The sequence below is a fragment of the Scylla paramamosain genome, unplaced genomic scaffold (assembly GCF_035594125.1).
Source record: "Scylla paramamosain isolate STU-SP2022 unplaced genomic scaffold, ASM3559412v1 Contig22, whole genome shotgun sequence".
Lineage (NCBI taxonomy): Eukaryota > Metazoa > Arthropoda > Malacostraca > Decapoda > Portunidae > Scylla > Scylla paramamosain.
The window spans coordinates 207501-322500 of record NW_026973687.1 but is presented as its reverse complement, the minus strand read 5'-3'; the positions used below and the strand labels follow the sequence as shown (position 1 = coordinate 322500).

The window sequence follows — 115000 nt, the reverse complement described above, 5'->3', positions numbered from 1 at the left end:
CTCTTTACCCTTTCCATCACCAGTAGCTAAATGAGGAGGAGGAGGAGGAGGAGGAGGGCAAACGGAGAGGAGGAGGAAGGGGAGTAATCATGCTGGAAATACTGGAACCGCCCCTCGAGTGACTGTTAATTACAGGCTAAAAAGAGGTTGCTTAATAACATTGATGATGCGAGCAAATATAAGAACATAAGAACATAAGAAATAAGGGAAGCTGCAAGAAGCGACCAGGCTTACACGTGGCAGTCCCTGTATGAAACACACCTACCTATTTCCATCTGTTATCCCCATCCATAAACTTGTCTAATCTTCTCTTAAAGCTCTCTAGTGTCCTAGCACTAACTACATGATTACTGAGTCCGTTCCACTCGTCTACTACTCTATTTGAGAACCAATTTTTCCCTATCTCCTTCCTAAACCTAAATTTTTCAAGCTTGAACCCGTTATTTCTTGTTCTACCCTGGTTGCTGATCCTAAGAATTTTTCTTACATCTCCCTTGTTATAACCCTTATACCACTTAAAGACTTCTATCAGGTCCCCTCTTAACCTACGTCTCTCTAGAGAATGTAAATGTAACAGCTTCAACCTCGCCTCGTAAGGAATACTCCTCATCCCCTGTATCCTTTTAGTCATTCTCCTCTGTACTGATTCTAATAGACCTATATCTTTCCTGTAATGTGGGGACCAGAACTGCACCGCGTAGTCTAGATGAGGTCTGACCAGCGCCAAGTATAACTTTAATATTACTCCCGGCCTTCTACTTTTAACACTCCTAAAAATAAATCCTAGTACCCTATTTGCCTTGTTTCTGGCTTCTATGCATTGCTTCCCTAGACGGAGTTCAGAGCTAACTATAACTCCTAAATCTTTCTCGTACCCTGTACCTACCAGAGTTTGGTTGTCTAATGTGTACCTATTGTGTGGGTTTCCTATACCTACGCTAAGCACTTTGCATTTATTGATATTAAATTGCATTTGCCATCTATCCGTCCATTCATTCATTCTATCTAAGTCTGCCTGCAAGGCGATGGCATCCGATTCTGACCTAATTAATCTACCTATCTTTGTGTCATCTGCAAATTTACTAACATCACTACTAATTCCACTATCCAAGTCATTGATATACATTAGAAATAACAATGGCCCTAATACTGATCCCTGTGGCACCCCACTAATTACATGACCCCACTCGGATTTCGAGCCGTTTATTACCACTCTCTGCCGCCTGTCACTAAGCCATGACTCTATCCAGCCTAACACCTTCCCATCTATCCCGTGTGCCCTAACCTTTCTCAGGAGCCTTTGATGGGGTACCTTGTCAAATGCTTATATAGCTTTCCTCCCCGCCCTACGCTTTCTCTTTCCCTCTCTCTGGCCCCCCTGTTCCTCTCTCTCTCTCTCTCTCTCTCTTCCTCCCGCTTCCCGCCTACCTCTTTCCCGATCCCCATCACCCCATTTTCTTTAATGAATTGGTTGGGTGTGAAACTAATTATCGAAAGCTAATTATCAGCAGCTGCAGAGACTTAATGGGGTTTATGGTGAGGTAATTATCGAGTTGTCACACTGAGAGGGATTGGCTTGATTAATGCCCTCGCTCTGTTATGTGTTATGAGCCTGCGGAGGAAGGACGATGATGCTAATGTTAAGTGAGGGACATAAGAAGGTGGCGCTAGGTGTAGGAGGTGCCGGCAGCAGAAGGACAGTGAGAAGAGAATTATTGTGGTTTGCTTTGACTGGATATCCAAAGCTGTATCTGGATTTTGGCGTGTTGTTTTCTATTTATTGTTTTTTTTTTTTTTTTTTTTTTTTTTTTATCTGATAGCGCATACCGTCTGTATCTTCCGTATAAGTTTAAAGTTCGACACATACACACACACACACACATATATACATACGCGATCCAAGAAGCCAGGAAGAGATGAGAAAAGAAATGAAGGGAGGAATGGGAAATAAAAGAATGGCGAAAATTATAGGAAGAGAAAAATTATAAACAAATTAACCGCAGCCACGGCACACACACACACACACACACACACACACACACACACACACACACACACACACACACACACACACACACACACACACACACACACACACACACACACAAACAGGGAAATGTGAATGGTGGGGAATAAGAAAGAAGCAAAAGATAAAAAAGGAAATTGCACCGATACCTACATTGAAGCTACACCAAAAAGGCCGCTTGTACATCGCAAATACTCTTGTCGAAGTTTGTTTCCACAGAAAAAAAAAGTCAGTTGAGGAACATGGAGGGCAACAAGTGTGCTTCCTTCACTAATGATCAAGGAGGGAAACTGAGCAAGAACGCTATGGCTGCTGTAACAAGGAGAGCTGCGGAAAGTTTACATTGAAATTAAGTAGGAATAATTCAGTCAGATTTTTAACTAACACTGCGTTTTTTTTTTGTTTTTTTTTTGTTGGTGTTGCATGAAATGACCTTGAGCGTTTAACCTGAAAGGGAATATACAAACAACAAAAATACAAACATGCAAAATATGGTCTCTCTCTTGTGCAGAAACCATCTGGAGGAATTTACATCGTCAATTTTAAGACTGACACCAGAGGGAAGTTTCATTGGTCATCACTTTATTCATCTGCCTTTATTTCCATAGTACTCTGATTCCTATTGCACATCTTTTTCTGTCGTATAGCGGTTGTGTTTGGTGATGGCCAGGTTACTTAGTGCGTTTTCGTATATTCTTATAGTTACACGTACTGATGTTACGATAATTCCTCTATTTTACTTTATATACCCTGCTGTATTTTCGTCCTTGCGTGCTGTCTTGCCTTTGCTTTCCTGCGGGTGTTTTCTCAGTGCGCTGTCGTATCGTTGCATAGTCAATGGTACATGCAAAGTTTTCTCTCTTTTGTATGTATATTAATGCCCTAAAGGGGGTGTCGCAGCGCCTGTCCCACATCCTGTATTCATGTTGTCTTTTGGTGTCTTGCATTATACCACATTATCTTTTTCTCCAGTGGTCTAGTTGTCTTTCGCTTCTGTCTGTCTTCGTGGCGCGGGGACGGGATGAACGAAAGACCGAGCTCAAGAAAATGCAAAGAGTGGCTGTTTGCTGCCTTTCAGGTTGTTTAGCAAGTTTTCCAATAATCTTAATTTAGGTTAGTCTGAGAGAGAGAGAGAGAGAGAGAGAGAGAGAGAGAGAGAGAGAGAGAGAGAGAGAGAGAGAGAGAGAGAGAGAGAGAGAGAGAAAAGGGGGGGGATTGGGAGAGGACAGATCACTTCCAAGAAAATACCAGTGTGTTTCCAGTGTACACACACACACACACACAGTTAGTCTTGGAGGCCCAGAGGCTACCACCATCTTACTACCCATAATAAGTTTGTGTTTGGACTTCTCCTCTCATCATCATCATTTATTTGTTTCTCTCACACGATTTATCGCCGTACATTTACTTTATTTGTGTAGGACCTGTTGTGTTACTTCTTATAGTGTGTGGAGTGGGGGGGAATATACCTTCAGGAAAAATTATTTATTTGATGTTCAGTGACTGTGTTTCTTTTGAGGAGAACAAAGTCTTCCAAAGAAATAAAAAAGATAGGGAAGTTAAAATATAAATAGTAGGTGACTCGAATGTAGGCGAAAAAAAAAAAATCTTGTTTATTTCTCTTGAGGTGATGCCAAAGGGACGTAACAGTAGTGATGAAGGATAGATGAGACTGTGTTGTGGTTAAGAATCCCTGTGGCTGTGGTAATGTAGAGAGACAGAGAGAGAGAGAGAGAGAGAGAGAGAGAGAGAGAGAGAGAGAGAGAGAGAGAGAGAGAGAGAGAGAGAGAGACACATGATATTTCCTAAGCTGATCTTCCCTTGCAACTATTTATGTGACATTCTTTGCCATTCAGCTCCAACAGTGGACACGAACAGTTGTAAACATTTTGTCCGCTGTTCTGAGTTTCTTTGTGTGTATTTATCTATGCACGAAACAAAATGATACTGACTTTTTTTTTCTTTGCACGAGATCTGTATTTTTATCAATCAATGAAATGATTGGTACCAGCTTTCCATCGGCCTGGAGAATGTGAATGATAAAAAAACAATAACAACTGGGAGACAATAATGATTGGAATCCATCACGAAAATCACTGAAATCAAACAAAAAGTTGTCCGAATCTTTAGAAGGAAGAGTCTGACGAGCTGGAAGGAGGTAAATAAAAAGAGGAGAATCAGAGAAAAAACACTTATAAAACCTGACAACTGACAGATTTTCATCATATTAGAAGACTTAGGATTTAACAAAGCGTTCAGCACCATGGAATTAAATGTTGCAGTCATGTTGGTCATGCATGTGCCTCTAAATAAAATAATGAAATGAAAAAGACCTTTTCTTCAAGTTTTCCTGCGTAGGTTGTCATTCGTTTACCTGGCATTAAACATGTGAACTTTCTTGCCTCGTTATTCTAATATCCATGACTGAGTACCGGATCAGAGATTGAGGATCAGTAAATCAAAATTCTAGTCTGGAAATCAATCGTCTTAATTTCATGAGAGTTGATGACTGGAGTGCCTGATACATTGGTCGTCTCACTGTCTCTCATCTGGCCTGACCTCCATTCCCTCTTGCTTCTTCCTCCTTATCTCCTGTCCCATTCGACGTGTCCCCTCTCATCTGAAATTCCGTCTCCTGTCCCAGCCGTTCCATTTTCCGACCAGCACCGCAATGCCACTGTACCCTTTGATCTGACCTCCACCCTCCACACACCAGCACTGTTCTATCACAGCCAGCCATCTCTTCCTGTCTCATTGTAACCTCCTTTATCCTTTGTATTTCCTGTCATCAACAAGGCTACTTTTACGTTCTTGCACCGGGTATTTCATCTACTAATAACCCCTTTCTCTGTCACCAAACTATAAACTCCCACTTCATACCTCGCTGCGGTCACTCAGCGTCATCCTGTCCCGCCCCACCCCGCCCCGCCCCACCCCGCCAGGCACCTTTAAGCACATAACCTGGCGGCTCTCCTCAGGTGGCCGCGCCCCCACAGGCCTCCACACCACCATTGATCACCTCTTGCCAATATTAGTCACTCCCCAAACCCGCAATGCACACGTTAATACAATGCATGCAGCCTGCCTCTCTTACACGCACACACACACACACACACACACACACACACACACACACCCTGTCATTATATCAGTATTGAAAAATTACAATAACTGAAACTATATCTGGTGTTAACGTATTTTCAATTCCCAATATTTTAGCTTATATTGGAAAGAAAAATACTGGAGTATACCAGCTCTAGGAAATTGGAAGATTTAGAGGTGCCTTAGTCTTAAGACAGCGTAATGGAATACCTGTTTTTGGGAACGTAGATAAAATGTTAATGTCAAAGCATCGTTCGGTCAATGTGACTTCAATTGTAGGTCAGTTTCTCGGGGCTTTCAATGTAGGGAAAATAAGGGATCGTTTAGATAAACAATGCTTAACTGAAGAATCAAAGTATGGCCTTACTGTGGGAGGGGACACGCAGGAGATTTTAGAAGACTCCTGAAGCAGTAGATAATGGAGGCACTTATGATGTCATTTGCTTGAACTTCAGGTAAAAGAGAATTGGTTCTTAAATACGCGAAGGGGTTGGTTTTCAAATGCAGTACCAGTAAAGTGACAAGTGAATGGAATAAACTCAATGGTCAGGTCGTTAGAGCAGAATCAATGGGAAACTTTAAAAGAATATTAGATAAATCTATGGATAGAGAATATAGACTGATAAGGATAAATACATTTTTATAAAGGGGCTGCCATGTGCTGCTGTACTGGCTTCTTGCATCTTGCCTTATGTTCTTTTAAGATTTTGTGGCATAGTTCCCGTGGCCGCACCGACCTGCCTGCCTGGGATGGTGCAGCTGCCGGGGAAGGCTGCGGCTGCTGCAAAGTTCCCATAAAAGATGTATCAGTTTAGGTTTTTGTGTTTTCTGCTCTAAAACTGTTGTGTTCGTTGTCTCTGTTTTTTTTTTTTTTATTGTTCTCCCATTTATGTTCCCGGTGTTCTGCCTTTGTCTTTCTCTCTCTTTGGTCTTTCAAAATGTGGAAGATTTTTTTTTTTTCATAAAGTGTGTTGACAGGTGTGTGTGTTTTTGTTTTATATGTTCACTGTATACGCTTCATAACGCTTGATACTCATAGCGGAAACCAAGATTTTGTATACTGATAAGAAATTGGGAGTTTCTGCAAGTATCAATGAAGCTTTCTGTCCAGTCACCGCCACAAGCCTTACCTGCAGTGCTAAGTAAAGTCAAATCTTTCCCTATGTTTTTTTTTTTTTTATTATTATTATTATTATTACCATCGCTCCTTTTTCGTTACATAATTTTCTTTTTTTTTTTTCTTCCCTTACCGTTACCTCCTTCTTAACACATTTCCCTCATTTTTCCAGTTTTCTTTGCAAGCTTTCACTTTCCTTCAATCCTTCCTACGTTCTCTAACCTTCCCCTTCTCATTTTCTTTACTATTACACGCTTTTATCGCCTCTTCCCTTCATTTATCCCTTTCTCTAGACGCTTTTCATCAACTCATTCCCGTATCGACAGTCTTCCCTTCATATTCTCCTCCTTTCTCCCATTACATCACATCTTCTCATACATCTCCTCCCTTCCTATACACACATATCATCCACTCTCCCTTCGTGACACCATCTCTCCCCCTCACGCGTCCCTCCAGCCCCTACAGTCCCGCAGCCTCCGAGGGACGCGCCTTAGTCGGCCGTAAGTTATCCTCGCGGCCGGTAAACTTAGGCCGCGAGGACCATAAAGCAGCGGCAGCGTTATATTACCCGCGAGCAGAGAGAGAGAGAGAGAGGTTACTTTGCCATTCGAATATACTCGTACAGTATAAGAACGATACGCTTTTCTCACGATCAGCTAATCTTTCAATAAGGTGAAGAGAGACGTAAACCACCTTGCATTCCACAAATTGAAGGAATAATAAAAGAGGGGCCGAAATAACGGAACCCGAAGTGACAGCCTCTCCCTTCACAGTCCCTCGGTCGGCTCGATTAGTGGCCGCAGTTTTTACAAGGATAAATCAACCGAGTCCAGAAATATTAACACATAGCTTAGACCTCTTGCTATTTTTGCACCCTGTCAGAGCCGCACGGAGCCTGACACGGGGTGATGCGCTCAAATATGATGCTTCCTTTCGTTCCAGGTGGTGTCGAGGGAGCAGTGTGTACCAGGTCTCTGAGAATTGAGTTGCACAGGGCTCAGAAATCCATGGGTCAGATCAGCATTCATGTTCCCATCAACGTTTAATGGTTTGCGGCATGTTAGCAGTCCTTGCTTCTGTCTGCTTCCTGGAAAATCGACGGAGAGAGAGAGAGAGAGAGAGAGAGAGAGAGAGAGAGAGAGAGAGAGAGAGAGAGAGAGAGAGAGAGAGAGAGAGAGAGAGAATTTGTAGAGGAGGAAAGAATAGGAAAATAAACAAACAGAAGTAAAAAAGGAGGGCACTAAAAACAGAAGGAAAAAGAGAAAAAGGAGGAGGAGGAGGGGAAGGAGGACGAGGAATACGAGTTAAGGGACTAATGGGAAACAAAAACATGGGAGTCCCTATGGTGACAAAGTGATAAGAGGCATCGGGCATAGGGGGAAGTAAAATAAACTGAAGAGAAGAGGAATAAAGGATAGTGGGGAAGAAGAGGCGTGAAAGAAAGCAGGAATGAGTGAAAGAGGAAGAGAAAGAAGCAATGAAAAAAGAGATCAGATGAGACTAATGAAGGAAGAGAAAAGAAGGAATGAAAAAGGGAATGGTGGAAACAGTATGAGAATGGAGGAAGGAGTAAATGGAAAAAGGGTAAGAGTGATTAAAGGGAGAGAACCAGGAACGAATGTAGGAAGAAAGGAGGAGTGAAAAAGGAAGGAAGAGGAACAGTAAATATGAGAAGGGGAAAAGGAGTAAATAAAGGAAAGATAGGAGTGATGAAAGGGAGAGGATGAGGAACGAATTAAGGAAAAAAAAAAAGAAGAAATGGGAAACACTAAATATGGGGAGGAGGAAAGGAGTAAATGAAGGAGGAACAGGAATGATCAAGGAAGAGGATGAGGAAGGGCCGGGCAGGGTGCAGGAAGACACCAAATTCACACTGCCAGCACTAAGCCAGATGGACAGTGCAAGGTTACCATTTAGCGATTAAGCCTCCCGCCCTGGTCACCGCGCGTGGACTCATGAATGTTGCATCCTCAGGGGACGCAGCAAGAGGAGGAGAAGGAGAAGCAGCAGGAGGGGGAGGAAGGAGCAAGTGAGGGAGGAAATGGAAAAGAGACACAAGTTTCCGAGTGGGGTTTACAAATTATTCTATTTATACTGCTGGTAGTGGTGCTGGTGGTGGTGGTAGTGGGAGAGATAGAGGTGGTGGTGATGATTATGGTGCTCCTCCTCCTCCTCCTCCTCCTCTTAATGGACAGATACGTAACTCATGTGCTCTCCTTCATTAAAACGAGTTCCTCTTATTCTTTTGCAGTCTCTCCTCCTCCTCCTCCTCCTCCCCACCCAGACATGTAAATAGTAGTGTGGCCTTGCTCCTTAAGGTGGGTTTGTCTGGTTTTGTTGCAAACGCCATCCTAATTTTACTTTCCTGCACCATTTACTGTCATCACCACCACCACCATCAACACCGCCCTTGCAGACCATCACCGCTCGTGTGTGTGTTTGTGTGTGTGTGTGTGTGTGTTTAGTCCTTCGGGGAAAAAATTTACTTATCTGATGTTTGGGAAAAATAAAAGTGAAATAAGTAATATTACAAGAATAATTAGGGTAGAAAATAAACAGAAAAACAGCAAAGTTATCACTCAAAGATTCCACGGCACGACACGGAAAGCAAGGCGTAGTGAAGACCAGGAAGCACTAAGGGAATTTTGGAGAAATCCTGTATATATATAACACGAGTAGGGGAAGACCATCTATCATTCAGATCGAGATGGTAAAAATCCTTTGGCGGCCATTCATAGTGCATTGCTAGGAGTGGAGAGAGGGGGGACGCAGCAGTGAAGGGTGAAAGGCTAAAGGTATAGATGAGTAGAGTGCAAGGGAGAGGGGATGCTTTGACGAGTTGAGTTTTGACGGGGTTGAGTAGGCTATGGCCCTTAATCCGAAACACTTTGCTCTCTCACCACGACTGTTTTCAAAGGTCACACAGATGATTAGTCGGGTTCCTCAATACTGTTTCTTCTGTTAATTACAATGTACGAATCCTGTTAATCTGTCACTAGAACCAAGAAAACTAGAACCAAAGAAAAACTCGTCTGCCTTCAACTTTTAAAAAGCCTTTGGAATGTAGTGTAGATGCGACGCAAGTTTCCATTATTTAGTCCTATCGTTTTATCATTCTAGTGTATTTGTATGCATAGTTTTTTTTTCCCTATACATATATTATTATTATTATTATTATTATTATTATTATTATTATTATTATTATTACTATTATTAGTATTTTTATTTATTTATTTATTTATTTTTATTTATTTTTTTTTTGCTTACATAATATTATATCGAATTAAGGGGGAAGATACATGAACTTTAAGTCCTAAAAATTCGCGCTGTCTGCTTGAGTTTTGGATGTGTAAGATTATCCTTGCATGCAGATCTTGAATTACTACTACTGGTGGTGGTGGTGGTGGTGGTGGTGGTACTACTACTACTACTACTACTGTACTAACAACAACAACAACAACAACAACAACAATGCTAATGACACGTTATAGCTACAATGCATAAAACCAGACAGGCCCTCATAAATACAATACACTAGTGATGAACTATTGATATATGAGCAATTATATACAATGAGTACCTACATATACGAGTAATTGTTTATAAGATACCTGTACACTGACGACTTATGCGAAGTATACAGGTTTGATTGGTTAGCGTATTATTAGGATTGGTTCGTGCGAGAAATATATTTTTGTCATATTACGTTAAGTCTTTTGGATAATGGTCATGGCTTGCATACAGAAACGACAACAAACTCCGCTCTCTCACCACAAGTATTTTCAACAGCCACAGAGATGATCAGCAGGGCTCTCAAGTTTTTCTCCTTTTAACAATGTAGAAATCTCTTCTCGTGTATTTTCTCTACGTATTATTATTTTTTTTCCCTCTCGCAATACAGGTTTGTCTTGTTATTCTTTAAGTCACTTGGTAATGTTATACAGAGTGTGTTGTTTGCACTGAAACGATATGCAGTATTCTCTCTCTCTCTCTCTCTCTCTCTCTCTCTCTCTCTCTCTCTCTCTACTCCACTATTTTTGACTCAGGTGTCCCAGGTAATGCTCTGCGCAGGTGCTATCAGCCAGGCGATGACGAAAGATGCAGGAACCACATGCAGAACACTCAGGTATTCAAGAACACACACACGCACTCTCTCTCTCTCTCTCTCTCTCTCTCTCTCTCCTCTTTTTTGTATTTTCGCTTCATAGTTTTTATTCTGTAATTAGTATACCTAATTTTTCTTTCACTCCAGCTTTTGTTTCTCTCTCTCTCTCTCTCTCTCTCTCTCTCTCTCTCTCTCTCTCTCTCTCTCTCTCTCTCTCTCTCTCTCTCTACTCCACTATCTTTGACTCAGGTGTCCCAGGTAATGCTCTGTGCAGGTGTTCTCAGCCAGGGGTTGACGAAAGATGCAGGAACCACATGCGGAACACTCAGGTACTCAAGAATAAAATGAACACACACACACACACACACACACACACATACTCTCTCTCTCTCTCTCTCTCTCTCTCTCTCTCTCTCTCTCTCTCTCTCTCTCTCTCTCTCTCTCTCTCTCTCTCTCTTTTTTTTTTTTGTATTTTCGCTTCATACTTTTTATTTCGTAATTAGTATGTCTAATTTCCTTTCACTCCAGCTTTTGTTTTCCTTTTTTTTTATTGTTTTATTTTCTAATGTAGCGGGGCATCAACACATAAATTGAGAAAATTCTTTTATTACGAGAATCTATTTTTTTTTTTACCTGTCTTTCTTTACTGCATCATTATAATGCTGACATAAACTACGGCAAAGAAACGAGTAAATGAAATAATATATGAAAGAAAGGAAAAGACTGAATGAACGAACGAACAAAAGGATCTACTGATTTTAATGTGCCACAGTGAATGAATGAAAGAATAAATGCATGAACGAACGAACGAAAGAATGAAATAGTGAACGAACGTAAGAAATAATGAAAAGAAAGCCAACGAATGAATCAGTGAATGAACAAACGAAATAATAAATAAATGAATGAATGAACGAACAAACGAGCAAAAGAAAGAATGAAATAATATATGAACGTACAGAATATTGAAAAAAAAATATATATAAAAAGAACAAATGAATGAAAGAATTAGTGAAAGAAAGAATGAATATAACGATTCTGAAAACACCACAGGAATGAGAAGAAACTGTGCATATATTCAGATGAAGGAAGCTACGTGCAATATTACTGCAATAATGACTCATAACTGAAACTAACGGCGCATTCCAGTACAAAATGACTCGAAGCTTCATGAACCTCTACCTCACTCCGCCTCGTGCGCGTGAATGTGAACCTCGTGAGCTGAGGCATCGAGTACACGAGCCTGGATAGAAATTAAACAAAAAAATAAAGTAAAATAAAATAATATAAGATAAACGCATGTACAAAAATATGTCTGAACCATGGCGTGTATAGGAGGAAGAGGAGGAGGAGGTCCACGTACCCACTGGGGCCTGGAGAGGAGGAGGAGGAGGAGGAGGAGGAGGAGGAGGAGGAGGAGGCGGCATTAATGACACTTACAAAAAATCCCAAGTGGAATTGACAATCTGGTAAATAGATTTAAAGGAACAAGATAAAAGTCTGGCACATCGACAGATTTATGGGGACAAGAGGAGAAGGTGACTTGTATTGCTCACCAGGGTTGGCAATGAGGGCGATGGGGGAGAGGCGCCGCACCTCTGTGTCTGTGTCTATGCTCTCAATGATCATGAGGCGGCAACGCAGCGAGAAGCACTTCCATGCCTGCCACGATGGAACCACAGCACAGGAAGTATCACGGACAATGCCTGTGGGATGAGACAAAAGGAGAGTATGGGGAGTGTTAAGGGATCTCAAACAACAATAAGTCTTTAGTTTCTTAAGTGCCTGGTTTGGGTGCAGTGTGCATGCAAGTGTGTGTTGTAGAGCTGTGTGGATATCTGACACACACACACACACACACACACACATACACACTCACACACACACACACACACACACACACACACACACACACACAGGAAAAGTACAAGGTGACCTACATAGAACTATAAAAAGGGGGAAGATATGATAAAGAAAAGTAATAAGGAAAAGGATTTGTGGGTGATTATCCAGGACACACTGTCACCAGAGAAGCACATGTGGGAATTTTGGCCACGCATAGAGGATTTTTAGTAACATTAGAGTGGCTTTTACCTACATGGACATGAATATGACGAAAAAAATAATTACAACCATGATTATGCCCTGAGTTAGAGTACGCTGCAGCAACTGAGGAAACTGGAAAGAATGCAGAGGACAGCAGCAAAGATGGTGCCAGAATTGAAGGAAAAGACTTATGAGGAGTGACTGTAAGAATGAGATTAATAACACTGGAAGAGAGAAGAGAAAGGGGAGACTTAATAACAGTGTGCAAATCAATAAACAGTATGGAAAAGTTAGACCGACAAGTTTTGGACATACATGTAAATAAGGGAACAAGATGTAGAAGAGGACATACAAAAAGATTAAGAAGAGTAAATGTCTCAGTGACATCAAGAAATATAGTTTCCTATACCAAAGCACTGATCTCTGGAATAGTTTAAGCTGTAATAGTTTTACAGTTGCTAGTGTAAGCAAATTTAAAGAGAAACTGGATAACTGCAGCTATGGAGACAGGTCAAATGACACAGGACCATAGGGGCTCAAGCATCACCTCCCCAAATATGGAGTTACATACATCAAAAGAATTAGCAACTCTTCCTCTGTCCAGCTATGACATTTGCAACACTGTTTTTCAGCTTCCATATGGTTGAAGGTCCTGAAGTAGCAAATGGAGTCACAACAACTTATTGATATGGGATTCAAGTGTTGTGTGGGCTGGTTGAACTAAGGGGTGCATTCATTCAAGACCAGCCAGGCTCAAGCCCAGCGAGAGGGAGCCAGCCAGTGGGAGTGTGTGATGCACAGTGCATAACCATCTCTTGCTCAATCAGTGTTTTTCTCCAGAAGAAACACGTCACCCGGAGTCAATCACTGCACTGCTTACTACCCCTCCTCACGCTTCCTCACACAGTCCTGCCCAAACCTCCTTCATACCCAATCTTTACCTGTGACTAACCAGTGCCACCTGTTAATCCTTTGTCTCACTATTATTACTAACTCATGACTTCCTCTAACATAACATTCATTCACCCTTCAATTTGTTGCTTTCTTTTAAGTAACTAATGTACTGCAGTACCAATACTAGTATTTACTATTTTTTCAAAACTCTGAGTCTATTATACTTTTATTATTATTATTATTTATTATTTATTATTTATTATTATTATTATTATTATTATTATTATTATTATTATTATTATTACTGTTATTATTATTATTACTATTGTCATACTATTTTATTTTTTCTTGTGATATCAGGAAGATGTTAATAATTTCATTATTTACTTCAGGTAAAACATTTCATTAAGGTTCAAATTCCAGGTCATGCAAAAATATATACACAAACTTAAAGGGAGGAGTTATATTTTACATGCCAGTGTGCATATGCAACTTATGATTTTTTTAAATTTTAGGTAAAAAAATTTTGAAGACCAGGGTTTTTATCTGAAACTTAGTTGAAATGTATATCTTTCTTAGAAGTGGTGTTATTGTTGATAAACTTTAGATACAGTTTTCTCAATTTAAAAAAAAATGGCACTTGAGTCTCTATGGTCCTGACGCCCTCAAATGAGCTTTAGCTCGTATCCTGTACAATACAACTAGGTAAATACAGCTAGGTAAATATGCACATACACACACACACACACACACACACACACACACACACACTGTACCTTTATTCGGAAACTTGTCAGCTGCCTCAATCTGGGATCCGTCAGGATTCTGTCTGATTGGAAGAGGAATGCGGTAATCTCCAATGCCCCTCCGAGGATCTCCGTCCCACTCCCAGTCAGCCTGAGAGATTACTGTGGCATCCTTTTCACCTGCAGAGAGAGAGAGAGAGAGAGAGAGAGAGAGAGAGAGAGAGAGAGAGAGAGAGAGAGAGAGAGAGAGAGAGAGAGAGAGAGAGAGGTGGATGTATAAGGAAAAATGGATAAAAAAAGAGATGTTATTCCAGTAACAAAGGGATTCTAGATACTTAAGAGGATATAAGAAATAGCTGAGATAGAGATCAGCTTCACTACATAGAAATACAGATACTTGGAATGTACTGGAGATGATAGATACATAGAGTGTCCATTGGCTAAACTAGAATGATATACATAAAGAACAGTGTAGTTCAAATCCAGTATACCAAAACTATATTAACACACACACATGTAAATCCACACTAACCCAGCAGAGATCCATCAACATCCGTCACCACCACCTTCTTTAGTCCATCACAGTCCGTATCCACACACTCTGACGGATCAATGCTGCTCAAGTTGGGCCTAGGAATGTACATGTAGTTCTCCTGTGGTGTGTTGAGGAACAAGAGACACTTGACAAACGTGGGGTGGTTGGCGTCCTCTGACTGAGGGTTCACCATGAGAGCAGTGCCTCGCCCGCAGTCGGTGTCACGGAAGTTGTGGAACGTGAGACCCTCAAAGTGTGTGGAGCCGTAGAGTGCTGGGTAAGTGCCAGCGTTACTGAAGGTCATGAGAGGTGCCACTGTGGGGGAATGCAAGTGTCAAGTGTTTAGGGATCAGATGTAGTCAGCTGTGCTGTGCCTGAGCTCCTGGGGTATATTAGGGTGACCATATAACTATCACTTTGTAATGGCACATTTTATTTGAGTAAGCTTCGGTAATTTTATCAAGCCCAAAGTTTAATCTATTTTCTGAGGTGTCTTCATGCTCCTCTCTAGAAGCCATTCTGGTTCTATGCAAGTGAAAATAACAGGAACAGGAGGAGAGGAAGAGTCCATCACACCTTTTCTTATGTCAGAGCATGGATATCATAGACACTACATATGAATACATAACAAAAGTTCTCACAACAAACACCCAACTCACTAGGGCTGGGCGGGAGATGATTACTGGATCCGAATCTGTAAAATCCTGAGAAGCGATACAAATCCAATTACTGCGTCAGGATTCTAGAATCTGGTGTAGAATCCAGTCCTCATACGAGGTCTCTTAATTCGTGAGTAAAAATAGTTATGGAGAACAACGTAAGAATAAACTGATTTGTTCATTAATACGAGTATAGTCTGTATGATGTTATTAATCATGCTTTTGGAGCATATAAACAATGAGGTCTGAGGGACTAGTTATGAAATTTACTTGTGTACGCTAGCGACATGTCGAAGCTTATAGTGTTGCTAAAGTCACCATCTCTTTCGTTGGAACTGATACGCCAATTTCATGTAACGTCATACCATGGCATACATATAGGACATGACGTGGGCAGAGCTATCAGTCAAGGCTGAGGACTGATGGGGGGGAACCTATGGTAGTTGTTTCCATGGGTATATGCATACCTAATATGATTATGTATAGTTACTTCTAACACTGTTTTACAGCAACTTTTTACCTGCATAATAATAGCCAAAATTTATTTCAGTAACTATCCTGCTTTTATGTAGGTCTCCCCAAAGCCGTGCATCTCAAGTTGAGTAGTCTACTTTTGTTTTAAGGGACTTTCTGTAAATACCCTGAATTTAATAAAAAACAGTGGTTCTGCATGATGGCAGCCAAGCGTGGCAGAAATGTGCCCATTTGGGATTATGTGGAGCTATCAATTCCAAAACAAGCAATATGTTTGGTCACTACAGTACCAAAGCCAGTAACTGCCACAACAAAACCAAAGAAAAAATCACTGGTGTAAATTTGATTTGAAAATGCATAATCTGGCATGTTCATCACCTCAGCCATCCACAGGCCCTTCTATTGAGCTGAGAAGATACTTTGAGGAGCCTCATTTATGCAGGGACAGCAATCCACTGGCGTGGTGGAAGCAACACGAAACCCTCTTCCCCAAGAAATTTTTATTCATTCCTGCCTCATCTGTTCCCTCAGAAAGACTCTTTTCCAAGGCAGGGGAGCTTATCTCCCACAGGCAGAGCAGCCTTAAGGAAGGGAATATAAATATGATTCTCTTCCTTAATAAGAACATGTGAAGAGCCGCTTCCTACCAGTGCCAAGTGATATCCTTCTAGATGCCTTTTTGTTCTATAGTATTGCATGCATTTTGTTTTCATGGAAACTTTTATGTGGTCATACTACTAGTCATACTGTAGTACTAATTAAATTATTTTCTGTGATATAGATTTTTTTTTTTCCTTTTTTTTACGGAACTGATGTGATAATACATTCTGTGATGGACATGATTTTATTGTATATATTTTCTTATTTTCCACTTGTTAACATCAAATACATGAAATGTTAAGTTGAATGTTATCTGTATGCAAAATCATGTATGGATGTAATCATATGCTTATCTAGTATCCATTGTAATTGTAAGGAAATATTAAGGAAATTAATGTAATGAAATCCAATGCAATATTAAGGAAATTATTGACTATGATAAGGAGAGAAGTATTTTAATTAATGGAAATACGCTGTGATGTCTGGAACAATATGATTTTTTTTTTTCTCATTTCCAAACTTTAGTAGAGGAGGACTCTTTTGTTACTACTTTCTTACTGTTATTCTTAAAATAGCAAAAACAATTATGATGCCAAAAATAATGTTAATGTATCAAGAAAACATTTGGAAATAATGTACTTATTTGTCAATAAATGGAAAATCTATCATAAATGTGTATGAATAACTATAACATCCTTGTATCATTTAAAGTAAAAAGTGAAAGTAATAGCAATCTGAATGGTTACTTATAGTGTGCGCCCTTCACCTTGCTGAAGTGTGTCTCACTCAACTATAACTGCACATGTATTTTCATGATTGCATATTTATATCATGGAATTCTTCATATAATATATATATATATATATATATATATATATATATATATATATATATATATATATATATATATATATATATATATATATATATATATATATATATATATATATACACACACACACACACACACACACACACACACACACATATATATATATATATATATATATATATATATATATATATATATATATATATATATATATCCTTGGTAAGCATCATGGGAAACACAGTCTGCATCTCGGCAAATTCTAGCGAAAGGGAGAGAGTCGTGATGTTTGTAACAGGTGGAGGGGAATCCTGGATTCTCTCCGTGGTTGGATTCCCTTGCAAACACCAACGAATCTCGTGCCTGGCAGACAATAGGAAGAATCTCGGGTGCCTGGGGCTTGTTAAGAACTTAAGAGTACATAGGATTCATGGAAGGTTCGAATCTCACGAATCCAACAGGGCAAGTAATCAGATTTGCGATTACCTGTTTTATAGAATCCTGCCCAGCCCTACAACTTACTATTAGATCCAGAGGTGAATGATGCTAAGAGGATGCCAGTGTTTCCTCCGCCGACGCCTCCGCCAAAAAATTTATCTCCATAGAACTTCATTATCCGGGACTTGGATGCCTGATATTCACAAGTGTGTGATGGGGAGACACCCACAAACAGGGAGTGACTGGCATTGGCTGTCTTGGGGTGGAACTTGTGACTCAGTGAATCTGGCTCATAGATGATCTGCATTGCTCCCAGGGGACTGTCCATGGAGACAACCTGGGAGAGAGAAAGCCTTCCTCAGTCACACCTAGTGCAAGCATGTCTTCCTTCAATGCATCTATAAATTTTCTCTTAGGTCTTGGGGTCTTAAGGACAATATATTACAGCATTCTTGGAATTTATAGTGTCTCTCCTCCTCCTCTTCCTCCAGCTTACATTAGTGATGAGGGAGCTGGCATAGTGCTGGACATAGAAGCCTGTGTCTGAGATTCTCCAGGTGTAGAAGTTGTTGAGTCTGCAGCAGTCTGTCAGTGGCCCCGTGCCTCCCTTCTTCCATAGCTGCACAGTATACAAGGGTTAGGACAACACTGCTAATGCTACTGACTCTCTCTCTCTCTCTCTCTCTCTCTCTCTCTCTCTCTCTCTCTCTCTCTCTCTCTCTCTCTCTCACTACATCTGCACACAGCAACAAAAAGGTGGCAGGAACAAGGTACAGTAGCACTAGTAGCACCAAAACTTCTCTATCTCTCACACTGTCTCATTCTCTCTCTCTCTCTCTCTCTCTCTCTCTCTCTCTCTCTCTCTCTCTCTCTCTCTCTCTCTCTCTCTCTCTCTCTCTCTCTCTCTCTATGCCTGCACACAACAATGCAAAGTTTGCAGCAGTGTATGGCAGCACAAAATACTATAAATTATTCTTGCACCTCTCAGTCTCCGTCTCTCACCATGACTCCATAAATTGCATTGTGCACTTCATTCCCCATCCACCAAGTTGTGTCCTTGCACAGCTCTCCAAGGGTCTTGTAGCCAGCCTGTTCTGCACCTGTACAACACCATGAGAGACAAGAGTCAGCACCACAAGGACTAAAAAAGACAAACACACCACAACAAATAACCGATGTCTTGACACACATTCCCCAATATCCTTCACCAACACAAGACACAGAAGTTGTTATGTACCAGCAACAACATTGCCAGTCAGTACAGTGTTGGGTGCATTGTCCAGCTGAAAGGCACCACTCCAATTCAAGTTCTCTGTTTCCTGTCTGTCTTCATAAGTCCCCAGGAAGAACACAGTTGTGATGAGGTTCCACCTGTAGGTGTTGGAGCCTGTCTCGTCTCTTATGCCTGCCAGAGGGATGGAAAATGAGAGGGAAATGAAGAGAGGAAGTGCACTAGTGACTTCATTAATGAATTTCCACTTTATGAATGGTTTCTGTTACACAAATTACTAAACATGTATGATTAATTAAAGGAAAGGTAGTAAAAAGCTTTTCGTCTCATCAACTCCTCTCGTCTAACTGACTGTCTTCAGCCTCTCTCTCATTGCCGCAATGTTGCATCTCTAGCTATCTTCTACCGCTATTTTCATGCTAACTGCTCTTCTGATCTTGCTGACTACATGCCTCCCCTCCTCCCACAGCCTCATTGCAGAAGACTCTTTTTTCTCTCATCCCTATTCTGTCCACCTCTTTAATGCAATAATCAACCAGTATTCTCAATCATTCATCACTTTCTCTGGTAAACACTGGAACTCCCTGCCTGCTTCTGTATTTCCACCTTCCTATGACTTGAACTCTTTGATGAGGAAAGTTTCAAGACACTTATCCTGTAATTTCTGACAACTACTTTTTACTCTGGGGACCAGCAGCTCAGTGGGCCCTTTTTTCTTATAATTTTGTTTTCCTTGGCTAGTGCCCCTCCTACATAAAAATAAATAAATAAAATAATAATAATAATAAAAATAATAATAAAATAAATAAATAAATAAATAAATAAATAGATAAATAATAATAATTAATTAAAAACTATAAACACACACACACACACACACACACACACACACACACACACACACACACACACACACACACACATACCTGAATCTAGCACAAATAAATAGATAAGTAAATAAATAAAAAAAAACATATGAATACACACACAAAAAAAATAAATAAATAAAATAAATAAATAAATAAATAAATAAATAAATAAATAAATAAATAAATAAATAAAACACACACACACACACACACACACACATGGTAGTGGAGGAGAACGTTATCTATCATGTGCTGGATTCAGGTGTGTGTATTTACCTAGTTGTATAGTACAGGGTTTGAGCTTTGGCTCAGACCCTGTACTATACAACTAGGTAAATACACACACCTGAATCCAGCACATGATAGATAACGTTCTCCTCCACTACCATGTTCAAGGTCTTGATGAGCCCAACAGCCACATTATAGTTGACATTGAATGATGACCTCTTGACGTAGCTAGAATGGTCACCAATGGCATCAAGGCCCAGGAAGGCAATGGAGTAGCGTGGGTCAGTGATGTCGGTGAAGCCTTCCTGCCCCATGTTACGGAACTCCACGCCATCCACTTGGGCCGAACCTGAAGGAGGGACAGAAAGGAGTAGTGGTGATGGTATTGGTGGTGGTCATGGTGGATGGAATGTAGTGGTAATAGTAGAGTAGTAATGGTTTTATTAGTGGTGGTGCATGTTAAGGACCACACTCTGAAAAACTTCTGGCTGCACCTCTGCTCTGAAAAGGCTGTACTTGAAGTTACACAGGTTTTTAAGGATATTCTTATGGTTCTAGTGAGAAATTAACAAGATTTCTACATTAACAGCAGGAGAAACACTCTTGAGAACCTGGTCAGTCATCTCGGTGGCCTTTGAAAGCAGTCATGGTGAGAGAGGGAAGCGTTTCCTTAGTGTGGTACAGGGAGTGTGGTGGTAATTGTTTTAGCAGTAGTTGTTATAGTAGTGGTGGTGGTGGTGGCAGTGGTGGTGGTAATGGTAGTAATAGTAGTAGCAGTAGTAAGCATTCAAAGAAAATGGAACAAATCATCATTAAAAACATCACTTTATCTTCCAGACTTACCAAAGCTTCATCACTTTATCTTCCAGATTCACCAAAGCTTTACCAATCAGCTTATCTTTCACTCAACAAAGCTTTACCAATCAGCTTATCTTCCAAACTCACTAAAGCTTCACCAACTAGTTTATTTTCCATTCTCACCAAAGGTTTATCACTTTATCTTCCAAACTCACCAAAGCTTTACCAATCAGCTTATCTTCCAGACTCACCAAAGCTTAACCAACCAGAATATCTTCCAGACTCACCAAAGCTTTATCACTTTATCATCCAGACTCACCAAAGCTTCACCAATCAGCTTATCTTCCAGACTCACCAAAGCTTCACCAACTAGTTTATCTTCCAGACTCATCAAAGCTTTATTGCCTTATCTTCCAAACTCACCAAAGCTTTATTGCTTTATCTTCCAGACTCACCAAAGCTTCACCAGTCAGCTTATCTTCCAGACTCACCAACATAATGCTTGCCATTCTGGAAGACTGTGGAGACCAGAATTCTTCCCCCGTTGCTGTTCTCCGTGATTCCTTCCACCGTAATGTTCTGGCTCAGGAGACCGACCTCCCCAGCCAGTGTGATGGAAGTGCCGTCTGACAGCGTGTGTATCTCCCCTGGGTGGAGAGACACAGATTTAATTGATGCCAAACTTGCATGTGTGTCTTTGTACCTGATGCTTGTGTCTATGGATTGCTGGGAAGGAAGAGTCTCTATTTATTCCTTGCATGTTCTACTCCTCTCATTCTGTCTCTTCTTGATAAATAGAAAGCTTTCATTGATTACACACTTGCTTCTGTCTATTCATATCTGATGCTTGTGTTTATGGATTGTCATGAAAGTGTCTATTTATTTCTTGCATGTTCTAATTTTCTCATTCTGTCTTCTCTTGATAAATAGACAGAGATTTCACTGATGACAAACTTACTTTCTACTTATACCAGATGCTTGTGTTTATGGAATGCTGTGATAGAAGGATCTCTATTTCTATCCTCATATGTTTTGGTTCTTTCATTCTCCTCTCATCTACTTCTCTCAAGCCTCCACCACTGTGCTTCATTTATTTCTATCCTAACAAGCTCTTTTATATCCATTCTCTCCCATACTGAACACTCTGACCTCCCATTCAACTGCAGGTAATTGTCTTGCACCCACTGCATCTACCACACTCAAATATTCCTGTCCTTACATGCTCTACTTCACTCATTCTCTCCAATACTCCAGCCACTCTGATTTCCCATTTCACTGCAGGTCACCGTCTTGCACCCACTGCATGTCACACTCACATACACTCACTTATTCATCTTACTCTCTGCCATTCTTCCTACAAGATCAGACTACCAAAGAATGCTGTGTTTGACACCCTCAGGCACTACACATTGCATTCCTTCTCCTTAACCTGATAATATACCACAAATGTTATGCATTCTCCTTACTTCCACCAAGTGCTAGATGGAATTCTGGAGAAAAGGTGGGAGTGTAGACTAAACTAATGTTTCAGTGAGTGAAGGACAAGGAGCAAAACACTCACCAAGGTGCTGGAATTTGAGTGCTGAGTCTAGGGTGAGTGTGGCACCATTGATTGCTACCACTCGCCTCACTTCGCTCTCTGTTGCCTCTTTTCCTGTTGTTGTCACACCCACCTGAATGGCAGTGTGGTGAGAGGTGAAGGGAGAGAATGGGAGGCAGAGCAAGGCATGGGAGAGGAACACAATATGAAAAGGGACATGATCTAAGGAGAGATAAATGGAAGGGGAAGAGAGGAAAGCAGAGGGGGAGAGAAGCATGAAAAAGGGACAATCTGAGAAGAGGTAAATGGAAGGAAAAGAAGAGAAGTTGGACTAAGACATGGGAAAGAGAGAGAGACTTAAAGAGAGTAAAGCAGAATAAAATAATGAGAAATAGAGAATAAGAAGAAGGGGATATAATAGATGATCCAATTATACTCTTCTTTTTCCTTCCCCTTCCTTCCCTGTGCTTCTCCTTCCTTCTCTCCCCTTCCCAAACTACCTCTAAAATATTAGTAAAATACAATAAACAATACCAATGCAAAATTTCTGTCCAACAACTACAGCTTTTCCTCTTCTTCCTTCCGATCTTCTTGCCTTCTGACTGAACCTATTCTTACCTCACCTAACCCAATCTAACCTGGCATCCCCTCACTCAGTTTTCTCCTTCTCTCTGTCTCTTAATCTATCCTAACTTAATTTCACCTTACTTTACCATGTATCTCACCTAACTTAATCTTACCTTAAGTTTCTTATTTAACTTAACCTAACCTAATAACCTCACCTAACCTAACCTACTCATTCAGCTTTCCCATTCTCTCTGCCTCTCAATCTTACCTAACTTAAGCTTATCTTACCTGAACGTAATTAATCTAACTTTGTATCTTTATTATGCCTTCTCCTTCTCTCTGCCTCTTAATCTAACCTAACCTAATCTAACTTATAACTTAACCTTACCAATCCTAACTTAATCTAACTTAACCTTACATATCCTAACCTGACCTGACCTTACCTAACCTGATCTCACCTCATCTGACACCCCTCCACTCACCTCCTTATTGAGCCAGGAAGCATCAGGATCCTCGGCCAGAGTTATGTGGCCGGTCCCAACCTCCACTGTGGCCCCAAGCTTGTGCCATGATCTCCCGCACACCTGCCCATGCAGCCTGAGATAGCCAAACACACCTGCAACATACCAGACCTTCATTTCACACCTGTAGCTATCTTTATAACAAAGGTACAAGGGTGATATAAGCAAAATTTTCATGGTCAGTAATCAAGATAGAACAAGAAATAATGAGTTCAAGCTGGAAAATATTTCAATGAGAGAGAGGAAGGAACTGGTTCTCAAATAAGGTGGTAGATGAATGGAATGAACCCAGTAATCAGGTTGTTAGAGCCGAGTCATTAGGGAGCTTTAAAAGATGATTAGACAAATTTGTGGATTGGGTGATAGGTGGAAATAGATAGGCATGTTCTGTACAAGGACTGCCACGTGTAGACCAGGCAGCTTCTTGCAGCTTCTCTTGTGTTCTTATGTTCTTATTTTCTTCAGCCTCTCACTGTTATTTGCCACATCTCTCCTCCATCACCAGCTACTTTGAGACAAAACACTCACAGGCAACAACAAGGAAGTCACAGGTACCCACAACAAGACACTCACGGGTAAGAACAAGCTGCCTCCAAGCATTATAGGGACTACAAATTGCAAAACCCATTCTTTTATCTCCTTTTTCCTTGTACGTGTTTATAAAGATTTTGTACATCATTCTTGGCGCTGTGCATTGTTGTTTATCTCAGTGAGAGAGTTAATGCATTGTTAATTACCTTATCAGCAGTCTTCCTTCGTTGTGTCAACTGTTATTCTGTCACTAGTGTTTTTCTAGCCTTTATCATAACCTTTGAGAATCAATAACAACTTTTAATAATATAACAACTTTTAATAATCTTCTATAACCTGCCAGCCTCTTTTTTGCAGCCTCTCAGTATCATCAATGACCTTCAAATACTTCTTTACAACCATCTGAGCTTCTCTTGCAACCTCTGTTCATCACTAACAGGCTTTTAACACTCCCCTTACAACCTACCGCCCTTTCCTTGCAATCTCCTAGCACCATTAATAGATAAACACCTTTCCAAACTCCTTTACAACCTTCCAGAATCATCAACAATCTTTCAACTCTCCTATACAACCTTCCAGCACCCTTCCACAGTGTTCCAGCACATACCTATAGTTTTCCAGCCCAGGTTCATGCTATAGGCATCAACATCTTCAGGGTCCATCAGGCGAATGATGAGACTGTGGGTGAAGGGAGTGTCTGAGGAGTAGCCAGCCACTAAAGAGCCTCCCTGGTGGTGATGGAGCAGCAGAGTTGGTTAGGTGTCTTAATCTTAGTGCAGGGTGTGGTGTGTGGAGAGATGAGGAGGTGATACAGGCAAGGAGTGTTAACTGAAGATTAGATTAACACACACATACACTAGAAAAGTGGTGACACAAGCAAGGGGTGTTAACTAAGATTAGATTAACACATGCACGCACACACACACACATGCATGCATGTGCGCGCACACACACACACACACACACACACACACACACACACACACACACACAGGAGGAGGCAGTAGGCACCTGCCAAAATGATAATTACTCCCAGTGAGGTCTAAAGCACTGGATCAGGGGATGCTGTGAACTTATCATTAAAACCAGCTGTGACCTCACTGAACATTTCCCTTTGTGTCTCATAACACAAGGGGGCAGGACAACTCTATTCCTCCACACAAAACTATAAGCACCTAATAACACACACACACACACACACACACACACACACACACACACACACACACACACACACACACACACACACACACAATCACCTTTCACTCAAAAAATTGAAATTATCATGGCAACTCTTACACCAGACTCAGAGTCCCCATCTGTGGAAGGGACCACAAATGTCCCCAGGTCGGACTGCTCTTCTGATAATGACCCTCAGTGTCTTGACACCCCCCTCAACTTTTTCATTAACTTCTGCAACATTCGCAGTCTAAGATCTCATTTTCAATATGCGGAACATCACCTTTCCTCTTCTAAATCTCATCTTCTTTTCCTCACTGAAACCAAGGTGTCAGAGGAAACTAACAGTAGTCCCTTTTTTGTTCCCTCCTACTTTCTCTATCCTCATTTTCAATCCAAAGCTGGATGCTGCATTTATGTGCGCAATGACTTAACCTGCTCTCGTGCCCACGCTCTTGAATCTTCCAAGTTTGCACATTATCTGGCTACGACTACAGAGTCACTCTCAAACTAAATTTATCTGTGCTGTATACCTCTCACCTAACTCCTCTGACTGTAAGAAATTCTTTGACTACTTAACTTCCAAAGTGGAGCACATTTTGACTCTCTTCCCTTTTGCAGAGATCTCTACTCTTGGAGACTTCAATGTTCACCACCAGCTTTGGCTTTCCTCTCCCTTCACTGACCATCATGTTGAACTAGCCTTCAACTGTGACATCCTCCACAACCTAGAGCAATTGGTGCAACACCCTACTTCTATTCCTGACCGTCTTGGAGATACGCCCAACATTCTTGACCTTTTCCTGACCTCTAATCCTTCTGCTTACGATGTCACCCTCTCATCTCCGTTGGGCTCCTCCGATCACAATCTTATATCTGTATCTTGTCCTATTGTTCCAATCCCTCCTCAGGATCCCCCTTAGCAAAGGTGCCTCTGGTGTTTTGCCTATGCTAGTTGGGGGACCTGAAGAGGTATTTTGCTGATTTTCCTTGGAATGACTACTGCTTCCATGTCAGAGACCCATCTTTGTGTGCCAAGCACATAACAGAAGTGGTGGTGTCTGGCATGGAGGCGTACATTCCTCACTCTTTTTCTTGACCTAAACCTTCCAAACTTTGGTTAAACACAGCTTGTTCTCGTGCTATACATGATAGAGAGGTGGCCCACAAAAGGTACTTAAGCCTCCCATCACCAGAATCTCATGCACTTTATATTTCTGACCGGAACCATGCCAAGTCTGTTCTCCAACTAGCCAAAAACTCCTTCATTAATGTAAAGTGTCAACATTTTTCAAGATCTAACTCCCCTTGTTACTTCTGGCATCTAGCCCCCCAAAATTGCCAATAACTTTGTTTCTTCTTCTTTCCCTCCTTTATTTCAACCTGATGGCACCACTACTATCATATCTATCTCTAAAGCTGAACTCTTCCCTCAAACCTTTGCTAAAAACTCTACCTTGGACAATTCAGGGCTTGTTCCTCCCTCTCCTCCACCCTCTGACTACTTCATGCTACCTATTAAAATTGTTCGCAATGATGTTTTTGCATGCCCTCACTGGCCTAAAACCTTGGAAGGCTTATGGATCTGATGGAGTCCCTCCTATTGTTTTCTGAAACTGTGCCTCTGTGCTTGGACCTTGCCTAGTCAAACTCTTTCAACTCTGTCTGTCAACATCTACCTTTCCTTCTTGCTGGAAGTTTGCCTACATACAGCCTGTTCCTAAAAAGGGTGACCATTCTAGTCCCTTAAACTACCATCCTATTGCTTTAATTTCCTGCTTATCTAAAGTTTTTTAATCTATCCTCAACAGAAGATTCTTAAACATCTATCACTTCACAACCTTTTATCTGATCGCCAGTATGGGTTCTGTCAAGGCCACTGTTCTGGTGATCTTCTGGCTTTCCTTACTGAGTCTTGGTCATCCTTTTTTAGAGATTTCGGTGAAACTTTTGCTGTTGCCTTGGATATATCAAAAGCTTTTGATAGAGTCTGGCACAAAGCTTTGATTTTCAAAGTACCTTCCTACAGCTTCTATCCTTCTCTCTGTAACTTCATCTCAAGTTTCCTTTCTGACCATTCTATTGCTGCTGTGGTAGACAGTCACTGTTCTTCTCCTAAATCTATTAACAGTGGTGTTCCTCAGGATTCTGTCCTATCACCCACTCTCTTCCTATTATTCATCAATGATCTTCTAAACCAAACTTCTTGTCCTATCCACAACTACACTGATGATACCACCCTGCACTTTTCCACGTCTTTTCATAAATGTTCAACACTTCAGGAAGTAAACATTTCACGCAGGGAAGCCGCAGAATGCCTAACTTCTGATTTTTCTAAAATTTCTGATTGGGGCAGAGCAAACTTGGTATTGCTCAATGCCTCAAAAACTCAATTCCTCCATCTATCAACTTGACACAACCTTCCAGATAACTATCCTCTCTTCTTCAATGACACTCAACTGCCCCCTCTTCTGCACTGAACATCCTTAGTCTGTCCTTTACTTATAATCTAAAATGGAAACTTCAAAGCTCATCTCTAGCTAAAACAGCTTCTATGAAGTTAGGCATTTTGAGACATCTCCACCAGTTTTTCTCAACCCCTAGCTGCTAACTCTATACAAGGGCCTTATCCACCCATATATGGAATATGCTTCACATGTCTGGCAGGGGTTCCACTCATACCACTCTTCTAGACATTTCTCTTCTAGACTTCTCTCATTGCCACAATGTTACATCTCTAGCTGTCTTCTACCCTTATTTCCATGCTAACTGCTCTTCTGATCTTGCTAACTGCATGCCTCCCCTCCTCCCACAGCCTTGCTGCACAAGATTTTCTTCTTTCTCTCACCCTTATTCTGTCCACCTCTCTACTGCAGGAGTTAACCAGTATTCTCAATCATTCATCCCTTTCTCTGGTAAACTTTGGAACTCCCTGCCAGCTTCTGTATTTCCACCTTCCTATGACTTGAATTCCTTCAAGAGGGAGGTTTCAAGACACTTATCCTTCAATTTTTGACTACCACTTTGGACCCTTTTATGGGAATAGCATCTCAGTTGGGATTTTTTTTATTGGATTTTTGTTGCCCTTGGCCAGTGTCCCTCCTACATAAAAAAAAAAAAACATGCATCAACACTAAAATGAAGAGGTGACAGAGGCAAGAAGTGTTAACTGAAGTGAAGAGTAAGCAGAGATACAGAGACAAGACTAGAGAAGTGTAGCTTAGGCTCTGTATGTATATAACTAACACACTCACATACAGAGGCAAGGGGTGACAGAAGCGAGGAGTGTTAACTAAAGAGAAGACTGGACAAACAGAGATACAAAGACAACCAGAGGAGTGTAGCTGATGCCCTGTACACCACAACCAGCTAACAACACAGGTACCTACAAGGTAGTCACAGGTGCTTACCTCCATCACTGCTACTCACCTGGATGTAAATAATGGTGGCCTCAAATCTGTGGTCCATCGTGTCATCAAACTCAATGGTGCCATACACAAAGACACGGCCAAGCTTGAGTGTGGCCGTGTCCACAACGAGCCACATGCCTGTAGGGTATACCAGGGTATGATCAAGTGTAGTTGAGTAAAATGTCATAAGGTGTAACTGAGTGTAGTTTGGTGTGACAGGGTGTAGTGTAGTGTTTACTGGGTATTACTGAACATGGTTTAGTGTGGCAAGGTGAAGGAGTGTAGATAATTTATGCTTACACCCAAGAAAAAATTAGTTTCAGTACCAAGGAGACAAAAGAGAGAGAGAGAGAGAGAGAGAGAGAGAGAGAGAGAGAGAGAGAGAGAGAGAGAGAGAGAGAGAGAGAGAGAGAGAGAGAGAGAGAGAGAGAGAGAGAGAGAGAGAGAGAGAGAGAATCGTGTGTTTTTATTCTAGAGTGGTGGATATAATGCAAGAAAGAGATGGATGGGCTGATTGTGTTTATTTAGACCTGAAGGCAGCCTTTGATAAAGTGCCACACAGGAAATTGTTGTGGAAGTTGAAGCATAATGGTGGGCTAAGGGGGGGGCTGGCCGAGATGGATGGAAAATTTCTTGACAAACAGAGAAATGAGAACCTTGGTAAAAGATAAAAAATCATCATGGAGGGAAGTCATAAGTGGAGTACCCCAAGGCTCAATACTTGCACCAATCATGTTTGCAGTCTATATAAATGATATGATGGAAAGTGTGAACAGCTACATGAGCCTTTTTGCGAATGATGCAATGTTGCTGAAGAAAGATGAGAGTGCAGAGGACTGTGGAACGTTACAAGAAGACCTGAACAAGATATCAGAGTGGAGTTATAGATGGGAAATGGAATTTAATTTAAAGAAGTGTAAGGTAATAGAATTTGGAAAAAGTACAAGAAGAGTAAAAGGAAATTATATGTTGAATGGTGTAAGGTTGAGTGGAGCAGAAGAAGAAAAGGATCTCGGTGTTACAGTGACTGGGAACCTGACCCCGGAGAGACACATTAGCAAAATTACAGGAGTAACCTATAACTTGTTGAGAAGAATAAGGCAGGCCTTTGCATATATGGATGAAGAGATGGTCAGGAAGATGATCGTGTTGCTGATAAGACCCAGACTAGAATATGCAGCAGTAGTGTGGTTGCCATACAAGAAAAAGGATAAAAGTAAGTTGGAGAGAGTTCAGAGAGCAGCTACAAAGATGGTACCAAGTATCAGAGACTTGTCATATGAAGAGAGACTGGAAAGGATACATCTACAAACGTTGGAAAAGAGGAGAGAAAGGGGAGACATGATTGCGATATATAAAGCATATAAGGGAGTAGAGGAGGTGGACTAGAGCAACTTAATGGTCTGGGATACACGGAACACTAGAGGACATGGAAAGAGGCTGAAGAAGAGTGCTTGTAGAAGAGATGTCAAAAAGTATAGTTTCCCATATAAATACAACAGTAAATACACACACTTACTCTCAGGAATCACAATCTCATCTCCCTCCACGGGCAGGCTGTATTCTGCCTCTGTTGGGTGGCCACCAGTACTGACTGGCATATGCTTCCACGTCTCCACATCAGACCAGCGGAAAGGTGCGTCTGGATGTGTTGTGGGGACTGGTCTAGGGTCAGGCGCAGAACATCCTTTGTGCTGACACCTAGAGAGAGTAGAGAGTAGAAAGAGAGAGAGAGAGAGAGAGAGAGAGAGAGAGAGAGAGAGAGAGAGAGAGAGAGAGAGAGAGAGAGAGAGAGAGAGAGAGATATTATTTGTAATTAGACTATATTGTGAAGATGATTCGGTGTTTCATCTTGACAGCTTGTATTGAGATTTTCAAGGGTGTTTTCATGATTCTACTGATAGTTAAAGAAGGGTATTGAGAGTCGAACAGATGCTCATAGTTTTCAAGGGTGTTTTTGTGATTCTAGTGATAATTTTGACAAGCTCTGGTGGAAGTTTTGGGGTTTTCAAGGATGGTTTTGTGATTCTAGTGATAATTTTGGGATGTTACAGATAGTCTGACAGGCTCTGGTGAAAGTTTTGGGGTTTTCAAGGTGTTTTTGTTAGTCTAGTGATAAGTTGGGGAGGGTAATGATAAACTGACAGATTACAGTGGAGGTTAAGAGGATTTTCAAGGGTGTTTTTGGGATTCAGTTGGTAGTTTAAAGGGTACTGATAGTCTGGTGAATTATGGTGAAAGTTATAGGAGTTTTCAAGGGTGTTTTTGTGACTAGTGATAGTCCAAAAACTTTACATCACCAATAGCAAACAAACACACACACACACACACACACACACACACACACACACACATACACACACACATCATCGTCGAGTAAACAACCAGCAATCCAAGCTCCTGCAAAGAAAGATTTTGTTTGACCGTGGCCACCACTAGGAGCTTAGAATGTGTTCCCGGGTAGGAGCTATGCTCAAGTAGAGTTCTCCTGTCTCCAGAAATAAATAAATAAAAGAAAATTTAAGTAGAGCTGTGCTCAAGTAGAGTTCTTCTGTCTCCAGAAATAAATAAATAAAAGAAAATTTAAGTAATAACAGAGGTAATAAAATGAGTAAAAGCTCCAGCAAGGCGGACGCCATAGGTGGGAGTGGAGTGTTGCCAACGGGGTCACCATTCCAGGATTTGAGGAAGATAATGAACTACATGATAAAATGCAAGGAAGGAAAGTGGCTTTGATGGAAGGGATGATCAGTGACCTCACTGAAAGAGTGAAAAAAAATAGAAAAAAACAACATGACCTGGAAGAGGAAAACAAAGAATTGAGGACTATGTGCTGATCTAAAAACAAAAATTGAAGGAAAACAATGATATTATTAAAAAAAACAGGAAAATGAAGTGATAGGGATGAAAAGTGAACATCAAATCTGGAGGAAGGAAAAAAAGGAAGAAAAAGTTAACTTTACAGAAATCATAGAAGCGCAAAAGAAGGAAAAGACAGATTTAAGTAAGGAAATTGTGAAAGTGATCAAACAGGAGGAATCGATGGTAAGGGACACAATGGACAAAGAAAAATGTATTGTTATATATGGATTAAAAGAGGAAACTGACCCAGTAAGATACAAGAGGGAAAAAGAACAAAAAAAAAGTAGCAGAGGACATTGTAAAAAATATACAGAGAGAAGGGGAGGACTGGATAAGTGAAATTGAGGAAATACATAGACTGGGGAAGTATATAGGAGGAGAACAACCAATGAAAGTAAAATTTAGGGCACAAACAACAGCCATGGAAGTGATATTGAATGTGTGGAAACTGGACAAGACAGAGCAATACAGGAAAGTTTGGATAAAGAGGGACATGAATGAGGAGGAGAGACTCAAGGTAAGCGATCTAATAAAAGAAGCAAAGGCAAAAAATGAGAAAAGAACAGAGGAAGAGAAAAAAAAGTTCTATTGGAAGGTAAAAGACAAGAGGCTCAGGAAGTGGTATCTGACAAAAAAAAAAGAATAGAAAATGTAAATAATGTATGGAAAAATAAAAAGTGGACAGTGGCAAATACAAATATAAATGGTTTAATATCTATGTTGCGAGAATTGAATAATTATATTAAGATAAAGCAGCCCGACATCATGGGTATTACTGAAGTTAAACTAAATGAGACAACAGAAAATATAAGAATTGATAATAGTAATTATAATGTGTGGATAAAACATAGAAATAATAAGAAAGGGGGAGGAGTCATGTTACTTATAAAGAAGAGTATAACAGTGGAAGAGGTTGAAATAGGAGAAGGAATGGCGGAAGTAATTAGAATTCAAACAAAAAGGAAACGAAAAGGAAGAAGAGATTTTGCAGTGGCTTATGTACCCACAGAGACAAATGCATGGACACAAGAGGATTATAAATTATTGTTAAGAGATACTAGTAACCGTTTGGAGAGAATACTGGCAGAGAGTAACAATATAACACTTATGGGTGACTTTAATTGCAAGGAGGTATGCTGGGAAGAGTGGACCATGGATGGGGGAGAAGAGTCATGGGGATATATGCTTCTAAATTTAATAATGACAAATACTATGACCCAGTGGATTGGATACAAGATTTGGGGGTAATGAAGCGACATCAAGGTTAGACTTTGTTTACAAAGGAAATGGACATCATTGAAGCAATAAATTATCAGTGCCCACTAGGTAAAAGTGACCATCTGTTAATTGAATTCAGCATAGGCAGTGGTGCAACAGAAAACAGGAATGAAATTTACAAGAATGGGAGATATAATTACAAGAAAGCAGATTTTATCAGGTTGAGGGAATATTTTGCAGAGGCTAAATGGAAACAACTGTTCACGGCAAGCAGTACGCAGGAAAAGTCGGACATATTAATGGAAATTTTTAATGAAGGGGTCAGTAGATATGTACCAAAGATCAAAACAAAGGAAGTGAAAAAGAAAAAAACTGGTTTAATACGAGATGTATAACAGCAAGAAAAAGAAAAAGAAGCAACATGGAATAGATGGAGAAAAAAGAGGAAGTGAGAAATGGGAAGATTTCAAGAAGGCAAGAAACGAATATATCAGAATCCTGAGAGGTGAAAAAAGGAATTATGAGAAAGATATAGTTAACAAATGGAAAGGTGCGCCGAAGTTATTCTTCAGATATGTGAATGGGAAGATGAAAAACAAGTAAACAATAGATAAATTAACAAAAGATGACATTACATACGAAGATACACAGTTACAAGCGGAATTAATGAACAAGTGCTTCCAGTCAGTATTTACCAAAGAAAGCAAATTTGAAGGAGAAAGAGCATGGCACAGAGGCAATGTGGTGAGAGAGATACAGGAGGACATAAGTGAAATTAAAAAGATTATGAAAGATTTGGATATAAATAAGGCTCAAGGACCAGATGGAATGTCCATCTGGATACTTAAGGAATGTTGTGAACAACTGGCAGAAGGTATACACAATACCATAGTATGTTCTTTTAAGGAAGGAAAAATTCCTCTAGACTGGAAGAGAGCCAATATTGTGCCCATTTTTAAAGGAAGTAATAAAGAAGATCCATTGAATTACAGACCAGTGTCCCTAACAAGTGTGGTGGCAAAAATAGCAGAAAGAATAGTTAAAAACAGATGAATGGAATATTTAGAAGAAACACATACATTGACTGACAGACAATTTGGTTTCAGAAGTGGAAGGTCTTGTGTCACGAATTTAGTGGGCTTTTATAGCAGAGCAACTGATATAATTCAAGAGAAAGAGGGTTGGGCAGACTATTTTTATTTAGACCTAAAAAAAAGCATTTGATAAGGTACCACACCAGAGACTGCTATGGAAAATTCAAAATATAGGGGGTTTGCAAGGAAACACACTAAATTGGATTACAGACTTCTTGAGGGATAGAGAAATGAGAACAGTAATAAAGGGAGAAAAATCAGAATGGTGTAGAGTTACAAGTGGAGTACCACAGGGGGACAGTCTTAGCATCATAACGTTTCTGGTGTATGTCAATGATATGATGGATGAAGTTGACAGTTATATAAGTCTGTTTTGCAGATGATGCAAAATTATTGAAAAGAGTGGAAAACAATATGGATTGTGAAATATTACAGAAAGATCTAGAAAAGATATATAAATGGAGTAAGAAATGGGAAATGGAATTCAATGCAAAGAAATGCAAGGTGATGGAATTAGGAAAAGACAAAAGAAGATTGACAAGTTCCTACACCACAGGAGAAATGGAAATTAAGAAAACCAAAGAATAAAAGACTTGGGAATTACAATAAGTGATAATTTATCACCAGTAAAACATGTAAACAAAATATTTGGGGAAACTTATGAGTTACTAAGAAAGATGAAAGGGACATTTGCTTTTATGGATGAAGAGATGATGAAAAAGTTGATGGAATATGTGATTCAACCAAAATTGGAATATGCCACAATTGTTTGGTCACTCCATAATAAAAAAAGAATAAGGAAAATAGAAAGGATTCAAAGAGCTGCAACCAAACTGGTACCAAGTTTGAGAGATTTAACCTATGAAGAAAGATTAAGGAGATTAAAGCTTCCATCATTACAAGAGAGAAGAGAAAGAGGGGACCTGATAGCCATATACAGAGTTTTAAAGGGTAAGGATCAAGTTGACAAAGAAGACTTATTTGTGTGGGACTCAAGAGCTACAAGAGGACATGGAGTGAAACTGAAGAAAACAGCAAGTAGAAGAGATGTCAAGAAATATATTTCCAAAATAGAAGCACAGAAATATGGAACAACTTAGATGAAACAGTGGTACAATAAAAAAATATTCATGAATTTAAAGTTAAGCTGGATGCTTATAGATATGGAGACAGGACAGCACGAGCATACCTCTTTTTCCTGTAAAACACTAGGTAAATACAACTAGGTAAATACACACACACACACACACACACACACACACACACACACACACACACACACACACACACACACACACACACACACACACACACACACACACACACACACAAATGGAACATGAAAACTTAACTCAATGCAATAAAAATAGAAATACACAGATAAATACATACTTATACACACTGAAACTGATCTGCCTTGATTGACCAGGAACCCGGTCATCAAAGACCATGTTGCCATGCCTTTTTGTAGTCTTTTTACTGTGCGACACTAAAACACAGGGAGAGAAAAGGAGAGTTAATGGCACTGGCAACAACCATAACAGAAGAGCAGTATTATAGGACAGGACAGGGAGAGAAGAGGAAATTCAATACTGCTGGCAACAACCATAACAGAAGAAGAATATTGTAGGACACTGAAATAGCAAGAGGAGAAGTTATATTGCAGTCAAGACCATCACAAGGAGAAGAGTACAGTTGGGCATTGAAACACAAAGGAGAGATTTTAATTTACACAACAACACAACCCCAGCACAGTCACCTCACCCAGCCACCACTCCCAACACATCACCATCTCACTCTTCCACAGCAGATTTCAGGCAATGAGAGAATTTTCAGCAACGGTACCACTCACAACACACAACACAACACCAGCAGCAGCTCAGTCACCCAACCCACCACTCTCAACACACTCTGACCTTGCTCTTACCCATGTACGTGAGTTCCTTTGAGTCTGTGTCCCAGTAGAAGTCCCCATGAATGTTTGTGGTGGGGTCAGGCAGGGACTCCAGGCTCTCCCTCTCACCCTTGGTCGTCCTGTCAAGTTAGGCAATGCCACATTAGGTCAGGTTAGATCACACACATGGACATGCATAGAAATAGAGGTTTGGGATTAATGAAATGAGGAGATGGGGTTAATAAAAGAAAATGTACAAGATGGAAGCACACGTGTGTGCAGGCAAACGCACACACTTAAGCTATGAAGAAAGACTTGAAGAGATGGAATTACCAACACTACGAGAGAGAAGAGAAAGGGGAGACCTTATAACAATGTACAAGTTAGTAAACAATATAGAAAGAATAGGCAGAAATTACTTGTTACCACAGATGAAGGAGGGAGAGAGACAGATGAGGGGGCATATGAAGAGAATAAAGAAGAGTGGATGTTCAAGCGACATCAAGAAATACAGCTTCCCATACAGAACTATTGAAATCTGGAATGATCTGAAGGAAGAAGTGGTTGTAGCAAACAGTGTACACATGTTTAAACAGAAACTGGATAAATATAGTTATGGAGACAAGACAAAATGAACTTTGGCTTGTGCTCTGTACAATACAACTAGGTAAACACAACTAGGTAAATACACACACACTACAAGAACATGTGATATACATCAAGCCAAGGAAAATCTAAGGAGATATAAACACACAGAAAGGAACGAGTGTCTGATTGTAGCACAGAACATAAGAAAACATGGAAAACTGCAAGAAGCCATTAGGTCTATAAGTGGCAGTCCACAGACTCTGTATACAGAGGGTGTCCAAGTTACGAGGTAATGAGTTACGAATGTTCATTGATATGAGCAGTCTACTTGCAAAAAGAAAATGTACTCTTGATAATGTTCCCTTTGCTAACCAAACATTCAAATTTGGCACACAGTACGCTGCTTTGCCACTAACTACGCAGTGCAGCAGCATAGCAGAGGACCGCCTACTGGCCCAGGACACAGGCCCTGTAGCAGTTTATTATGAGACGCTAGTTTAAAATTTAAATTTAATTTAAAAACATATTGTACTGCACCGCAGTGAGTCTGCCTTGAGACTCCACAGTGCACAGACCTCTGCCAGTCTGCCTCTGAGAGGCAAAGAGACAGGAGAGTTGTGCTGCATGGTGTAGAAACCCTGCTCCATTACATTAAGTCCACAAATAGACAAACAAACCTGTCTTATGCTTTCAGCCAGCCATCTTAATAAATTACATGAAAAAAGGTATGCATAACCTGAGAGGGAGAGCGGAAGAAAGGAAAAATGTACATGAGAGAGAGAGAGAGAGAGAGAGAGAGAGAGAGAGAGAGAGAGAGAGAGAGAGAGAGTTGTATGCCTGGCATATCTGAGTCTTGCATTTGGCAGAAACCTCAAGACTGTCACTTCTTGGTGGTATCACATCACCCATAAGGCAAGGTGCTCTCTCTCTCTCTCCCTCTCTCTCTCTTTCTCTCTCTCTCTCATGGTACCAAGTATCAAGTAAGTAAGCATTACATTGTTTGCAGAACGTATGATTCTTTTTTGGTTCTGAAAAATTATGATGACAAGTTGCGAGGAAAATGACTTACAAGCAGCCTTCCGGAACATATCTTGCTTGTAACTCGAACACCCTCTGTACTACAACTACACACACACACACACACACACACACACACACACACACACACACACACACAAACTCACAGGGACACTTACTCAATTCTGTCAGGTGTCTGGGTGAGTGTGTGTTTCACAAAATAGTGGTCATTTCTTGTCATGAATTTTGTGTTAGTCTTGTATGACATGTTGACGAACTGATGGGGAGAAAAATGGAACCAAAACACAATTAAATCATATGCATAAACCTGTGATAATAATAATTACAGTAAAAATAATAATAACAATAAAAATAATAATAATAATAATATTAATATTAATAATAATAATAATAATAATAATAATAACAATAATAATAATAATAAAAATAAAATAATAATAATCTAATTTTCATCTGAATGCATAAACAACTTAGCATAAAGATAATATTTATTCCATTCTCTGTGTGTGTGTGTGTGTAATAATAATAATAATAATAATAAACGGTTTATTATTTAGGCAGTAGACAAACTGAAAATGTACATAGGGGATGGGGAAAAACTTAACATTAATCTTAAAGGTAAGTCTAATCTAGGAGGGAAATACTATTGATTGATGGCTCGCACCATGGTGGGAATTGCACTGAGTCTGTACCGGTCCGTGCGCGGCGCCTTCAGGGGCGTTATTTTGTTGTGGTGTCTGGTGGCACGGACCGGGCGAGGCGCGTCGTGCGGCAGCATGTTTCTGAGACGTGGATGATGCAGTAGTCCCCTCCCAAACTTCTCCAGAGCCTCTCTGTGCCTGGTGGTTATTCTGGACAGACTCAGGGTGTTCAGGGCTTCTTCATAGGTGGTGTATGCAGGGCCAAGGATGACCCTGCATGCCCTTTTCTGCACAGTCTCTAGCTGTAGCTGTTGAGTGTGAGTGAGGGAGGAGGACCACGCTGGGGAGGCGTACATGAGTTTGGGGAGGATGAAGGTAAGGTACACCCTCCTTAACTCATCTGTCGGCGTCCCCAGAGACCTGAGTCTGCGCAGCATGTACAGCCTGTAGGTAGCTGATCTCACGGTGCTGGCGACATGCTGCTTCCAGGTCAGCTGGTTGTCCACCGTGACTCCAAGAAGCTTGGCACATTGGACCACCTGGAGGGGGTGAGGGCCCACTGTGAGCCGGGGAGGGGGCACTGGTACAGAGGAGGTACAGAAATGCATCACCACAGTTATGCTGTGGTTGATGGTCATCCTGCTCTCCTCTGTCCACGTCTGCAGTCGCTCCAGAATTGCTTGCAGTGGCGAGTAGTCCGGGTTCTTGGTGGAAACTGGGACGCCCACGGTGCAGTCGTCCACATACTTCCAGCGATGGGGGGTATCAGTGAGGGCGTCGTTGATGAGGAGGAGGAAGCATAGAGGACCCATCTTGGTCCCCTGGGGGATCCCACATGTCAGAGCCCTGATAGCGAACGGCCTGACGTCTCCCTGTGAGGAAGTCGGCTAGCCACGCTATCAGATTAGGAGGGAGACCCAGACTTACTGCCTTGCTGATGACAACAGTGTGATCAACAAGATCAAAGGCTTTTTTGAAGTCCACAAAAGCAACTGCTAGAGAGGTGTTTCGCTTGTCCAGGTGGCTGTGGATGAATTCAAGGAAGCTGGTCAGGTAATGTGAGGTGGAGGTGGCTTTAATATTTACAAATTGTCTGATATCCACGGTGTTACAAATTTTGGTGTAGGCCCAGTCATATACAAATTCTTCACAAATAAGGCTAGGGATGGAAGTGATAGAGACTGGCCTGAGGTCATTGAGTGACTGTGGACTGGAAGTTTTGGGGATGGGGATGAAGTAAGATGTCTTCCAGTCCGCGGGGCAAGAGTGTTGGGAGAGTGAGGCGTTTATTATGGAGCATAGCGGTGTTGCTAGCTCTACAGCAAATTCCTTGTAAATTTTTATAGGAAGGTCAGTGGGTGTGGTGGATCTTGGTTTAAATTTAAGTATTCTCTTAAAAACATCCACCGCCTGGACAGTGTGTGGAGGGGAGGGAGCGGGAAGATAGGCAGGAAGCGGAGTGGTGTGGAGGGGAGGAAAGGTTTGACAGATAGCAGCAAAGTGATCGTTCATCTCCTGAGCCGCGAGATTAGCAGGAAGGTGTGAGGTGCAAGGAAGAGATGAAGTGTGCTTTTGTAAGCCACAGAAAGCTTTGATCTTAGCGTACCACTGTCTGTTGTTGGTCAGCTTGAGGTGGTGTATCTTGTCTGGGTAATAGCTTGCCTTTGCATTCTTAATCTCCCTGATTACTCTGTTTCTTAGTTTCCTGTATAGGACCGGGCAGGAGTGGAACGCCCAGGTCCGCTGACGCATGAGTCTTTTAATGCGGGGCGTCATCCAGGGAGCATCAGACGGGTGCGTTGTGACGCTCTTGGCTGGGAAGTAGTGGTGGAAGGCTTCTGTGGTGGTGGCGACGTAATTTTGCCATTTTAAGTGGACGTCCTCCTCATCCAGCACCTCGGTCCACGGGTGTTGTATCACCCACTGTCCAAACTCCCTCATGGCTGAGTCAGGCATGGGGCGGTGGGTCCTGGTGACAGCTGACCGGGGGGTCGAGGTGGTGGGTGTGGGTGTCCACAGTATGGAGAGGTGGGTGCTCCGTCCCATGGGAGGCAGCGGCTTGGGTGGCGAATACTGCTGGCCCAGGTCTGTGAGTATAAGGTCGAGGATGGCTTGCTGGTGGGTGGGGAAGTCCACGACCTGGGTGAGGTGGAGCTGGTGTAGGATATCGTTGATATCTAATCTGTTAAAGTCCCCACAGATGACCAGCTTGGCAGCAGGATACCTTACCCTCAGGGCATCAGCAGTGTTGATGATGTGAGCGGTGAGTAACTGTGCTGTGGCGGCTCGTGGGGGGTGGTACACGACGCAAACTATGATGGAGGCTGTGTTGCTGGGATGGGAGGGGGGCGTGACTCTCACCCACAGGGCCTCCACACCGGCAGGAATATCGACAGGGAGGTGTGAGGGGCTGAGGGCAGAGCGGCAGAAAACGGCCACTCCCCTCCCCCCCTGCGTCCTGACCTGAGGTGATGGTAGAGCTGGTAGTCCTGCATTGTGCACACCTCAGGAACAATCTGCCACGCCTCAGTAACCGCCACAATGTCCGCACAAGTAGATCTCACCGTCACAATCAATTCGTCCATCTTGTTGGCCAGAGACGTTGCATTAAATAAGAGGAGTGAGGGAAGACTATACCACGTTCTCGGCACCTCAAAGTGTTTGTATTCCCTCTTCTCCACCCTGCGGTCTTCTCTGGCACTGGAGGTCACTGGAGTGTGTGTGTGTGTGTGTGTGTGTGTGTGTTTGTCAGAGAGAGAAAGTTTATATCCCAGGGACTGCCAGTTGTAGACCTGATGGCTACTTGCAGCTATCCTTGTGTTCTTGTGCTCACATGTCCCCCTTAGCCTCCACCACTCCCCTGTGTTGCTGTGCTCCTCTCCCTTTAGCCTTCACCACACCCAGAACTCACCTGATTAGCATTTTCAAAGTTGAAGTCAAAGGTGGCACCAGTGTAGACAAGCCCCATCCAGCCAGCACCACCAATATGGAGCATGAGGTAAGGGATGTGGGTGGCGCCGAAGTCGTTGCTTACCACCAGGTCCTTGCCAAGCAGTGAGGAAGGGCTCGGATTGGTGACGGCCACTCGCAGGAATTTCATGGCCCCTCGGCAAACTGATCCTGGCACCTATAGTGATGACAGACAAAGGAATGGTTATTATTGTTTTTTTTGTATGTAAGAAGGGTGCTGGCCAAGGGCAGCAAAAAGAGCAAATAAAAAGGTCCAATGAGGTGCCAGTCTCTAAAGGAAAGGATCAAAAAGATCATTCAAAGTTGGAGGTCAAGTGTCTCAAAACCTCCCTTTTGAAAGAGTTCATGTCATAGAAAGAAGGAAACACAGAAGCAGGCAGGGAATTCCAAAGTTTACCATGAGTTGGTTATTCTGTTGTTGGGGTTAGTACTGGTGATGTTTACTGTGATTAGATACACACATATGCATACACAGATGTATACCTGATGTAAAAGACAGGTAGGAAAGGAGTGATGGAAGTGATAAGACTGCTTATACTATGGGGTGAAATTTGTATTAACAAAAAATAAGAAAATAAGGGAAGCTGCAAAAGGCTACCAGACCTACACGTGGCAGTCTCTAAGAAACATACCCATCTATTTCCACCTATCATCATCATGTATAAACTTGTCTAATCTTTTAAAGTTCCCTAATGTAGTGATGTGTACTGTGATTAGATACACACACATGCATATGCAGATGCCTCTTTGATATATAGTACAAGGAGGAAAAGAGATCTATCTGTCTGTCTATACACCAGGCTGATAATCCCATACTAGGTGACCCAAAGCACCTCACACTCAAACACACATCATTCACACTCTTAGGCCCATTGACCCCTGGAGAAAAGGCACAGAAAAAAGATAAAAAGAAAGAAATGGCATCCTAGAAATGACTCAGTATATAAGATAAAGGTACAAGGAAGGGAAGGGAAAACATACAAGTTAATCAGCATTTATCCAGGTACAATAAATAATAAAGAAATACAAGACCAGAAGCATATCAATGAGAGAGAAAAAAATCTCAAAGAAGGAAGGGGAAAGTATCTATAAACCCACAAATATATTCTGCCTTATACCTACATTCTTGGTGACAGAGAATGCTGCTTCTTGAGTGCAGGAATCAGTTGGTAAGATGCCCATTGTGGGAACAACATTCGCCTCCGGTTCGCCCGTCAGAGAGCCATCAGCGTCTATCCAGATTGTCTCGTGTTCCCACTGAAACCTGATCTGATGTGGGAGACAGAATGGTGTCTGTGTCAAGGAGCAACTTTGTGTGTATTCTTGAATACTTTGCTCTGCCATCAGGTTTATTTTCAAGGTGATTAGTCACGTTTTCATGGGTCTTCTTTACTATACTGCTGTAGAACCATTGCTTTTCTAGTGATAGTTTAACAGGGAATTCACCATCATCACTGGGAAAAAAACATCCATGAGAATCTATATATGCAGCCCTTGAAAACAGTCATTACAAGAGTTACTGGTGTTTGTAAATGTTTTCAAGATTCTCATCAGTTTAATGATGATTCTGCATTAAAAAAGTTCTTATGAGTTATTTGTGAGTTTTTAAGTGTTTCCATGCATATAAGACTAGTTTAACAATGGTTCACCATCAGTAATGGAAGAAACACTCATAAGAACTTCAGTAATCATGGTTGTGGCTTCAGAAAATTGTCCTGATGGGAGAACAAAGCATTGCAAAATAAGTGCATATAAGGCAAAAACTGAGGAGATACAGAGAGTCATCCTCAAGAAGAGATGTTTTTCCTTACCTTGTTGGGTGAATTCTCAAAGGCCAGACCTTTAACCTGGGCCCTGTAGCCTCCCTGGTAGTTCCTGCACTGAGAACAGCCAGACAGCGCAGCACTTCCACCCTCATCAAAGTTAACAAATGTGACATTGGAGATACTAAAGATCTGGGTCTTGGGCGCCACAATACCACTGGTTCCTGAGGTGCAGGCACTGGAGTTGAGGGCCAAGTGACACACCACCAGGGAATTGAAGATGCCTGCACAAAACAGCGTGAATAAAAGATTGTCTCATGATCCTACAAAAATTTAATCTGGAGACAAAATGGTGTTTGTGTCACCACCAGGGAATTGAAGATGCCTGCACAAAACAGCATGAATAAAAGATTGTCTCATGATCCTACAAAAACTTAATCTGGAGACAAAATGGTGTTTGTGTCAGAGTAGCTTGGTGTGCATTCTAAAAGGTCTGCTCTCTCATCAGGTCTGTTTTCAAGGCAATTATTCAGGTTTTCATGTTTTTTCTTTATTTTCTCTTTTTTTCACAACTGATGCTATAGAAACCTTCCACAGCATCATTATTTCAGTGATAGTTTAACAGAAATTCATCATCATCACTGGGAAAAAACATCCCTGAGAGTTCAAACTCAACACATATAGCCTTTGAAAATAGCCCTTATGAGAGCTATTAGTGTTTCAAAGTGTGTTTTCATGATTCCAGTGATAGTTTAGCAGGAATTCAGCATCATCAATGGAAAAATGAGGCCCATGAAAGTTCAATTAATCACACATGTGACCTTTGAAAATCCTTAAGAGAGTTGCTGGTGTGTGAAATGGTTACTGTACTTAAAGATGCTGTTATAGAAGGTACCTGTAGAAAACCTAACTGAACATAACCTAACCTACCCAAGTTTATGTCATTATATAATTCAGTGTACTTATATTAACTGCTGCTGTTGTTTTTGCTATAACAGTTATTTAAAGATCTGTGTGGTATGTTATTTATGTTCCCTCCAAAAGCTGTGCAAGATATAGGGAAGGAAGAAATGGAATCAAGCATCTTAACTAACATTGCAATTTAACTCATCACTTGCATATCCTGCTTTTCTTAACCACAATTTCCTCATCAGGCAGGGAGCTCAACCAGGCCTCACTACCTCTCACTAATTCACTCACATATCCTGCTTCTCTTAACCACAACTTTCTCATCAGTCAGGGAACTCAACAAGGCCTCACTACCTCTCACTAATTCACTTGCATACTCTGCTTCTCTTAACCATAATTTTTTCATCAGTCAGGGAGCTCAACAAGGCCTCAAGGGGTCCTTGAGTTATGATGGAGTTCCATTCCTATAAACCGATTTTCAGCATAGGTTTGAACTGGTACCTACATTATGTCACTCACCTATGCTAATGTTATAGTAAAGTCATATTCTAGTTTATAAAAACATAACTACTGTACCTGTAAAAGAAACACATCAGGACATACAGTAAAAAAAATAAATAAATCAGTAAAAAGGACAAAGGGGAATGTACAGGGACAAGCACTGCCAGTTTAACTACCAAGAGGCAGAAGTCGAGATCATTGTAAACTGAGGACTCCCTATACCTCTCACTCCTTCCAGTCACCATCCCCCTTCACCCCATCACCACCCAGTGACTCACCAGGGCTGTCATCCTGTCCGAACCCTCCCTTCACAGACACCATCTCCATGCCAGCCTGTTGGTTATCAAGCATCACAAAGTTGTGGAACTGCAGCTTAGTGCCAGATACTGCCTCGGCACCCCGCTCACAGTGCCACGCGGTGAAGCTTTCCCACTTGGCCACCTGCAGGAATTTTTTTTTTCTTTTTCTTTTCTTTTATTTTTTTTTTTTTGTGTGTGTGTGTGTAAGTGGACACTGGCCAAGGGCAACAGGTGAAAAAAGGCCACTGAGGTGCAGGCTCAAAAGAATGGTCAAAAGGCTCATCCAAAAGTGGAAGATTTTTATTTATTTATTTATTTTATTTTTTTTATTGTCCTTACTACTGGGATTTTTATTTCTTGGTAACAGTTCACTAAGCCACAAGACTGTTCCTTTCCAGTGAGGGGTTGATGGGGCTACGTGTGTGAGTGTGTGTGTGTGCGCATGTGTGTGTGTGTGTGTGTGTGTGTGTGTGTGTGTGTGTGTGTGTGTGTGTGTGTGTGTGTGTGTGTGTGTGTGTGTGTGTGTGTGTGTGTGTGTTTGTGTGTGTGTGTGTGTGTGTGTGTGTTGCTTTGCCTGGACCATCCTGTGTGGGATCCTAATATTTTGTAATAGTAAGCTCTGTTTCATCAAGTGTATCAGTAATTAGGCAGGTGAGGCTACAGGAGCATAGTTCATAATAGTAAGCTCTGTTTCATCAAGTGTATCAGTAATTAGGCAAGGTAATTAGGGTACAGGAGCATGGTAGCACTGCCACTGACTCATGTACTAAATCACTGACTGGTCAATGAATTTCTATCTGACTTTGAAATGTTAGCAAACTTCTGTATTTCTACCAGAACCATAATTTGAATTGTATGGGTTTTGACGGAAATACATCAATCTGCTGCACATTTCAAGACAAGATGGGAATTTGCTGACTGATCAGTGAGTGAGAGCTTTGGTCAGTTACAGTGTTATCATGTTCCTGTGTCCTGAATTACTAAGACACACCTAATGACAGAGTGTAGCAGTATTGCCCATCATTATACACACACACAGATCATATACACATGAATGGATACGTATTTAGTGATGCGTGACACAGACTTACCACGTCCCTGCCTCCACAGATGTCAGACTTTGGGTGATATCCTGGATTGGAGAACACCCACAGACCATACCTGGAACAGAGGCCAGTGTTGTCATCAAATGTCCCAATGTCCCAGATGGATAGCCAGAAAACAGATTAACTTTTATCCTTCTGTACTATGATCCTCTCTCTCTCTCTCTCTCTCTCTCTCTCTCTCTCTCTCTCTCTCTCTCTCTCTCTCTCTCTCTCTCGCTCTCTCTCTCTCTCTCTCTATTCCACCCATCATGTAAACTTCAAGCCAGCACAGAACACACAGCATAACAATAACACTCATGCACACATACATACATCCTCTCTCTCTCTCTCTCTCTCTCTCTCTCTCTCTCTCTCTCTCTCTCTCTCTCTCTCTCTCTCTCTCACCCAACACACACACACACACACCCTCTCTCTCTCTCTCTCTCTCTCTCTCTCTCTCTCTCTCTCTCTCTCTCTCTCTCTCTCTCTCTCTCTCTCTCTCTCTCTCTCTCTCTCTCTCCTACCCAGCCAACACACAATCACAAACACACACACACACACACCTTCCCATGGAATGTGCAGTGTTATTGAAGAAGAGTCCCATCTGTTCAGTGTTCTGGCAGTAGATGTTGGTGGTGGATGGGCCCGAGGGGTGGTGGTCCAGCCTGTACCAGTAACCAAAGTGTGTTCCACTGGCAGCTGCATTGTGACGGAAAATGTTGTTTGGGTTCACCACCTGATGGATGAGCGAAACAGTGGATCAGTGAGTAAGCGGTTTGTGGAAAATTGCAGGAGTTATGAGTGTGTGACTGGAGTGGGAGGTGGTTCTCAGAGTGGCTTGTGGAGACTTTGAGAGTTTTGAGTGTGTGGAAGATTCTCTCTCTCTCTCTCTCTCTCTCTCTCTCTCTCTCTCTCTCTCTCTCTCTCTCTCTCTCTCTCTCTCTCTCTCTCTCTCTCTCTCACACATTCTTCCATCTAATTGATTTTTACTGAAAGAGGAGCACTGGTCAAGGGCAACAAAAGGAAGAAATATACCCACTGAGGTGTCAGTCCCTAAAGGAAAGAGGCCAATGGATCATCCAAAACTTGAAGCCTCCCTCTTGAAGGAGTTCAAGTTATTGGACTGAAGAAATACAGAAGCAGGCAGTGAGTTCCAGGGTTTACGAGATAAAGGGATGAATGATTGAGAATACTGGTTAATTCTTGCATTAGAGAGGTGGATAGAATAGGGGTGAGAGAAAGTAGAAGACATCCCTTACTTGTTCTCCCTCCTCCCACCTTTTCCCTCCCTGCTTCCTTCCCCTATACACGCACACATGTACACACACACACACACACACACACACACACACACACACACACACACACACACACAAAAGATGTGGTTGAAGCAGAGCATTGTACACATAATTAAAGAGAAATCGTGCAAACATAGATATGGAAACAGGACAAAAGAGCTTGCTTGGACCCTGTGCAGTACAACTTGTTAAATACAACTAAATAATCACATACACACACCCACCCAGAATGAGGAGCGTGTCACATCCACATTAAGAAGGGAAGAGGAGGTCCTGGTGTAGACTGCAAGGTTGTACTGCACCACACTGTTCTGCTCCACCCCATCCTCTGTGAAGATAGCGTGACCCATGTTGTTGTACGCCACATTATGTTCCACCAGCAGGTTGTTTGTTGCGTGCATTGTCACTGCGCGGTTGTAGGTGTGGTGGATGGAGCACCCGCGGATGTACGAACCACCCATGTCCCCAGCCAGGTGGAAGTGGAGTGGGTACCGCCCAAGTTGGAATGCCTGGGTGGAAATTTGGCAAGTGTGTATGTGTGTGGATTACAATGGATGTGGTGTGTTATTGTGCTTGCCTGAAGTGGAGGTGATGTTACTGTGCCTGTTTGAAGTGGAGGTGGAGGGATATTTTGATGTGTGAATGAATTAGGGTGGATGTGGAGGTGATACTAATGTGTCTCTCTCAAGTGGAAGTACAACACATATTGCTCAAATTACTACATGTGACATTACTACTACTACTACTACTACTACTACTACTACTACTACTACTACCATTACCAATGCCACAACACACATGACCTGACCCAGATTGGCCCAGCAGGACCCAGCCTCTCACAGCCTCACCTGACCAGCCTTGGTCACCTCCACGTACTCAATGCGTCCCATCACCAAGTCCAGGTCAGGGAACTTTCCAGACAGTATCACGGTGGCGCCAAATTGGTCACCGCCAATCTCGTCTCCATGTCGACCATTGAAACATGACTGGGTGGTCTGGGATGGTAAAGAGAAGAGAGACATGTTGGTGTGTGGCAGTGAACAGAGAGAGAAGAATGCATTGAGAGAAAGAAAAAGAGAGATGTATTCTCATGTTTCTGCATCTTATCTCAGCCACTTCTATCAGGTCCTGGTGAAAGTTACTGGGATTTTCCAGGATGTTTTCATTATAGTAGTGAAAGGTTAGCAAGGATTCTATGCCTTTATTAGATCTGGGGAAAACTATTGTTGTTTTAAAGGATATTTTCACAATCTAACATGGATTCTATGCCATTAACTGAGTGTGGTGGAAACTGTTGTGGTTTTCAAGGATGTTTTCCTGATTGTAATGAGGTTAACAAGGATTATATACTGTTAATAGATTTTGGTGGAAAGTATTGTGGCTTTCAAGAGTTCTTTCATAACTGTAATCATAAATGAACAAGATTCTACACCATTAACAGATTCTGAGGGAAAGTATTGTGACTTAAGCGTGGTGAATCCTTTAAAATTCAGATCTGCACCATCACACACCACTGCTACTATTCACAACCACTACTATACACCTTGAGAACCTGCACCAGAATGGCAGTAAGTCACCAAACTCACCAGAACTGAATGAACTCACACCTACACACTACTACTACTACTACTACTCCTTACGGCCCACACACAACACACCTTCAGAATCTGCAACAGAACAGCAATAAGTCACTCACCAGAAGTCAATGAACTCAGACCTACACACTATTCTTCCTCCTCACAGCCTTTCATAGCCTATATACAGCACAGAACAACACCACAACACCAAACTCACCAGGCCTAAAAGCAGTGTCACAGCCCTCAATAGCCACACTGAAGTCAGTGCCAACATTTCCCTGGATCTTGACATTGTGGGTGAGGAGTCCCACCTCTGCACGTGTCTCCACTGTGTGTCCCCCAAGAGTCTGGGTGATGGAGAGGTGGGTGTGCTCCAGTGCCTCTGTCAGTGTGACCTCCAGGCCATCCTCAGAGACTGATGCGATGGTCCTCACCTCGTTCTCCTTCATGTAGAACCTGTGGAGGGATGAAGGGGGTGAGAGGGAGAGGGAGAGAGGGGTGGTTTGGGAGATGAATGGGTAGTGAGAGAGAGAGAGAGAGAGAGAGAGAGAGAGAGAGAGAGAGAGAGAGAGAGAGAGAGAGAGAGAGAGAGAGAGAGAGAGAGAGAGAGAGAGAGAGAGAGAGAGATTTGCACATGAATGTTCCTTTACCTGTTCTCTGTGGTGGCAATAACAACCTGGTCACCCTGCCTCAAGGTGACGGGCAGGGACAGGGTGAGGTTGGTGTCCCCAAGGGAGGCCGTGTGTGCCAGGTGGGTCCAGGTGATGGGGACGTGACGGCCATGAAGGTCCAGCGTCCCATCACGCACCGCCAATACCTGTGGGATGGGTCAGGGTAGGTGGTAAAGGGGTTTGGTTAGGTTATGTGGAAGAAATCCAGTCTTTTATGTTGTTATTTTTATTGTTGTTCTCTCTCTCTCTCTCTCTCTCTCTCTCTCTCTCTCTCTCTCTCTCTCTCTCTCTCTCTCTCTCTCTCTCTCTCTCTCTCTCTGCACAGTGGGATGGAGTCTAGTCTTTCATTTTGATGGTTTGTATCGTTGTGGTCTGTCTGTCTGTCTGTCTGTCAAGGAATCTAGTCTTATACTCTGCTGGTTTGTATTGTTGTGGTCTGTCTGTGTCTGTCTGTCTGTCAAAGAATCTAGTCTTATATTCTGCTGGTTTATATTGTTGTGATCTATCTGTCAGACAAAACATACAGACAGATCACAACAATACAAACCAACAGAATGAAAGCCTAGATTCCTTGAAAAACAAGCAGACACACAGACAGACAGATAGACAGACTCATCCTCCTCACCACTACAATCATGGATGCATCTTGATAACCAGACCAGCCTCCACCAGAATCCATGAAAGGCATAGAATCCTGGTTAAATCCTTCTCTCTCCCTTTGCCTCTCACCTTGGCATCCTCTCTCTCTCCCTCTCCCCTTGGCACCCCCACACTCTCCCTCAGCCTCTCACCTTGGCACCATACAAGGGCAGCTCGGTGGAGTGTGTGTTGCTGTGCAGTTCAATGACGGCCTCACCAGGGAAAGGCTGATCCTCCGACCCAATACTGAGAGAGCCACCACCAACGATCAAAATATACTCTGCCCACAACACCAGCTCCTCCACAGTCTCCACATCAAACACCACGTGGCCGTCCTGGATCAGCAGCATCTTCAGCACTGGTGTTGACTGGTCCAGCAGCAGTGTCTTGCCCTGAGTCACCACCACCAGCTGCCCCTGTGATGGTGGCGGTTCGCTGCCCCAAGTGAATGGTGAACTCCAGAGGTCGATGTAGGAAAAGATTCCACTATTGTTCTGCTGTGGAGATGAGGGGTGAGAGGTGAGGGGCGAGGGGGTGAGGTGGGTGAAGGAGGAGAATGAGATGAGGGTGCTGAGTGGTGAATTTTAGAGGTGAGGGATCAATGATGAGGGGTGAGGGAGGAAAGGTGAGGGGTGAAGGGGTCAGAGGGGATAGAGGGATAGAAAAAGGAAGGTAAGTTAAGAAAGGAAAGGAGAAAATGAGGCTAAAAGGATGAAACAGGAGATGAAGAAATTATAAACACAAAAATTAATAAAAGACATCAAATTAAGCAAGAAAACAGAAGGAAAAAGAGCAAAACACTTTCACCAAACAAAAGAACACAAACACTCACAGCTGCTGCCAAGCCTTTCCCAGGGGCAGTGACCTTGACCTGGAATTGACCCGACCCTTGGTGAGCCTCAGTGATGCAGGTGATGCTGGTCGGACCCTCTTGGGTCACCTTGCACTCTGACCCACCAATGGTCACCTTATTGCCGCTCAACCTAGGGAGGATAAGGTCTAAGTTAGGCAAGGTCAAGTCAGATCATTATGTTGCCGTTTGACCTGAGGAGGTAGTGGCTGGGTTAGACAAGGTTAAGTCAGGTCACTATGTTGTCACTTGTCTTAAGGTTAGGCAAGGTTAGGTCAGGTCACTGCAATACTGCTTGACCTGAGGGGGCAGTGATCAGGTTAAGCAAGGTTATATGGCAGAAAATACAGCATGCATACAGACAGACAGACAGGCAGGCAGAGAAGCACAGACACCCAGAAGTCACACAGACACCAGGCACTGTGGTACTTACCCAAAGCCAGTGCCAGTGAGGGTGAGGGAGGTGCCGCCAGCAGTGCCGCCTCGCTGGGGCTCCAGGCCAGTGAGGGAGAGTGTGAGAGCCAGTTGGTAAGTGAAGCCACCCAGCAGACTGGCAGACAAACCATTCGGGCTGCTCACCACCACATCACATGTCACATCCGCCTCACCTGGTACATGTAGATGGATAGATGGATGGATGGTTGGATTGAGGGATGGATAAATTGATGGATGGATGGATAGATAAATTAATTGATTAATTGACAGATAGATAGATAGAGATAGATAAATAAATTGATAGATTTATAGTTTATTGACAGATGGATGAACAGATTGATAGTTAACTGACAGATAGAAAAGCAGATTGATAGTTTATTGATCATCACACACACACACACACACACACACACACACACACACACACACACACACACACACACACACACATAGACAAATAAAAGGAAGGTTTAGTTAACAGATTCAGTTATACAGACAGACTGATTGATAGATATATAGGTAGGTAGGTAGACAAACAGGTAGACATACTGTAGATAGATAGATAGATAGATAGATAGATAGATAGATAGATAGATAGATAGATAGATAGATAGATAGGTAGGTAAATAGATTAATAGATAGGTAAATAGGTACAGATAGATAATTTATTGATAGAGATAATTTACTGACCATCACACATACACACACACACACACACACACACACACACACACACACACAGAGACAAATAAAGGAAGGATTAGTTATATTGTCATTATTATCATTATCAATGAATTAATTATCATAATACTACTAATGATAATAATACTGCTATTATCATGAATAACAGTAATAATGACACTACTACCACTACCACCACCACCACTACTCACTGTGGGGCAGGGCTGGTGCCACACAGGTTATGGCTGTGGTGCTGTCGCTGCTCACAAGGTCACAGGGCAGGTCACACAAGGTCACCAAGGAGCCGCCATCCGGGTCAAAGCCCTGACCTGCCAGCATGATCCTAGCACCCCCAAAGCTCCCTGTGTAAGGTCAGTCAGAGTCAAGGGGATGAGACAGACACACAGACACACAAACACAGAGACATACAAACAGGTTGCGACAGATGGACAGACAGAGACAGGCAGAAGGATACAGTATAATCAGGAACAGACAGAAAGATAGACAAGACGGCAGAGACATATAAGTAGAGACAGACAGACAGGCAGAGACAGACATGCAGAGAGAGAGAGAGAGAGAGAGAGAGAGAGAGAGAGAGAGAGAGAGAGAGAGAGAGAGAGAGAGAGAGAGAGAGAGAGAAGCAGATAGATAGATACAGACAGACAGGCAGGCAAAGAGAGGTACAAAACACACACACACACACACACACACACACACACACACACACACACACCTGAGGAGGGAGTGAGTGAGATGAGAGAGAAGATGAGGGAGATGGACAAGTTGTTGGAGTCTCCATACACTGCATCCCTCACAACCACCTCATGTTTCCCTCCTCCAAGTGCTGGGACCTGTCTCCACCACCACCACCACCACCAGGGAAAGAAAGAAAAAAGAGCATTAAACATTCTTCCTAATTCAAAAAACTTTTCCTAACCCAAATCTATCATTGCTTAATTCATTGTCTCATTCAGTAATGTTACTTTTCCTGTCACTCACTCATTTGCAGAACTACATCTATTTCCTCTACTATTATTATTACTCAGTTCCCTCTCACTTTCCCCCCCAAGCTGCCTCACACTCCCTCATGGCACTCATCAGTCTCTTCCCTGCAGCACTTCCCCTCAATCCCCCTGACTCACGATGCACTGGAGGGAGGTGGGGGAAGCAGGGGAGACCAGGCCACACCTTTTGCCCCCCACGGTGACCTCAGGGGTGCCCCCGGACAGAGTGAAGCCAGTGCCATCCAGTGTGAGGGTGGTGCTGCTCACCACATCAGTAGAGGGCCTGGCAGGAGAGTAAGGGGGTAGTGTGAGGTTGGGAGGGAAGAGGGGTGGGGTGGGGACAGGAGACCAGGGGTGCATTATACGGGAAGTTTCTCTCTAACCCTGCACCCCCGTTCGTTTGGGGCAGTCCATCAGCAGGAAGCAGCAAAAATGGCCACCCACAGCACTCTTCTTAGCATAAGAGCTCACTGATGACCCTGTACTTGACATTGTGGACATTATTTATAGAAGAAATGAAGTTTTAAGGAGGCAAGAGGAGGAGAGAGAAGAGAGCCCACAGAGTCCTATGAGAGTCAGGGATTATGCTTGTTTATCAAAAGTAGTTTGTGTTACATATGTGGTCAAGGTGTCGCGATTCTACCACTCCAAAGTTGCTTTTTTTTTTTTTTTTTCGTTAGACTCCCTCCAAACTAAGCCTTGAGGCCAGCATGCATGCTCTGGCTGGCCTGTCCAGTGGCCTGAACAGGCTGGCCCCACAAAAAAGTTACTCATACAGGAATCAGGCCACCTGAAGGGCCACACTCAGTTCTGCTTAGTGCCCAGACACTGTTGTGGAAGGTTGGCAGGCTGGCTGCTCTGCTCCACGCTGATGAACTGGAATGGCTGGCTCTGGCTCTGCCTCTGGCCTTGGCTACATTAATTATGACATTATCAACCTGTTGGCTTCATTAAGGGATAATCCCATCCTATGCCCCTATAATTTCATTTGGGCCAACAGCAAGCTCTGATGTGTGAAAGCAAGCCAAGTGAGTGCAGGCTGTGTATTGAGAACAACAAACACACTTCTTGCCACTACATCACAGACTGTGTTAAATTAAAGCACGACAATTCTGAAGAACTGGTGTGAGTGACATGCCCTCCATGGTGGAACACTTGGTTGACCTGTGAGTCTTGAGGTAAGTGAAGACTGCTGACCCAAAATTCCTACAAGCTAGATAATGAACAAAGTGAGCACTAACATTATGTTGTCATTGTTATTATTATTGTCACTATAATTATTAGGTAGTATTATTACTATCAATATTAGTAGTATTAGTATCACTGTCATTATTATTACTATCATCATTCATCTTATTTGTTGTTGTCTCAAAGACCCATTCTATTTCATCGCAACATTCATTTACAATACTTCCAAACTGGGGGCCACCTCACGTGCAGTGTCTTAACAACAGTCCTTTGTTGAACTTTTTTCATGTAAGAGGGACACGGGCCAATGGCAACAAAAACCCAATTTAAAAAAAAAACCCACCGAGATGCAAGTCCCCAAACAGGGTCCAAAGCGGTGATCAAAAATTGAAGGATAAGTGTGTTGAAACTTCCCTCTTGAAGGAGTTCAAGTCACAGGAAGGTGGAAATACAGAAGCAGGTAGGGAGTTCCAGAGTTTACCAGAGACAGGGATGAATGATAAGATTACTGGTTAACTCTTGCATTAGAGAGGTGGACAGAGTAGGAGTGAGAAAAAGGTCTTGTGCAGCAAGGCTGCAGTAGGAGGGGAGGCATGCAGCTAGCAAGATGAGAAGAACAGTTAGCATGAAAATGGTGATAGAAGATAGCAAGAGATGCAACATTGCAGCAGTGAGTAAGAGGCTGAAGACAGTCAGTTATTGAAGAGTTGATGAGACAAAAAGCTTTTGATTCAACCCTGTCTAGAAGAGCATAATCCATAGAAAGGCATAATCCATACATGGATGGATAGGGCCTCTGTACAGAGCAGCTGGAAGGGTGAGAAAAACTGGCGATGTCTCAGAACGCCTAACTTCATAGAGGCTGTTTTAGCTAGGGATGAGATGTGAAGATTCCAGTCTAGATTATAAGAAAAGGACAGACCGAGGATGTTCAATGTAGGAGAGGGGAACAGTTATGTGCCATTGACGAAGATGGGATATTTGTCTGGAAGGTTGTGTTGAGTTGGTAGATGGAAGAATTGAGTTTTTGAGGCATTGAACAATACTAAGTTTGCTCTGTCACAATCAGAAATTTCAGAGAAATCAGACGACAGGTGTTCTGGTTTCCTTTTGTGACCTGTTTACTTCCTGAAGGGTTGGACATCTATGAAAAGACGTGTAAAAGTGCAGGGTGGTATCATCATCATACGAGTGGATAGGACGAGAAGTTTGGTTTAGAAGATCATTGATGAATAATAGGAAGAGAATATGTGATAGGACAGAACCCTGAGGAACACCACTGTTAATAGATTTAGAAGAACAGTGACCATCTACCACAGCAGCAACAGAACGGTCAGGAAGGAAACTTAAGATGAAGTTGCTGAGAAAAGGATAGAAGCCGTAAGAGGGCAGTTTGGAAATCAAAGCTTTGTGTCAGACTCTATCAAAAGCTTTTGATATGTCTAAGGCAACAGCAAAAGTTTCTCTAAAATCTCTAAAAGAGATGACCAAGACTCAGTAAGAAAAGCCAGAAGAAGTAGAGCAGCCTTGACAGAACCCATACTGGCGATCAGATAGAAAGTTGTGAAGTGAAAGATGTTTAAGAATCTTCCTGTTGAGGAAAGATTAAAAAATTTTAGATAGGCAGGAAATTAAAGCAATAGGATGGTAGTTTGAGGGATTAGAACGGTCACCCTTTTTAGGAACATGCTGAATGTAGGCAAACTTCCAGCAAGAAGGAGAGGTAGATGTTGACAGATGGAGTTGAAAGAGTTTGACTAGTCAAGGTGCAAGCACGGAGGCATGGTTTCAGAGAACAATAGGAGGGACCCCATCAGGTCCATAAGCCTTCTGAGGGTTTAGGCCAGTGAAGGCATGGAAAACATCGTTGTGAAGAATTTTAATAGGTAACACAAAGTAGTCAGAAGGTGGAGGAGAGGGAGGAACAGGCACTGAATCATTCAAGGTAGAGTTTTTAGCAAAGGTTTGAGGAAATAGTTCAGCTTTAGAAATAGATGAGATCAGAGTGGTGCCATCTGGTTGAAATAAAAGAGAGAAAGATGAAGAAGCAAAGTTATAGGAGATGTGTTTGGTTAGGTGCCAGAAGTCATGAGGGGAGTTAGATCTTGAAAAATTTTGACACTTTCTATTTACGAAGGAGTTTTTGGCTTGTTGGAGAAAAGACTTTGCATGGTTCCAGGCAGAAATATAAAGTGCATGAGATTCTGGTGATGGAAGGCTCAAGTACCTTTTGTTACCCATCTCTCTATCATGTATAGCACAAGAACAGGCTGTGTTAAACCAAGGTTTGGAAGGTTTAGGTCGAGAAAAAGAGAGAGGAATGTACACTTTCATGCCAGATACTATCACCTCTGTTATGTACTCAGCACACAGAGACAGTCTGTGACATGGAAGCAGTAGTCATTCCAAGGAAAATCATCAAAACACCTCCTCAGGCCCCCTAACTAGCAGAAGCAAAATGTCAGAGGCACCTCTGCTTAGGGGGATCCTGAGGAGGGATTGGAGCAATAGGATGAGATACAGAAGTGAGATTGTGATCAGAGGAGCCCAACAGAAAAGATAGGGTAACAGCATAAGCAGATGGATTAGAAGTCAGGAAAAGGTCAAGAATGTTGGGCATATCTCCAAGACAGTCAGGAATACAAGTAGGATGTTGCTCTAGGTCGTGGAGAATGGTAAAGTTGAAGGCTAGTTCACCAGGATGGTCAGTGAAAGGAGAGGAAAGCCAAAGCTGGTGGTGAACATTGAAGTCTCCAAGAATGGAGATCTCTGCAAAAGGGAAGAGAGTCAGAATGTGCTCCACTTTGGAAGTTAGTCAAAGAATTTCTTATAGTCAGAAAAGTTAGATGAGAGGTATACAGCACAGATAAATTTAGTTTGAATGACTCTGTGGTTGAAGCCAGATGGTGGAAAATTCAGAAGATTCAAGAGTGTGGCAATTCACCTAGTGAAGACTGAATTGTCTTTGCCAACACAAAGACCCAGTTCAGGAGTGATCCTGCACCACCTGCAACATCAAGATCTGAGGTCACTGGGTAAATGAGGTGGTGGGGGTGCTGGCCAACACAATCACTTTGAACATGATGATAAATATTTGTTCTCATTGAAATTAGTGAACATATTTAATAATGATAATATTAATAATGCATTACTGTTATTATTATTATTATTATCATCATCATCATTATCATCATCATCATTATCATCATTATTATTATTATTATATTATATTATTATTAATATTATTATTATTATTATTATTATTATTATTATCAGTTGTAGTAGTAGTAGCATCATTATTATTACTATTATCATTATTATTATTATTATTATTATTATTATTATTATTATAAACAAAACACCAGTGATACAGAAGATGTGTGTGTTTGTGTGTGTGTGTGTGTGTGTGTGGTGAAGTGGGGTGCATGGCATCAAGACTCACGTGACAGAGAGAAGCATGGGGGTGACGGCTGCAGCGTAGGTGAATGCTTTGGCAGCCATCACATTCTCACTGCAGGCCACACTGACCACCACCGCTGCCTCCCCCTCAATGCCAGGTGGCAGGCGGCAGGAGATGGTGTTGGCACTCTCCTGCAGCATGGGGCACTCAGCACCACCAACCACCACCATCATGTACCCGGGAATGAACCCCGAGCTGTTCCCCACCAGCACTGCACCTCCGTTGATGCTGCTGGACTGAGGTGTTAGGGCAGAGGCCACGGGCAGGGTAGTGGAGGTCACCTTGTTGCCCACAACTGCCCTAGCCCCAGCCATGGTCACCATGGGTCTGTAGGAGCCTGCGGACAGGCCGGCTGCTGTGCAGGACACTTTGGTGGGGGTGAGAGAGGTGATGGTGCAGGAGTAGGAGGTGGGATGGTCCTCTGTTGAGTGACTCTGTTGTGGGTGTCTCTCCTGGGGGTTGTGGTCCAGTATGTGGGGAAGAGGGCCAATGCCAGCCATGCGCCAGGCACCCAGCTGCACCGTCTCCTCAAAGGTGGCTGAAGCTACCCCAGAAGCCCCGAGGGGCCTCCAGCACATCCACCAGGGACAGCCTCGCCTTCTGCCCCAGGCCATGCAGGTACTTACCACTGAGCACGTTATCCTCATCCTCGGCCACTGTCTCCACCAGGCGGTCCATCTCATCACCCGCCTCCACACCCAGGAAGTCCTCAACCTCATCCTTCAGCACCACCACCACCACTCTTCCCTTTCTTCCACCATCAAGTCTTCCTTCTCCTCCTCCTGAGGCACCTCTCGGCAGCCATGGGGGACCGACTGTTGCACCAGAGTGATGGTGACCTTGGTGTTGTCACTGCCAAAGTTGTGGCCAGACAATGTCACTTCCTCGCCCTGCACTGCCATGCTGGTGACCACAGGGGTGAGTGCCTCACTGTAGGTGAAGGTAAGGGTGTCCATCTTGGCCGGCACCTGCAGGAGATTTTCTTTTAAGCTTTTTAAGATTTAGTCACTCAAAAGACACCAAATTACCATATTATGGTTTGAGACGAGAAAAGGAATTTATATAGTCTTTTGCCAAGACACTGTTGATGTTGGATACACATCTAGTCTTAGATATGGTGACAGACTTAAATAATTCACTCATCTTGATCATTCTGCACTGAAAGGAAGATGTGCCATGTGGTAATACAGTAATGCACACATGAGTACCACTGCCAACAGTGCCTCACCACACATCCAGGCAGCAGCTCTGACTCAGTACTCTGCTGTGTTCCTCTTGCCTCAAGTTTAGAGTGAAGACAAGTGTTCTTTTAACTTCATGTATGCACACACACTCACACACACACAGCCTTAGACACACCTCCACACACCTATCAGTGCACCAAGGCCTTCTCTCAGCACCTCAGGAATAGAAATAAAACACTATGACATAGTACTGACACCAGTGCCGTCACCACCCCATGCAAGACTAATGACGGCGAAAGTGGCTCACAAGACAACACTCACTCATCTGTCACTGCCCCCCACAAGAGTAATGGTGATGCAAGCAGTTCAGCCTCACAAGACAACCCTCATTCAGCTGTTCAGAATGACAACACATGTGCAGCCAAAACCATCCCCTTGTGCTTTGGCCCAACACATCACTCACTTTGCTGTTAAGGAGTAATGACTGGGATCATAATTCACTGGTTAATAAATAATTATAGAACTTTTAGAGCTGTGTTTATGGCGTGCCCCACTCAAACCCTTGGGCCAACCACTAGGTAATTTGACTTGAGGAATGAGAGTGAAGTAGCAGTACTTGGTGAGCAGAAAGACTTCACAGCTCTAACGTAACTCATAAATAGTGAGAAGCTGGTTTACAACAACTCTACATACACACACACACACACACACACACACACACACACACACACAGGTCACAAGCAGCAGCTGAAGAAATATTAGGCAAAGTTTAGAAATTGGCCAGAGTTGAAGAGTACAACCAAGTGTGGATGAAAAAGATAGGACCAGAGAAGAGAGAGCTACTATAAATGAACTAAGAAGAGAATTAAATGAAAAAAAAAAAAAAAAAAAACGAAAAAAGACCAGAAGTGGAGAAGAGGTTCTATTGAAGGGTCACAGACATGAGGCTGAGAAAGTGGTAGAGGAAAGAGGACAATGCAGAAGGGGAGGTTTAAAAGTGGAGTATACTAACTTAAATGGTCTGATACCAGTAGTGTTGAAAGTTAGAGACTGTTTAAGAGAGAAGAGAAGCCAGATATCATGGCAATTGTTGAAACAAAACTGGAGAGTGATGTGGACGTTTTAGATATTGGTGATGGAAATTACAACCTCTGGATGAGAAATAAAAGATTTAAGCAGGGTTTAGGTGTGATGCTCCTAATTAGACAAGGATTGACAGTGAAATCTACTACATGTGGGGAGGGGAAGGCAGAGGTACTGAAAATAGCCTTAAAAAGAAATGTGGGAAGATGCCAAAATACTGCAGTGACCTATGTTTCCCTTATTCCAACTCAAGGGGTGAGGAAGAATACAAGAGAATGCTGAAAGACATAAAGGCATGTTTATCCAAGTTGCTGGATGAAAATGAGGTGAACTAGTGACAGGAGACTTTAACTGTAAAGAGATATCTTGGGAAAATTGGACCACATAACGTAGCAAGTAATCACAGGGGGACCAAATTACTGGAGTTGGCTGTTGAGAATATTCTGATGTAGTGGGTTAAAGAAGACACAAAATTCAGAGAAAATGAAATACTGTCAAAGCTGGATCTAATTTTTACGAAGGAACAAGCCATAATAGAGGATTTAAAACACAAAAAACCAATAGATAAAAGTGACTATGCATTGATTCAGTTCTTAGTAATGAATAAAAACATAGATATGAGAAAAGACCACAGGAGAGAATGGTTGAACTGCAGTGAGACAAATTTTGGACAGCTTAGGAAGTATTTCATTGAAATGGATTGGAACAAAGTATTTCAAATGGGTGATATAGAAGGAGAGTGGACCACCTTCCTGAACATTTATAATAAAGGAGAGGGGAAATGGACACCTATGAAATCAACAGAAAACCTTTTTAAGAAGGATTGGAGTAACAAGAGATGTGCTACAGCTAGACTGGAGACAGAAAAAAGCATGGAATGTGGAAGAAATATAAGAGACATGACTTGTGGACCAATTATATAAGAAAGAGGAATGAATATGTTAAAATACACAGAGATGAGTAGAATTATGAAAAGAATGTTGTGCATAAATGCAAAGACCAACCAAAACTGTTTTAAAAATTTATGAATGGAAAATTGAGGAGTAAAGAAGACATCAGCTGAGTAATAGTTGGAGAAGAAATGGTCGAAGACCCAAAAGAGATGGCTGAAGTGTTCAACAGACACTTCCACTCACTGCTTACTAAAGAAAATTATTTTAGGGAAGAAAGGATAGTGATGGAAAATGGGACTGGTCTGAAAGAGGTAGTAACATCAACAGAAGAAGTAAAGAATATATTGGAAGAGCTGGGAGTATGGAAAGCAATGGGACCTGATAGTCTGTCAAGCTGGATTCTATAGAAGTGTAGCCCAAAACTAGCTAAGGTGATACACAATATAATTAGCACCACCCTGTTGGAAGGAAAAGTACCCAAAGATTGGAAATAGGTGAATATTACCCAATTCACAAGGCTGGAAGTAAAGGAGACTCATTTAACAATAGACCAGTATTGCTGACAAGTGTGGTACCAAAGATCTGCAAAAAGATCATCAAGAACAGATGGGTGAAATGCCTGGAAGACAACAATGTGATAACAGACAGACAATTTGGATTCAGAGAAGGAAGATCTTGTGTAACAAATTTGATAAGCTTCTACACAAGAGTAATGGACATAGTGCAAGAGAGAGATGGATGGACTGACTGCATGTACTTAGACCTGCAAAACGCATTATACAAAGTACCATACAGAAGGCTAATATGGATAACTGAAAAATATAGGAAGATTGGGAGGATCGTTATTAAAATGCATGACCAACTTCTTGACGGAGAGATAAATGAGGACAGTAATCAGAGGCAATAAGTCAAAGTGGAAACCAGTAATAAGTGAAGTTCTGCAATATATGTAAATGACATGATGGAAGGAATGACAAGCCACATGAGTCTCTTTGCTGATGATGCTAAGATTATGAGAAAAGTAACAAATGAAAAAGACTGCAAAGCTCTGAATCAAGACCTAATTAAGATAAATAAATGATTGTTGAGATGGAACATGGAGTTTAATGCCAAGAAATGTAGTGTGGTGAAGTTTGGAAAAAGTGCAAGAAAAACAGAAGGCATCTACTATTTGGGAAATGAGAAAATTACTATAAGATCAGAGAAAAAGATCTGGGAGCAATCATTTCTAATAAAGTGTCATTTGTGAAGCATGTAAACAAGATCACTGGATAAACATGCAATCTGCTGAGAAACATGAAGATGGCATTCACCGACAATGAAGATGATATGATAAAAAAAAAATTGTAAACAACAATGACACATCCAGGACTGGAGTATGCAGCATTAGTGTGCTCACCAAGTTTGACGAAGGATATCAGGAAGCTAGAAAGAATTCAGAGAGCTGCAACTAAAATCCCTACAAGCCTAAGAGGGCATAGTTATGAAGAGAAGTTTATGAGATTGGGCCCAACTACACTACAAAAAAGGAGGGAAAGAGGTGATTTGATAGCACTATACAGAATATTGGAAGGGATGAAAAAATTGGGCAGGGATAATCTTATGATACCTGATAAGAGAGATACCAGAGGACATGGAAGGAAACTGATAAGGAGTGTTTGCAGAAGAGACATCAAGAAACATAGCTTTCCCCACAGGAGCATAGCAGTGTGGAATTCATTTATTGATGAGACTGTGTGCCAAGACAGTCCATAAATTTAAAGAAAATCTGGATAAAAGTCGATATGGAGATGGAACAGCATGAGCTTAGTGTGCCTCTTGTCCTGTATTTCACAACTAGGTAAATACACACACACAGTCTTGGCTGCACCTCCACACATCCATCTGTGCACCAAGGTCTTCTTTCAGCACCTCAGGATAAGAAAGAAAACAGACCCTACACACACACACACACACACACACACACACACACACACACACACACACAATAAAAGAACAGAAGAAAGAGACCTTGGTGTAGTTATTACTGACAAGCTGTCACCAGCTATTAACACTGAAAAACATAAGAACAGCATTTGCACATCTGGATGAGGAAATGATAAAAAAAAAAATATTGTGACCATGATACACCCAGGATTGGAGTATGTAGCTGTGGTATGGTCACCTAATACCAAGAAATCTATAAGAAAATAGGAAGAGTAGCAACAGTCACCTCCAAGTTTGGAGGATCTAATGTATGAAGAAAGAATGTCTAAATCGTGTCTTATAACATTAGAACAGAGAAGAGAGAGAGGTGATCTGATCATACTATACAGAATGATGACTGAAATAAAAAACTTGGATAGGAAGGACTTGGTGATGTGGGATACAAGAGGCTCAAGGGTACATGGCAGAAAACTTAAAAAAGATGCATGTAGAAGAGATGTTAAGAAAATAGCTTCCCACATAGAACTGTGGAGGTCTGGAATGATTTGGACAAAGAAGTCATTGATACAAATACAATACATAAATTTAAGACAAAGTTAGATAAAAATAGATATGGAGACAGGATAGCACAAGCAAAGCTCTTTCCTGCATGTCACACACACACACACACACACACACACACACACACACACACACACACAAAGAGGCTAAAGGGAAAAATTAATCAAGAACAGAAGAAAAGACTAAACTTTTTTTTGAGTTTTGGAGAGTTTTTGGAGACAGCGTGAAAAAATGGTACATAAAGGAAAAGGAATAAATTAAAGTAAAAGAAAAAAATTGCGAAAATGAAGGACTGAATGTGATGTACACCAACACAGACGGACTGTTACACAGGACACTGGAATTATAAGACTATTTAAAAGAAAAAGAATCTGAAGATAGCGTGTTTAACAGAAATAAAGCTACAAGAAGAAAATCAGACTATCATTAACAACAACTACAATATGTGGAGAAGAGACAGGATTGGCAAAGGAGGGGGAGGTGTAATGATAATGACAAGAAATGAGGTGAAGACAAAAATAATGAAATATGGGGAAGGAAAAGCAGAAATAGTGACTGTTAACTTGGAGGATAATCATGGAGAAATACTGATGGTAATAACAACCCACGTACCACCCAAAACAAATTCTTGGAGCAAGGAAGGCTGTGAGAAAATAATAGAAGATACCACTCAGCATTTGAGTAAATTAATCAAAAGTAATAAAACAGAATTATTGGTTGGTGACTTCAATTGCAAAGAAATAAATTAGGAAACATTCAAGGCATGAGGAAACAAGACTGCATGGTGAGAAAGATTTATGAAGCTGACTATAGAAAACACAATGATGCAATGGGTGACCAAAAATACAAGATATATAAGAGATGATGAACCAACAAGACTTGACTTAATATTAACAAAAGGAATTGACCTAACTAAAGAAATGGTACATGTCCCCCATGGAAAAAAGTGACCATATAATGATAGAAATAGAGACTGACAGTGATGTCAGTGCAGAGGATGAATCCTACAAACAAAACAGGAGAAACTATGGAAAAACTAATGTAAATATCTTACGAGATTCTATGAAGCAACGGACAGGAGAAAGCTGAAGAGAGCAAATTATATGCAAGGCAATATAAGACTATATGAGGCAGGAGTGAATAAATATGTCCCACTATACAAACCTAAAGAAAAAGGAAAACTGGTGTAGTTAACGCAAGATGTGCAAGAGCAAAGAGAAAAGAGATGAAGCATGGATAACAACGAAAAGAAGTGGAAACCAAAAAAATAAAGACTTTAAGATAGCAAGAAATGAATATGTGTAAATAAGGAGAGGGGAAGAAAAAGGATATGTAAAAGATGCACTTGAGAAGTGCAAGGACAAACCAAAACTATTCTAGATTCATAAATGGAAAAATTAAACTCAAAGAAAAACTAGAACAGTTGAAGGATGGACATGAAACATATGAAGACCCAAAAGACATGAGTGAATTGCTAAACAAAAAGTTCCACCAAGTTTTCACAAAAGAATCAGAATTTAAAGAACCACAAGATGTGAACACAAAAGAACAAATGTGGGAAATTACAGTAATCAAAGAACTTTATTAAATGGTTGAGGAACTGGAAGAGAGAAAAGCAACAGGACCAGATGGAGTATCAGGTTTCATTTTAACAGGAAACAGTTAATTGAACCAGTATATGACATAATAAAATGCTCAGTATCAATTGGAAGTGCCTAAGGAATGGAAGAGAACAGGTATAGTGCCAATTTATCAATGTGGAAAAAAAGAAGAGCCATTAAACTACAGACCAGTATCAATGACCAGCATAGTATGCAAGATCTGTGAAAAAGTGACGCAGAAGCAGTGGACAAAACTTCTAGAGAACATGATATAATATTAGAAAAGCAGTATGGCTTTAGATAAAAACAATCATGTGTAATAAATCTGATCAGCTTCTATTCAAGAGTGACTGATATAATGCAGGAGAGGGATGGATGAGTAGACTGTGTGCATTTAGATCTAAAAAAAAAAAAAAAAAGCTTTTGACAAAGCTCCCCACAACAGGCTACTATGGAAGCTAGAAAATGTTGGAGAATTAAATGGAAAAATAATAAACTGGATGGAAAGCTACTTAAAGGGAAGAGAAATGAGAATGGCAGTAAAGGATGTAAAAGTCAAAATGGAGAAAAGTAGATAGTGGAGTACCACAAGGATCAGTGCTGGCACCAATACTTTTCCTTATCTACACCAGTGATATGCCAGAAGGAGTAATGAGTTACACAAATTTGTTTGCAGATGATGCAAAATTACAAAAACATATGAAAGACTGAAAATCTACAAGAGGATCTGAGTAAAATCTGGGACTGGAGCAAGAAATGTGAGATGGAGTTTAATATGAAAAAATGTCATGTAATGTAAGTGGGAAAAAGTGAAAAGAGACCAAAATGGATCTAGAAAATGGGAAATGCAGAAATAATAAAAGTACAAGAAGAGAAAGATCTGGGAGTGAATATACAGGACAGTCAATAATCAGAGATGCACATACAGAAGATGTTCAGAGATACATATAGAACGATGAGAAATATTAGAACAGCATTCCACTACATGGATAAAGGTATGAAGAGAAAGATAATTACCACTATGATTTGACCAAAGCTGGAATATGCTAAATCAGTGTAGTCTTCCCACAAGATGAAACATGTCAAAGAAATAGAAAGAATACAAAGGATGGCAATGAAGATGGTTCCAGAACTGGAAGAATTAACGTATGAAGACAAGTTAATGAAGATAAATCTGCCACATTGGAACAAAGAAGAGAACAGGAAGACTTAATAACTATATATAAATTGTGGAATTGAATGGAAGAAATTGATGATGAGAAACTGCTGCTAAGAGAAGTAGAAAATACCAGATACACACGAGGCCACAGCAAAAAAATAAAAAAAGAAAGATGCTTGAATAACATAAAGAAACAGTTTCCAACAAAGAAATCCAGAAGTATGGAACAAGCTCAGTGAGGAGGTAGTACTGGAAACGAGTGTGTACAACTTTAAGGAACAACTGCACAAGTGTAGATATGGAGACAGGACCACACAAGCATACCTCAGGCCCTGGAAATTACAACTAGGTAAAATATGCATACACATGCAGCCTTGGCTGGAACTCCACACACCCATCAGTGCACCAAAGCTTCTGGCACAAAGCTTTGATTTCCAAACCACCCTCCTACAGCTTCTATCCTTCTCTCTGTAACTTCATCTCAAGTTTCCTTTCTGACTGTTCTACTGCTGCCGTGGTAGACAGTCACTGTTCTTCTCCTAAATCTATTAACAGTGGTGTTCCTCAGGGTTCTGTCCTGTCACCCACTCTCTTCTTATTATTCATTAATGATCTCCTAAACCAAACTTCTTGTCCTATCTACTCCACCGATGATACCACCCTGCACTTTTCCACGTCTTTTCATAGACGTCCAACCCTTCAGGAGTTAAACATTTCACGCAGGGAAGCCACAGAACGCTTGACTTCTGATCTTTCTAAAATTTCTGATTGGGGCAGAGCAAACTTGGTATTGTTCAATGCCTTAAAAACTCAATTCCTCCATCTATCAACTCGACACAACCTTCCACACAACTATCCCCCTCTTCTTCAATGACACTCAACTGTCCCCATCTTTTACACTGAACATCCTCGGTCTGTCCTTTACTCATAATCTGAACTGGAAACTTCACATCTCATCTCTAGTTAAAACAGCTTCTATGAAGTTAGGCGTTCTGAGACGTCTCCGCCAGTTTTTCTCACTCCCCAGCTGCTAACTCTGTACAAGGGCCTTATCCGTCCATGTATGGAGTATGCTTCACATGTCTGGAGGGGTTCCACTCATACTGCTCTTCTAGATAGGGTGGAATCAAAAGCTTTTCGTCTCATCAACTCCTCTCCTCTAACTGACTGTCTTCTGCCTCTCTCACCACCGCAATGTTGCATCTCTAGCTGTCTTCTACCGCTATTTTCATGCTAACTGCTCTTCTGATCTTGCAAACTGCATGCCTCCCCTCCTCCCATGGCCTCGCTGCACAAGACTTTCTTCTTTCTCTCACCCATATTCTGTCCACCTTTCTAACACAAGAGTTAACCAGTATTTTCAATCATTCATCCCTTTCTCTGGTGAACTCTGGAACTCCCTGCCTGCTTCTATATTTCTACCTTCCTATGACTTGAATTCCTTCAAGAGGGAGGTTTCAAGGCACTTATTCATCAATTTTTGACTACTGCTTTGACCCTTTTATGGGACTGACATTTCAGTGGGCATTTTTTTTTATTGGATTTGTGTTGCCCTTGGCCAGTGTCCATCCTATATAATAAACACACACACACACACAAACACACACACACACACACACAACACTTACACCAGCCACAGTCAGAGTGAAGGTGGCCACGGTGGCAGAGGTGGAGGGTGGAGTGAGGCAGGTGACTGTGGTGGAGGAGACACTCTGCACCACACAGGTCTGGCCCCCCACCAGCACCACAGGAGAGGCAACCAGACCCTGCAGACCACTTCCACTGATGGTGAGCAGGGTGCTGCCACCCAGGGAGCCTTCCAGGGGACTGAGGGAGGACACCTGCGGCACCACCACCACACGGCCCTCACTGCTGTACCCTGTGATGTCTGTCACTGCTATGCCCCTGCAGGTGAGGCGTGGTGAGGTGTGGTGGTGTGGTGAGGTGCAGTGATGCTCTGGTGGTGTAGTGCAGTAATGTGGTGTATGATAGTGTGGTGAGGTGTGGTGGTGCTGTGGTGTAGTGATGCTGCTGTGGTACAAAGCTGTATTTCTGTCATTGAAGCATGTTCCTTTTTTTTTCTCATATCATCTCAAACATCCAGTTTCTCTCATCTGTGCTGACCTGTCTGTCTATCTGTCTGTCTGTATGTTAGCTGCACTCACCTGTTGATTGCCTTGACAGTGATGGGCAGGTATGCACCCGACCTCAGGTTGTCCAGGTTGTCCAGATCGCAGGTCACAGAGGTGTCTGAAGCAGAGGTCACACTACAGGATGCTTCACCAACACTGACCTCTACCTGGCAGGCCAGGTCACCAAAGCCTGATCCAGTGATGGTGAGAGAGTCGCCGCCCACCACCTGCAGGCCGCTGTGTCAAAGAAAACAGGAAACACTCAGCGTGGGGAACCATTATTACTGCCACTGGTGCTGCTATCATTACTACCATTACCATCACTAATACAAGAGGGACCCTGGCCTGCGCCAGCCTGCCCTCACCTCAGGCCCTTCACAGTGTGGGTGGTGGAGGAGGCCAGGGCAGAGACCACAGGTGTGTGACAGGTGTGGAAATGAAAGTACAGGTATCCATTTTCTGGTGTGGTCAGGTCGGGGAGGTCACACCCGTCCAGAGGCATCTCCAGGATGGGGTCACAGCCACTCATGTTGACGACCTGACTCCCGGCAACCTGGTAGGTGGCTTCCTTGTTACCCAGCAGTACGGCCATCCTGAGGGCCTGATGAGGTGGCTGTACCACGTTGACTTGGCCCCGCATCACCACACCACCAGGCAGTGTGGGGCCAGCATAATAGTGGATGCCTTGCTGGGGGAAGGCCACTGTGAAAGAGCCTGTGGGAAAGCAATAGTAGTAATAGTAGTAGTAGTAGTAGTAGTAGTAGTAGTAGTAGTAGTAGTAGTAGTAGTAGTAGTAGTAGTACTGGTGGGAGTAGTAGTAGAAGTAGCAGCAGCAGCAGCAGTAGCAGTAGTAGTAATAGTAATAGTGGTAGTCATGGTGGTAGTATTAACAGTAGTAGTAGTAGTGGTGGCAGTATTAGTAGTAGTTTTTCTCACCCCCCCCAGCTGCTAATTCTGTACAAGAGCCTTATCCGTCCATGTATGGAGTATGCTTCACATGTCTGGGGGGTTCCACTCATATTGCTCTTCTAGACAGGGTGGAATCAAAAGCTTTTTGTCTCATCAACTCCTCTCCTCTAATTGACTGTCTTCAGCCTCTCACCGCTGCAATGTTGCATCTCTTGTTATCTTCTATCGCTATTTTCATGCTAACTGCTCTTCTGATCTTGCTAACTGCATGCCTCCCCTCCTCCTGCAGCCTCACTGCACAAGACTTTCTTCTTTCTCTCAACCCTATTCTGTCCACCTCTCTAATGCAAGAGTTAACCAGTATTCTCAATCATTCATTCCTTTCTCTGGTAAACTCTGGAACTCCCTGCCTGCTTCTGTATTTCCACCTTCCTATGACTTGAATTCCTTCAAGAGGGAGGTTTCAAGACACTTATTCATCAATTTTTTACTACTGCTTTGACCCTTTTATGAGACTGGCATTTCAGTGGGCATATTTTTTTATTGGATTTTTGTTGCCCTTTGCCAGTGTCCTTCCTACAGAAAAAAAAAACTACTCATATTTCTCCTCCTGCCTATTTCTTTTCATTTTTCTCCGCTCTTCCTCCACTTCCATCCTTCTCTCTCTTCCTTCTTTCTTTTCAATCCATCCTCCTTCCTTTCCTTCCTGTTTACACTCTCCAATCTCTCTCTTTCTCTCCTTGTCACTATCCTTCTATCCCTTCATTTCTCTCACTTCACTTCTGTGCTTTCCTGTCTCAATTTCCCCCTCACCTCATCCCAGTCTCTCTGTCCTTACCTGCAGCAGTCTGTGTCCCTGAGAAGAAGCCAGAACCATCAGCGTCCTCACACTTATCCACAGGGCTGGCCACCTCACACACTCCGTACTGCAGCTGTGAGTTCTCAGACACCTTACTCCACTGCCAGGTTACTGAGTCTCCCTCCACTACCTCCAGCACACGAGGATACCATGGTACAGTCTCTGTGAAAATTGAAGGTAATGGGGTTGCTTGAAGTCCACAAATGGTACTAAGATGACTAGGTTTGGTGAGTGAGAGGTGCTTGATAAAGGCTTCATCTGTGTTCATCAGTGTTTCAGCATCTTATCTTGACTGCTTTTAACAGGTTCTGGTGGAAGTTACTGCAGGTTTTCAGAGGCACTTTCGGAATTTTATGGGCAGTTTAACAAGGATAGAGATAGTTTAACTGACTACACAGGATGTTATTGGAGTTTTCAAGGGTGTTTATGTGACTCTAGTGATACTTTAACAGGAATTCTGCATCATCAAGTGTGTGTGTGTGTGTGTGTGTATGAATCAGCGCCTCACCAGAGCTGGTGCCAACATTCACAATCCTGTGGTTGGTGGTGATGGGCCTGGTGATGCAGGTGAGGGCCTCATCGGAGCACTGCAGCACCTCACACTCATACACCTGGCCCAGCTTCACCTTGAGGCGGGAACAATCCGAGCTGAAGCCTGTGCCGCCCAGCCTGACCAGCGTGCCACCCTTCACTGACCCCTGGGTAGCTGAGGCCGAGGTCACCTGCAGTACGTACTCCACTTCCCTGCCACAACATCGTCACTCTTTTATCAGTGAGAGAGAGAGAGAGAGAGAGAGAGAGAGAGAGAGAGAGAGAGAGAGAGAGAGAGAGAGAGAGAGAGAGAGAGAGAGAGAGAGAGAGAGAGAGAGAGAGAGAAACACCCACCTGGCAGCAGCACCAAAGCCATCAGCGGAGAGTACCAGGGTATGAGTGCCAGCCGACAGTGCCGGGGTAAGACAGCTCACGCTGATGTTACTCCAATGAGTCGTATAACACAGCTCTGATCCGATCTGGCGGCATGAGGTCATAGGTCAGGTCAGGGGTATTGGGAAAGTGATAGGTTAGGTCAGGGTTACTAGGAAGGTCAGAGGGGGAAGTAGTGACTTTATATCAGTACTAGGGAATTTGGTTGTTGACTCTGAGATGAATGGACATTTCCACCTCGGCTCCCTACCCTTGTTCCTGTTCCCCGGCACCTGGCCCCTCCCCTGCCCTGCCTTCTCCTCAGATAAATGTTCAATACATTGCTTTGACACACAATTTAATTTCTAAAATCTTTCTGGCCTCTTTTTTACTTTTTTATTAACTCAATAAGTCTTATCACTTTCTTAGAATAAAAAAAAAGTTCCTAGCAAGGCAGCACACAAATGTCAGAAACAGTTGTTCCAGTCACCATGACCAGCAACAGCAATGTTGCTTTGGCCAACAACAAGAAAACACCACACAAGCACACTCATGGAAGGTAAGAACACACCAGTACAGATGCCACATACTGCTACACCTTGCCTTCAGCATGGTAACAGGAATACTCTTGGCACTTACACTACACACACTAATATGCCATGTGCAGACATGAACAGTTACATCCCCACATCACACATCCAAATCATCCACAAGCACCAACATCACACTTAGCCAAGATGCTTCACACTGCTCCAAAACACACCACAACAATACAAACACACATTCAAGACAGTTTGTGCCAAAGCAGCTGAGTGAGGCAAAGGGGCATCCAATGTGATATCTGCTGTAACCGGTCCAAGCATGCTGTGTGGTGTCATGTCGGCTGCATCGGATCGTTTGCACAGGTACACCACATCCCCTCAAGACTCAGTTCCCGCCATAAGGAGACCTTCGGACGCGATGAGATTTGTTTATTCATTGTTCTTTGTTTTATACGCACGATGACATCCTCGGGCCTGGGAAAAATAATGAAGAATATACATAGAAGGGAAGCTTATTAGGCAACGACACGCGCGATCCTCAATCTTTATCAGTCTTTTGCCCGCAGGTGACGAGGAGCACTTCACGGGGGTTGGGATCGAGACGTGTGTGTTGTGTGTTTTTTTTTTTTTGGGGGGGGAGATGGATGGGGGAGAGGGAGGCTCAGTCCATTGCCATCATACGCCTTATGAGTTGAGGTTTTCCTTCCTTCGTGATCAGTATCGGAGCCATTAACCTGCAGGAGTTGCGGAACCTCACGCCGAGGAGCTCACGTCGCGTCCGCCGCCTCTTATCACGTGAGAAAGTAAAGGGCGAGAGGCTGCGGGCTGAGTTCGTTATAACCCTCGTACATTTTTCTGTTTAGATTGTTAATTGCCGTGAGGTCGGGCGGGGCGGCGCGGCGCGGGATGAACCGGAAGATAAGCATCGCTGCGGCTGAATCTCCTGGCGCTGCGGGCCGCTGGCTGCAATTAAAAGCTGAATAATGCGAAATTATCGAGTGGCGACCTTTTACGGGGGGATGTGTCATTAGTGGACTGGTTCTGCCATCTGGTGGCCCAACACTGCTCCGGGCTGTGTGGGGCGGGGCGCTCCAGGCCTGCAACGGGACCATTAAGGAAGGATATTGCTATCGTAGACAAGTGTCGTTAATCATGAGACAGCTTGCAAGGAGGGAAAACACTGCGCCGCTGCTTCTTTATCGCAATGTGAGGAGCGTCATTATATAGTGGAAAGGCAGAGCGAAAAGGTTGCCGTGGATGTAGCGTTGCCATTTCTCTCATGTTTTTCTGCTGTTCCAGACACCTGATTAATATGTCTGCCTCACACGTTGATGACAGTCCCGCGTTGGCAAGTGGTGGAGGTGTGGAAAAAACAGTGATCTTAACTTTTTACTTACGACGTTCAATTGACGGCTATAAACCATTTGTACGCTGGGCGGGGATTGATTCCCTGCACGTTTCTGTCGTTCTTTCTCTTTTTCTGCACGTAGACTGTCGCGTCATGTGTCAAGGAAAAAGTTATGCGAATCTTTTGGAGAACTAGCGAGAAGGAGTGCCGCGGGGGAAGGAGAGGCATGTTGGGTGCTCGCCTGAAGGCGGCTAAACCCGCCCTTGGCCAAATCAGTACCGGAGAGCTAAATAATTTGAGTACATGTTTTTTCCAGACCCAGACTCTCCCTAATGATGACATTCAAATGTCTGGAGATATTTTCCCTGACAGTTTTAGTAGTCTTCCATTACTGCCCTGCCCCAGGCCAAAGATGTTGGTCTAAATAGAATTACCAACAGATATCCGGAAAACATTTTGAGCAGTGCAAATTTTTCTGACATCTCTCTCAACGGTAATCAGCGAGCGAGGGCCCCGGAGGATGCGGGGCAACCACAGTGACGCAGCCTCGGCGGGTAAAAACTTGGTCAGGTGTAGAGAGGAGGATTGTGCTGCGTCACTCGGGTCATCACTGTGCCGAGACACACGAGGCTGATTAGATGCAGCTTGTCAATGGGCCTCGTTGCTGCGTGATGTCATCGTGAAGTGTTTTTTGGAGGTAAATTTTATTGGTCATGGATCTTAACCTCAGAGATGCTCTACGTTTGTTTGGAGAGGATATTTCATGTTTATCTGCTTATACAAGCGACTTTGCTTATCTGTGCACTCAAGATTTTGTCTATAGGATACTGGACTCGTCAGATAAGGTTGGACTTGTGAAGCTTTACATGACTACCAGGAAAGGAACCAAGCCGTGTAGTGCAAGCCTGTCAGATTTTATTTTGCCTTTCTTATTCTATTTTTTCCTATCGTTGGCGTGATCTTGTAAGGTCGGTAAACCAGCTTTGTGTGGACACGCCCTTCCTCCTATCACCGCGCTCCTCCCATTGACGGCTACATTCCTGGCAGCTCCTCGACGCAACTCCTGCCGAATATAACATTAACCCACCAGACTAATAAAGATTCGCCGGTAATGGACAAAAGCAATGCCTCACAAAATCTTGACTATGTTTGCTTTGAGCTCGCTGTACACCACCAGTTTTCCACCCGGTATTAAGAAACCCAGTGCTTGTACACACCTGGAATCCCAATTACTGGATGTTGTTTTGTCATTACCTGAGCCTAATAACGCAGAATGCAGAGAAGAATTCACTTACAGGCATCAAGTCATAACCGTCTTGGCCGTCAGTTACATCACCGCAGCGAGTCTTTGCTTTGTCATTAGCGGCTGTTTGGTGGTGGCCGTGTCCTAGGAACCAGTTTGCGGTGACGGAGAAGGAGGAGGAAGAGGAGAAAAGAGAAGAGGAAGAAGAAGAAAGACTAAGAGGAGGAGGAGGAGGAGAAAAGAGAAGAGGAAGAAGAGGAACAACTAAGAGGAGGAGGAGGAGGAAGAGAAGAGAGAAGATTAGGACGACTAGAAGAAGAGGAGGAGAGATAGAGGGAGAGAAGTAGGAAAACTGAACAGGGCAGAAAGTTTTCATAGTTTGCCTACCATCAGAATGCTCTTGGAAAGGAAATTCATGAAATCAGAAAAAAAAAAAAGTTCTATGTGAGTAAGGGTTGTATATATATTTTTTTTGACCAAGTAAACATCCACCGTTAAACGTATCTTATGTCTTCGGTTGCTGTCACTATCTCGGAAAGTCTGCCGGTGTCATTAAATACTCCGGGAAGACTAACAGCGATTCCATGTCAACACTCTCATGCTGGAAATATAGGAAGTCTTGTTCCGGAGTGACTACTGGTCACCCGGTCGACCTTGGATGCGGAATGATGCTCTAGGTTCAGCTGGAGGATATTCCTGGAGTTGTTTGTGGTTTGGCTCGGCCTCTGAACTAGGTAAGCTTGTTCCTGATACGCCCTCGCATGTAACCTTGTAGTACATGATAACAAGTTTTAATACTTAATATATGTTTCAGAGAGAGAGAGAGAGAGAGAGAGAGAGAGAGAGAGAGATTATAACATTAGAAGCCTAGTTTATACTCCAAGACCTCATTTTCTTGTTTCATCACATCATTTCCTGAATTGTAGGGTTTGGACATTGACCGTAATTTCCCGTATAGCATCCAGAAGTCATACAGTTCACTCATACGAACACTGTATTCCACTGAGCTCAGGGTGAGATATGTACCTGAGCGAAGGTATGTACAGTGCTGCACCGCTGCCTTCCGCGTCTCGTGCCAGCCAGCAACAAGGCGAACCGCAGCCAGTGTCCCCCCGCCGGCCAGCATCTCCAGGCTCCTGTACCCTCACCCGACGCAAGTACGACCACACGCTGCTCGGGTTGATTTGCATGTAATGTGGCTCCTCTTCCCTCCTGCTTGGCGCGGCACAGGTCAGGGGTGTGTGCGGAACTTATCTGATCCACAAAGTACCCGCGCCGTGAAACCAACCACGTAGGAAAGAATACCTGACTTTTCGGCGATTGTTTTTCGACGCACTGCCTATCAAGGGGATCTACGTATGGGGAGTGTAATGTGCGTTCTCAGGCGGCTGCAGGTGCATTTAGGTACAGTTTGGGCGGGTTGAGTGGCCTTACCTCTCCCACCCTCCGCCGCCCTATCAGATGCGCGGCTGTGTGTTTACTGAAGGAAAGGATCGGTCTGTCTCATCAATAACGAAGCTCCATAATTTCATCTCGCAGCTCTGCACCGATTCCACAATTTTGTAAGTCGTGCCGATTTGTGGGAGAAAATAGAAGAACATAAACTATGATAATATTTCGGAGGGGAGGATTGAAGCGTATACTGATGTGGGAACAGATTATAGTTTCATTATCACCGCCTTGGGTTATGTTGATACTGAAGGAGGGTATACGTGGAAAGAAAGCCTCGTGTGGTACTCCAGTGACGCCAAATAGGAATGCACGCACTCTCCGTATCTGCGGGAGAGACATAACACGCGATGCCAGTACCATAAAAGTGAGCGTGTGATTTGGGCGGACCACAGGTGTTCCCGCATCAAGTGTAAGTCTGGGATGGTAAACTTGCGTCTCGAGTACCTCATCTGAAGTGGTAATTCAGTTGCATTCCGACTTAAAAGAATAGGTTTGTTGGTGTACGGATCTAGCGCAGTGGTTCGTTATCTCCTCTCTTATGATACTCTCTGTGCCTCCATCATCATTTTCATTTCTTGTATGTTTCATTGTTAGTAATGATAACATCTTTCACTCCTATACAGTCTACAACTTTTGTATACACTTTAACTTAGTCTTTTACTTTTGTACCTTAGAAAAGACAAAAGTATATTCGTGCATCTTGTATTTGTTCTGAATGTTAGCAAAGTAAGGCAAGAGCAGTGAAAGAATTGCCTTAATGACGCCAGATGTTACATGAAGAGAACGCTAAAATCTCCTGATATATCGGTATGTAACTTCCAATTTAAATCAGACTCCTTATTTTTAGATTCCTTCACGCCCTCCCTAGTTCTGTAACCAGCGATGTTGCTGATGAATTCCGCTGGTTTCTCTTCCCGCTGTCACTACGCACGTCCGTTCCTGAAAATGTAGGTCTCTCCATCACCGCCGTACTCTTCCCCTACAATCACCGGTGAAGTGCTAAAATTTACAACTCAGATTTGCAAGTCTTACTGCTGCTGGCCTGTCTCGTGGCACAATGGCAGGAATCCTGTCTCAGCTAGAGAACCACTCGGTCCCATCTTTCCTCCTCATCCTGTCTCCCCTTCGCAGCAAGCTCCCTCCTGTACACGAGGCGAAGCTAAACTAACTACAAGTGTGAAGTTTTAGAATTAGTTGCGTGCGTCTTCACGAGTGTAGTGCGCATGTAACCACTGAGTGTGTGTACCCGCCAGTACCCGACGCACCACCGTCATCACCAGAGGTAGGAAGGCAATCACCGCCGCGTTTCTCTCTCTCTCTCTCTCTCTCTCTCTCTCTCTCTCTCTCTCTCTCTCTGGTCCCACACTATCAATACCTGCATTCATGTCTGCGTTCTTGTGCAAGTTACACCTTTATCTCTGCCGGAACAGCGTGCACCTCTTTCTTCTCTCTGAAACATCCCGCCTCTTCCGAGCAGGTGTACGTTTTGCTCGCCACAGGTACGCGCCTTGTCTGAGATGCTATCCTGAGATCAGCACGCCACACCTGTCACCTTCCCTTCTTGCCTCTTACTTTTCTCCTTTCTTGATGTTGCTGCTACTACGTTTGCTACTCATACTCCTTGCTGCTACCGCTCCGCCTCCTCCTCTTCCTCCTCCTCCTCTTGTTTCTGATTCTACTTAAGCTGCTTTTACCCTTTCCTTTCCTCTCAATCTCTCGTTTCATGCAAGATCTCTCCCCGTTTCCCTATTTCCTGCATCTCTTCTTACTTCCTGTTGTTCCTCCTCCTGCTGCTTCCCGTGGCGTATCATCTAACTGTTCTCCTGCTTCTACCTCTGCTGTTCCTGCCCTTTCCTCTCAACCTCTCTTCTCTTGTAATATCTCTCCCCGCTTCCCTGCTCCCTTCTCTCAAGCCCACAAAGTTCTTCTTGAGTCTTCTACTACCTGAATCTCATTCACCTTATATTTTTGCCCGGAATCATACCACGTCTATTCTCCAACTAGCCAAAGACTCCTTTATCAATAGAAAGTATCGAAATCTTTTAAGATATAGTTCCCTTCGTGACTTCTGGCAGCTATCTAAAAACATCTCCAGTAACTTTGCTTCTTCATCTTTCGCTCCTTTATTTCAACTTGATAGCACTACTGGCATCTCATCTATTTCTAAAGCTAAACTTTTCGCTCAAACCTTTGCTTAAATAACAATTCTATCTTCGATTATTCAGGGTTTGTTCTTCCCTCTTCTCCACCCTCTGACTATTTCATGCTACCAATAAAATCCTTCGCAAAGATGTTTTCCATGGCCTCGCTGGCCTAAACCCTCGAAAGACTTATGGTCCTGATAGGGTCTTGCCTATTATTTTTCGCAGTTGTGTGCCAGTGCTTGCATCTTGCCTAGTCAAATTCTTTCAGCTTTGCCTTGCTAGACGTTTGCCTACATTCAGCCTGTTCTTGAAATGGCTAACCGTTGTAATCCTTCAAACTACCGTCCTATTAATTTAATTTTCTGCTTATCTAAAGTTCTTAACCTATCCTAAACGGGAAGATTAAATTTTGACATGTATCACTTCACAACCTTCTACCTGATCGCCAGTATGGGCTCCCTCATCGTCACTCTTCTAGTCATCTGGCTTTCCTTACAGAGTCTTGGTCATCCTCTTTTAGAGATTTTGGTGAAACTTTTGATGTTGCTTTAGACATATGAAAAGATTTTGATAGAGTATGGCACAAAGCTTTGATTTCCAAATTACCTCATCCTTCTCTTTGTAACTTCATCTGCAATTTTTTTTTTCTGACTAGTCTGTTGTTGCTGTGGTAGAAGGTCATTGTTCTTCTATTTAAGTCTATTAACAGTTGTGTTATTTAGGGTTCTGTCCTGATCATTGATGATCTAAAACCAAACTTCTAGTTCTATCCAACTGCACTTTTCCACGTCTTCTCATAGACGTCCAATTCCTCAGGAAGTAAACAGTTCAGGAAGTGGAGCCACAGACCACCAGACTTCTGATCTCTTTAAAATTTATAATTGGGACATTGGAAACTTAGTATTATTCAAGGTCTCAAAATCTCAATTCCTCCATTAAGTCGACGCGTCCTTCCAGACAACTATGGCCTTTTCTACAATGACACTCAACTATCCCCCTCTTCTACACTGAACATCTTCAGCCTGTCCTTTATCTATAAATTAAACTGGAAGCTTCACATCATATCTATCTAAAACAGGTTATATGAAGTTATAAGTTCTGAGTTGTCTCCGCCAGTTTTTCTTACCCCACCCAGCTGTACAGTCTGTACAGGGACCTTATCCGTCCATGTATGGATTATGCTTCACATATATGGGAGGTTCCACTCATACCGCTCTTTCACACAGGGTGGAATCAAAAGCTCTTCGTTTTTATCAACTCCCCTAGTGGGAACCGCCTTGTTGTGGTGGCTTGTATGTCTATATGACTTGGCGAGCGAGGCTAGAGGGGGCTTCGGCCCCTGCTCCAGCCTATTAAGGGGAAGAGGGCTATCCATGCTAACAAGGTCCCAAGTGAGGGACCAGACTAAATGGTTCCCAGAGTTAGACAGCTAGTACGGGTCAACGGTGCCGCTCACCAGAAGGGCCACCTTTTGAGATTGTCCTGTGTTTGATGGTTGGGTGTCTGAAGTGGGGTGCGTTGTGGGGGGAGATATTAGCTCTGTCGTGAGCAAACTTTCGAGTTTGCCTTATGTAATAAGGCGTCACAGAGTAATCCCACCCTTAGTTATAAGTCAATATGCCCTCCCTATTCACTTTTTAAAAAGCGTTCCTAAGCTGTGCATCCAGTCGCTCTTAGATCTCGCCTGCTACTGAACAAAACAAATCACCCACTCCGCTCCTTGCGAAACGCGGGTGAGGTCATGTGGCAGGGAATGGAAGGAAAGGGGAAGAAAAAAGAGGAGCCGGGAAGGCACGACGTGTGCCACCAGCCTCTGCTCTCGCTCTCTATCTAAAAAGAAACATTATGTTTTAAAAATCATTATAGGAGTATTTGGAGATTTGGGTGAAAACTGAGTTGTTTGTTTATTTGTATGACGGAGAGCAACTATATTCTGTATTAATTGCACCTCAGAAATGCGAGGGAAATAGAAGGAATTATATGAGGAAGAGTAAATTTAAATCTATATAAACTTCTACGTTAAATTCGACGCGTCTCGAGGCGTCTATTACGCGTTGTCTCTCTCTATTCCTCTTTCTTCTCATTGCTTCTCTGCTCTCTCGCTCCGCATAAAATATGAAATGCGATGCTGTCATAATGCATCTCTCCTCTGAATAATGTTGAGACATATAAGGTCAGAACTTATTTTTCTGCTTTATGATGGTGTATTACATGATTACTTGATGATATGCCTTCCTCCTAGCCTCTATATAAATGAAATGATAAAAACTGTAGAGGCACGTTTTCTTCACTAATTGTTGGAAAAAAATTGGAGGAAAAAAAAAAAAAGAGAGAAGAAAAACGTCTTAGGAAGAAGAAAATAAGGAAGAAAGGAAAGTAAAGGAAAAAGAAGAATCAGTTTCAGTTGTTTATAAAAAGAAGTCACAAGAAGGCCAAATACACGAATGGCAAGGACACAACAGCAGGAAAAGGGCCATAAACCATAAGGGCTGAAGTAGCCTGAGAACAGGGGTGAAGGAAAACAGATACCCAGGCAGAGAAAGTACACACAGGTCACGCGAGGGGACTGTGTGCTAACGAGGGGAAAGCCGAGGCGATATGTGGGAACTTAACCGTGCCTACAACACCGCCACCTCTCACTATGACCTTATAAATAAATACATAAGAACATAAGAAACATGAAACATACCTTCCCATCCATAGATTTGTTTAATTGTTTTTAAAGCTCTCTAATAACCCAGCACTAAGAACCTGATTATTGAGTCAGTTTCATTTATCAACCACTCTATCTGAGAACAAACTCCATCTTATCTCTTTCTTGAACCTAAATTTTTGAAGCTTGAACCCGTAATTTCTTGTTTTATTCTGATTACTCATGTTGAAAATTTTGTTTATGTTCCCCTCGTTATAACCCCCTATACCACTTTAAGACTTCTATAAGGTTCCCTCTTAACCTACGTCTATCTAAGGCATATAAATTCAATAGCTTCAGTCTCGTTTCATAAGGGAATGCCCCTCAGTATCCTTTTTGTCATTCTCCTTTTTTTCTTATTCTAATAGACCTATATCCTTCCTGTAATACGTGGACCATAGCAGCTCAGCATAGTCTAGATGAGGTCTGACCCTGCCAACTATTACTTTAATATTACTTTAGGACTGTGGGAACTTTTTTCGACCTTCACTCACCCTATGATCTCCCAGCTAACACACAAATACGAGAATCATGACTAAATATAATTATAAATAACTGATAACTTAGCTATGGTTCGGACTAGCTGGGCATTCCAAACCAGTGGCTGGCGGTGTTTTCATATCAAAGACAGATAATTTGTCGTTGTGCAGGTTTCCGGACTTATACGTTCTTAGCAACTTAAATTAATATTCAAATCATATCTCCGCTGTAAAGAGCGGAGATATGACTTGAAAGGCAGCTGGCTGGCGACTGTTGCTTGAGTCAGTTTCGCTCCTTGTGGGCTCCTTGCCACGTCAAAACAATAGCTACCCCACAACCCATACATTTCTAATTCACAATTTAGTTATAATAGTAACTAATAGTTAGTTTGTATTATATTAACCTTAATCATCCCTTAATTTAACTTTACAATTTATACAGAAACACGAAAGTATTTTGATAAATGCATGATACAAGTGGAAATTTCCACATCCTGTGGCCATGCGTTACATAATTCACGTAATATGACCACCTGAGATCAAATTCCTCTACCTGTCCCGGGGTGGCCTGGTCCGCAACTCGGTTGTTTGTACTCTCCTGAACGTGAGGCAACCCTCCGGGTCTGCTGACTTCAACAGGGTTGTTTGGGGTAGGCTCGGGAGCCTTCAGATGTACTGAGGTGTCATTTTAGTAAATAATAGGTCGGTTATCGATTCTGGTCTCAGTTTCCGCTACTACTGTTTTTAGTTCTTTGAAATTTAATTCAAATCGATGCAATGTCTCCTTTTGGCAGTTTTTGACTAGCTTTTTCATTCTTTCTGTGAATCCATTCTGCCATGTAGAACTTGGTGTGATGAACTTTCAACGACATCGCCTATTGCTTAATGCTTGTTGCACCTTTAGATCATTTATAATTTCTTGAATAAAGGGAGCTGTTCCTATAAAGTTAGTAGCATTATCACTTATGATAAGGCAAGGACACGAACGCCTTGCTGCAAAGATTCTAAACAACTGCAGGAAGGTCTCTGAACTAAGGTCTTCGGCTACTTCTTGATGAATAGCTCTTGTCCTGGCACAGGTGAATAAACATATATAGACCTTCTTTGGGATGTCACTCTCACCCGTTATTATCATGGTGCACGTGTAATCTACACCGACTTCGAAGGGTCTACCTAATAATAATAATAATAATAATAATATTTATTGGTCACGTAACATACATGAAATTTGTCTTGTGTGTTTTCATAAAAGATTGAATCATTCATACAAGGTCTAAAACTGACAGGTCTTATTAATCTAAAATATTCATATTCACACGATTAAAAAAAAAAAAAAAAAAAAAAAAATATATATATATATATATATATATATATATATATATATATATATATATATATATATATATATATATATATATATATATATATATATATATATATATGTATAAAACTCGTTTGAAAAGAATAAAATAATAAAAAATGGAGTACATAAAAAGATAACTGATAACTGGTTCCCAAGCCTTAGTATAGTTAGCTATGATATGTTTAGAGGGCCATTATTTAAAATTCTGATACTTGCCGGCACAAAGGACTTACACAATCTGGCTGTTCTACATTTTGATGATCTCAGCCTTTTCCCTGAGGGTAACTTTTGGCAATGGCCGTTCAGTGGATGTGTTACGTCATTGATAATTACTTCGCATCTTTTTAGAGAGAACTTTCTGTATATATCCATCAATGAATTGATATTTTTTACGCCTAATTTTGCACAGTTTTTGATTAATCGGGTTAGTTTATTTTTAGAATCAGAGCTACAATTACCATACCAACATGTGATGGAAAATGAAATGACTGACTGCACTACTGCTGTATAGAATAACTCCATAATTTTAGTGTCAATCTTAATTTTCTTAAGTTTCCTCATGAAATGCATTCTAGAATTAACTTTTTTATATATTGCCTCGACATTACTATTAAAATTGAACCCATTATCTATTACTGTGCCGAGGTATTTGTATTCCTTAACTGTGTCAACGAGTTCTCCGTTTATGTACAGCGGCTGTTGGGCAACTGGCAAAGTGCTGAAATCTATTACCATTTCCTTTGTTTTCTTAACATTAAGTTGAAGGTAGTTTTCCTTACACCACTTATGAAAACGTTCCACTTCCCTCCGATACATATTGTCATCGTTGATACAAAGGCTGACAAGAGCAGTGTCGTCTGCATATTTAAAAAGCTGGCAATCATTGGTCTGACATCGACAATCACTAGTGTACAGAGTAAACAAAATGGGAGACAACACACATCCCTGTGGAGCACCCGTGTTTGTAACAATTTTTCCTGACTTTGTATTGTGAAATTTAACATACTGATGTCTGCCTGTAAGAAAATCATTGATCCATAGGATTAGCTTGGCATTTACATTCATAGTATTTAATTTTTGCATCAATATATGTGGTTGAATGGTGTTGAAGGCACTGGAAAAATCTACAAAGATAATTTTGACAAAGCGCTTATAGTTCGAGGTATTTGGTTTATCAATATGGCGAAGCACAAAATCTATAAAAGACAAAGTGGCATCATCTACACTACGATTATTTGTGTAAGCAAATTGAAAAGGGTCCATGAATTGCTTGACCTGTTCACAAAGTATTGTCTTCACTATTCTCTCCAAGCATTTCATCATAATGGAAGTCAGAGCTACAGGGCGATAATCATTTTTACAAGTTGGTGGAGATTTCTTGGGTACTGGTATAATTTCAGAGGTCTTCCATAGAGTTGGTATGCAGGCATTATCTAGTGACTGCTGAAATATTTTACACAGGGCAGGTGCTAGGGGATCCTTACACAACTTGAGTACATTACCATTGATTTTGTCAGGCCCAGCAGCCTTACCAGTTCTAATAGAATGTAAAGCCTTATGCACATCATGGACCGAAATGACAATGCGTGAGTCATTCATGGCACGGTTAAAGTCCCTTAAATGAGAACGTTCAGCAGAGAAGTCTTGATTATCAAACCTAGCATAAAACTCATTAAGGTCATTACAGAAATCTGTCACATTTTTCACTACACAGTGAACCGATTTATCCATACCGGTCAATTTCTTAATACCATGCCAAGCTGATTTTGTATCACTTTTAAACAACTTTTCCACCTTGTCTTTGTATCTATTTTTACATATATTAATTGTTTGATCGATTTCTTTTTGGACGCTTTTCAGTTCAAATACATTGTAATCAGTACAAATACGTCTTTTCTTATTCAATAAGTTCTTTAATTCTTTCGTCATCCACGGTTTGTTATTTGGGAAGCACTTAACGGTTTTCTTTGGTACAATAATATCAATACAAAAATTCAGGTACGAGTTTAGCACATCAACATTATTATCAATAGAGGCATTTTCATCAAATAAAACATTAAAATCTGTACATTCCATACAACCCACAAGGGTATCAGTCACATCACTGTTCCAGGTTTGTATTAGTTTTTCTGTTGGTTTACTTTGTTTCAGTTTTTGTTTATAAACGGGAGTGAGAAGACACATGTCGTGATCGGAAATACCTAATGGCTTCAGTTTTCTAGCTAAATAACTATTTCTGATATTACAGAAAAATAAGTCTAGCATTCTATTATTTCTTGTAGAGAAAGTAATAAATTGTTGATAATTAGGAACACATTTCTTATATTGACAGTCATTAAAATCGCCTGTAATGATTTTCACAGCATCTGGATTATCATTTTCCATGTTACAAACAGCATTATTTAAACAGTTTTCAGCAGCCTTCACATCAGCACTTGGTGGAATATATACAGTTGTGACAAATATCTTCGTAAATTCGCGAGGTAGGTAAAAGGGTCTGAGCGAAAGAGTCAAGTATTCGACATTTTCATCACAATGCTGATCATAGACCGTGACATCTGTACACCACCTGCTGTTCACATACACACAAACTCCGCCGCCAGCTGTCTTCCCAGAGTCTTTCGTCCTATCACCACGATTCAAGGTAAAACCATCTATAATAAATGCAGAGTCCGGGTCTTTATCTTGTTGTAGCCATGTCTCGGTTAAACATATCAATGGGCTTATTCTTATTCTGGAAGTATATTTGGGGGTCCTGGATATATCAAAGGTTTTGCCTTGCACTTATTCAGGAAGTATTTTTTTACTACTTAACGGCTCTTATGTATTCAGTAATTTTTCATAACTTGAGCTAGAGTATTCCCCACTTCCCCATGTAAGGTTATTCTATGAACCTTCATTATGATTCTTTTGGTGAAGGGACTCCCTTCTGGTTGCAGGATAGGATGCTTTGTCTCATATGGTAGTTTAGCATATTTTATTCTACTGTGACACCTTATGATTTGTTCTTCATCCAAATATAGCCCAAAATTCTTTATTAAGTTTCATCTTACTTCTGGAACCTTCACACATGTCTTATGGATGTCTACACAAAATTCTTGCTGTTGTTGTTTAATCCAAAATTTTGAAGCATCTGGCATTGCTTTACCTGACTTTTTGAATGATGAGTTGAAATACTCTTTTAGTCACACAAATTAATGTACTGAAAGATGAGTATTTCTTAATATCAAATGCCAATTTAGTTGGATGGTTAATCTGAGGTTGAGCTTCTACTAAGTTAACTGCTACCTCTATATGATTTTTTGCACTGGACAGTTTTATTTCTGGGTTAGCCAGTTAAGCCAGTGTAACCACCTACTATCCTTTAATAATATAATGTTATACTCCAGTTATGAGATCTGCCGGATTTTCTTTACTAAAATTATGGTGGTACTTAAATTCCCCTTGTTTCGATAGTATTTTTGCCACCCTATTTTTTTTTTTTTTTCACATTTCACTTTTTTTTCATTTTTTTTAATACAGTGAAGGTAGATTTCACTGTCAGTCCATACTACTACTTGTCTAAAAAGTGGATTATCCCTTTACTTCCAGGTTGATACTCTTTGGTTGTTGCCACTAAATGCTTGGCTAACCGAGTACCCGTTTCTATTGCCGTTAATTCTTGTTGGGACATTATCAACTCACTATGGTTATCTGTGAGTGGGCTGCTACACCATATGCCTTTCAAGATGTATCAAAGAAGGTGTGAAGCTGTGCTGTGCATTGTCATTATGATTTAGATCGATTTATCTGGGGATGCAGACCTCAGTACCTCCGACGCAATCTTCCTTTATTCTATCTCATTCAGATGAATAACATTCCACGAGGACAATATCCTAACTATTTTTCTATTTTTTTCTTCGAAGTCTCTTATAATATTTTTCTCTCTTATTGTTACGGGGCTTCTTATACCAAGAGAATCATATAAAAGTGAGATTTACCTTAGTAAGATCTTTTAGTTAGATTTTGTTCAGGGTATTGAAGCTGGTGTAGACTTATTCAATCACCTTTCACATCCCACTCCATACCCAGTAAGTTTTTTTTTTTTTTTTTCTCACGGATAATTCTAAATCAAATCGTTCTTTTTAAAAGATTTTGCAAGATTATTGAGTTGCTACTCCAATTCTGCAGATCCATGTTAGCGGCTAAACATTCTTTTGTTGCCTTTTCATATAAAGTCACCGCTTCCTCTGTTTTCACTGCTATATGTAAAATATGTATGTATGTATATATGTAAAATATGTATGTATGCTATATGTAAAATATGTATGGTTTTACAAGATTATTGAGTTGCTATTCCAATTCTGCAGATGCATGTTAGCGGCTTAACATTGTTTTGTTGACTTTTCATATAAAGTCACCGATTCTTTCTCTGTCTTCACTCTTATATGTAAATAATCCATATAATATCCACGATCTATTTCAGGACAACCAGCTTTGTTAAAGTGATGATCTAAGGTTGAACATAACAAAAAATGGGATGGAACATTACCCAAAGAGGACGGATCTAACTCTGTACACATCCAAAGGACAATTCTCGTCGCTAGGTTCCAAGAACTCTGTAAAGTCTCTGTTTTCTTTCTTTAAGCCTATTCTTAGGAATGTCTGAGATGTTAGCAACTAAGGCATGGGGTCCCCTCTTTTTTTTTTTTTTTATGTAGGAGGACACTGGCCAAGGGCAACAAAAATCCAATAAAAAAAAGCCCACTTGCTCTCCTACCGCTCCGTCTCTCTTTCAGAAAAAAAAAAAATTCTTAGCCTGTTTTGTATCTTTTCACTTGCTCTCTCTCTCTCTCTCTCTCTCTCTCTCTCTCTCTCTCTCTCTCTCTCTCTCTCTCTCTCTCTCTCTGTGTGTGTGTGTGTGTGTGTGTGTGTGTGTGTGTGTGTGTGTGTGTGTGTGTGTGTCTATCTCGCTGTCTCTCAGTTGTAACACCTTCCCATTAACTTCAGTCTTCTTAGTCATCAGACTCTTATTCCTCTCATATGTTTGTAGTTAACTCCAACCTTTCTTCTACCTGTCAGAAATAGTTCATATCCTGCCTGGCCTTTTTTCACTTGCCTCAGCTCACTTCTCATTTCATACTTCTACACACGAAAGGAGGCATCATGTAAGCAGCCTAGAGGTGTCATGGGACAAAAGTAAAGAAAATTGAATTAAATAAAACTAATTTACAAGATAACATCATTGAGTAGTGATCACATAAGATTATTTAACCATATTATCCTAAAGGAACGATAACGTCTCTTAGTAAATATTAGTTTATGGATTCGTAAATAAAACTTAGTATACATTTTCGAGATCAGTAAGAACTTAGGAGAAGGATATTAAATGAAATTGTTACCTAAAAATTGGCAAATTAAACATACATTCTAATTGAGAACTTTGTTTGGTGCATAAGAATACATAATTACTGCTGACGCACTGTTCCCGGTGTTTGTTATGCTAGTCAGATAAAAAAAAATTCTTTCACAAGATGCAATAGAATAGGTGGAAACCTGTAGGAAGCAATAAATCTATGGCGTTATAGGGAAATTTTGAGATTAATATTTAAGATCTAAATTTGTTAATCAACAGAGTTAGGTTTTGGCAGTATGTGGGAGCATTAGCTAAGATGTTCAAGAACAATCTGATGACAGAGAAGGGTATAAAAAATACCCTTTCCTCTCATCCTTACCGGTATGAGTTTGCCAGAGAGAGAGAGAGAGAGAGAGAGAGAGAGAGAGAGAGAGAGAGAGAGAGAGAGAGAGAGAATAGTATGCATTTTCTTAGATAACACACACACATACACACACACACACAGTCTTGACCTCACATGGGCAGGACATGTGACCTTTGGCGCTCTCGGGCAGCCTCGGCCAGCTTGTTGGCCTTCCCCGCCCCCTAGTGATAGCGACCTCAGTTTTTTTTCTGTTTTCAGCTTTTAGCTTTTAGTTTTAGGCTCGCCCTGGTGGGATTGTTGTACTTGTGAACACATTTAGCGAGTGCGTGTTGACACATAAAGAATAATGTGTGCTCCAGTGCAAACGTACGAACGCAACTACCTCCTGCGTCGTAGGCGAGGATCCGGTTACCCGCGGCCGAACGTGATAAAGTGCCTTAAGACCTTGAAACTATTTCGGAACCGCGGATCGAGGTGAGGGAAACATGTGCGTCCCATCAAGGTAGTGACCTCCAGTGCCAGAGAAGACCGCAGGGTGGGGAAGAAGGAATACAGGCACATTGAAGTGCCACGTGTGTGGTATAGACTTCCCTCCCTCCTCTTATTCAATGCGACGTCTCTGGCCAACAAGATGGACGAGTTGATTGTGACGTTGAGTTCTACTTGTGCAGACATTGTGGCGGTTACTGAGGCGTGGCAGATTGTTCCTGAGGTGTGCACAATGCAGGACTACCAGCTCTACCATCACCTGAGGTCAGGACGCAGGGGGGGGGGGAGTGGCCGTTTTCTGCCGCTCTACCCTCAGCCCCTCACACCTCCCTGTCGATATTCCTGCCGGTGTGGAGGCCCTGTGGGTGAGAGACACGCCCCCTGCCATCCCAGCAACACGGCCTCCATCATCGTGTGCGTCGTGTACCACCCCCATGAGCCACCACAGCAAAGTTACTCACCACTCACATCATCGACACTGCTGATGCACTGAGGGTGAGGTATCCTGCTGCCAAACTGGTCATCTGTGGGGACTTTAACAGATTAGATATCAACGATATCCTACACCAGCTACACCTCACCCAGGTCGTGGACTTCCTCACCCACCAGCAAGCCATCCTCGACCTTATACTGACAGACCTGGGCCAGCAGTACTCGCCTCCCAAGCTGCTGCCTCCCATGGGATGGAGCACCCACCTCTCCATACTGTGGACACCCACACCCACCACCTCGATCCCCCGGTCAGCTGTCATCAGGACCCACCGCCCCATGCCTGACTCAGCCATGAGGGAGTTTGGGCAGTGGGTGACACAACACCCGTGGACCGAGGTGCTGGATGTGGAGGACGTCCACTCAAAATGGCAAAATTACGTCGCCACCACCACAGAAGCCTCCCACCGCTACTTCCCAGCCAAGAGCGCCACAACGCACCCATCTGATACCCCCTGAATGACACCCCGCATTAAGAGACTCATGCGTCAGCGGACCTGGGCGTTCCACTCCTGCCCGGTCCTATACAGGAAACTAAGAAACAGAGTGATCAGGGAGATTAGGACTGGGCAAGCTATTACCCAGACAAAATACACCACCTCAAGCTGACCAACAACAGATAGTGGTACGCTAAGATCAAAGCTTTGTGTGGCCTACAAAAGCACACTTCATCTCTTCCTTGCACCTCACACCTTCCTGCTAATCTCGCGGCTCAGTAGATGAACGATCACTTTGCTGCTATCTGTCAAACCTTTCCTCCCCTCCACACCATTCCGCTTCCTGCCTATCTTCCCGCTCCCTCTCATCCCCCCAGTGTCCAGGCGGTGGATGTTTTTAAGAAAATACTAAAATTCAAAACCAAGATCCACCATACCCACTGACCTTCCTATAAAAATTTACAAGGAATTTGCTGTAGAACTAGCAACACCGCTATGCTCCATAATATACGCTTCACTCTCCAACACTCTTGCCCCGCGGACTGGAAGACATCTTACATCACCCCCATCCCCAAAACTTCCAGTCCACAGTCACTCAATGATCTCAGGCCAGTCTCTATCACCCCCATCCCTAGCCTTATTTGTGAAGATTTTGTATATGACTGGGCCTACACCAAAATTTGTAATACCGTGGATATCAGACAGTTTGGAAATAATAAAGCCACCTCCACCTCCCATTACCTGACCAGCTTCCTTGAATTCATCCACAGCCACCTGGACAAGCGAAACACCTCTCTAGCTGTTGCTTTTGTGGACTTCAAAAAGGCTTTTGATCTTGTTGATCACACTGTTGTCATCAGCAAGGCAGTAAGTCTGGGTCTCCCTCCTAACCTGATAGCGTGGCTAGCCGACTTCCTCACAGGGAGGCGTCAGGCCGTTCGCTATCAGGGCTATGTCTCTAATTTCCAACAGCTGACATGTGGGGTCCCCCAGGGGACCAAGATGGGTCCTCTATGCTTCCTCCTCCTCATTAACGACGCCCTCACTGACACCCCCCATCGCTGGAAGTATGTGGACGACTGCACCGTGGGCGTCCCAGTTTCCACCAAGAACACGGACTGCTCGCCATTGCAAGCAATTCTGGAGTGACTGCAGACGTGGACGGAGGAGAGCAGGACGACCATCAACCACAGCAAAACTGTGGTGATGCATTTCTGTACCTCCTATGTACCAGTGCCCCCTCCCCAGCTCACAGTGGGCCCTCACCTCCTCCAGGTGGTCCGATGTGCCAAGCTCCTTGGAGTCACGGTGGACGACCAGCTGACCTGGAAGCAGCATGTCGCCAGCACCATAAGATCAGCTACCTACAGGCTGTACATGCTGCGCAGACTCAGGTCGCTGGGGACGCCGACAGATGAGTTAAGGGGGGTGTACCTTACCTTCATCCTCCCCAAACTCATGTACGCCTCCCCAGCGTGGTCCTCCTCCCTCACACACACTCAACAGCTACAGCTAGAGAGAGTGCAGAAAAGGGCGTGCAGGGTCATCCTTGGCCCTGCATACACCACCTATGAAGAAGCCCTGACCACCCTAAGCCTGTCCAGACTATCCACCAGGTACCGAGAGGCTCTGGAGAAGTTTGGAAGGGGACTACTGCATCATCCACGTCTCAGAAACATGCCTGACGCGCCTCGCCCGACCCGTGCCACCAGACACCACAACAAGATAACGCCCCTAAAGGCGCCGCGCACGGACCGGTACAGACTCAGTGCGATTCCCACCATGGTGCGAGCCATCAATCAATAGTCCCTTCTAGATTAGACTTACCTTTAGGATTAATGTTAAGTATTTCCCCACCCCCTATGTACATTTTCAGTTTGTTAACTGCCTAAATAATAAACCGTTTATTAGTATTAGTATCATTATTACGTAGCGATGTATACGTGATCATATATCGATCTTGCCCGAAGAGAGAGAGAGAGAGAGAGAGAGAGAGAGAGAGAGAGAGAGAGAGAGAGAGAGAGAGAGAGAGAGAGAGAGAGAGAGTGTGTTGTTTGATAAATTTATTGCGCACAAGGTTATACATACAAGATTATACATACGATCAAAAAACAGAAGTTTACAGACGAGCAATAGTAGAACAATAATAACAATAATAACAATAACAAGAACAAGAACAATAACAAGAACAATAACAATAACCAAAACAAGTGTAGTTAGAACAGCAACGACAGAAAATAAATAAGTAAAAAAGTAAAATAATAAATAAATATATAATAATAATAATAATAATAATAATAATAATAATAATAATAATAATAATAATAATAATAATAATGAGAGAGAGAGAGAGAGAGAGAGAGAGAGAGAGAGAGAGAGAGAGAATGAGGGGAACATCATATCAGACAATGGTGTGGTGTGCAACACACACACACACACACACACACACACACACACACACACACACACACACACACACACACACACACACACACACACACTGCCTATGAAAATGAGTATCTCATGCCAGCAGTGTGTGTGGCAAAACGTGATAGAGAGCATGCACTTTATATTTCTGCCCGGATCCATGCCAAGTCTGTTCTCCAACTAGCCAAAAACTCCTTCATTAACAGAAAATGTCAAAACCTTTCAAGATCTAACTCCCCTCGTGATTTCTGGCATCTAGCCAAAAATATCTCCAATAACTTTGCTTCTTCTTCTTTCCCTCCTCTACTTCAACCAGATGGCACCACTGCTATCACATCTACTCGTATTTCTAAAGCTGAACTCTTTGCTCAAACCTTTGCTAAAAACTCTACCTTGGACGATTCTGGGCTTGTTCCTCCCTCTCCTCCACCCTCTGACTACTTCATGCCACGTATTAAAATTCTTTGTAATGATGTTTTCCATGCCCTCGCTGGTCTAAACCCTCGGAAGGCTTATGGACCTGATGGGGTCCCTCCTATTGTTCTCCGAAACTGTGCCTCCGTGCTTGCACCTTGCCTAGTCAAACTCTTTCAGCTCTGTCTGTCAACATCTACCTTTCCTTCTTGCTGGAAGTTTGCCTACATTCAACCTGTTCCTAAAATGGGTGACCGCTCTAATCCCTCAAACTACCGTCCTATTGCTTTAATTTCCTGCTTATCTAAAGTTTTTGAATCTATCCTAAACAGGAAGATTCTTAAACATCTATCACTTCACAACCTTCTATCTGATCGCCAGTATGGGTTCCGTCAAGGCCGCTCTACTGGTGATCTTCTGGCTTTCCTTACTGAGTCTTGGTCATCCTCTTTTAGAGACTTTGGTGAAACTTTTGCTGTTGCCTTGGACATATCAAAAGCCTTTGATAGAGTCTGGCACAAAGCTTTGATTTCAAAACTACCCTCCTACGGTTTCTATCCTTCTCTCTGTAACTTCATCTCAAGTTTCCTTTCTGACCGTTCTATTACTGCTGTGGTAGACGGTCACTGTTCTTCTCCTAAATCTATTAACAGTGGTGTTCCTCAGGGTTCTGTCCTGTCACCCACTCTCTTCTTATTAATCATTAATGATCTTCTAAACCAAACTTCTTGTCCTATCCACTCCTATGCTGATGATACCACCCTGCACTTTTCCAAGTCTTTTCATAGACGTCCAACCCTTCAGGAGGTAAACATATCACGCAGGGAAGCCACAGAACGCCTGACTTCTGATCTTTCTAAAATTTCTGATTGGGGCAGAGCAAACTTGGTATTGTTCAATGCCTCAAAAACTCAATTCCTCCATCTATCAACTCGACACAATCTTCCAGACAACTATCCCCTCTTCTTCAATGACACTCAACTGTCCCCCTCTTCTACACTGAACATCCTCGGTCTGTCCTTTACTTATAATCTGAACTGGAAACTTCACATCTCATCTCTAGCTAAAACAGCTTCTATGAAGTTAGGTGTTCTGAGACGTCTCCGCCAGTTTTTCTCACCCCCTCAGCTGCTAACTCTGTACAAGGGCCTTATCCGTCCATGTATGGAGTATGCTTCACATGTCTGGGGGGGTTCCACTCATACTGCTCTTCTAGACAGGGTGGAATCAAAAGCTTTTCGTCTCATCAACTCCTCTCCTCTAACTGACTGTTTTCAGCCCCTCTCTCACCGCCGCAATGTTGCATATCTAGCTGTCTTCTACCGCTATTTTCATGCCAACTGCTCTTCTGATCTTGCTAACTGCATGCCTCCCCTCCTTCCGCGGCCTCGCTGCACAAGACTTTCTTCTTTCTCTCACCCCTATTCTGTCCACCTTTCTAACGCAAGAGTTAACCAGTATTCTCAATCATTCATCCCTTTCTCTGGTAAACTCTGGAACTCCCTGCCTTCTTCTGTATTTCCACCTTCCTATGACTTGAATTCCTTCAAGAGGGAGGTTTCAAGACACTTATCCACCAATTTTTGACCACTGCTTTGACCCTTTTATGGGACTGGCATTTCAGTGGGCATTTTTTTTATTAGATTTTTGTTGCCCTTGGCCAGTATCCTTCCTACATAAAAAAAAAAAAATTATATATATATATATATATATATATATATATATATATATATATATATATATATATATATATATATATATATATATATATATATATATATATATACTTTTCTTACGCCCTTTATAATGTTTTACCCTAGCAGTCATCCATTTAGGGTAATTTTTCTGTGATTTTATTGCCCTATACGGGATATTTGCTAACTGATCTGTATGAACTTTATCTACAAAATATCTATACAGTTCATTTACCTTTACTTCACCTAATCCCCCCATCTCGTCCCCTACCATCCTCTCCACTCTCATGTACTCCACTGGACCTCACCTCTCTCATTTCAGCATGACCTGACATTCCAACATACTCATACCTATCTCCCCCCTCCCTCTCTCCTCCGCCTTTTCCGGACACATCTTCCCTCCTCTTGTCCTACACCCTCACACCTCACCTCACCTCTCTCATCTTGCCTTATCTCTCTCAACTCCGTCCCTGACCTGACCTCACCCTGCATCCGTTGCCAGTCAACTTCTTAGAGGTACCTTTTTAATTCCTCAAAATTTGCTATCCTAAAGTCAGGTATTTTATTAGTGTTTTTGCTTCTAAAAGTTTCTTCTCATTTTAAATTGTACCTAATTTCCCTATGGTCACTGTTATCTAGCTATCCTCCAACCTCTAGCTGCGTTACTGCTTCCTCCCTGTTAGTAAAAATTAAATCTAGAATATTATCCCCCCTTGTGGGTTCTACGACTACCTGTTTAAAAAAAAAATATACTGAATTACCTTAAGAAACTCCTCTGCTTCCCTGTTACCCACCATCAAGCTCCAGTCGATATTCCTAAAATTAAAATATCCTACCACACATACCTGACTGTACCTGCCTACTCTGTTTATTTCCTGCCATAATCAGTTGTTAAATTCCTTTGTACTAGTCGGTGGTCTGTACACTACTCCTAGTACTACTGACTGTGTGATCCTTTCTTAATATCTACCCATATCGTCTCTGCTTTGTTATCTGTTTTAATTCTACTATTAGTACAACACTGTAATGTGTCCCTAACGTATAACGCGACGCCTCCTCCTCTCCTGTTTTCCCTATCTTTATAGAACAATGTATAACCATCTAGTAGTACTACTATCATTAATACTAGCACTTTTGCTACTACTACTACTACTACTACTACTACTACTACTAGCAGGAGTACCATTAGTACTACCATTAGTACTATTACTTTTGCCACTACTACTACTACTACTACTATTACTACTACTACTACTGCTGCTTCTACTACTACTACTACTACTACCACTACTACTACTACTACTACTACTACCACTACTACTACTACTACTACTACTACTACTACTACTACTACTACACATTGATGTAAAGCCCATAATAATCTCGCTTCTTTTCACAACGGAAAGCGAGGCGGCGATGGGATGAGATGAGAAGATTAGAGAACACTAAATTTCTGGGAGAGATGGAAAAAAAGTGAAAAGAATGATAAAATTGTGATTTCTTCTCTCTCTCTCTCTCTCTCTCTCTCTCTCTCTCTCTCTCTCTCTCTATGTGTGTGTGTGTGTGTGTGTTCTGAGTTTTAGTACACACACACACGAAAAAAAAAAAAAACAGCAGCTCACCGTGGTATCCTGTGCAGCAGGAGTCAGGCAGCCTTCACTCCATCAGTGCGGCAAGGTATGAGGTGAAACACAGACAAAGGCTTGTACACAATACCCTTAAAGAGAACACAGTCGCAGATAACGTGTTAACTATGTAATCCGTGATGCTGTAAGGGCAAATCCATTCTTTGGTACAATAGTAACATAAGACAGACATCTATTCCTGTACCCTACTCATGAACAGAGGAGTGAGCTGGGTGTGTGCGTCTCAATGAGCTGCAGCGTAACTAATACGGATACACATCTTAATTAAGATGAGAACACAACTGTTATGTAGGAAACAAAAAGAATACCGGTGATATACACGATAAAAATAAAGCAGTCTATTCCCTCGACATACGTTCAAATGTGCATTCGTAGTAGAAATTAGTGCTGCTAACCCTACCTCCACCGCTATGTGGCAGGATAAAATATCCGGGATGCCCGGATGCCGTGTTCGTTGCCAGACGTGCGTGGCATCATCCACTTTCAGCACACCGATCCCCGACACGCTAGACTGATTTAGGCTAAGTTAAGTAAGGTTAGTGTAGGTTAGGTTACGTTTAGACTATAATGAATAGGAAAGGTGATTCTTAAAAATTATTTGAAATCGATACAATCGTAATAATAGAAAATAAGTTTCTAACAAGAGCAAGTAAAAAAAGAAAATAAATAATAAATAGCTACAACCGAAAGATCACGGACGTCTCCCACATCCCTATAATATTTTCCTTGCAGAATCAAAATATTTCTGTTACTCAATCATCTTGTAACATGTTGACATTCGCAATACACTATTAATGGCGTTAACATAACTTTTACACCATTATTGCTATGAAATCGAACTTCATACGAGAATCCAAAAAATTCATACGAGAGTTATCCAAAATATTATAGTATACTATATTAAACAACATCATCCACTTACATACAACCTCCACATCCAACGCCTTGATAAACCTCCTCCCCCCCCTCTCCCGTTCCACGAACAAGTATCTGTACGATAATTTGGGCTCCCTGTCTGTCCGGACGTTTCATCCTGCCGAGCCAACACCCAGGATATGATACGTGACGGAGTCACAGCACACTGATGTGCGCCACCAAGCCATCGCTGGGAGGAAAAAAGTGACATTACATACAGGAACAAATAAGGGAACGTTACCAAGATGTGTACATAATTATAACAATTTGAAGACTCATGGACTTATATATATATATATATATATATATATATATATATATATATATATATATATATATATATATATATATATATATATATATATATATATATAAACTACCCTCCTGCGGCTTCTATCCTTCTCTTTGTAACTTCATTTCAAGTTTCCTTTCTGACCGTTGTATTGCTGCTGTGGTAGACTGTTACTGTTCGTCTCCTAAATCTATTAACAGTGCTGTATATTATATATATATATATATATATATATATATATATATATATATATATATATATATATATATATATATATATATATATATGTATATATATATATATATATATATATATATATATATATATATATATATATATATATATATATATATATATATATATATATATATATATATATATATATATATATATATATATATATATATATATATATATATATATATACGGACCTCGTACCTACCACGCCAACCACCAATCTCACCAGTCAACCATCGCCTTCGAAGCATTAGAAACACGTCTCGACTCACGTGTTGATTGAGCTAACCAAGTTCACAACTTACTTCCACCTCCACACCTCCAATAACTTTACTTCATCTTCTTTCCCTCCTTTATTTCAACCAGATGGTACCACTGCTATAACATCTATTTCTAAAGCTGAACTCTTCGCTCAGACCTTTGCTAAAAGCTTTACTTTGGACGATTCTGAACTTGTTCCTCCCTCTCCTCCATCCTCTGACTACTTCATGCTATCTTTTAAAATTCTTTGTAACGATGTTTTCCATGCCCTTGCTGGCCTAAACCCTCAGAAGGCTTATGGACCTGATGGGGTCCCTCCTATTGTTGATCGAAACTGTGCCTCCGTGCGTGCACCTTGCGTAGACAAACTCTTTCAGCTCTTTCTGTCAAGATCTACCTTTCCTTCTTGCTAGAAGTTTGCCTAAATTCAGCCTGTTCGTAAAAAAAGGGTGACAGTTCTAATCCCTCAAACTACTGCCCTACTACTTTAATTTCCTGCCTATCTAAATTTTTTTTTAATCTATCCTCAACAGGAAGATTCTTAAACATCTATCACTTCACAACCTTCTATCTGATCGCCAGTATGAGTTCCGTCAAAGCCGCTCTACTGGTGATCTGGATTTCGTTACTGAGATTTGGTCATCCTGTTTTAGAGATTTCGGTGAAACTTTTGCTGTTGCCTTGGATGTATGAAAAGCTTTTGATAGCGTCTGGCACAAAGCTTAGATTTCCAAACTACCCTCCTGCGGCTTCTATCCTTCTCTTTGTAACTTCATTTCAAGTTTCCTTTCTGACCATTGTATTGCTGCTGTGGTAGACGGTCACTGTTCGTCTCCTAAATCTATTAACAGTGCTGTTCTTCAGGGTTCTGTCCTGTCATCCACTCTCTTATTATTATTCATCAATGACCTTCTAAACCAAACTTCTTGTTCTATCCACTCCTACGCTAATGATACCACCCTGCTCTTTTCCACGTCTTTTCATAGACGTCCAACCCTTCAGGAAGTAAACATTTTACACAGAGAAGCCACAGAAAGCCTGACTTCTGATCTTTCTAAAAATTCTGATTGGGGCAGAGCAAACTTTGTATTGTTCCTCCATCTATCAACTCGAAACAACTTTCCAGAGAACTATCCCCCCTTCTTCAATGACACTCAACTGTTCCCCTCTTCTATACTGAACATCCTCGGTCTATCCTTTACTTGTAATCTGAACTGGAAACTTAACATCTCATTCACCAGAATCTCATGCACTTTATATTTTTCCCCAGAACTATGCCAAGTCTGTTCTCCAGCTAGCCAAAAACTCCGCATTAATAGAAAGTGTCAAATTCTTTCAAGATATAATTCCCCTCGTGACTTCTGGCATATAGCTAAAAAAACATCTCCAATAACATTGCTTCTTTTTTCCCTCATTTATTTCAATCAGATGCTATCACATCTATCTCTAAAGCCGAACGCTTCGCTCAGATCTTTGCTAAAAACTCTACCTCTCCTCCACCTTCTGACTACTTCATGCTACTTATTAGAATACTTTGCAATAATGTTTCCCATGCCCTCGCTGGCCTAAACCATGGGATATCTTATGGACCTGATAGGGTCCCTCCTTTTGTTCTCCGAAACTGCGCCTACGTGCTTGCACCTTGCTTAGTCAAACCCTTTCAACTTTTGACTGTCTAGCACAAAGTATTGATTTCCAAACTACCCTCTTACGGCTTGTATCCTTATCTCTGTAACTTCATCTCAAGTTTTCTTTTTGACCGTTCTATTGCTGGTGTGGTAGATGGTCACTGTTCTTCTCATAAATCTATTAAGAGTGGTCTTTCTTAGGATTCTGTCCTGTCACCCACTCTCTTCCTGCTATTTATTAATGATCTTTTAAACCAAACTTCTTGTCCTATCCACTCCTACGCTGATGATATCACCCTGCACTTTTCCACGTCTTTTAATAGACGTCCAACCCGCAGGAATTAAACATTTCACGCAGGGAAGCCATAGAACGCCTGACTTCTGATCTCTCTAGAATTTCTTATTGGGGCAGAACACAGTATTATTCAATTCATCAAAAACTCAGTTCCTCCATATACCAACTCGACTCAACCTTCCAGACAACTATCTCCTCTTCTTCAATGGCACTCAACTGTACCCCCTCTTCTACACTGAACATCATCGGTTTGTCGTTTTCTTATAATCTAAACTGGAAATTTCACGTCTCATCTCTTGCTGAAACAGCCTCTATGAAGTTAAGCGTTCTGAGACGTCTCCGCCAGTTTTTCTCACCCCCCAGCTGCTAAATCTTTATAAGGGCCTTATCCGTCCATATATGGAGCATGCTTCACATTTCTGGGGGGAGGTTCCACTCATGGCGCTCTTTTAGACAGGATGAAATCAAAAGCTTTTCGTCTTATCAACTCCTTCCCTCTAACTGTCTTCAGCCTCTTTCTCATCGCCGGAATGTTGCATCTCTTGCTATCTTCTACCGCTATTTTCATGCTAATTGCTCTTCTGATCTTACTAATTGCATGCCTTCCCTCCTCCCGCGGCCTCGCTGCACAAGACATTCTTCTTTCTCTCACCCCCATTCTGTCCACCTTTCTAACGCAAGAGCTAACCAATATTCCCAGTTATTCATCCCTTTCTCTAGTAAACTCTGGAACTCTCTTCCTGCTTCTGTATTTCCATCTTCCTATGACTTAAACTCCTTTAAGGGGAAGGTTTGAAGACACTTATCCTTCAATTTTTTACCACCACATCGGACCCTATTTAGGACTGGCATCTTCAGTAAGCTTTTTTTTTTTTATTAGATTTTTTTTTTGCCATTGACTTATGTCCCTTCTACATAAAAAAAAAAATAGTAGTAGTTGTAGAAGCAGCAGCAGCTGCAGCAGAAATGGTAGTACTAGTAGTAGCAGCAGCAGCAGCAGCAGCAGCAGTAGTAATAGTAGTAGTAGTAGTAGTAGTAGTAGTAGTAGTAGTAGTAGTTGTAGTAGTAGTAGTAGTAGTAGTAGTAATAGTAATAGTAGTAGTAGTAATAGTAGTAGTGGTAGTAGTAGTAGTAGTAGTAAATGTAGTAATAGTAGTAATAGTAGTAGTAGTAGTAGTAGTAGTAGTAGTAGTAGTAGTAGTAGTAGTAGTAGTGGTAGTAGTAGTAGTAACGGAAGTAGTAGCAACAGTAGTAGTAGTAGTAGTAGTAGCATAAATAGAAGTAAAAGCAGTAGTAATAGCACCAATAACAGAAGTAGTTGTATAAGTAGCATTAATAGTAGTATAACTGCAGTAGTATTACTGTAGTAGTAGTAGTAGTAGCAGTAGCAGTAGTAGTAGTAGTAGTAGTAGTAGTAGTAGTAGTAGTAGTAGCAGCAGCAGCAGCAGCAGCAGCAGAAGTAGTAGTTGTAGTAGTAGCAACAGCAGCAGCAGCGGCAGTAGCAACAACAGCAGCAGCAGCAGCAGCAGCAGCAGCAGCAGCAGCAGTAGCAGCAGCAGCAGCAGCAGTAGTAGTAGTAGCAGCAGGAGCAGCAGCAACAGCAATAGTAGCATTAGTAGTAGTAGTAGTAGTAGTAGTAGTAGTAGTAGTAGTAGTAGTAGTAGTAGTAGTAATAGTAGAAGCAGTAGTAGTAGTAGTACTAGTGCCAGAAGTAGTAATAGTAGTAGTAACATTAGTAATGTTAGTAGTAACAAGTAGTTGTAGAAGTAGCAGTAATAGTAGTATTAATTACTAGTAGTACTAGTACTAGCAGTAGTAATAGTAGTAGTAGTAGTAGTAGTAGTAGTAGTAGTAGTAGTAGTAGTAGAACATAAGAATATAAGAAATAAGAGATGCTGCAAGAAGCGACCAGGCTTACATGTGGCAGTTCCTGTATGAAATATACCTACCTATTTCCATCTATTATCCCCATCCATAAACTTGTCTAATCTTCTCTTAAAGCTCTCTAGTGTCCTAGCACTAACAACATGATTACTGAGTCCGTTCCACTCATGTACCATTCTATTTGAGAACTATTTTTTTCCTATCTCCTTCAAAAACCTAAATTTTTCAAGCTTGAACCCGTTCTTTCTTGTTCTACCCTGGCTGCTGATCCTAAGAATTTTGCTTATATCTCCCTTGTTATAACCCTTATACCACTTAAAGACTTCTACCAGGTCCCCTCTTAACTTACATCTCTCTAAAGAATGTAAATTTAACAGCTTCAATCTCGCCTCGTAAGGAATACTCCTCATTCCCTGTATTCTTTTAGTCATCCTCCTCTGTACTGATTCTAATAGACCTATATCTTTCCTGTAATGTGGGAACCAGAACTGCATAGCGTAGTCTAGATGAGGTCTGACCAACGCCAAGTATGACTTTAATATTACTTCCGGCCTTCTACTTTTAACACCTAAAAATTAATCCTAGTACCCTATTTGCCCTGTCCCTGGCTTCTATGCATTGTTTCCCTTGACGGAGTTCAGCGGTAACTATAACTCCTAAATCTTTCTCGTACCCTGTACCTACCAGTGTTTGGTTGTTTAATGTGTACCTATTGTGTGGGTTTCCTCTATCTACGCTAAGTACTTTGCATAAATTGATATTAAATTGTACTTGCCATCTATCCGTCCATTAATTTATTCTATCTAAATCTGCCTGCAAGGCGATGGCATCCGATTCTGACCTAATTAATCTACCTATCTTCGTATCATCCGCAAATTTACTAACATCACTACTAATTCCACTGTCCAAGTCATTGATATATATTATATATCCTCTACCTACGCTAAGTACTTTGCATTTATTGATATTAAATTGCATATGCCATCTATCGTCCATTCATTCATTCTATCTAAATCTGCCTGCAAGGCGATGGCATCCGATTCTGACCTAATTAATCTACCTATCTTTGTGTCATCCGCAAATTTATTAACATCACTACTAATTCCACTGTCCAAGTCATTGATATATATTAATTATAGAACAATGGTTCTAATACTGATCCCTGTGGCACCCCACTAATTACATGACCCCACTCGGATTTCGACCCGTTTATTACAACTCTCAGTCGCCTGTCAGTAAGCCATGATCCTATCCAGCGTAACTCCTTCCCATCTATCCCGTGTGCCCTAACCTTTCTCAGGAGGCTTTGATGGGGTACCTTGTCAAATGCTTTACAAAATCCAGATATAAGATAGTAGTAGTAGTAGTAGTAGTAGTAGTAGTAGTAGTAGTAGTAGTAGTAGTAGTAGTAGTAGTAATAGTAGTAGCAGTATTAACGGAAGAAGTAGTAGTAGTAGTAGTAGTAGTAGTAGTAGCAGCAGCAGCAGCAAAAATAGTAGTAAAAGTAATAGTAACAATCACAGTTGTAGTAGCAACAGTAACAGAAGTAGTTGTATAAGTAGTAGTAATAATACTATTACTGTAGTAGTAGTAGTAGTAGTAGTAGTAGTAGTAATAGTAGCAGAAGTAGTAGTTGCAGTAGTAGTAGCACCAGAAGTAGTAGTTGTAGTAGTAGCAGCAGCAGCAACAGCAGCGGCAGCAGCAGCAACAGCAGCAACAGTAGTAGCAGCAGCAGCAGCAACAGCAGTAGTAGTAGTTGTAGTAGTAGTAGTAGTGGTGGTAGTAGTAGTAGTAGTAGCAGAAGTAGTAGTTGCAGTAGTAGTAGCACCAGAAGTAGTAGTTGTAGTAGTAGCAGCAGCAGCAGCAGCAGCAGCAGCAGCGGCAGCAGCAGCAACAGCAGCAACAGTAGTAGCAGCAGCAGCAGCAACAGCAGTAGTAGTAGTTGTAGTAGTAGTAGTAGTGGTAGTAGTAGTAGTAGTAGTAGTAGTAGTAGTAGTAATAGTAGTAGTAGTAATAGAGTAGTAGTAATAGTAGTAGTAGTAGTAGTAGTAGTAGTAGTAGTAGTGACAAAAGAAGTAGTAGTAGTAGTAAAAGTAGTAGTAACAGTCACAGTAGTAGTAACAGCAGCTTCAGAAGTTGTTGTAGAAGTAGTAGTAATAGTAGCATTATTGTAGTAATAGTAGTAGTGGTAGTAGTAGTAGTAGTAGTAGTAGTAGTAGTAGTAGTAGTAGTAGTAGTAGTAGTAGTAGTAGTAGCAGCAGCAGCAACAACAACAGGAGTAGAAGACATGTTGAGTGACGCATGCGGAATCAATCCTCATCATCCGTCGTTTCCCAGGAGCACAGGCACTGTTGCCTCTATACAGACAATTTGGTCATTGGTGCAGATCTAGTCATCTCTCACTCTGTTGAGAATAAATTGTTAAGTGTACTCACCAACGTGGAGGAACGCGGCGCGGGGCAGCAGCAGGCCGTGTGGCACCACCACATCGGAGTCTTGTCTGTACGTCATGGTTCAGTTGAAGACTTTGCCGAGACGAGCCAAGTTCACCTTACTGGCCACAGCTGCAGCACACACTCACACACACGTTACATTAACATTACTGTGCAGGTATGTTCACGTTCAATAATGTATCTGGCACTTGTTATGAACGAGGAGCGCATGGACATTTGAAACATTTGAAACATATAATAATAACACCCAAGGAAATGCAGCAACACTAATTTGCAATCTTTTAATTACTAGATCTTGAATTCTGGCAGAAATAATAAATGAATAAAAATAAAAAATCTGAATAAGCTACAAAAACGTATATTTCTTCAATGTTTGTCCTCATGTTTTAGGCGTGTGATGAGACCGACTGTCAAGAAAACTAATTGGTGGGACAAACACAGAGTTTCGATAATTTCCTTGCAGGTAATCAGACGCATTTTTATTAGCTGAAGGTTTGATAATAATTTCTGTCAGCTGAAGGTTTGATAGCAATTTCACCAATATCTTCATTGAATATTTCTGCAATTTGACTGTTGAGTATAAAATTTTTATGTCTTGCATTAGATATCGTGTTTGGTGGTGACAATCTGTTGATTCATACCTTTCGGAGTCTTACTCTTACAACATTTAATTAAAGGCCTCTAGAGGAACTAGTTAGCGTTTTTTAGTGTTGTTTTGATTCGAGTGACATTTAAACCAGTATTTTTCATTCTCAGTGTGAAAAACACCCACGAGAACTCGACAGATAATTTATGTGGCTTCTGAAAATAGTTCTTATTGGAGCCCGGAGTGTTCCTAATCACAGGTATAGACAGGCATAACACACCCTTCCGTTCGGTCATGTTCACACACGCTTATTCGACAAATACTTGACTCAGAAAAGGGGAAAATGTTTTTCTTTGAGCAAAACTATTTCCTGCTCAAGACAAATTTTCATAATATCAAGCGATGCAATGAAGTGAATTGTTGAACTCGTTTCATTAACTAAATCTACTACACGAGGTTGCTGTATTAAATAAAGGAGGAGTCAATGTTATAAGCAAGAATAAGATGTCTCTAAAAAAAAAAAAAAAAGAAAGAAAGGGATTATGGAAATAACTTTAGCTTGCTTATTTCGATACTTTATTTCTCGGCAAACTATGCCGAGAAATCTACACAATGAAGGGACCAGCAGTGAAATCAATGAAGTGAATGGATCTGAATTTAACCTAACCTAACCTAACCATCAGATGAAACCGCTAATGTAATTTCAATATTATCCGAAAGAAAACACTTACTAGAGGGGGATTCAAAGGAGAGGAATATCCACGGTTGTCCTGGAGAGCGGCGAGCGGGAAGGCAGTAGGAAGGCTTTATGTCTCCCGGGTGGAAAAGCACAGCGGCGGCAGAGTCAAGGAGTCGGTGGTCGTACACAAGCTCACACCTGCTCTCCGGGAACTGGCGGAACACTTACCTGATGGATGCACTAAATAAGGAGAGACTAGGAGTGGTGGAGGCAGCGACGGTGGTGGTACTGGTGATGGTGATGGTGGTGATGGTGGTGATAATGTTTTGGGAATGAGGCTGAATCTAGATGATTATTTTTCCTTTTATGATACGCATCCATTACTTCTGCCTCGCAGGGAAAATTGAACTTACCATCCAGGCTTCAGTATTTCTTAACCTGAATAGCTAACGTAAGTAATGGTTCTTTCCGCAATTCGGAATGAATCGGGTAATAATATTAGAAATCTTATAAAAAATTGAAAATTGCAGGCACTGCTGATAATTAACTCCCATAACACAGAAATGGCAGAACATTGGTGTGTCTGACGGAACAAAACATGCGATATGATTTTACAAAACTGAAAAGCATCGGGCTTATTTATTTATTTTTTTCTAGTCAGCTTTTGTAGGAAGACTGTCAGCACATCAAGGGACTCGGGATTAATTCCGAGTCCACAACAAAAGTAAGTACCACGCATCAATTAACTTCTGCAAGGCCAAGAGCGTACAAGTTCAGTCAGACGCTTCCTCCTTGTCGCTGCTCTGCTGTGCGTCTCACTGGATGCCTATCGCACATTATATTTTCACACGCTTTTCTTTATTATTTTTTTTCTAATTACCAATAGACTGAGTGGGAGTAAAAGAAACCATGTGGTAAACGAGGAACAGGACAGATAGCATTCTTTTATCTCCGCCCTTGAGGGAAGGAGTGGAGTGGTCGTGTGAGGCTGAACAACTCCTGATTAGATGTTATTGTGCGGAGGGAACAAATAAATAAATAAAGGAAAGGAAAAGAATCAGCCGTAACCTTCATTTCACATGAGTGTTCTTCACCTGTAAAAGATTTGCTCCCAGGTGAAGAAAGCTCTGCTCTCCCCAAAGCGATGAGGAAGCACTTGCTGGCAAACGCGCCGCGCCCCCGCTCCCGCCCAGAGCCTCGCCTGCAGCGGGCGGGGCCACCTCACACACACACACACACACACACACACACACATAAAGAATAACGTGTTATCATAATCATAATAATGATAATGTTTGTGGTAGCACTGAATAATAACGATACTAATAATAGCAGTATTAAGTAGAAAGTGTTGGTGAATGGAAATACTTAATGATTATAATGATGAATGTATACCCTATAACTCTCCTAATCATAATATAATTTTTCCAGTCATGCCTCCTCACGTCTCTTGCTTCGATTGTGTGAACGCTTTACGGGGGACTTCCTGTCCCGGCGAGGCACCAGGAGGACTGGTGACGGTGAAGCTAAGCCTCCCAAAGTTGCCAGTGCCTAACAGCCTAAAGGCTGTTAAGCACTGGTAGGTTTTTATTCGTACACTTACTGATGTGCGATGAACGGCGAAGAAGAGATGTAGCAATAGGAAAGTAGTGTAGCTGAATGTGGCAGCCAAACAAGTTGAGTTGCAAAGCAGAGCATGTGAAACAGTAGCCGAAGAAGTTCAGTTTGCAGTTGCTGAGAGTGTCATTGTCTGAAGTGCTGGCTAATTATCCAGGAACACAGTTTGTTTGCACGATGAAGTGAGCAAACTCACCCCACATACAGCGCCGAGAGTATTCTCTAGTCTCTGTACATATCTTTACATAATTATACAATTTATACATGTCATGCATAAAGAACAAAGCCCCGAAAACTGTTACTCTCCCTCATCAACACAAACCCAATTACTCGTCTTATATGGTCTTATATAGTTTTATATGGTAACTGGCTGCTAACATTTCGCCACAAACTACACGGAGCCAGTTTATTTATTTTCTTATTCATGTTTTGCATAGGTAAGAAATAATTCGAAATAGACAGCCAGACAGACATGGCGTGGCGCGCCTTACCCTCGTGGAGGGCGAGCGCTCTGCATTGTGCTGATGGAAAACAATCAACATAGCATTCCCAGCATTAAGCCTGGTACACATTATGCATCATGTATCAGCCACGTGATGCAGTAGTGGTGTTGAAAAAAATTACTAGCGGCCAAACTGTACTGCATCACTGCTCACATTGTTCTCGGCAACTTCTCGCGCGCCAGCTGCTCAGTGACAGTTCAACTTTCATGCGGGGAGGATGTGCGCCGATGATGGAATCTGCCAGGAGACTCTACTATGGAGTGTAGTTGCTCTGTGTGCAGCAAAAAAGAAACTTTTGAGGAGGAAGAAACGTAGAGCCTTGTGGTGTAAGCAATGGCTTTCTCGGCGACATCTGAAGGGAAGCTTCAATCAAATATTTATGGAGCTACAGGTCGAAAATCCAACAGACTTCAAAAATTACACAAGAATGCCAATCCCTGCATTCTATAAATTGCTGACAAAAATTGAACCCTACATTTGTAAGCAGGACACCAGCTTTCGGGACAGCATATCACCAGGAGCTCGTCTGGAGGCTACACTACGCTTTCTTTTATTGTTTCCAAGCTTGCACTTCTGACGCTTCTCATTTTATACTGCTTGGACTTGATGTTCCAAACAGATGGATGTTCCTTGAGCAATTCAATGAAATGTTGGGTGTTGGCCCTTGTCCACTCAAAGGGTATGGCGGGTGGTGGAGATTGGAGAGCCATCGGCGCTGGAGCGGAGCGTGACCGGACGTCCTATCGCTCTGACTGGTCATGCATCACTGAGCTGCAATTTGAAAATCGAGCCGACCCAGCAACACGTTGGTGATGCGCTTTCGTGTTGAAAAACGACTTTTTCAACACATCCATTCAACACGATGCGCATCATGATACATAATGTGTACGGGGCTTAATTACCATCACTAACATTACCATCAACACCACGCCGCCTCCTCGCCTCTGCACTTGCAGGCACGGCATCACCGCCACGAATGTTCCCGCCTGGGTGCCTTTCAGGTGTGGAGTTACTGGGACTGGAAGCTGCGATGCGTCCACCTGGAGCAGAGCAAAGGACAGGAAAGGACCTCACTACTTGTCCATGAGAGAGAGAGAGAGAGAGAGAGAGAGAGAGAGAGAGAGAGAGAGAGAGAGAGAGAGAGAGAGAGAGAGAGAGGATAAATCACCAGAGATTTTCGCATCTTAACGGTGCATAACGTAACTTAGTGTTGACATGCAATGGTCCTCAGAGACGTGCTTATTGAAAAATTTCGTGCTTCTCGCTTGTTATTTATTTTATTACAGCAAAGAATTACATACATTTTCATACAGACAAAACTCAGGTTACCAACACCTGGAGTCTCATCCTCCCCTTGTGGCCTCCCTGCATGAACACCCTCCCCCACCAACATTCACAGACACTCACACACTTTGAACAAGAAATAACAGGTTCAAGCTTGAAAAATTTAGGTTTAGGAAGGAGATAGGAAAAAATTGGTTCTCAAATAGAGTGGTAGATGAGTGGAACGGACTCAGTAATGATGTAGTTAGTGCTAGGACACTAGAGAGCTTTAAGAGAAGATTGAACACCCTCCCCCACCAACATTCACAGACACTCACACACTTTGAACAAGAAATAACAGGTTCAAGCTTGAAAAATTTAGGTTTAGGAAGGAGATAGGAAAAAATTGGTTCTCAAATAGAGTGGTAGATGAGTGGAACGGACTCAGTAATGATGTAGTTAGTGCTAGGACACTAGAGAGCTTTAAGAGAAGATTAGACAAGTTTATGGATAGGGATAGCAGACGGAAATAGGTAGGTGTGTTTCATACAGGGACTGCCGCGTGTAAGCCTGGTCACTTCTTGCAGCTTCCCTTATTTCTTATGTTCTTATGTTCTTATCCACCACCGCGCTCATAGCCAAACCGACACTCACGTACACACACTGCATCATGCCCAAACCCGCCTCGTGTCACCAGCGGCCTCCTCACGCGCTCATCTCAACTTTTTCAGAGCTGTTAACGCCTCGTGATATCTAACTCTCGTCCGGCTGCCACTAAAAGACACACACACAGACACACACACACTATCCACCCCTCTGATGCTAAGAGTTAACCAGTATTCTAAGTCATTCATCCCTTTCTCTGGTAAACTCTGGAACACCCTGCCTGCTTCTGTATTTTGACCTTCCTATGACTTGAATTCCTTCAAGAGCAAGGTTTCAAGACACTTATCCTTCAGTTTTTTACTACCGCTTTGGACCCTTTTCTGGGACTGGCATCTCAGTGGGCTTTTTTTGGGGGGCAGGGGGGAATTTTTTTGCCCTTGGCCAGTGTCCCTCCTACATATAAAAAAAAAAATAAATAAATAAATAAAAAAAATAGATGCGGACACTGGATCACACGAGTGCACCTCAGGACATGTAAACAACTTCCTGTAATGAACAATGATGAGCATCAATCAGCCACACATATTCTGGTTCGTATATATATACATATACATGAGAAGGGGTCGTCCATAAGGAATGTTATGTGGCAGAGGAAAGCACAGACCCACAGCACTGGCAGTATTTCCTTAGTTTTGGTTACGTTGCGGGAAATATAATCTTCAGACCATCAAACTAAAACATAAGCTCCTGTGACACCAACACAATATGAACACACACACCCTATCTTGCCGTGGAGGGCTCCTGTTGCTCCTGCTGGTACATGGAAACCAAAACACAACCTATGTTAAATGTTGCAGACGCTAAATATTGTGTAGTGTCGTTTAGTGTTAAATGTTCTGCAGTGTTGCTTAGTGTTAAATGTTGTGCAGCGTTGTTTTGTGTTAAATGTTGTGTAGCATTGTTTAGTGTCAAATGTTGTGTAGCGTTGTTAAGTGTTAAATGTTCTGCAGCGTTGTTTAGTGTTAAATGTTCTGCAGCGTTGTTTAGTGTTAAATGTTGTGTAGCGTTGTTTAGTGTTAAATGTTGTGTAGCGTTGTTTAGTGTTAAATGTTGTGTAGCGTTGTTTAGTGTTAAATGTTCTGCAGAATTTGTTTAGTGTTAAATGTTGTGTAGCGTCTGTAACTTTCAGCAGTTTGTGTTTTGATTTCCGTCCGCCTCGGCAAGATACGGTGAGTGTTTATATTATGTTGGTGTCATAGGAGCTTAGATGGTCCCCAGTTAACACGAGTCAGTCACTTTCTTCCTCTATTCAAGAGTGACGTTTTATTGCATTTGTAGTGATTTTCAACCAGTTTTAGTTTAAAAGGTCAAAAGATGGGACTGTGTGTTCCTGAAAATAACTAAAAATAAAGGAATGCTGCTAGTACTGTGCGTCTACGCTTTCCTCTGCAACACTGGATTCAAAACGATAAGCTTTTCTTATATAATATATATATATATATATATATATATATATATATATATATATATATATATATATATATATATATATATATATAATGGAGGAGGCAGTAGACACCTGCTGAAACGATAATTACTCCCAGTGAGGTCTAAGGCACTGTTCAGGGGGTGCTGTGAACTTATCATTAAACCCAGCTGTGACCTCACTAAACGTTTCTCTTTGTGTCTCACAACACTAGGAGGCAGTCACAGCCTACCCTCTAAAGACAACTCTCTTCCTCCACACAAAACTTCAAGCACCTAATAACACACACACCCTTCAATCAAAAATTTTAAAATCCTCATGGCGACTCCTACACCAGCCTCGGAGTCCCCATCTGGGGAGGGGACCATAAAATTAATGTCCCCAGGTCGGACTGCCTTTCTGTTGACGACCCCAAGTGTCTTGACACCCCCCTCAACTTTTTCTTCATTAACTTCTGCAACATTCGTGGTCTAAGATCTAATTTTCAATCTGTAAAACACCACCTCTCCTCTTCTAAACCTCATCTTCTTTTCCTCACTGAAACTCAGGTATCTGAGGCAACTGACAGTAGCCCCTTTTCTGTTCCCTCCTACTTTCTCTATCCTCATTTTCGATCCAAAGCTGGATGCTGCGTTTATGTGCGCAATGACTTAACTTGCTCTCGTGCCCACGCTCTTGAATCTTCCGAGTTTTCCACCATCTGGCTACGACTACAGAGTCACTCTCATACTAAATTTTTCTGTGCTGTATACCTCTCTCCTAACTCCTCTGACTATAAGAAATTCTTTGACTACTTAACTTCCAAAGTGGAGCACATTCTGATCCTCTTCCCTTTTGCAGAGATCTCCATTCTTGGAGACTTCAATGTTCACCACCAGCTTTGGCTTTCCTCTCCCTTCACTGACCATCCTGGTGAACTAGCCTACAACTTTGCTATCCTCCATGACCTAGAGCAATAGGTACAACACCCTACTCGTATTCCTGACCATCTTGGAGATACGCCCAACATTCTTGACCTTTTCCTGACCTCTAATCCTTCTGCTTATGCTGTCACCCTTTCTTCTCCGTTGGGCTCCTCAGATCACAATCTCATATCTTTATCTTGTCCTATCACTCCAATCCCTCCTCAGGATCCCCCTAAGCGAAGGTGCCTCTGGCGTTTTGCCTCTGCTAGTTCGGGAGACCTGAGGAGGTATTTTGCTGATTTTCCTTGGAATGACTACTGCTTCTGTGTCAGAAACCCGTCTTTGTGTGCTGAGCGCATAACAGAGGTGATAGTGTCTGGCATGGAGGCATACATTCCTCACTCTTTTTCTCGTCGTAAACCTTCTAAACCTTGGTTTAACACAGCTTATTCTCGTGCTATACATGATAGAGAGGTGGCCCACAAAAGGTGGGCCACCTTCCATCACCAGAATCTCATGCACTTTATATTTCTGCCGGAACCATGCCAAGTCTGTTCTCCAACTAGCCAAAAACTCCTTCATTAACAGAAAAAGTCAAAACCTTTCAAGATCTAACTCCCCTCGTGATTTCTGGCATCTAGCCAAAAATATCTCCAATAACTTTGTTTCTTCTTCTTTCCCTCCTCTACTTCAACCAGATGGCACCACTGCTATCACATCTATTTCTAAAGCTGAACTCATTGCTCAAACCTTTGCTAAAAACTCTACCTTGGACGATTCTGGGCTTGTTCCTCCCTCTCCTCCACCCTCTGACTACTTCATGCCACCTATTAAAATTCTTCGCAATGAAGTTTTCCATGCCCTCGCTGGCCTAAACCCTCGGAAGGCTTATGGACCTGATGGGGTCCCTCCTATTGTTCTCCGAAACTGTGCCTCCGTGCTTGCACCTTGCCTAGTCAAACTCTTTCAGCTCTTTCTGTCAACATCTATCTTTCCTTCTTGCTGGAAGTTTACCTACCTTCAACCTGTTCCTAAAAAAGGTGACCGTTCTAATCCCTCAAACTACTGTCCTATTGCTTTAATTTCCTGCCTATCTAAAATTTTTGAATCTATCCTCAACAGGAAGATTCTTAAACATCTATCACTTCACAACTTTCTATATGACTGCCAGTATGGGTTCCATCAGGGCCGCTCTACTGGTGATCTTCTGGCTTTCCTTACTGAGTCTTGGTCATCCTCTTTTAGAGATTTTGGTGAAACTTTTGCTGTTACCTTGGACATATCAAAAGCTTTTGATAGAGTCTGGCACAAAGCTTTGATTTCCAAACTACCCTCCTACGGTTTCTATCCTTCTCTCTGTAACTTCATCTCAAGTTTCCTTTCTGACCGTTCTATTGCTGTTGTGGTAGACGGTCACTGTTCTTCTCCTAAATCTATTAACAGTGGTGTTCCTCAGGGTTCTGTCCTGTCACCCACTCTCTTCTTATTATTCATTAATGATCTTCTAAACCAAACTTCTTGTCCTATCCACTCCTACGCTGATGATACCACCCTGCACTTTTCCACGTCTTTTCATAGACGTCCAACCCTTCAGGAGGTAAACATATCACCCAAGGAAGCCACAGAACGCCGACTTCTGATCTTTCTAAAATTTCTGATTGGGGCAGAGCAAACTTGGTATTGTTCAATGCCTCAAAAACTCAATTCCTCCATCTAGCAACTCGACACAACTTTCCAGACAACTATCCCCTCTTCTTCAATGACACTCAACTGTCCCCCTCTTCTGAACTTCCTCGGTCTGTCCTTTACTTATAATCTGAACTGGAAACTTCACATCTCATCTCTAGCTAAAACAGCTTCTATGAAGTTAGGTGTTCTGAGACGTCTCCGCCAGTTTTTCTCACCCCCCCAGCTGCTAACTCTGTACAAGGGCCTTATCCATCCATGTATGGAGTATGCTTCACATGTCTGGGGGGGTTCCACTCATACTGCTCTTCTAGACAGGGTGGAATCAAAAGCTTTTCGTCTCATCAACTCCATTCCTCTAACTGACTGTCTTCAGCCTTTCTCTCACCGCCGCAATGTGTCATATCTAGCTGTCTTTCTACTGCTATTTTCATGCTAACTGCTCTTCTGATCCTGCTAACTGCATGCCTCCCCTCCTTCCGCGGCCTCGCTGCACAAGACTTTCTTCTTTCTCTCACCCCTATTCTGTCCACCTCTCTAACGCAAGAGTTAACCAGTATTCTCAATCATTCATCCCTTTCTCTCGTAAATTCTGGAACTCCCTGCCTGCTTCTGTATTTCCACCTTCCTATGACTTGAATTCCTTCAAGAGGGAGGTTTCAAGACACTTATCCACCAATTTTTTTACCACTGCTTTGACCCTTTTATGGGACTGGCATTTCAGTGGACATTTTTTTTATCAGATTTTTGTTGCCCTTGGCCAGTGTCCTTCCTACATAAAAAAATAAATAAATAAATAAATAAAATCATTTTCTCTCTCGCTCTCTCTCTCTCTCTCTCTCTCTCTCTCTCTCTCTCTCTCTCTCTCTCTCTCTCTCTCTCTCTCTCTCTCTCCCCCCCCCCCCTCTCTCTCTCTCTCTCTCTCTCTCTCTCTCTCTCTCTCTGTGTGTGTGTGTGTGTGTGTGTAAGTGTGTGTGTGTGTGTGTGTGTGTGTGTGTGTGTGTGTGTGTGTGTGTGTGTGTGTGTGTGTGTAATTCGAGGCGTGTGTATTGCGAAATATTAAAGCACATGCAGTTTAAGTTTCCTCCTCCTGCTCCTCCTCCTCCTCTTAATGAAATGTCATATACAAGAACGTGACCTTCCCAGAAACGGACCTTCAACTCACTCTCTTCTTCCCCTTTCCTTCCCTCACTCCTCCCCTCACCCTCTCTTGCCTTAACCCTCCTGTCTTTCCCCTTCCTTCTTTCTTCCTTTTCTCTCTTCCCCCTCCCTTCATCATTCCTTCCTCTTTCACCCTCTCCTTTCTTCACTCTTGTCTTTCTTTCTCCTTTCCTCCCTTTACCCTCTTTCCCCTTCACACTCTCTCCCTTCCTCCTCCCTCCCCTCCTCCTTTCCCATTCCCTCCTTCCTCCCTTCTCTCCCTCCATCTATTATCTTCAGTCTACAAATATATTCTTTGTCATACCTATTTTGTTGCCTCCTTCATCCCACTCTCCCTCTCTTTACAGCAAGGTGGTGTCGCTGTGGTGTTGGCAGTAAGTGTTTAAGTTGACTGCAAAGGAGACTCTAGAGAAACGACAACAACAATATGAAACAGTAATATCAAAGATGTTTTTTTTCAAGTTTCCATCTGCAAAGAATGAACCAAAAGGAAAAAGAACGTGGCTTTATTTCGGTTTTGTAGATACTGTCGTACATCACAGTCGGCACCACTCGCTTGTTTTTTTTTTTTTATTTTATTTCCAAATAAAAAAATCTAAAAGGAAATATATTTGAGTTTCTGGAGTGCACAGGAAGTAAAGAACAGTCACTCTTATAATAATACTCTTTTAGGATAAGAATCTAACAATAGTAACAATAATAAACAGTAATGCTTCAGAGATAAAAATGATACGATTACATAAGAATACAGAGATTTAACACAAAAAAAAGCTACGCAAAAGTAAAACCTTCTACTGACAAAACAAAAATATCTATGTTATCTTTTTTCAACTCAGATAACCAGATAAACATTTTTTTTTTTTATAGCTCATGTGTCTATCCGCTTACAACACTTCCTGTGACGCAACGATAGCTATTGTGTGTGTATTGAGGCAAGGAAAGGTGAGGTGTGCGACTGGACTTGGTGAATAAGAGTTGCCAGGATCACCGACCCCTGTATGGATGTGGGAAATTATTTACAAAGAAAGAGTGTGACAAACGAGAGCAAGTGATGTAAGGAACGTGGGCTTACAAAGAGTATTTTGTTGGGCATACACGTTATTTTCTTATCCTGTGTTGTGTAACCTTCACCATGTTCCCAATATTGTTACGAAGCTTTAAATGTCGTGTGTGTGTTGTTGTAGTTACTTTGTCTAATGTTTCTTCGTCACCGTGAGAAAAATAAATAAATAAAACATAAGCAAATAAAACAGAATAAAGACTGGCGTGTCCTGACTTTTGTTGTTGTTGTTGTTGTTACTATTACTGCTGCTGTCACTGCTACTACTACTACTACTACTACTACTATTACTACCACTAACAACAGCAACAACAACAGCAACGACAACGACAACGAAGTAAAAAATAATTACAAGGAAACACAACACTTTAGAAGAAATAAAATATAAATATTGTGAAAATTAGTTTTAAACACTAAAATTACTTTACTACTTCACATCAACATTTCTTCCTTGATTAACAGTTTTCTTCCCTTCCTTTCTCCCTCCCCAATCTTCCTTCTCTTCTCCAAGGAAGAGGTGAGAATCTTGGAAGAAGAAAACTCTTACTCTCATTTGGCAAAGACTCAAGACTACACAACTTCTTGAAACTGTAGAAAGTCCAAGGAGT

The 115000-nt window shown here is 41.9% G+C and overlaps 3 protein-coding genes across 7 annotated transcripts in view; all 3 read right to left on the bottom strand.

Moving 5' to 3' along the window:
- The window catches only part of LOC135097491 (fibrocystin-L-like), a 54260-nt gene extending 5638 nt beyond the window's left edge, over window positions 1-48622 (bottom strand). Inside the window, exons 1-27 of one of the 5 annotated variants that reach the window (XM_063999438.1) lie at window positions 48397-48622; window positions 47451-47597; window positions 46827-47111; window positions 45868-46040; window positions 45311-45380; window positions 44199-44361; window positions 42559-42794; window positions 41870-42016; window positions 40689-40904; window positions 37295-37392; window positions 35544-35650; window positions 35009-35105; window positions 29962-30143; window positions 28462-28580; window positions 24461-24581; window positions 23284-23417; window positions 22256-22367; window positions 21186-21341; window positions 20015-20245; window positions 18806-18973; window positions 18571-18668; window positions 18065-18187; window positions 17653-17905; window positions 14566-14883; window positions 14064-14213; window positions 11904-12053; window positions 1-5909 (exon numbers count right to left, since the gene is read on the bottom strand). The exon at window positions 1-5909 is cut by the window's left edge and continues 2642 nt beyond it. In XM_063999438.1, the coding sequence (XP_063855508.1) occupies window positions 5818-5909; window positions 11904-12053; window positions 14064-14213; window positions 14566-14883; window positions 17653-17905; window positions 18065-18187; window positions 18571-18668; window positions 18806-18973; window positions 20015-20245; window positions 21186-21341; window positions 22256-22367; window positions 23284-23417; window positions 24461-24581; window positions 28462-28580; window positions 29962-30143; window positions 35009-35105; window positions 35544-35650; window positions 37295-37392; window positions 40689-40904; window positions 41870-42016; window positions 42559-42794; window positions 44199-44361; window positions 45311-45380; window positions 45868-46040; window positions 46827-47111; window positions 47451-47597; window positions 48397-48471 (4221 nt within the window). In that variant the 5' untranslated portion in view covers window positions 48472-48622 and the 3' untranslated portion in view covers window positions 1-5817. Of the gene's footprint in view, window positions 5910-10263; window positions 11721-11903; window positions 12054-14063; window positions 14214-14565; window positions 14884-17652; window positions 17906-18064; window positions 18188-18570; window positions 18669-18805; window positions 18974-20014; window positions 20246-21185; window positions 21342-22255; window positions 22368-23283; window positions 23418-24460; window positions 24582-28461; window positions 28581-29961; window positions 30144-35008; window positions 35106-35543; window positions 35651-37294; window positions 37393-40688; window positions 40905-41869; window positions 42017-42558; window positions 42795-44198; window positions 44362-45310; window positions 45381-45867; window positions 46041-46826; window positions 47112-47450; window positions 47598-48396 lie in introns of those variants that run through there. The other 4 variants (XM_063999437.1, XM_063999439.1, XM_063999441.1 and 1 more) reach the window with 4 other exon arrangements.
- A 3717-nt stretch (window positions 48623-52339) lies between these two features.
- Window positions 52340-57833, bottom strand: LOC135097492 (fibrocystin-L-like). The gene is made up of 2 exons (XM_063999442.1): window positions 57090-57833; window positions 52340-52742 (listed from the first exon to the last, which is right to left on the bottom strand). Exons 1-2 carry the CDS (start codon window positions 57824-57826, stop codon window positions 52580-52582), a joined length of 900 nt encoding a protein of 299 aa, XP_063855512.1. The 5' UTR covers window positions 57827-57833; the 3' UTR covers window positions 52340-52579.
- LOC135097485 (fibrocystin-L-like) lies at window positions 57830-102898 on the bottom strand. The gene is made up of 9 exons (XM_063999430.1): window positions 102823-102898; window positions 94852-94883; window positions 70300-70424; window positions 69923-70158; window positions 69394-69576; window positions 68012-68360; window positions 67680-67883; window positions 67143-67419; window positions 57830-58075 (listed from the first exon to the last, which is right to left on the bottom strand). Exons 1-9 carry the CDS (start codon window positions 102896-102898, stop codon window positions 57830-57832), a joined length of 1728 nt encoding a protein of 575 aa, XP_063855500.1.
- Window positions 102899-115000: the final 12102 nt, after the last annotated feature.

Excerpts from the sequence above, each read along its gene's own strand:
- LOC135097492 (XM_063999442.1), bottom strand. The coding sequence starts at position 57,826 with ATGAGGTTGAGGACTTCCTGGGTGTGGAGGCGGGTGATGAGATGGACC. Across the intron at positions 52,743-57,089 it reads CCCATGCTTCTCTCTGTCAC|GCCCTCTACTGATGTGGTGA; the intron begins GTGAGTCTTGAT and ends CTCTCCTGCCAG.
- LOC135097485 (XM_063999430.1), bottom strand. The coding sequence starts at position 102,898 with ATGACGTACAGACAAGACTCCGATGTGGTGGTGCCACACGGCCTGCTG. Across the intron at positions 70,425-94,851 it reads CTGCTGCACAGGATACCACG|ATCGGATCAGAGCTGTGTTA; the intron begins GTGAGCTGCTGT and ends TCATGCCGCCAG. Across the intron at positions 67,884-68,011 it reads CACACTGTGAAGGGCCTGAG|CGGCCTGCAGGTGGTGGGCG; the intron begins GTGAGGGCAGGC and ends TCTTTGACACAG.